Source organism: Taurulus bubalis (assembly GCF_910589615.1).
Source record: "Taurulus bubalis genome assembly, chromosome: 14".
Lineage (NCBI taxonomy): Eukaryota > Metazoa > Chordata > Actinopteri > Perciformes > Cottidae > Taurulus > Taurulus bubalis.
The window spans coordinates 16,285,958-16,390,442 of record NC_136602.1 but is presented as its reverse complement, the minus strand read 5'-3'; the positions used below and the strand labels follow the sequence as shown (position 1 = coordinate 16,390,442).

Genomic DNA, 104,485 nt, shown 5'->3' with positions numbered 1-104,485 from the left:
GCTTTGCTTAAATGAGAAGAAAGCACTCTAATTTTAATCAAAAGATATCTCTGAATGAAATTCGATTTTGCAAGTTGCATGACACTGGGAATTATATCAAGCTCTTCTCCAGCTTTGAGATAGTCTTCAGTCAGGGTTTTTAGTTCATCCTGGTATCCTGTCAACTGTTTTGATTTGTAAGCACTTCTACAATTCAAGCTGGTTAGCCTTGCTGCCTCTTGGATTCGAAGCGAGCTCTCTGACAGCGCTGATAGCTGTTTCTGAGGGCTCAGCTGGTTCATTGCAGTGGATGTTCCCAAAATCTTATCAAGAGAATTCAACAACACCTGAATCGACAGGCCCCAGAGGATACAGAGTCCCTCTAGTTGATCTAGCTTTCTGTCCAATGAGGTGGAAAACTCTATTAGATACTTTGTGTTGTTCTGGGCTTTGTTCAGCTTGTTGTGTAAAGCGCTGAACGTTTCTTGACCGTCGCTTTGCGAGGTTAAATCCGACGATGTCAAGAGCTGCACTACTTCAGCACATAAAGTCATCACTTCATTTAGATGCTGCGAAACAGTGGATGCCGTTGTGGGCAGATTCCCTTGGAGCTCAGTGTAAACGGCATTATACCAGGTTCCAGCTACTGGCAGCAAAACCTTTCGGGTGTTGGTGATTAGGTCAGAAAACTGTGTGCTGTGTTTGAAGACGCCCCCCGTGCTCATCGCTGAGCTCATCGCCGTTTCCTGAGCCGTCTGGACGAGCAGCGGAGTCAGTGACACCAGCTCTGCTCGAAAACCTTCCAACGTCTGACAATCAACCGCATCAACAATGGCCAAGGCTTCCTTTGCAGCTTGAGCGTAACAGTTTGACAGCTCAAAAACACCAGTGCAGGCCCGGTTGAGAGCTGTCACATCTTTCATTTTGGTCACGGTCACAACTTTGTACAAGAGGGGTAAAAGGTCGAATTCAAGAGGTTTGTGGATCAGTTTGGGCTCAACGGAGACAGCTGCAGTCTGTAAATCATCAAAGTCAAATTTACAAGCCAGTTCTGCTTCTATGCTTTCCTCGTGTGAGTGTTCCTCCTCATGTTCGGTTTGGTAATCCCTCTCCATAACCTCTAAAACAGGACAGCCTCTTATCACATGATCCAGGTTCAGGTCACCGGTGTCTTTGACTGGCACACATGGCCGTGAGATTTCCGGCTGACGTGCTTCTTCTCGCAGCGGGCTCAGGAGATGGGGATGCTGTTGGCCGTCTAGTCCTCTTCTGAGCACTTTAAAATGCTGAATAGCCATGGAGACGTTATCTGAAAAAGTAGAATATACCTCCACATTTAGACTGGAACCTAAAAGCATGTCTCTGACTGACTCACTCACTTTGGTCCGAGATGACTGGACCTGTTTCAGCAGGACCAGCAGACCATTCCTGTGGATGGGGTCATCACTTCGGTCCAAGTGCCTCCTCACAGAGTGAGCCACCAGCTTCATGTGACAAATAAGGTTTGCAGCATGTTCATTGAACAGTTTAAAGCTTTGCTCTCTGTATGCTGAGTCACACCCATGCTGATCATTGACCAACTCATCAATAGCGATACTGGTGAACTCCCTCACATCCATTACATCACTGAGAGCATCCTGAAGCTGACTAGTCTCCTCCTCCCATTTTTCACACGCCTCATGAATCTTTTGAACAGTTTGCATTGAATTATCTGCCAGCTCCAGGGACAGAGGTGCGAGCCAAGCTCTGAGTCTTGTGAGGCACACTCGCGAGTTCTCCATGCTCTCCAAACTCTTTGCATCAACAGCAACAGCTGAGAGGAAATTTGCCACTTTGATTATTCTATCAGTGGAAGATATGAAATCCTCCACTTGTGGCTGAATAAAGGACAGCTCCATCTCTGTAGAAGAACGTGCAACCAGAGTCTGCCTCGTCACACTTAAAAGTTCCTCAACTGTTGACGATGCTGTAAGAAATGTGTCCAAGACTTGATAAAGAACCGCAGTCGTCAAATCTTTGTCAAGCATTTGTATTTGCTGCACCAACAAAGTGCAGATGCTCTCAAGGCTCTGCTCCGAATAATCCTCTGTTGACATTAAAATCCTCTTTATGTCCGACCAGAACTGCAGGATGTGACGACAATGACCCACCACTCTTTGTTGAAACTCTCTACGAGAAGAGTTTGCCACAACCATACAGTGAAACACGAGATCTCTCACCACACTGTCAAAGCCACTGCCTCGGATTGAGGAGGAACTAGTGAGCAGCTGCAACAGACTGTTCCTCCTCCCCGTGTAATACCCACAAGGACCCAGTGATCCACTGTGGCATTCGCTTTTCAGAGTTATAATAATGTCCCCGACTGTGCTGTGCACCTTGTCCAGAATGTACCTCTTGGCCTGCTGAGCCTGCTCGCTAGTCGGGTGTTTGATGGTCGTGCACATGGCCGTGTGCAGCATGGAGATGCACCTTGTCAGGGTGTCCAAGGAATCAAAAAGCTGTTTTGTTTGTCTGGGGTCCTTTAAGGCGTTTGCTCTCTCAACCGTCAGATTGTTGAGGAAAAGCAAAGCCTCAGAAAACACCTGGAAAGTTCGGAGGAGAGACTTGATGTCTGAGGCGGAGCCGAGCTCAGAGAGAGACTCCAAAACTCGATCAGCAGCAGCTATCACTCTCCTGACAATCGCATCGTCATGCACTAACAGAACCTAAGAGGAAAGACAGATAAGGGGACTTGTTACTGCTTTGCCTTTTTAGCATGTCCACCATTATCATGGTGAACATGTAAGCAGGCTGACATTACAGCCTCACCTGTTCATACTTCACACATTTTGACTGTATTTCCATGAGCATAATATTAATATAATGTCAGGCAATAATGTCACTGATCAAATGTATTGACGGATGTAAAACTTAGAAATTACATGAAACACTGATCTATTGTTCTTCATAGTTTTGCAAAGGTACTGAAGTGACTTGCATTGCAGTATGGGTGCATAATATCATGAAAAAGTATAATTTGGGGCTAAGACAGAAGTCCCAGACTATTTTGCAATCTTCCTAAACCTTGAACATTGATGGGAAACAAATCTTGCCTGTGACGGTTACGGCTATTGTTTGCAGAAAATGTTGAAATTTAAGGCCCAGAATCCTGAATGAAAAGCTGGGATATTTCAGGTGTAACATTTGAAAGAGTCGGTGGTTTGGCCTCTTGTTGCGTTTAGTAGTGTTCCCATTTAAGCTGCAGATGCAGCTTTGGAAGATGAATCAATTGGAACCTTTCTTTGCATTCAATCAGCCAGTGTCCGCAGCTATTCTTCCCTCCCTATGTCTGTTCTTTTTTTTTTTCATGTGTTTATTTAGTAACATACATACAGACATATTTTAAACCAGAAGCAGAAAAGTCATACTTTACTTTGGCTACTCCCAGGAAGACGTTTTGTGTCGCAGTGATGAGTTCCTCTCTGTGCTCAGTCAAACCCGGCTGGATGCTGAGCTTCTGCGCTGCCAGCAGCACATGCTGTCCAGACACGGTGACCGAGTCCAACAGGGACGACATCTCCATGTGCAAAACCTCATCCTCTGTGTCACTTATTTGCCTGGAAGCAAAGAGCCTAGTGTTAATCTGATAACACATAACACCCATCAGTCTCTTCTTTACCTCAGGAAACTCCACGGCGTACACACCTGGAGGCCACTGCTGCCATGTTCCCAGTAGCGTTGGCCACAGCCTGAGCTGCTCCCTCCAGCTGACTTAACTGCTCCGGCTCCTCTGCACTGTCACAGAGCAGCACCAAGTGGCACAAATGACTTGCGATTGGGGCGACCACCTGCTCCACCACTGCGGTCCTGATCAACCCGTGATCAAATGAAGACGACATGGTTCTCCAAGTCAAAAGAAAGTGAGGTGTGTTCACCGTGGTCGCTGAATTAATTATTCATGTGCTCCACAGAGGAGCTTGTGCTTGGTATCAGTGTTTCATAGCAACTGGGTTCACCTCACCAAACACACACATACTGCAACCACTTCTTTGCTGTCACCTGACCGGCTTGAGTGTGTAACTGCCTTTCTTTCTTGACACATTGTTGTGAATGCAAATGTGCAGTGGCACTGCTCCCAAACACAGATTGTAATATGCTGCAACTGAATATTATTTTCACTATCAATTATCTATTACAATGTGGTATTTATTTATTGATTGATTACTCATTTAGTCGAGTGGATTTAGCAAAAGTGGGACAAGCTGTGTCTTGCTTTACCATTAAAGATTCTTTATTATCAACAACACTGGACACTGAAGAGCTCCGTCTACCAACGTCCGTCGGTCAAAAGTGAATTTCCGTTATTTGTTCTGTCATAGTCTGTCGATTTTATACTGCTTACACAAAAATAAAATATTGGTGCACTTAATGCGGAACCAGTGCATAAGCGCACGTTCCGCACTTTAAACCTGAGATCAAAGCATAGAACCCTGAGTTCAGAGCAGAGAACGCTGAGATCAGAGCATAGCGCCAATGAAACAGTTTTGCTGGAAGACCCATCCGCGGGTTCCCGGTCAGCTACAAGTGCTACTGAGCAAAAGAGTTGTGTTTATAATAAGATGAGGGCGATGTGTTGCCGTTGATCCACAGTCGTAGTGTATGTGAGTATAAACACATCCAACATGCTGACGCACATTGGACAATACAGGATTTTCCAAGATGCCATCTTAAAGTCATTTTAAAGTGCAAATTGTATCCAGACAAAACTAATTGACAATTACTTTACACTCATTTAACACTAAAATGCAGCAAATCCTCATATCGTTGAATGTGGAACTATTTTTGCTTGATAATTTACAAATGAATATAAAACAATTGACACTGAATCATTTTCTGTTGATCAGCTAATCGTTTGAGCTCTGGAATATATTGTCCATAAGGACTGGAAATTAGACCCACATAATTAAAATGCTTTTTTTGCACAAAGAAACTTGATGTTTAATCAAATATAAAAACAGTTTAAAGATTTTTCAAATTGTTTTGGAATATGTAGTTCATATAGTATAGTTGTTGTGTGTACATGTATAGCAAAGCCGCCAGCAGAGAGCACTACACACCTTCAAGAAAGAAGTGAACTAACCAACAACCACACTGGACAAAAACAGGATTCAGAGCCATGAAATTTCACTCAAAATGATTTTTCAACAGATAAATATACAGCTCCAACATGACTTTAAACATCAAACATACACACTACATCACACTATAATGAAAATGATATTCAGTGACAGTAGTATACTCAGAACAAAAACCCAGAATAACGGTGTGATTGACGATGTCAACAAATATCACAGTTCAAATTTATCAAAAAATTGTCAAGTGTCGGTTTCTCTGCATACAGGTATAGCATCGGTTTAACAAAATCAGAGGGAGGACGTGAATGTGTACAGTATATGATGTCATGCCAGTGGAATTATATGTCAAAAAACACCCTATCGGATCAATACAAGGTTCATACAGCACAAATCAGAAAGCCAAGCAATCATAGTGAGTCATAAAGTGTTTTAGCACTGAAGTGTGAAACATATCAAAACATAGTTTTTGTTCTTTGGCTTTGCACATTTGAATCAGACTCCGGACTATTGCGAAATATCTGTTTTGATACAATGAATAATAATTCTATTCCTAATTCTGCAAAACTGACATCCAAACAAACATATTTTTTGGTGCATGATTTACTTTTTCCTTCATGTGAATTTGCGATAAAGCTCTACAAATGTATAACATAGTCAATATTTGTATTTCTTTCGGGAACTTTAATATAAAATGTAATTCACTGTGTCCTGTAAACTGTCATTCACAATCAAACCCAGCATTTAAAAGACTCTTGGGAAAATGTGGGGTAAAATTTGAGTACTGAGAAGCTGTGAACTTTAATGGTGGCAGATTTTTGGGGAGCTGACATTCCTTCATGTTGACTTAAAATGAGCCTTTCCCATGAGCCCCAAAGAGCTCGTTTATGTGAAGTGATTGAGTGTACCACATTCCCACCTATTTTTAGGGCATTACTCATGCCATGGGCCTCTGTAAATGACTGAAGGTGGACTCCCATCGCAGACTTTCATCTGGCCGTGGAGAGTAATGTATCTCGTATTTCACACTAAAACCCAATGCCTAATAACATAACAGGACAATTAAATATGGTCTGCTTAAGAGATGTCTGGAAAGGTTTTGGAAATATATGAATCACATCATACAATATTTCAGTCTTCACTTGAACCTGGAAACCTTTGGGGGTCCATCTAAAAAGTCTGCTGCATACCTGAGCGACAGACTCTTCAGATAATTCCCTCTACTCCTGCACATTGCACTTTCAAAGCATTTGTTCATTCAAATTTAAAATAGACAAAATCACTTTGTTGCATGCACTTTTATCACCTACAAACAACTGTTTAAAAGCCAGACCATAAACAATGGAATGCTTATGAAAAGTCTCAACGCTCAAAATGTGAATGTATAATTCATCCGCTTCAGGCAATAAAGGAGACACGGTAAATAAAGTGTTAATAGAGACCTCTACTGTGCGGTTGATCACCACATCCTGAGCTTGATCGTAATGACCCCAGAGAACGCTTTTATTGGGTTTTACAAACCCGGACAACACTAGCGGATGACATGAGGACCCAGCGTTTTAATTGTTCTGTGTGTGGGTCTGAAACATTGAATTAGCTCCGGCTTATTATCTGTGGGAGGGAGCGGGAGTCAGATGTGTAACCCAGATATTCACAAGGCGGAAATAGAACAGAAAAGATACAATCTTTCACTCCCAGGAAGAACTGAAAATACAAACGACTCCAATCATATACTATACAGGACATATCTTTGGCATAAAAAGTAAAGCTATGGAGCCAAGGCATTCATTCTTATCAAACATCAGTGCTTTTAGGAAAACATACTGGAGATACAGTATGTTTATAATGGCCGTCAAAACCCCATCTCTTCTTCAAGCCCAGTTTTATACAATATGGCTTAACGTGTATGTATAAAAATAAATTTGCTATGTAACACAGCCCTGAGGGTTTTATTGTCCACCAGTATTCATGCTGACGCCACATCCCCGTAAGGATGTGGGTCTCCATCAACAGCTCCGCTCTTGCTGGCTGGGAGTTACCTCCTTTGAGATTGGCTGAATTCCACAGTAAGTGTCCTCTGGCAAGCCACACTGTCACTTCAGAAGCCTGTTTCCTGGACCACCACCCACAAAAAAAATATTAAGGCTCCAAAAAATATGGAGAATATTCTTCTCTTCCACATATGGAAGACTGAAGGGCCTGGTGCCACCGGGGCGGCTGGGCTGCGAGACCACGTGCTATTGGATCGTTCTCGACCCAATCCCTAATCTCATTGGCTCCTGTGGGACCCCCACTACAAGTCAGTGGTTCTTTTCCATCCAGTCCCAGCTTTCATCACTGTCCTTCCTGTTCTTTTCAGCCTCAATGATCTCTCTGTAGCGCCGACGGAAGAATCCCATCTGTCAAAGAATGAGAGGAACAAAAATAGTGTTTAGTAAGGTGCTCATGTTGTCAGATCCTGTAGAACTAGAACACCTTTGAGTTCAGCACAAATCACATATACTTCTATCACTGCTGACCAATCCTAACTTTTTTAATCTTCGTCTTAATTTTTCATACATTTTAAAATGGAGAATTCTATTGTGTTGCAATTCTCTGGGAAGTGGTTATATTTTTGGACACATTAATTGAACAAGAAAGATGAGTATGTGTAATGCACACTGATTTTTGTATGCTAGTGCAGTCGATAGAACCAGAGCTAGGCCAACTTGTTGGTGCATTCAGGGTTCTACCACACACTTATGAGATTCAGCTGCAGAACAGCAACATCTCTGATGCAACAAATAATAATAATTGTTATCATTGTTACTCAGCAGCTGACTCTCAGGAGTTTCACTGAACGCATCCCTAATGCAAGAGTATATTTAAAAAGAGTATCTTCTTTAAGCTGCATTATTATAATAATAACATAAGGTTTTAGATATTATTATTATTTAATTCAAATTGAGTTTGTCATGATGGATTATAATATGCCTTAGAGCTAGTTAGGAAGATGAGATTTATCCTGCAGTGAAACAAATGGAGAACAATGGATATTTGGGGTATAGGAAATCAATTTAAAACATCATTGGTATGCTTTGAAAAATTGCTGTCACATTTTGAAGTTAAGAGGCTAAACCACACAAAACCACAGGCATGGATAGAAGCAAATCTAACCTTTTCCCTGTAGAGATATGTTGTTTCTTTAGAAAAGTAATATTGTATTACAATGTACAGTTTACTGGCAAGTATAATGTAAAAGAGATATGAGAGGGTGGAGAGAGCAGTAGATTCTTAGTGTGTAGCTAAACACTGGGATGATGCCTCTCTCACTACGACTCCATTCATTTATCTGTGTTTCACTACTGAAGTTTATTGATACAAACCTGTATTCTCCTCAGGAATTTCCTGAAAGGAGCAATACAGGACGTGTGCTACTCTTGTAAGCAGGGTTTATTTTGGCAAGGTCCGAAGACCTGGGGATCATGGGGGGACCAACATTCCAAGGTTTCGTTGTGGTATTCCCGCCGGAAAATGAAGCAGCGAAAAAGAAAAGAAGTTTTGTGCTAACAGGGCCTCTGGACATCAGTGTAATTGCCATTTCCCTTTTAGACTCTTCTTTCATCTGAGTGGTATGGTGTGAATTATTGTCCAGTCGGATTTGCCCTTTTCATGGATGTTAAAGCCCAAAGCAAGCTCCACCCCCACCTCTTCCCGCCAGCTGTCTCTGTACAACTGGATCCTGTCGGACGCTTACACACAACGCCTCAGGACAACTATCCCTTATTTACTTCAAATATTGCTCGAGGAACAAGCAGTTTTGTGAAGAGTCCCAGTCTGATTTTATGTGTTTACCTTCCAGAGTAGCACAGCTAACAGCAGAAAGATGAGGATTCCCACCAGCAGACTGATGGCAATGATCCAGCCGACTACGTAACCCTTTGGCTCCTGACTGTGGAGAGCCTCGAACACCAGCTGAAACACAACACAGTCAGTGAGTGAGTCACACTCAAATACAACACACACACACACACACACACACACGCACACACGGAGGGACTCACAAGAGTAATCATTAAGTCATGTGCTGCCAATGATGCAATGCAGTGCAACAATAACAACCAGGACACATCTTATTTCAGTCGCTTTAGCCGTGAAACTCGAGTTGAAGAGGCGCTGCATGTAGTGAGTATATTTTACATAGTCCACATTGAATCAATCAGTTCAGCAGGAAAGAAACACAAAAACAGTCAAAGACAATGTAGATTCAGAATCAGTGTTTACTGGAAACTATCATGTTTCAAGCAGCATCCACTGACACACATATTCATTTATGTTATTGAATTCTAACGGAAGTGCACCTCCAGCCTGCGTTTCGAGCACACCGGGACAGGACAAGGTGGTTACAATGACCTTTGCCTTACTTGCAACAAACTGCCAAGCAAAATATGCAAAACGTATTTTTCATCCACTTAGGAAGTGATTGTTTTTAGCCACGCTGGCAGCAAGGCTCTATGGATCGCAAAGTCAGGCCGGCGGTCGCTCCACCACTTTGGTCCAGACTGAACTATTTAAACAACAATAGAATGGATTGTCATTAATTTTATTTACAGGCATTCATGGTCTCCAGAGGATGAATCCTACATACTTTGGTGATCCCCTGACTTTTCCTCTAGGTCTAAATAGATGACTTTGCTCAGTACTTTGATTATGACAAAAACCTGTAACACTACCATTCCTATCAGTCTCAGCTCTGCTGTGTGTTTACTGCTACTGAGCTAGGTAGTGTTACCATGCTTACTTACAGATGATACACATGGTAAAACAAATGATAACCACTAAACATACGCATGCTATCATTGTTCCATCACTGTTTCCTAATACACTGCTCTGTGTGTGCAATCCCAACACATAGTCATTGTGTTAGGTCAGTGCTATCCAAAATAATATTTCATCCACCCCCTTTTTTCAATTCGGAGCATCACGCCTTTAAACGGTTCTGAGAGAAATCTTGGGAGGTTTGGCAACAAAAATACCCTGGTTCCACAATAAATAAGAGCTATTTAGGCTGTTTCCCATGACACGAATGAACACTGACCTGCTGTATAATCGGTCACTGACAGCAAACTCAGTTCACTTCTTAACCGAATGCATACTGTAACGCTTAACTAAAAGAAGTATCCACTGACAAAAACACAATCATTTCAAATAATTTTCATTTCATTAGCCTTTACATTACACTAAAAGAACCATGTTTTACTTTGTACTTTGAAAAGTTGATTTGAATTTATTCAATACTTCAACACAATTACATGGATCGCTTGAACTAATTTGGTTTAACTTTGCATTACTCTGTACCAGAGCTAAGCCTTCTTTTATGTCTCCATTCAGGACTTAAATGGAACATATCACATTCTCTGGGATCATACAATAGATAGTTAATTGACTAATGGTCTCAAACAAAGGCAGACAATGTGTAATCTCCCAAATGTCAGATAATCTTGCCTAATTTGAGACTGCAAACAATGCTGGGGCAATTTAGAAAAATGAGGAATTCACCGCGACAGTAACAGTGCTGTATAATGCTTTGAACCTAAATGTGGCATGAGACGCCAACTGTGAGCCAAGACAAAACCAAGCGGACAAGTGGAGGTGAATCTCTGTTGAATAGTTTCTCACATTAACACCTCCCACGGACTCCGAGCTCAGGAATCTAACCGTTGCGATGCATGCCGAGGCGCTTGTGCGTACAGAACAGATGAAAGCTCTGCTGGTCGTTGCCCTCTGACTTTCCCAGTTTAACTTGTGCAATCGGATAATTCTAAGAATGTCTCATTGAATGGGAAGTTTATTCAACTGCAATGCTAAGTTTGTAACTTGCCTACTCACAAAAGAATCCTATAGATTTATGTCTGTTTGTTTACATGTCAAGGGAGATTAAAACAGTCGGCTTGCTGTGAGCGATACTACCAGGGACCACAAATCATACTTTCCTGTGTGTACTCTAGCCTGCAGGGATCCAAAGGGAAAAGGAAACTGTGTTTACTAAAACCTAGAAGGGGGGGTGTAACAGTCGTTGGAATGAGCTCACTCAATAAGTGCTGAAAGAGCAGCATGGTATGGACATATTCATAGCAGGTCTAGATTTCTCGAGCACGTCTGAAGTTCAGGGTCAGCAGGCTGCAGCTCCGGTCAGCCACCTAATCACTTGAGAGATCCCACTGCGAGCACGCTGGGTGCTCAATATAATCATCACTTGTGATCTGGTCGGCCATTCAATCACTCAGCAAACAACAGTGGGGGGAGGGTCTTTGTCCTTGAGAACAGCTGAGGGCCCCCAAAAAAGCTGTAGCAGTGCCACCATAGAGTTTACCCACAGTCCCCAGCTGTTCTCTGGACTCACACCAGCGGCTCAAGGATTGTCTAACCGGAGCACAATGGACTGTGCACTGAAAGATACAAATATATATGCTTATTATTGATATATTTCTGCTAGCACAGCCATGTAGTGAGTACCCTGTCCTTCAACCAGAATGCCTGGATCAGTGCCTAAAATCTGCCCTGCCACAGTCCCTTTGAGCAAAACACAGCAGCATCACCCGCTGCAAATGTTTTGTTGTGCAATTAAGCGTGTGATTCGTGGCATCTGAAGGAACGTTAGCTAGCTAACAGTGGCAACACACGCTTGTCTACCTGATGATGTTCTGGTGTTTGGTGTGGTGATATTGTATATGTAAATTTAGCGAAGCCATTTGGCAGTACATCCGTGGCACACTAGATGGCACTCTGCTGCCCACCACTGGGCCCCGGCTGGGAAATAGCTGCTGTAGGGTGTGGAGATAATTCTGTGGGTTTGTCATTCTAAGCAACTAATTTCACATAGTCATCCGACCAATTGTTAATATAAAAATATTGATTTTCCCGCTTTAAGTAGTTTGTAAACACTTCTGGTACCAGAAGCTGCTCGATATCGCTTAATTATGATGTTGAACATAGTTATTTCATGTGCCATGATTTACCTTTTTTGCATTCAGTCAAATTCGGCTGAAATATTACAATGAATGTAGGTAGAGGGTGAATTCACTGTTAATAAGGTACTCACAGAAATGTCCTCTGGCAGGCCATTTGGCACCTCCACTGCTCTGTCATTTACTTGCACGCTGCCTCTGGTCACAAACTGGATCACAGAGGAACTATCCTGTGGGTTGAGAGAGGGAGGGTTACTGCTACTCTTGGAATCACAGCAACCGGCAACTAAATTGAACAAGCTAAATCCACGTTTCTTACCCTCTTGAGGATTTCAGTGTTGACTAGAAGCTTGATATCTATGCTCAGAGCTTCTTCTTTTAATTGTGGGCCCAGACTGCAGGAGATGGTCATACAAGCTCTTCCAGGCCGGTCACAGTCCTTTTTGAAAAAGACAGAGAAGAAGAAACAGGAGAGGGAGAGAGAAGAATGTATGATGAACAGATGTTGCACTGATTAAAAACTAAACAAAAACAGGAACCCTCACAGAGGGCGACTCTCAAGCATGCCTCCTGCGATGTCAAAGTGCAATGTGTGGGGGCTGCATACTTACTAGGACTTTGCGTCCGGATTTGGTGAAGAAGGCAAAGATGGAGTGGAAGATGCTCTCTCTGTCCTGGGGGACGGTGCACGGTGTCGGGTTCCTGTGAGGGGTGCAGTTTCCTCGACCCTCAGCGACCTGGAAGAGGACAGTGAGAGAGTTGTGAAGAGTTGAGTTAACATGGGACATTGATGGTCATTGTTGAGAAGGAAAGCAGGAGTTTTTCATGTTAATGTTGCAATGATTTATGGTTTGAAAGCAAAAATGTACACAAAAGCACTTCAGTCACCTAAACTGGCCCAATCCCACTATTGTTATGGGTCTCCAGGGCTAACAGGAAGTTCTCCCCAAAAAGAAGCTGCAACCCCTCCCAGCCAGATTTCCCATATGGAGTGATTTAGAGGTGTCTGGTTCTCTGCCCAGCCCCCGGGGAACAATTCCCCTTTCCCCTCTCCTCAGGCCGACCTGAAGCTCTGGAGGTGAAAATCTCCTCTGGCCTTCCTCATTGTCCGCTCTGTTGCCACTCAGCATGTCTGAGCTTTTATTGCGGAGCTTTCTCATGTCCTGTCTTTCTGCTGCTGGTGTGAAGATTCATAGGCTGCGCTAACTTTAACACTCACGAGAACAGAACATTCACATTAAATCATGACGATTGAGGGATTTTGTACAGAAAAACTAGTACATACGGAGCAACAGTCAGGGACTTGTATATCATGTTTGAATAAATGGAGGTCTGTATAAAATGTAAGAATATCTGGCTATGAAAAATAAGTGTGCAACTGTCTGATGTGCCACAGGCTAGACTCAGTGTTAACGGTGTTAATTATGTGTATTTCCAGGCTTGGGATGGTACTGGGCAGTAGCCAGCTACGCAGGTGTCCCATTCCCATTTCGTGCAAGCTGTCTGATCCCCTGAAAGTGATTCCAGATGGGCTCAAGGAGGGTGGGATACAGTGAACCCCGTCTGCCCATTCACAGTATATACAATTATCAGCTTGAGCTCCCCCATGATCTACCTATATGAAAGGAGCAATACAAGGGTTAAGAAAACATTTTAACCCAGTGGGAGTATTGTGTTTCTTTATCTAAATGCAAAATGTTGTGAAACTAAATGGTTGGCTGGCTTCAGTAGCAACGTCAACACTTTTGCTTAGCTTTTCACTGACCCAGTGGTGCCTCACACCAAGTAAATTGGCCATGCCATGACAAAAAGCCCACCGGTTCAGCAGCTTTATATCCATAAAAGTGTCTTTTGAGGTGGATGCAGGCAGCTGTGCCATGAGAAGCTTAGGCATGTGCAGGATAAATGAGCTAACAATATGGCTGTCTGCATGTGAATAAACTAATAAATAATGATTTGGTCTAGATAAATAATGGAGATAGACTTCTGCTGGCATCCACCTGCGTTTCAATGATGTGGAACATGTCGGCTCCGCTGCCTGCCAACCGGTTGGGTATCCTGATGTCCACAGTGGAGCCAGGCAACCTGCTGGGCCCCTTGTTTATAGCCTGGAACCACATCACACGGAGACGGGGAAAGATGGAGATGAAGGGAAAGAAAATTGAATATATAGCGAAGCATGTACAAATACTGAAAATCATACATGGTCTCTGCTAGCAGTACCTGGAAAGTGAGATTAAGAGGCTGAAAGTTACACTCCATGTCTTCCAACTGGATGAAGCGAGAGGCATCGATGTAGTTTCCGTACACAAAGGAGCTCGGTGTCACCACACTGCAGACAAGAGACAGTGTTCAGCAGAGAGAGATTGAAAGATGACGCATTCACGTCAACTATTTATTAAAATGCCAACAGAAATAACCTTAAAAATAGCCTAATTAACATCTCTGGCTTCGGTCATGCTATTAGCTGGATAGCAGAGTTTTCTTTAAGTCAGGAGTCAAGCACACACAGCAGCTTTATCAGATGTCAGACCTCTGCAGGATTTGGGCTGTTTTATATCTCTTTCAATTCTCTGTGGAGCAGAGCTATGATAAAGCCTTCAGAGATAAGGCTTTCAAGTTGACATGCTCCATACTGACAAAAACACTCCCTCTCCTCCCATCAGCCAACAGAAGGGAAACCAGTTCAAGCTGGTTTCAGCTTTACGTTTGTATAACTACACTGTTATGGTTTGTCTTGTACTCACCCAGTAATAGTCGTGTCGGTCTCATGAACCAGAGGGATGGACAGATCCAAACTGTTGTCAGAGAGGTTGTGCTCAGGATTGGCGCTGCAGCAAACAGGGAACAATGAAGTTATTCAGTCATTTTGTAAATCAATTAATTTACGGTAGACGCCTACAAAAACTGAATTTGCTCTACGGGCATAAAGTTGTGCACATTTAAGGGGATACATTTGCATAATATAGAATTCACAGACAACCAAAGAAACTATTGTTAAATTGTAAAATGTGAGACTCTCAAGATTTACCTTTTTGCTTGAACTAAGAACTGCAATGTGTCATTTTCCCCAGAGAGCTGACTCGTGTCAAAAATCACTGCAAAATGATACTGGGGAGAAAAAGACAGAAAAATAATAAACTTGGGATTCTGCAACCAATGCAATTCTGACATGTGCAATTAGTTCTCTCTTGGCTTGAGCTACCTTCGTCTGCGCTCTCATGAAGGGAAATCCCACGCTGCATTTGAGGAAGTCCAAATCCACAAATCCACAGGAAATACCCTTCTCTTCCTGCAAAAAGAAAGATAGACAGAGAGTGAGAGGAGGCGATAGAGACAGACAGACTGGAGACAGACTGGGTGATACTCACAGTGATGCAAGACACAAAGAGGAAAATGAAGTAGACAGGACGCAGCCTGTGATAGTGAGGCTCCGTTTTGATAACTTACCGAGCAAAAAGCCTCAGCAAAGGCTTTGGGTGGTAAAATAAATGCAAAAATCATAGATAACGTAATTGACTACATATGCATGGCAAAAAGCAACAGCATAACCTCTACCGCAGCTTTAAAAACACACATGGACAGACACACACACGCTCACCTGCCAACATATACAGCAATATCATAGCTTATTGTTAGCAATAGACTCCAATATGTAAAATAATAGGTATTCATTTTTTATTGAAGTTCTGAATTAGGTTAAATGAAGAATGTACAAAGCAGTGATGGCACACACACATCTGAGCGGGTGGGTAATTGGACAACCTCCAGACTGCGTGTTTGGAAGCTTGTCTAAACAATATGGAGCTTCACCGGCTGCGCTATGTAAACACTCGGGCCTTGACCCTACGAGGAGTAAGAATTCTTTTAGCGAGAGTTCACTAAGAGGCTGTCGGCTGAGCTTGTGCGCTGAAAAGAGGGTCGAAATTATTCATGACTAAGTTGAACGAGTGCTCCTGGAACATTGAGCAGGGGGGCTTTAGGTAAGTCATACAAAATGTCTGCATGCATCGGGTGCTGTCCAGTTTGGGCTTGTGTTTATAACATGTTTCCAAAAGTGATAAAGAAAAGAGGTGGGAAGGTTGTCTCTGCGGACATATTTAAAAGGTAGACATCCATCCACAGCATCACCCACACCGCCATGCCCCTTATTCAGCAAATTCCCAGTGTAAATCCAGGGTGTGGCTGTTCCCTCCATCTTCATTAAGTCATCTTAAATAAGCAGCGCAGCCCTTTGCATGGAGACCATAGTAAGGGAGGTAGGGACCCCAGCACAACTGGCAATGATGGAATTTCCTCTATTTCCTGGATTCCTGTATTCTTTTATGCTGCTGTGCAAACACTGCCTGTCCCATGGGGCTGGGCAGGATTGGGGAAGTCAGTCTGTTTACCCATCATCCACCTGGCAGCTCTTGAGAGCGAACAGAGCACTCGGACATATGGCCTGTTGTGCCTCCACGGGGAGAAAAGTGACAAAGTCTGCTTGTTTAGCACTTCTTCACTTTCTTTCGCTTGTCTTTCTCTGTCGGGAACAAATACACGCTGGGATTCTCACAAATGGCAGGCCCACTAAATATCACCGGGTTTGTTTACCCTGCTTTAGTGTCGGCTGAAGGCTCTGCTGGAGTAGTACATCAGTGTCTATGACAATACACAGAAGGCCCATTTTCTGCATGTCTCTTTATGTCGCCATCTACTTCGGTATTTAGACATTTGGCTCTACTTTGGTCTACCTGTTCCAAGTCAGTGTCATTGACTGCTTCACACTTTCCACATAGGTATGAAGATTAAGATCTATCTTTGGCTTACACAGTGTGCAAAGCTGCGCTTCTCAGACAAGAAATTCAGTGATTCACATATTCGTAGGTTCGAAGGACCACTGACAATTCACAACTGCATACATTTCCCAACATCTGTTCCAACTATTAAATAACCAGATATACGTGGTGAAAGAAGTATTCTGATGCCAAACCATCATAATAATGCATTACTAGTAAAAGTCCTGCATTCAAAACTTCATTAATTAACAAAAGTACTAGCAGCAAAACGTACTTAAAAGTATATAAAGTAAAAGTACTCATTCTGCAGAATGGCCCCTTTCAGAGTGGTGTATATGTACACCGTTTATAAAATATGTAATTTTGCATACATTAGTTATATTGGTACATCGTGAATATAATTATTGGACAAGCACCCTTAAATATTATGGTGTTGATTTCAAATGTCACCCTGCCTTACTACCTAAAACCTTGTGTGTAAAGTCCTAATCTGCAAAGTAACACATAACTATGGCTTTCAGGTCGATGAAGTGGAGCAAAAGGTACAATATTGACCTCTGAAATGGAGTGGAGTAGGAGTATAAACCACTGGCACAAAACATCTGCCAAAAAAAAAGAGCTAGAAATAAAAAAGAAAAAAAGAAAGAAGAAAAAACAGAAGCCGGTGTCGGTCCCACGGGAGTGAAGGCAGTGCTCCTGAAACCAATTCACCTCCACAGCTTTCTGACAGCTTGTGTTGCAAGAACAACAGACAGATAACACACCCCACTCTCAAATATGAGGGGGGAACGCAAGTTCACGCTTCGCTCATTGGAGGAAATGCCTCAGGGGAGGATTGGAAGCTGACCTTAACTTTGCAAAAAGAGGTCACATCCTCACCACGGACTTCACCAGCAGTAATTAGAAATGTCTCAAAGAGCATACAGCAGTAAATCTGCTCGGTGGCCTTCTTGTCATCTCCGCATACTGTTCACTTCCTGCTCCCTTTGTGCAGTGGCCCACCCTGACTTATCAGGTTCCTGAGCAAAATGAGCCTCTGTGGCTGCCGGTAACCTGATACTTAATTAGTTCATTAGATTAGCTATGAAACTCAAACTGTTTTTCTAATATTTGCCTGCAGCATGTATTCCATTTAAATTCAATTTCAGCTTTGTTGGGTTTTTTTAAATCATGTCACGGGTTATGCGCTTTAAAGAGATGATCTTATCCATCACAGGGGTGCAAGACCCAGCTGGAGGATAAACACAACGTCTATTATGAGGGCAAAAGCCTTCATGAAAGGTGTTGTCCCCTCTCACATCTGCTGAGCTCGTGTCAGAGCGCTCTGACTGACGTGGCGTGAGCGGACCCGCTGGCCTCTTTGCAACAAGTGAGCAAACAGACGTGAGCAGAGGTGGCCGCTGTGAAACCCATCCACATACAGCTCAGCATGGTCTCCAGGAAAATCTCTCAGGTTTAATGTGGGATGGCAGTGGGAAGATATTTCTTTTCCAGAGACAGAATGCTGGAATTGTTTTCTGCTGGAGGTTTGAGGAGCAGACCCATGAAGGTCAGTCACAATCCTCACTTTACATACCTGCATTAAATATGGCCCCTTTTCTTTTTTAACACGAGTGGGAATATGAGGCATGTGTGTTCTGGTTTGTTCTCATGCACACAGCTCATATGTTGTTGTCATGGTGTGTCCGCCTTGAATGAGTCAGAGAAGCGTGTGACAGGTCGGCCAGAGGAGCGGTGAGACGGGACAGCTGCTGCCGGGGCTCTCCTGCTCTTCATCCTGTCTTTTTGTATGCTTCACTGTTTAGACTGCGCTCCTGACATTAAATCAGGAGTCTATTTTTTTTCGACAGTCTATTTAGATCTTTGGGAAAATGTACATCTCAGTGCAAGGCTGATGATATTCAGCTGATTTGGATGTTATAAGATGGGGCTGTCGGCCCACTTGATCTTTTCAGCCAAACAACCAAATACATTTCAGAAACAAACATGTGCACTCCAGGAAATAAACAGCCAACACTTCAAGAGCAACGAGAGTAACAGACCTTCTGCCAGAAGTTGATGTAGAAAACCTCTCTGGAGAAGTTGAAGTAGATGTTGGTGTCGTAGGCGTCGTCCCCGGCGTTAGAGATGGTCAGGTTCATAGAGACATTCTTCACTCCTCCGAGGGCCAAATGGGGTTTGCTATGCAACCTGATGGGAACATAAAATAAACAATGCATGTCAGAGAATAAATACGCTTCTTATGACAACTGTGGGATGTCACAGGAGGAGCAGTAAACAAAGATGTACATGCACATCAAATCTAAGTTTCTTTTATTTTGAAATCTTTGCTTTAAAAGTTAACAAAGACTGGCCTTACAGTTCTTGTTTTTCGGTTAAAATAAATCAACATGTAAAAAATGGCTACTGCTTAAAATGACACATGCATGCTGTCACTAAATGTACAAAGAGCAAAAGATACACAATAAAAAGAAAGGGAACTCCCTAAGTATGGAAAAACATGTGGATATCCTCCAAGCATGCGTCATGGTTCCACTCCCACACCCACATGGCCTATGACGTCAGGTAATCTAAACTGTAGAGGAAGTCAATGTTTTTTTACCCAGAGAGCAACAGTTTCCCGTGAAGCCTCAGGTCTGCAGCACAGTCGTCTGAAAGGCAGTTCTTCTCAAACCAAGTCTAAAGAGGAAACAGTAAAGTACACAGTTCATATGACATCCTGCACAAAACACACCAACTGCACATTCAAACTAGGGGGCAGTATTGTGTTGTTGATGAAGCTTTTTAGTAGATTTCTTTTATCTGGGAAGGCCAACATCTTCAGTCTTTCTAGTCTCTCTTTGGATCAGTCAGAGGCTGGGCTTCGGTTTAGGGCTAAATCATGAAAGGGAACTTAAGTCAAGCGGTAAAGTTCGATGAAACGTTGATGAGCTTCAGATAAATGGGATCTGTGGGTGCTGAAAGACGCAAATCCCTCCGTTTTTCAAGAAGTGCAGACAGTTGGGAAACACATGTGGGGCAGGTTAGAGGTGGTTGCAAAGAAAATAAATTAATCTATCTTTTTGGGCTCCACTCAAGAAAAGCTAACACAGACAATAATGAGCTGGTAACCCACACGAAATCATTATAACCTCAATTTGAGCTATTTCCTTAATTTCTTCTGCGGTCCAAGAGAAGACACACATTTGTTCTTTATAATCAATTGAAGAGATGAACTAGAATCTGAATTAGTTGAAAATAACTGCTATGTTAGAGTAATCCACCCTGTATCCTCCTCGGCTGCAGCACAACTGAACCAGAGCATTACTATTTCAAAGAGGATGCGGTTTCTGAACAATTTATACAAACTGAACTTAAAAGAGGTTTAAATGAAACAGCATACATTCTCTGTGTTTTCTTGCTCAGAAAAATGAATTGTGTTTTCTTCATTGATAACAACTTTATCATCCATTGTATATCAAAGTACAACAAGGAAAATAAATGTCCAATGTGTAAATTCTGAATGATCACTCTCCTCCACACCACCATATTAAGATATTTTTCTCTGGTAGTTTACTTTCACCACAGAAAATCAGACATTTGAAGCCTTTGGTACCTTAACATAAGATAATTCCTACTTACACATATTTAAACAATATTGATCCCAAACACAATATCATTTCATCTCTAAGCTCTACCTCGTTCCTCGCTGCGATCTTGTTTCCTTTCATCCATCGCAGCACAGGAGTGAGCGCGGGCAGATCTCGCTCCTGGTGTCCCGACAGCACGTGCTTCCCGAGGCTGTAACCCACCTCGAACGTGATGGCTGTGAACACGTCCTTCACATCTTTCTGCAGGGAGCACAAACAACAAGTCTATTGTAAAAAAAAAAAATCTGTCCCACTATAGACACAAAACTATTGAAACTAATTTGAAACCTCAAAGAAATAAGTGTCATGCGCCAGCCTGGGTGATTATGGCAATTTAACATCTTTCTCCAATTGACAGTGATTACACTGCAGATTATCAGAAGATCATACAGTCTTGATGGGATGTTATCGCTGTAATCACTGTTCAAAAGATCCACAAGCTTGAGCGCAGATGTAATTATACTGATAACTACAAAATTATCTGAATTGGTTTAAATGGACGAGTGAAACACTCTGATTAATTACTATTTCTTTATTGTCATTAAGCTGAAAGTAATAGAAGCAGGACCACCACTAGGTTTTCAGCAAAGGAAACACTTGGGTAATTTTTTTAACCTGCTGGAACTGCCTCTGAGAGCTATCTCTGCGTTTATGGCGGCTCAATCTGAGACCACAAATGAAGTGTTTGATTTGGCATCCGGTTTGGAAACAATACGGACGGAATGAAAACAGAGCTAAATGTGCTCAAATCCCCATATCTTCATTAGATGACAGTGGTGAAAGACGCACATGGGGCACATGGGAAAAGCAGATCTCTTCTGTCTATTACAGTTAATCTCTCTGAGGGTGGCTTGGTGGGATCTGGCTTTAGTCTTAGTGTCTAAACGCTGCAGCAGAAACACACACAAACAAGCTCCATGCAACCTGTACGCCTGTGTCCAAACGATGTCCACCAGCATGGAGCCAAACCCACAACGCAAACACAAAGGGCTTCCCTGTGTCTTCCGGTGGTCACTTGGGCCACTCGTTCATTTGCACTTTCTCTCTTTCTGTCCATTATCGCAGCATTTTCCAACGGGCACCCACCCATCCTCTTTCCTCATTCAGGCACTGAGCCAGTCTGGGCCTTAAACACATCACCAGCTAAGAGCACACCCAACTCATCAGCAGTGAGAGAGTTAGTGCAGGAAAGAGATGTTAGTGCAGGACATGAATAGACATTTGGGAAATGGTGTTATACACAGATAAAGACATGGACCAAAAACATAATCTGTTTGTAGTGATATTCTGTTGTTATTTGATTGGCTCTAATGACAATGTATGTTATCATTTCTTTATTTAGCAATTAATCATTTAATTTATTAAAAAACTCCTCAACTTGCTTGTTTGTTCGACCAATAGCCCAAAACCCAAAGATATTCAATTCACCTTAACACAAGACTAAGACAAATAGCATATAGAATATGTTTGTCAATCAACCAATTCAATAATCCACTAACTGCTTTAGCTTTAATGAAAATGAGAACATTAGTTGGCCAGTATTGGTCAATAGTGAGGCTGAGTACCGCTGATGCAAGAGGTTGACCTCACATCCTTCACTGGACTGCAGCTTATGCCTCATTAGACTTATAGAGACCGTGTTGTTCTAGTAGTATGTCGGCTCAGCTGGGCAGTAACATGACACAATTGTGTAGTCGGTGCAGGAATACTTTGCGAGGCACCAGTGAAGCCCTCGGCCTCAATAGCCATTAAAGCCGAATGCTTGAAATGGCCCCTGTCCGCTGGCCTCTGAGTGAACTGACCCCCTGAGACTTGACTGCCACAACCTCCCACCGCTTATCTCATGTTTTAAGAAAGCCACAGAAGAACTGGGGGACACAGTGACCTGCAATGTGGTGTTTTTGAACAATCTCCTATTTAAAGAGTGTCTTTGATGCAAGTAAATAGGCATAATCTTTTCATTAAACTGGTGTGCTGTGGAGGATCGTCTGGTCTTTTTTTTAAACAGAGCATCTATTATTGTGCACATACAGGATCACTTTCTTCTTGCAACACCGCTAACTGACTGAAGGGCTCTCAAGACTCACAACAAGCTTACATTAGACGTGCCGGAGGCCGTTCGGTAACACCAGGTAGGTCTCAGCTTATAGTATCCCTTCATCAATGCTGCCAATTGCCCAACCCATGTCCACACCCCAGGCCCAGTCACCTACCCACTCCTGATCCTGCCTTTAAATCCTGTATTTATGGAACAGAGGAGTTCCTGAGCTCCAGCTGAGAAAGACACAGGCTAGTGTTAACTGCCTGCTATAACTTTATGGAAAGAAACGCAACAACTGGTCCTTACATGCTGGTGAAGCTCGTGACGGGTTATTCTCTTCTCAAAGGCTTCCAGTGTGTTAATCCTCATGTAAATATAGAGGCAGCAGGGTGGGTCCCTGATCAGATGGAGCCCAAGACCCTTACAATGAATGTGGACATATGAAACTACACATTTAATATCAGTTTCTGCATGTTTTAAAGCAATAGTATATGGTATTTGAATGAAGAAATAAAACATTCGTCCTCAGAGAAAGGAAATAAAATCCACTTATTTATAGTGGATGTATATTGTATGTTTGATTTTCCGCAGGATCAATACATTATTTCTGATTCGGACCTCATGAACAATAACAAAACATCCATGCAATTGATTTGTATACAGTCAGGGATTTTGCTGTATCAGCCTCACTCGGTCTTGTATGACCAGTAGTTTATAGTGGCTAAAGTTAGCTAAAGTTAGTGAATACGTTAGCTAACTTTAAACATTACTAAGTCTGTTTGCCAGCGTTATGACTCTTTTTTTACTTGTGCTCGTTTACACTATGTTTTGGTATTAAACTGACGCACATGTTAAAGGTTTCATCACCACAAAACAGTGATCAAAACAAGACATAAAGACACCATAATGTAGACATGCTTATGGTTTCCTACTTTGGGTTTCATTACAGTTACTCTTTGTCGGTTTTTACTGTTGACGTCTTTAAAGCAACTGAATTCAAAACATCTGCGAAAAATGGTAACAAGCGTGAATGACACGCGTTGGAGGTTGTTGTAAGTCGCCTTAGAAAAACAACTGCTTCCACGGTGACTGTAAAGTACTCGTTTAGTCTGATTGTCAGGTAGTTTTATTCTGAAGAAAAATGACGCCCGTATTTCTGTTTGTTTTGATACTGGAGGTTTCAAATATTAAAAATAGTGTCTTTAAACACGATGAAGGATTTTTTTGTTTTTACAGTGTCCTTTGAGTCGGAAATACTGCCAATAAAAAAAAGGTACATTTCCATCATGGCCACTTAAAAATAGTCTGAACCCTCTCATCATCCCATGGACAGAATCTCTTATTAATGCTTCCAGTCATACTGCAGAGATGCCAACAAACTCAGCAGGAAGCAACTGTTTTCCAGCAGTTCACACCACATTTTGGAAACTTCAAATTCTCAACTATAGGACCAAAAAAAACTGCATGTTACAGCAGTTGCAATCTTTTATGACACACTTGATACAAAGTCTTCCTCCCTGTATGCGTTTTTATATTAATTCACAGGATGGAGGACAGCTTGACAGTATGTATATTTTGAAGGAAAACAACTGGGATTCAAACCTTCACGGACAACATCCCTCTCTGTGGAACAAGGTCTCTCGCCAATATACTATCTCGGTGTTTATGTTCACACTCAGGACCCATTTATTTGGTACCGCGCAGCATGACTCCCACCATACCATCCATTCTTTCCCCTTCATGTCCCTCTCTGCTGCCTGTTTAACCCTTTACAACACATTCCAGGCTGTATGAATTAATCTGACTTAATTGAACATAAAGATGTCACCCTGAACACTGGTTAAGGTGTGATCCAGCTATACTCTAGTGTTGCAAGCTCTGACATCTCACATGCTAATCTGATCAACTAGATGGCAACGCACCAAGCTGCCCCTGCATGCTCACAGAGCAGCTCCGCCATGGAGGGATGACGTCAGGCTGCAAAAGGCTCTGATCTTCAGTTTAAATGCTGCATGCTTGGCTGAAACGCTCAAGAGTGCCTCTCTCAGCGCAAACCACTGCCTCAAAAGCGTATAGCTTAGGCCCGGTCGTGGGAAGTCTTTATTAACTTGTGAGTGAAACACGCACACAGCACTCCTTTTTAGGACAATGGATGTTTGGATGATTTGCAGGTTGAGGCCATTTCATTTAAGGGGCGGAACGCCAGGGAATCTTGGTTTAAATGGAAAAAAGCTTTTTAGTTAAGTGATGAATGGATTCAGTCTGTCAAAGGTTGGGGTTATGTGTGTCCTGAGACACACGGGGACAACTTGAAATTGAAAGTATTTACAGTGATGTCTGCAGCATATGGCGGACATGCACTTAGGCAGCTTATCTCAGCTTGCCCTTGAAAAAAGTGGAGAAGTGAGACAATTGCTGAAATTTTTAGTGTGTTATCTCTCTGCCAGATTGCCTACAGGTCAAACTACAGCAGCTGCTCAGCTCAGAATAGGTTAGCAGATGTTGAGAAGCCGAGAATGACAAACTGCGTAGGAGTAGGAAGGAGTGTCGTTCAGTTTGTTTTAGTTAAACCATTTTAGAGGGTATGAACAGCTTCATTCTGTATGAGGAAAAAGATCCTCGTGCTCCTAAATGTTTCTGGTAACGTGGCTAATGACAGAAAGATCAGAGCGTGTGCCTGCTTTGACATCATAACTTCTTAAAAATACACAACTGCAATCTCTATTCATAAACCAGAACATATTCCACATCTGTTCATAAATCCCATGACTCCTACTCATATTCAACAAAATGATTTGGATCTTGATTGATCTGCTATGAACTTCACTCATATCACAACAACCGTTCGTATACATGCTGATAAAATCCCCAAAGCTCCTCAGACGTGATATTTGTTTTTCCAAAGATTTGAATAACTTCGTTCAAGGATGTTGTCAAGGACTTCTCAGTGAGAATGAGTGCAGCTGCCTCTAAACCTGGTGATTTATTTTGACTGTTATGCTCTTTATGTGCTTTTCCTGTTGTTGTTTTCTTTAAGTGTGTCTCGATTGTTCAGTTCCTGCGCCCACCACCGTGCCCTCATGGCCTTGACATTTCAAATGATGTGTTTGTCTGCCTCTTGTCATTTTTGTGGTTATTTCTTTGTCAATTTACATGCATTTTTTCAGTTTTTGGTCTTATTTTAGTATTATGTGCTTTCTTTTGGATATTTTGGGTGCAGCGGAAGTAGCTGTAAACCCAAAACTGACACATTATCACCTAGTAAAGGTTATATTGTATTAGCAAATAATTGCCTATTTACACATTAGGCATACATTAACATTAATGTGGAGTGGTGTTTCTGGCCATCTGGTGAATGTAAATCCACTATTAACTCTCATAAGCTCTATTTTTGTCTCTGGAGAGAAATATGTGGCTGCTTACCTGCTAAATGCTCCGGTCTGCTGTTTGGTGATGGGCATCTGGCAGACAGTCAGTTTATCAGCGTTTTCACTGAAAACAGCTGCCTACTGCTGCTGCTGAAAACGACACTGATGTGACCAGTGAGAGTGAACCAAAACATTAAAGTTGTGGGTTGTAAACATTTAGCAAACAGCATTTAAAAAGCAACATTATCATGTAGCCCGTTTCTGAGGAATGTTAGCTCCAATATTCACACTCTTCTAACTCTGTTTTGGGTTTCTACCGACGCATGAGGGAACTGCGTGGCTCTTTAGCTGCTAAATGCTCAATTTTCTTCACCAGCTCGTCTCAAACTGTGTCCGTCTGTCGTTTGGTGCAGAGCAGGTAGCGCACAGTGGTATATCAGGGCTTTTTAGCTGAACTGCTTTGATCCTTTTTTAATAAAACAATACCGTGCGTTGTTCAGCAAGATGTCTTATCTGAGACAATAACATGAATCAGTCAAGCTAACCAGGTTCTGAATTAGCCGTGTGCTGGAGGAAAGTTACAAGTCAACAAAATATGCACTTGGGTTTGAATACCTTCAGCCTGTCCAAAACCAAATTATTCTGAGTAATCTGAAAAGGCCAGACTACCAGTCATACCAATTGCATGCAGTATGCCTTTGAAAACTGTTCCCATTCAACATGAGCCATGTTTACTCCAACCACTGGAAAATAATTCATCCTGTCAGATGCTAGCAGTAGGCAGTGCTTCTCAGTAGTAATCAAACTCTGCAGGTTGTGCATCAAAACAGACTTTTCCCAGAAAACTGATTGACAAGCTTTACAAAAGAGAGACTGACAGTGTTCAGAGTTCATCACACATCGTGTCCAGTACAAACACAAATATGTTTTACTGCTACTCCAGGGATAATGTTGCGTATTAAGCTAACCCCTTCTGACTGATATCATTGGTCACTATGGCCCACGGAGATAGAAACAAATCCATATCCTTTACTTTCACCACCCAAAAACGTTACAGGGGAAAAGGAAATAACTGGTCAACTGTAAATTTTCAAAAACAGATCACTGAATCTGGAGTACATTTTTGGGCTGCTCTTTTAGCAAAAACATAAATCAGCCAAATACTAATCTTCAGTAAGAAGACTGAGTGCTGCATGATACAGAGGTGTGTAATGTCTCCCATGAGCAAACACGTATTTCCCCCTGGCTTAAAACAGAGGAGCCCCATCACTTAACTGACAGGAAACATACACCATCTGTACTGTCATGCATGAGGCTGCATCGCCACTAAACACCAATAAATACCATGTTGCTCTTAACGCAGCATGCAAGCAAGAACGTCCATTTGCAAAAGTACACACAACAGTACTCTCCAAAATCCTTGTGTCACACAAAAGCTGTTCCCATGAAACACACAAACAAAAACATGAAGCTCTTTGCTTCATACTTTCAGTAAAATGGCTCACCGCAAAAAAGATCCCAAGGGTGCAGTTAAGGAGATATACATCTCTTACACCTTGGAGAATCCAAGAGTATTGAATTTATTGCTTTTTAAAACAACGTTCACGTAAACACAAATTACAGGAAACTTTTATGGGCTTGCATGCATCATGAAGAAGGCATTCAACAGTTGACCCTTGGACAGTTAAAACCACAGCTGGGATTTATAAAGGAGGAGAGAAAGGTGCCTCACATCCTCGTTGGAAATTGGCAGATGGAAGAGGTTTATAGCTCAAACAAACCAAATTCATCAGCGTGTTATTTTTTTTTATCACATTCCATCAACAACAACTTGATTTAACACCAATGCTAACTATAGCTGAATTTGTTTCATATCTGGATATGAGCCAGCCACCTATAAACACACAGATGTGTTCCCTCATAGAACAGTTGCTCCTCACTCAACTCCCACATTGTGCTGCTCTCAACACATTATTTGTTTCTGTGCTATTTTCAGTGTCTTACTACGTCTCATTTGAGAGCATTGTGAGGCCTTTCACTCTTGAAATGACCCCGAAGCCGAGCTCTGGAAGTCCAGCAGCAACAGGGGCAGAACTGATTGGAAATTAGTCAAACAGGTTCTGCATTATAACCTCTTCATTCCCCAAATTCTCGACCCGTCATGTCTAGCTACCTTTAACCCCTCGCTGATCTCTATTGTAACCTGACTGACGGGCTTGGAGTCACCACAGGGACAAATGCACGGCTCTTCTAAGAAGCAAAACAAACTTAGTGCTGAGGGGAACGGAGAAGAATCCAGATGAGATCCTTTTAAGGAAGCAGATTTGGGTCTTGAGATCTGGGCATCAAATAGAAACAATGTGGCGTTAGTCACCACTTAAGTTGGTATTATGTTTTAGGCAATTATAGGAATAATACTTATACTATTAAGAAGAATAAAAAAAAAAGATGAATAAGAAGGAGAAGAAGAAGAAGAAGAAGAAGAAGAAGAAGAAGAAGAAGAAGAAGAAGAAGAAGAAGAAGAAGAAGAAGAAGAAGAAGAAGAAGAAGACTAATGCTTCAACTGAGATAATAGCTGTGTCCAAATCACTTCCATCTTCACATACATTTAATCGCACAGGGCAAATAAAATGCTCCAGCTAGCAAGTAAGGAGTGTGTTATTGGATTGTAATCATCTAACTAAAAGCACAAGAGTTTCTGAAATGTTATTGCTGTTTAGAAACAACAACAAGCATCTGAAGACTTCCTCTCTTTGAGAGATTAACTCCCCTCAACTTCCTGATCAACGTTATCTGTGCATAAACAGGAAGTTCGTTATCGGCACTCTGATACAATTAATTGGAGAAGAACATTTTTCCAAAAGAACATTTTCGATTTTTGCCTCATGTCATGACAGTTTAAACAATGCAGCACCGTAATTGCCTGCGTTTACGGAAAATTGCTTTTCAACCCGCTAATAGATGAGATACCAGCAAGGAGGAGCATCTCAAAATGTGCCGTTTTTAAAATGGAGTACAAAAGGTTTGTGTGTCCGTTTCATCCTGGAGATAGAGGAGGTCTCCAGATGCTTCCTGCAGCCAATTGCGTCACTGTGCACAAAATCTGGGTCACTTTTACTTCACTGTTATGGTTGGAGACATTGTTTTCAGACAAAGCCCTGATAAAACTGCAGCGTGGTGACACTAATTTGTCGACTCCACCTGAGGAAGGCAGGTTACAGTTTCCCCTGGACATAAACAATGAACTTGTGTTATGTATTTGTTCCGCTTCCTTTGTGGCAGATCTTGTCTGTTTACACAGGAAGCAGAATTGTATTTGGAATATATCAGGAATATACACTAATATTAACAAATGGGTCAAGTAGTGGGAAATGATAACGGGCTCGCCGCCGGGGCTGCTAAGGAAGCGCTGTGACGATGCCAAGTGATGAAGTAATCAGGGCCTGTCGTCCAATCCTGGTGGTGAAGCACAGGCCCCATCACACTTATCACGTTTTGACCCAACACGCACCCGCTGAGCACCCGCTCGCACATACATGTTCCTCTGCAGCGGAAGTGGGAACCACAGCACGAGAAAGTCTTTCATTGTGGTCGGACATGGCCACCCATTACGCTGTTGTGCGGTAGCCTCGGGTGGCAGTGCCGCGGCCAAAAGGCTGCGGAAACATTTTACCCAGCATGCTTAGCTGCCAAGAGCGACAAATCATAAAATCTGCCCAACCTTTAGTCAGTCTTCATATGAGTAACACCGATATATTAACTATGAGCATGTCTAATGAGCAGCCATAGCAAAACTAAATACCTCACTTACATCTCTAATGCACATGAATGAGAGGAACTTGTTCAATTTGACTTGTTTTACTGGAGCAAAAGCCTGTTGGCTGTGCACTCCCAAAACAAGCCTGGAGAAGAACTGTTTAATGTTCACTCTGACACGACCATGTAGGGAAATCCTGACCAAAATATTACCCTGAACTAAAATGAACCTGGATAGCTCTTATTTAGTATCCAGTACAAAGTATTAACACTAATACTTGCAGACAAAGCATTCAGCTCAACCTATTCATATGACAGTGCCTGTGTCATTTTCCACTCGATTTATTATCGCAGTGCACTGCTCGTATATTTCACCCTTTTTCTTTTTCACTATCGTCTTTATAAATAGACTTGCTGCCATGTGTAATAGAAGACAGCTGGATATGATTACCGTCCTGCTATATACTTTCATTGTATCAGCTCTCTTGGCCAGAGGTAAATGAAACCGGGGGAACGGCATCAAGGGAATTCCACGTTTCTGTTGAACTGTAAAGAGGCAAACAAAGCAGGCAGTGTGGCAGCGGCTCCGCTCTGGGTTTCCACGTGCCAGACGGTGTTTAGGGACTTTGTCTTACTGGAGATTCTTTAGGATGCAGCGACAGGAACTCCTGCTTTGCGTTACTCTCCAGGGTGTCCTGTTTGTCTATGCAGAGCAGACTTAGGTCAAATAGTAAGCGTAAATTCTTTTTCATATTTGCTTTGACGTCTTTGGAGGGAACGGATTAGTGGATTTCACTGCATAATGTCGTTCAAATACTGTCAGGAAAGTGGCCAATCACAGAAAAGTGTAGTAAACTGTCCGTCAGTTACTTTTGTGGAACAAAAATTCAAGTCTTGAAAACGACACTTCCTGTCCAGCACTATATCCAAGAATGTAAAGAAACTAGAAACTTCACTTACATATTATATTGTCACTTAAATATTATATTGTCACTATTTTTTTTTCTTCATATTTCTCCAAAAGTCGACATGTTTAAATCTCTTTTTTTGACAGACCAACAGTAATTTTTGGCATTTTCATTTAAAAAACTACTTGATCCAAATTGTTGCAGATTAACCACATCAATAAATTGATAAATTCTTTTAGTTTAACTATTTTAACTTTATCGTTTGCTAGAGCCGAATTTCCCAAGTCAGTCATTTGTGGATACAGGCCGCTTGTTATAGTGTATTACTACATACAAGTAGAGCTAACAATGCATAACAGAATACAGATCAGAACACAATCATTGACATATTATTTAGCTTGTAAAGCTGCAGTGTATGTTTGTTGTCATCTTGGCTTTGTTTTCTAACAAACGATGGATCTGTCCATCAAATGTAACCAAATGAGAGATGAATGAGGTGCTGCATGATGCTAACAAGCAGACACACAGGCAGGTTAAAACATCATCCTTTCAATTGCATTTGCAAAGGTAAGAATTTTGACAAGCTGGCTCATTCTGTAACTTCATAGACCATCATCCATCAGCTCATCTACCCAGGCTGATAATCTCCTGCATTGTATGGTTCAAATCCAACATGTATCTTGTTTTTCCATTCAGTCATAAGAGACTTGTGAGGGCCTCAGTGCATTGAGCTTTGACAGATAAATGTTCATCCTGCAGTTGCCCCACTGACAGCAGCAGCCAACAGAATAAAGTTTGGTGGTCCTTTAAATACTCCGGTGGTGCCGAGCAAATGTAATGGGGAAATGAGATATACGGCACATGCTTGGTGGGATGTAGGCCAGAGGAAAGAGGAGGGGAAAGTGAGCAGGATACTTTACAAGCTAAATTAAACAGACAACTGTTACAGGCTGGGCTTTAAATGCCTTTTTTAGCTCCTCCTTGGAGACTGCGATGCTTCCACAGAGCTACACAACACCATTCATGACCACAAATGGAAGCGGCTCTTGGCATGATTTCAAGGCTCACGTGCGCTGCGCTGTGATGGACTGCTGGACTTAAAACATGTGCATGACGATAGGTAAAGTGCCAAAGACGTAAACGTGCCGCGAGATGTATATATCGCAGGACATCTAACAAAGAAACAGTTAGATGAATTTGAAGACAAGCAATAAACCAAAGCCAAGTGAGCAATAACAGCCAGCCTCCAACCAAATAGTACTTGACACGATGAATACTGAATGCTTTATAGTTCATCATAAGACGTATGTTGACATTGCGTCCGTAGCATTTTAAATCAGAAGACAATGATGTCCTTCAGCCAACATATACATAGATAAACAAAGTATAAAACATGATCTGAATTATTTTGTTTGTTTTGTCCAGCCATGGTTCTATGGATGGCTATATATATATATATATATATATATATATATATATATATATATATATATATATATATATATATATATATTTATTTATATATTTTAACACATTTTGGATGACATTTATGGTTCCCAGATGATGTATCCTAATTCGTTTTTGGGGTTCAGAGGAAAACGTCTGCAACTATTGGATGCACTGCCATGATATATGGAGTCGCAATTCATGTCTCCATCAGGATGAGTAGAACCGACTTTGGTGATCCTTTAACCTTTTAATAGTTTAGTTTATGACAAAATACCTGAACAAAACTAATGTCACTCCCATTTGCCTCAGCTGTACGTTGTGTTTAGTGCGAGGCTATAGACTCTGAAGAGTAAAATGTCTTCCCTGGTGACTCTTTAAGTTGTGACTCTTTAAGGTGCCACTACTATATAGAGTGCTCCATTTCATACCCAACCTACATAAGATTATTAGTACACAGTAATGTATGTCATTATATGCATATAAAAAAATATATGAAAAGGCAAAAACAAGTTATCGGTTTTAAATTTATATTTGAACTGCTCCAATTTTCTGTCATTTAATTACTGAGGGCTCAAGTGAAGCTATTTCATCGACTTAAGACACTACTATACTCCAGAAGGGAAACATGCCAACTGTTCAAAATTACTAAATGCAGAACATTAAACTGATGAATTCCCGCTTAAAGTCGAAGGCTCTCTTGTTAAAATCATTCATCATTCATCAGTCATCACTGCGAGGAACTGTTTTTCCCTCCTCAATGTGAGGTACAAGTGAAGGAAAAGCCTGCATGGAGTTTATTTAGCTAAAAATAATCAAACAAAGACCATCTGGAGGGCTGGTATGCTGTGATGCCAATGAAAACATGTTCAAAATGATCAACTACAAAAAAAATTGCGTAATTTTAGGAGGAATTACTCTTGAAAAAAAAAGAGTTAAGAGACTGAATTATTAACTTCTGTACTCTGTGCTCTCTGAACAACTCTAACTATGCCCTTGTGTCCTCAACACGGCATGAAAGAACGAGTGGTTGGTCAAGAGTTTGTACTTTATTTCACATGGTGAAAATTGAGCGTGTCTGTTTCAGTCCTGATGCCGCATCAGAACAAATCCTTTAACAGTTCATTATAAATGTCAGCTGTTACCTGAGGTCCATTTAAAGTGTTGATATAACGCATAAAGTCAACAAATGGGGTCTACAGGTAGTGAGCGTATTTACAAATGCGAGAGTGGCTCAGAATAGCTCATGGCCCGCTTCCACCAGCCCTCATGCATCGGGGCTTGAGCAACCGGCTCTGACGTGAGGGTTTTCCATCAGCAGCGCCAGCATGCAGCTCCTGTTGACTCAACAGCAGCCCAGCACCCTGCTGTGTTTTAGCTGAGGAAAGGGTGGGACGGGGGTGCATGATCCCTCCCACCCAACCCTTGAGGATGTAGTCGAGCAACCAGCTGGTTGCCATTAGCATACCTCTTCTGGGGAATGGGAGGACTGGCTCATGTGCACAGACACATGAGGAAGATAAATGATGCGATTGGGCAAGCAGACTTTACTCATCTAAGAGCGGAGCCAGATCATCTCTGATTATGGTGATTCTTTAGCTCTTCTCTGCAGTAAAAACACATACTTTATCAAGATGAGGACTCATGGCAGACCGTTATCTTGCAAGGTCGCAATTGTTGCCCCTTTTCATACATATCTAAGGGTTTTCAGCCTGTAAACAGTTTGGCGAAGTGATAATTTGAGCGCCACGCCTTTACCGTCCTGTGTGGCTTTTCAGCTGATGGTAACTCTAGGAATCTCACCTCTTCTTTTAGCTGCTGAGCAGGTGGAGTTTGTGGCCACAAAACTAGAAAAAATGACAATCCACACAGCTAGAGCAGCAACCATGCTGCACTTCACACCTCAGTCAAGCCAATCCAAATACTGCTACAGACGAAAGGTGTAATGTTATATGTGTCATCTGGAAACTGAAATATGTGTTAAAGGAATAGTTAGACAATTCTTATATCCTTTAATAAACTGGAGCCAAGAGATAGTAAATTTAGCTTCGCATAAACGCTGGGTAAAAAAAAACAATCCCACTATCAGCACCTTTAAAGGCCACTCATAAACATATTATATATTTGAATAAGCTGGAGCCAAGAGATAGTAAACCTAGCTAAGCATAGACGCTGGAAACAATGGGAACAACTAGCCCGGATATGAATGAAGGTAAAAAAATAATAATCCTACTATCAGCACCTTTAAAGGATACTCATATTATATCTTGTTTGCTTCAATCGTACAACAATCGAAATGTAAAAGTTAAATACTGAAGCAACTGTGTCTATAAAAATTACTATACTTTTGACAACACCAAAGTGTTATTTCATCCCGCAACATTAGGACCTATAGCTGCAAAGTACCGTTCGCCCCTCATGTAATATCTGGCCTGGTAGATGGCACTTAAAGTATGTCTATCTCACAGCCAGAGAGATGCTAAAGATATGTGGCAGCTACGAGCTTCGACTGAGTGATAATTTACTCGGCCACCCACACACCCAAAGAAGTGTTGAAATGTCCGATTTACTTGGGGAAGCAACACCCTACTTACCCTACTCTTAATGCTCTGTGTGTTGAAACTTAGATGGAGAGAAGTGAAAATGAAAGTTGAAACGTTAGATTATTCTATCCGGTGTTCACCGAAGAGCCTAAACAAACACGTGGCAGACGTCACTGAATGAACCGTGATAACTGTGATGTGCATGTTGGGATGAATAATGTGAGTGTATTGCTGCATCTGCTCTGTGTGATTGACTCTCATTACAGTCTGAAGGAAGAGAGGCAGGCGTGGTAATGACAGCCCCCCTCAGTCGGCAGCTCAGCCTCCCACGGTGAAAGCGCTCGGGGAGCACTGTTAAGAATGCCAGGGAAATGTACAGGCCTGAAGTGGGCCTCTGCATTAGAGGAGGGGAAACATGGATGGTGCCCTCAGGACGAGGACCCTCTCTGAGGCTACGCGGGTAAATCCCAGAGGAACACAATACAGGGACTATGTGATGACAAAGGAGACTTTGTTTCCTGTTTCTGTCAGTTTTGAGCAGCATGGTTTCCCGAACCGTTAAGAGCCTGCCTGTTACCTTTAACCTAACCCAGCAGGGTGACACAAAGAGCTTGCCAGACGATGCCTGCTGATCCGCAGCCGCTGATCTTACACCACGACGAGATAATGTGATGGACCTTACAGAATCTTGACTTCTTAATTCCCCTCTTGTTTGGATCTGTCTAAACACTTTAACTGGAAACATGCATACGTTAATGCTCTGACCAAAAGCCACAAAACCAGATAAGAAAGAAAAACACACCACATAAGCAAATATCTCATAACACACATCAACATTGCAGGGTGAGCGTGCCCAAGGTTATGTGAAAGCAGTGGAGAGTTCAGCTGAGGACATGAGCCGCACATGGACAACCCAACACAAACACAGCCAGCGCTAAGACCCGACAATCCAACCGTACCTTAACGTAGGCAGTGTAGCGCTGGCACTCCTCCCTGTTGATGTCCAGGCTGATCTGCTGGCTTATCTGGCTGATCTGAGAACCGCTTTGAGTGAAGTAGACCCGGGAAGGCTGGCTCTTCTGTCGCTTATCCACATCAGCTGTCAAGTTATACAGCAACTCTGCAAAGAGATGGCAGCACTGTGACACACAACATCAACTGACAGCAAAAGATGAGTTTGAGAAACTTCAAGTATGCAGGGTTTGGTTTTCTGCTAATTGCCATCAAAACATGGAAGGGTTGGGGGGGGAATGACCACTTATTGCCTTAACAGAAAGAAGATGGGAACATGTTTGACATTTCTCAGTCAAATCATCTGATATTACTTTAAGTTAACAAGAACCCTTCGTGCCATGGTGTGCAATGAAAACAGAGCTAATTTTAGTAGATTTGCCTCAAGGTTTAAAAACTGAATGAAAAGCAATGGTTGGACCAATGAAGAATTTCAATTTCATCTTGAGACTAGACAGCAAAGACATTAACCAATGTATTCATGTTAGCTAAAACTGTATTTATACATTAAAAACAGATAGCAAATATTAGCAACCAAAACAGGTTATTTTCCCGGCTGGTGGGGCAGAACCAGCATTACTGTGAAAGAAAATATTCAATACCAACATTCCTGCTGGTTCCAGCCCTTGTCTTAGTGACATTGAGACACACAACAACACGTTTTTGAATTGAGTAATATTAACCCTGATGCAAACATTTCCGAGAAGACCATATTTGGGCCTCTGGTCATTTAAAATTCCGTTCCTCTGAATGAATCAGCCTCAGTCTGGAGTAAGTGCTTTAAGAGGGTGTCACTCTGGTAAAACAGTGAGAAGGGTGGCCAATACACCCTCGTCTACCGTTTCCTCCATCCAACAGAGGAAAGCCATGAGCTCACTCCAGAGGAGGCAAAGGAAGGTTTCATTAAGGGAGTCACCAAACACATCGTGCTACACTTTCCATGGCGTTTGCCAGACGGCTGAACAGAGAGGCCTTATTGCTGCGAGCCAGGACGCAGTTATTATTTAACGACAGGGCTCCTGCTCCCCTGGGGGTTTGTGAATGACCACACCCAAACACTGGAACAGGGCTGCACCTCAGCACTCGACCGGCACCGCACCCAAGAGCCCGTTAGCAAAGGATGATGGGTAAAGCATGGGTCAAACTGACAGGCCAAAGGCCAACCACACCGACTGTCTCCAAGCATGGGGAGAATTACTCAGCATGATCATGTTTACACATTTTCCCAATTTAAATGACCACAATAAGTTCAAGGAGTATGAATTTATTTTCCTCACAACACTAAAATAATACTCTATATGATCAACACTAGTGAGTGACACATGACTACTGATATTTACAGCTTTTGAGATTCATTTTCAAAATGAACTAATAAGAAAATGTTCAAATATATTGAACTATTCTTTTAAGCTACAAAAACTAAACTATGATCCAAGTATTCGGAATTCTGCAACTCTGTGGTACTCTGTTTTTCTAGCTATTATCTACTTAGCTTACTATTTAGCTTACTATTCGGTAATGTAGAAATATGTTTTCGTTCCAGCAGGTAGTTCAGTGTCCCTTTGAGTGTGAACTGACAACTTTTTTGAGGTTTCTCTTGTCAGGATTGGTCCTCACCTATCTGTCCTGGCAGCTGTCTTCCCCTGAAGCGCATGCAGACGGTTACGTTGAAGCAGTTCAGGTTCTGGTGGCCCTCGTGGCACTGCGGCACAGAGATGTTGATGGAGACGGGCAGGAAGATGGAGATATCCACCGTGATGACAGGCCGAGTTCTACAACCACATGGACAGACGCAAGAACACAGTGTGGGAAATGCTGGACATTAAGACCACTCAGAAGTAGAAAGAAATAGATCCGGTTACTTACCTCAGCAGGACCACACTATCCGACATGAAAGCTCCAATAGTGACATCTGCAACACAAACATAAACATGGTTGATTTGGAAAGCCATAAAGAGGATATAATGATGTTAATGCAACATCTGCTGACTTGTCACACCTGCAAATCCCAAACAATGCACAGAGGTCTTTAACTGTCATGCTGGCTAAGTCTGAATGTCAGCGGTGGAACGCAGTAAACAAGATGCCTCTATCATGAGTCTGTGCACTGCTTTGCATAATCAGCATGAACATCAAAAACCAGGGGGAAAAAAATAAATATTTCATCATGTCATCCTTTCCTACTTGATGTTTTCATCTTCCTGATGTGGTTAAGCCTTTTTCTATTCTTACCTGCGTATCCATTGCCATCCATGTCCACATTGCCGGAGATTGACTGGCCAAACATCTGCAGACCAGGGTTTACACTGTGCCCAGACAGTTTCTGTAACAGATGATACCAGCTTTCAAGTCATGTGTTACATGTGAGCCAACATTTTTGCTGTGTTTTTTCAGCTGATTGCCAGACTGCAACTAGTCCTGTTTACACAAGTTTTTGCAAACAAGATACATTGTGTCAATTAGTGAGCTCTGGAGATGCTGTCAGGTGGATGGATTTAGCTTTGGCCAGAAGCTAGCTGTATCCCTCAGGCTTTATGCTAAGCTAAGCAAGTCACCTCCAGGTTCTCGCTCCATACTTCTAAACATCTCAGTGGTGATGATGTGGCGGCTAAGCAGGTGATTTTTAAAATTGAAATACTTTGTAGTCACTAATAAAAAAAGGAGCCCATGAAGAGAGGCCTGCTTCTCATTCAGAGCTACGTGGGGTTTCCCGAGGCAACATCACCACCTGCGACTTTACCACACATCAGCTATTTTGACAGCTCGAAAAATGAATCCTTTGCTTAGTTCTATAAAAAAAAAAATCGTTGTGCGACACTAGGAGGAGTTCTTACCATCGAGTATTTGCTGATGATTCCTTTGGCGTCCCCATGGTAGATATAAACGGCTCCTCCATAGTCATCCTCTTTTGGGGCTCCTATGGCTACATCTTGAGAAACAAATAGAGGACAAAAGTGTTTCTGTGAAAATAAATGAATGAGCATGTATATGACTGTGTGTGTTTGTGAGCTTCATTAACCCTGGGAAACAAGCTGTTCCAGTAAGATTCTTAATAGACAATTATGTGTTGTTAGTGGCCATAAAGACTTATGTGACCTCTGAGAGAGTGGAAACAAGCCTATAAAGTGCTGGCAAGAGCACTGAAACAATGTCTCCTTATCCCATTTGCACAGAAACTCCATATATAAACTTTATTTGTATAAACCAAAACACCTCCAGGCCATATGCACCATACCAAAGCATGAAATGCTAAATGAATGGCACTCACACAAAGATTAACTCATTATGTTAGAGATAGAATTACATTTAAGTGTTTTTTCATATTTTTTGGTATATTCTGATTTCTACAGGAGTTCTTTCAAATTAAATAGTAGCAGTTTGGTTGTAAATAATAGATTGTCAGTCGGTGAGCAAGTCTGGTTCTTTCGTCACTCCAACACCGAAGAGTTACAGGATGAGTTATGCTTCCCAGCTGCCATCTTTCTCTACACACACAAATACACACTTTGTGCCAGGCTGCAAGCCTCGAGGCGTATCTTGCACGGAGATGAATCCAAGCAGCAGCTCCGGCCTCGAGTGTGAGATGACCGCCAAGTCGAGCCCTCAAAGCCAAGCCAATGCGAGTGCCAGGAAAACAGACAGTGTAAATGTATGTCTGTGTTTGGATAATTTGGTTTGCATCTGGATGACATACGATGCACACAAGGGTGAAAGAGGGCTATATTTTCTAAAGAGCCCCCTCACCGCAGGGTAATGAAAACAAAATGTCTGTGAAAATGACGGGTTTTGTTGCACCTCCTGAGACTTTCAAACAGCCAACGATTGCTTGTGAGCTGATGTGGGGAACATTAACTGTGTGACTTCATTACTTACTAGATGACAGAGGAAATAGTTTTCTTTCATGACTAAAGCAAAATGTCACACAAATAGCAATGAATGCATTTGAAAAGTGTGTGCCATTGCGTGGATTTTAGATCATTGACCTTGTGGACCATAACAAGACCCCCACCTGGGTTCTGACCGCTCACCAGTGGCTCCAGCGTTGCTAATGGTTTACATGCCCAGAGATAGTTAAATGTTACAGGACAATACCAGGCATTTTGAATTTCAAGAGACCTCCTTTTTGGTGCATTTAAGGACTCTCTGGCATCTGAGACACAAGAGGAAATTAATAAAATCTTTGTTTTGCTTTGCGTTGCAGAAGCTGAGTCATAAGAATCATTTTGAAAAGACTATTCTCTTAATGTATCAGAGGACACAAAAAACAATTGCACTTCAACAATAACAATATAACAAATGGATATTGTGTCAAGAAGGTTTAACTGTAAGTTGCTGAAAGTTTCACATCATAGTAAACTAAACTAAAACAGTGGCTGCCATTAAAATTAAGAAATTGTGGCATAGTTGTAAAAATGGTCAAGACTGCTGTACAACACGAGTGATTTATGTTTAATGGACAAAAACATGTTCAACATCCAGAATCATGTTGGTGGTTCCCAACCTTTTTTGGCTTGTGACCCCTTAACGGATACTAGTGCCTAATTGTGACCTCTTGTCAGAGGCTTCAGATGCCTTTCAGTTAAACTTCTCAGGTTGTGTTATTGAATTACTACTTACAGCTCAGAGGTAAAAATAGCAAGTAAGTGGACACTAGTTTATAAAAACATCTTTATGAATTCCTGCATGCCGTTTCTAAATGTTACTACTACTAAGTTATTACTGTACTGACCTTGATATCCATCATCATCTATGTCTCCAATTGCGGAAATGCATTCTCCAAAGTGTGCATTGAACGCATTGTCACCACTCAAAACACCTTCTTCCTCCATCACTCCCTGAAAACAGAAGCAGGCAAGATAACGATTTATATGGTGAGCTGGCAGAAGAAAAAAGAAAAGTCCTTCAGTCTACTGCTGCAGTGAAATTACTAGAGCTCTCCAATAAAATTATTTGGCCACGACTGCAGTTAGTTGGCTTTTATCCCAAACAATTTAACAACCAAACATTCAACTTCCTCTCAATAACTCATGAATACAAAATGTACAAACAGAAGTTCTTGTCTTGGTCGGTTAAAATTATTTCACAGCCGAGTCCCCACAATGCTGCACAGTTTTTTCTAATTTCATGATAACAAACATGGTCAGGAAGAAACCAAACATGAGCAAATCTAAAAATGTACACCACAGACAATAACACCAGGATAGAAATATCAGAGAGAGCGGACACACCGGAGTAAAATAAATCATCGAGTTACGGTCTCATGTTCCTACTGAACCCCGGATCCCACTCACATTGCCCTTGCTGAGGTACACAGACACCTGGCCCTCATCCCGGAGCTGGCTGTGCATGGGTGCCCCCACCAGCAGGTCCGACAAGCCATCCTGGTTCAGATCAACTGCACACAATGAGGAGCCAAAGTAAGAGCCCATCTGGAACCAAGCCGAGCCACAGAGCAATGGGTCAGATCACAGACATTTCTTCTTCAGTTCATACTATTGACATACGATTCACGCTCTGACTGGATTCACCTCCCCTTTCATATCTTTATTACGTCTTAAAGCCATCCGACTTCTTTTTATTTACTCTGAATGGAAGGCATTAGCTACCTCCTTGGCTTTGCTTTCTGGCAAGCGTGTTCCTTCTTTAAATCGCTGTTGCTGTCTAAACACTTCAGGCAGACATAAACAGTCTGCAACAAAGCAATCAGAGTAGCTGGTTGCAAAGCATCACGAGAATCAAAACGATTCCTGAGGCAGAGTACGTTGAATCAAAATATGGTTGAATGGTAAAACAATAGCCTCAATGCATTAAATGTAATTTAATGATTAAAAACAGGGCTGCCAGAGACAACTGGAAGAATACCACATCTGAGCTCATACCATTCTCCCCGAGGCTTGAAAGCTCTTCACCAAAGACACACCGTCAATTTTGAAAATGTAAACCTGTGCAGGAGAAAGGCAAATTAGTGTAGCAAGCAACACAAGATGACTTCAATTCAACAGCTGGAAATGAGACAGAAGAAGAAGAAGTCCCTACTTTTCCACTGCCGCTGTGCTGAGGCGCCCCTGCAGCGATGTCTATTACATTAGGAGAGGAGAAGTGTCCAGCAGTCACAGCATAGCCTGGAAACAATCCTCAGTTACAGCACATGTTTACTTATATTTTGAACTTTCAACACAATCATCCTCATTAACAACTTCTTACCAAGGTAGCTGTATCTGTGAGAGTCAACGTCTTCTTTGTTCGGGCTGTAGAAAGAGTCAGAAGTCATGTTGTACACCTTGATCGTCCCCGTCCAGTAGTATGACCCCGGAGCTCCCATCACCACCAGCTCCTGGAAATGAAAATCACATTCATTCGTTCACATGACGGGATTTACCCTTGTATGCACATCTATTGCCTGCTGAAGAAAAAAGGAGGAAGTGCTGCTGGGTGAACGTCTGGTTAACCAGTGGCCACAGACTGGTTTGTGTTATCTGCTCTCAACCACACAACCAGATGCATGCCAGCTGAAAGGGCCTCCTTTGATGTGATGAGGAATTCAGAGTCCAGGCAAAATTGACAGCTGTAAAATGAGTTGTTCACAGGTTTTTTGTTGTGACGCTCCACAGATAATAAAGGGTCCAGAGCACGGCAATTAAGACTCTGGCTCTGTTTCAGCTGCCCTAAAAGTGTGTAGCCATTGCTCACGGAGTCCTGATGTCCAAACCTGACAGTGTGTCGTCCATCTCAGAGGATGTGTGTAGTCGCCAAACTTAACGACATGGTAAGGACCTCACTCAGCGGTTAATATCTCCTGTGCTGTGCTCTCAAACATCTGGGCACCACGGTTCAGACAAGGATAAGGTTAACAGTTGGAAGTCTTTTCTTTAAATTCCTGACATTCTCTAAAGTTGGGTTTTTCAAATGCTTTAACAGATCAACACTGACGTCCTCAGTCTGTGAACAAAGTGGGTTTGCTGATCTTTATTTTTGTTTTTTAAACAATAGCTTCTTCTTTTAGGTCACAAGGTTTCACTCCAGTGTTATTTAAAGCTTTCACATGATGCTGACTAAATAAAAGGTAATACGCACACACAAATATTAAAAAAATTAAAATAAGACTTTGCTTATAAGCTCTTCACCTGCACAGCACTTTCAAGCTTATATATTGTGGTTTTTTTTATCTGGGTTTACTCAAGAATTAAACAAATTCCTAAAACATGATGTCATACACTGCTTTAAATGTTCATAACAGCCGTGAACAACATTTTCAAAGGCTCTTGAAACACACAAGTCAAAGAAAAAATGTTCAGGCAGATCATGTGAAATGATCCCATTTCAGTATCCGTGACAGGAAAACCATTTTGGTCTATTAAATGTCAGAAAATAGCAAACACTGTTTCACACAGCTCAAGGGCGCGTGTTCAAATGTCTTGTTTTTTCAGTCCAAAATCCTGAAGATATTCAGTTTGCAATGATATATATATATATATATATATATATATATATATATATATATATATATATATATATATATATATACATCGAGAAAGGCAGCAAGTCCTCACATTAACAAACCACAGAATGTTTGATCAAGTCTCAACGATTAATAAATGTTTCAAACAATCATTTTCTGTTGACTGGCTGATTGAAAAGTTGTTTGCGGCTCTGGCAGAGTTGCTTGAGATGTGCACCGATCTAACTAGAAAGCTGAAACAATGTTACTTAGCAAAGGTAAAAAGAAAAATGACATAACATTCTGATTTCTCACCAAGAAGAATGGTTTCACCCTGAGGGCACAGCTGTGCTTCGAAGACACATTTTTAAGTCCCTTACGGTCCACTGTACTTAACTGTATGTGCCAAATTGAGCGTTACTGTAATTCGAGACTTGAAAGGGTCCTTTGCAGAACATGCAGCTCACAGACAACATCAGGAAATACTTATACTGCTAGCGCAGAGAAAACAAAAGTGTCTAAACTGGTCAAATTATAATTACAATGTATTCCTCATTTGCAAATGTTTTTCTGTCAATATTTAATTTTGCTCAAATGCATTTACATGTTAAATATATTTGTCCTTTGTCTCACCACTTCTGCTCACTGCAGCAGCTTCAGCTTTCCAGACGGCTTGCAGATAAAAAGGCATTTTGTAAGATAACAAAATGTATTGTTCAACCCAGGACAATGTCACATGTTGATACAAAACTCTCATGCATCTGTGCAATTGAGTAAAGGAAACTTATTATTTTCTTAAATCTTTTATCTTGTGGAACCACACCAGGTCATGAGGTTGCTGTATCTTCCTATGGAAACATAAGCTAAGAGTTATCAGCAGAGTACCGGCTGCTTTGATACAAATACTCATTTATATCTGACTGAATAATTTTCCACATCATTTGACATCTAAAACAACTTCCCTCTTAGTCATCTATATAATTCATCTGCTAACCATCTACTAGAGGGTCAAAGTTAACGAAGCGTGATAAAAAATAATCCTTAGAAATTTGTGGGAATGTTAACGGAAATCCTACAATTAAGTGAGAAAATGAGAGACAGTGTAAGAGAAATAATAGTTTCTATCAGCACGTAATATTAAAATGCAATCGTTATTGCATTTGAAGCCGTGCTCAGTTTACCAAACAGTGAACTGACTGATGAAGTGCCATGATTGCGCAGATGGCAGAGTTCAGAAGACCACCGGCGACGAACAGAAAGAGAGTATTACATCGATGAAGAAGATGAAGAAGAACCGTTACTGACCTCCGTAAAAACTCCCGCTATCCCGGCTTGGCACGAGCCGTGCTCTTCCCCATACTTCTGCTTATAGTCTGTAAGAAAAAACAAACCACAAATTATTTCACTGTGTGCTTGAGCCAGCATTTACTGGAGTTTTCCCTGCATTCCATATGGAGCTAGTCAAAGTCCCAGTCCTATCCGCGAGGAGTCTGGGGCCAGAACACAGACTGGGAGAAGGGGTGCAACAAGAAGACGGGGGACACACCGCTCTCGGGTTACAAAAATATTGAGCTTGGATCTGTGCAAAATGCACTATCAATACGGCCCCATGCACAGGGTGCCTGCTTCTCCACTACTGACGGCAACGAGAGACACAGAAGGAAGTGAAATCCTGACCCGAGAGCACCATTAAGGTGTAAAACAGGCTTTGATAAATAGCTGTGAGTCACATTTTAAAACATATGAAGAAAACATTTGCATGAGTCAGCTTATACAGTACTTTAATTTTTAAATGGAACTTGATTTTTAGTGTAGTAGACGGTGCGTGAAGAAAATAACCTGTGGCACAAATGGAGTGGATTTATTACAGTCATAACAAAATGTGATTTCTCTATCTTGCAATTAAATCTTTCCTTAAAAGCACCTGGTTTCTAGGAAAGCCTAAATATGTGCTCCGTTGGCTTAGTTACACCTTTCAGAAAATGTTTTTCTTTTGCAAAAAGGTGCTCAGGGAATAGAAACTCTCCATCTCCACCGGCAAATGCTCATATATTCGGATTTGTTAAGCCCTCAATAGTAGAAGCTGGCTCTTGCCAAAGTACTCGTGTTGGACGGAGGAAGACGGATCACACTTCAAGGCTCTGCTGCTACTAGACGTCCCGGCCAGAACACCAATCAGAGGTCAGAGGCAGATGGTGCTGATGTGCTGGCTACAGAGATCACATGCTCATAAATTGTAACCACAGAAATGGATAAACAGACCAATTTATTCATTTTTTTGTTATCCAGGTTTTTTTTAATCTATGTGAGACAGAAGATGACACTTTAAATGTCCACACTGAGCCCATAACCTTCCATCTGCTTAATTTCAAGGAATTATGAGGCAAAGGAAGGTTGTGAGCCACTGGACTAAGCCTACATCCAGGAGCGCATTTGATTCTTTCCTGTCTGTGTCTGCCTAATGTGAGAGGCAGATATGGGTTCAAATGTGCGCCTGCACTGTACCTTCATAACAAGGGATGAGCGGCTTCGTCCTGCCCTGGAGAGTGGGAGGAATGATGGAGCAGTATCCATGTGGAAGGATATGCTCTGTGTCGTAGTAGACGTTTTTCCAGCGGTGAGCACAGGCCTGAGAGAGAGAGAGAGAGAGAGAGAGAGAGCAAACTCAGACACATGTTCATGCCGTAAACACAAACACTTTCAGACTTCGACCACTGTGATTATTGAAAGCCCGTCCTCGCTGGGCCGGAGTCAGTGTGTCTCTGCGGCTGTCAAATGATCGTCAATAAGAGGGGGCAGTAAAGCCCATCCACTGACCGTAACGTCTGTGGTGGGACTCTCTCATCTGCAGCGTGAGAGTTTCCTCAGCATCATTTCACATGCAGCAAGGAAATCTTCGACTCAACATTTGTCTTTTAAAAGTTTTAATTTCAAAAAGAACTCCTCCGGGCCTTAACGGGGAGCCGGAGAAGCCAAAAGTTCAGACATCGGATCAAAAGACATAGAACAAACTCCCACTTTATTATGCTGTTGCTGAATCACAGGGGTTTCATTTCTACGACTGACAGTGAGTAATTCTCAAAACAATATTTTGACGCCGTGTTTTTCAAAATAAAACATTCCACAGATCGATAAGCAAACAGAATAATATAGACTCAATTTCAAACTCTGGCACAAATCAGGCCACATGAACGTGTAAATGTGGTAATAATTTAGTATCCTGGGGGGATGGCGGTGGAGCTCCTGTGGCTCTGGGGACAGATCTGGACGCCTCTGTGCAGACAAAGTTCACTTCATTTCCCCTCGCGGTGTTTAACCCCCCAACTGCCCCTCGCACACGCACACGCACACGCACACGCACAGCCAATCTAAATGACTACAAGAGCTGGGCAGATTGTGTGCGCACGGTGCTGCGTTGAGAAACACTTGTGTTTCAAAGGACGGCGGCTTGGATAACAGTAGTAGCAATACCAGCATGAGTAAAACATATTTTACAAATTAAAATAACAAAAAAGATAAATCAGCTGATATAAACACAGCAAAAAGGAGCTCTTGCAGCAACTGTTATGTTGAAGGAGCGAAGAAGGCTTTCATGGTTGAAGTCTGTGCTGTTGTCATGGTCTTGTTCAGTCGAAGGGCTCGCTGGTCACAAACAAGGCCTTCACTGAAAGCACAGATGAAATCACCACTGTACACATCTGCCAAGCAGCCATTTCCCTCCTGTTGCACAGAAACCTGAGTCCATTCAGATGAGATTTTTTTCAAAGCAACACAGCAACACGTGGCAGAAAGTCACCACCTTTCTTTTATCATATTCCCGTCTGGCCGGCCAAAGAGTGTGCAGCTACACGCATCTTATTATTCTATGCTCGAGTTCCAACGCCTGACAAGTCCAAGAACTCTTCAAGTTGTGGGTCATGGTTCAAAAATCATGCCAATACATTCTACTGAGGTATAAAAGAAAATGGACCAAACACAAACATATTGAAAGTAATAAGAGGTTTAAAAGGCCAAACAGTTATCTGGACGTCTGTATGGGGAGGAATTATCGTGATTTGTTTGGCTCCTATAGGCGGAGGACAATCAACGACAGGTATTCAAACACACACCTGTCTTGAGTGTTCCAAGAGCTGACGGCCCACCAGTCGCATTCAAACCGACCAGGAAGGCCGCTGGTTCCCTCGCTACGCAGCGCAGGGCACTGGGGGAGAGCGTTTAATGAAAGGCCGCCCTTGGACGGGACCACCGCAGAGAGCTGAAGCCTAAACAAACTCTGCCAGCTGCCCTATGATCTCTGTGCAAATACCCAGCCAAGCACCCCTGGGATTAGCACCACTAGTTAGTCTTCTGGTTTCTCTAAATCCCTCTCTACATCTTCATAAACAACATTCCACTTTTGACAAACCCGGTTCCACTGACTCTTCCAGCTCCTAACACGAGGTAGATGTTTCACAGTATTATGTAACCACTCAGCACTTTCCAAATCTGTCTGACTTCAGCTGTTGCTCCAGCTTTGAATATTGCAAAGGAAATCTAAGTTCATTTTTTTGACTTATGCAAGTCAAAGCTCGTGAGTGTGTAACACAGAATGGAAGGAACGGCCCTTTTATTTAAGGAGGGTTGTAATGTCGAGACCAGCTGTGGTTCAACAGCGTGGTTTACGGTAAGACATTATAGGGGCAATGATGTCGGTCTAATATGCTCTGTTTTTACGAGTGTACATGGTTCGCATTATACAATTTGGCGTTGCGTCCCTGAACTCACCAAAATGTTGCCGTTGGCTTTGTCTTGGCGGGCCAGGCTGACCCCCATCCACTCATCGTCCCGGTCCCCCTGGCACGTCTTCCCACACGACTCTCTCGGCTTGTTTCCTGAAAGACAATGAGAGCAGTTTGAGTCATCAGGACGGAGGATGTCTTCAAAGAGACATTTGCAGCTCTTTGAGTTCTGTTTCAGTCTTCATATCTGCTTCATGTGTGTGGGATGTTGACTCAGTGTAAGTCAAATTTACTCAAAGAAAAAAATTGATTATGATATTTAGTCGAGCCCAAAGACACTGGATTTTTCTTAGGTTGATATCAATATTGATATTTGACACACAGTATAAACACATATTTTTGAATAATAGGATCCCTTTAGGGTTGCATGAATTATTTGGTTAATAAGATGAAAATGCTCATCACAATTTATTCAAGGCTGAGGAAATCATGACATTTCAAAAGTGCGCTTATAAATAAATAAAAAACAATAACTGACTATAAGGTGCATACTGCTTTGTACTAATATTTACATGAATGTGCATAGTTAGAAGAACAAAATAAAGTAATTCCCACTTCTAAATTCCAGGGCCAACATTTTAACAGTCCAACTTGATCTTAAATAATAGATTACTATTTCCCTTCCTCAAGTGTATTCTCCTTCTTCCAGCAGACAACGGATTCAGCACAATGGCATGTAGCTGTGTAGCATGTAGTGTGTCAGTGTGTGTTCCCAGAGGCCTGCCATGTGCTGCGATAATGTAGTTTTTTTTTTGGTGACACACTGACTGAGCACAGAGTTAATATTAAAGCTACGCCTGCACACCGGCTTTCTTGACCACAAGAACAGAGCCGTGGCTGAGGGGGGGTGGGGGGGAGCTGCACTTTTTGGCTCACATGCTTGGAAAATATTAGCAGAAGCATAAATCATATTGATCAAAAATATTTATAGACCTATGCACACAGGACCCTCTTGTCTTTTGGATGTCTCCATAAAGCAAGTTCAGAACTAAAAGAACAAATGTGGCACTGTTAAGAGTATAAGGCTGCATTATTCTGATAAAACAAAACAGATGCGTGGGGGAGTTCAAGCAAAGGGAGGAAAAAGCTGCAGGAAAGCTCAACTTGCGTGTGGACTGAACTACCAAGTGAACTTTTTCATCGTTTGAGGGTTCATGAGTTGCCCTGAGGCTGCAGTAGAGTAGTGTGTTGTTTGTCAATGCTCTCATATGTATGCTGCAGGCAGCGGGGACTGACCTCTTCCCAGATCCATCTCTGTGCAGCGGCGGTCTGGGTTGCTGTGAACTCGACACTTATATACAGCTCCAGGAGAGTGCACAGAGCTACTGTAGGTAGAGTTTGCCTTTGGAGCCCCTACTATTACCCTGCAGAAATGAGGAGAGGATAGAGGAAAGACAAACATCTTGCAGTGTCTTTAACATGTATCACTAAAACCTGGAAATAAAAGAACAAATATTCTGCAAGCACAAAAAGTTACAGTAACATAAATGGCGTTTCATTAAGAATATTAGGCATTATTGTTTTGTATGCATTGCATGTGGATGCAGCCTGAGCTCTGGAGACCCTCAGACATTTGTTTCAAAAGTACAAATTCCTTGCATCATTGACAGAAAATTACAGCATTTCCAGTAAAACATGGGACTCACCAGCGAGTGTTGTCATGATAATGCTCCAGCACAGAGTAGCCAAAAAAACTAGAATTTGGTCCGCGAAACACCAAAGGATGTTCTAAGTCTATATTGTAAGAATAGACTACTGAAATAGAGAGATAAGCATAAAAAACATGTCGTACTCCTGTTTTGTGTCTCCAAAGAGTAGCCATCTCTTTGCGCATCATGCGTAATAACGCGGTTAAAGCGTCCAAAAAGAAGAAGGGGAAAAAAAACAATTAGGAGAAATTGTCAGCTCTTCAGTGCTCAAACTGTTACAAAACTATTTTTCACTTGTATTTTCCTGGTCTAAAGAGCGCGAAAGCTGTGCTGGCATGAGGAAAGCTTGGGCAGGAAAGTTAACGGTCCGGTAAATGACGGTGCGTCAGCTTCTCTCCATTCTGTGTCAATCTGAGAAAGTTGTTGCTCGCAGGCTCCCTGTCGTGGAGATAAATGCGGTCACTTGTGTCAAGTTAACGAGGGGTAGCCGGGACGCGACCGGATGTACGAAGTTTTAGTCAAAATAAAAGCATCGCTGCCGGTCGAACCGCTCATACGAGACTTGGAAGACAGCGAGAGTTTTAATGTGACGGGTTGAAACCGGAACGCGGGTTTTCACTCCGGTTTTCACGCGGTCACGGAGAGGCGCGGATGGTTTTGATGCGCAAAGCATCACATTTCAGCCCGTGGGCTTCGAGGCTCCACTCAGCTAAACGGAGCGATGAGGGCGCACTGCTGCCATCTAACGTTTTCCAGTCACAATGAACAGTGAAACTCCCTCATTAGTATATATTTTTTAAAGCTTTCATTAACTGAGAAGTTTATTGATTGTATTGATTGGCACAAAAAGCCCCACGGACATTGCAATTCCTTTAAAAGTCAGCATAATTATAAAAATATATGAGTAAACGGTGTTGATATAAGGAATTCAATAAGAGCTTTTGTTGCAACATTTTACAAAATAAAACCCCACTGAATAAAACCCCCACAGACAAATCAGTATTGTAGATATTACTGTTTTCTACCGTTAGTTATTTATATTACTTGTTTGGATGTCTCTTGTGTGCACTTCACACTGTTTGGTGCTGTAATCCTGAAATTGCCCCACTGCGGGACTAATAAATAAATATCTAATCTAATCTAATCATTTACTATATGACCAGTTGTGACCAGTCAAACAAATACTGATTCAATTTGAATACCTTTTACAGACCTCACGAAATAAACTATCAAGATTTACAATAAAAATATTAAATGTGTCTGATTATTGTGTAGCGGAAATCTTTATTTTCTACTCGTCTTATTTCTTTATCTTCTGGCAAGCCCCTCAATTTATCGTTGCAGTCTTGTGGAGGTCCCGAGCCCTAAAGAACCACATTTACAGTGTAATATATACATTGTGCAATAACGTGGATTTATCATTTCATTGTCACATATATGGCTAGTAAGCACACTATATATAATCTGGCAAATATTCCAATAGAAGTAGATACTGACAATCTGACCTGTACTTAACAGGCTAGCTACTGTATATATTCAAAGTTTCAAGTCAACTTCCTTATATTTGTCTATTTACGTGACCAATCAAGTTTACTCTGATTCCCATTAAATTAGGGTTTCCGTGGTTTAACACTTGTGTGTCCTTCATATGAAAATGTGCATCAAACAAAGGTTACCGTTGCTGAAGTATGTGACCCACAACCAATCTTTAAAACCCAGATGTGTTGCGATGCGTCTATTACTACAGGATGTTATCATACTTTATCCTCTGTTCGACAGACTAACAATTAAAACCAGTAATGAGATAAGCTATTTGACTTAACACATACTTTAAGATACTGAATGGCAATAAGGATACAGGAGTGACAAAAGGTTTTTTGTAAATAGGATTTATTTTTGTTAGTCTGAAAATGTAGTCATATAGTACCCTGTAGTACAGTCTTAATTATCATAGTACAATTTACAGTTTTTGTGTTTTTGTGTCTCTATGTCAGTGTAGTGCCAAAATATCAAGCATAGAAAAGCCGTGTTAAACAAACAAGGTCCACAGGCCGGTGAATCTTAACGTGGTGCGGGTGCACAGTTAAAGGTCCTTTAACCAAGGAAGTGATTCAGACAACAGCACAACACAGGAAACCTAGAAATCAACTGACCTTTCAGCATTAATACGTGATAATTATATAATTTATTGCACAAGCCAATCTGTATAAAGACATTCTAAAACAAAAAGAAGACAATGTCACTTCATCTAAAACGTATAAATTAACAAACTTAATTTGAGAGTAAAACTCGATTTATGGAAGATTTGTGTTTCTGGCATATTCTCTAATTCCCTCATACCATTAGATTATACTCAAGCATACCTCACCACACGCACACGCACACGCACACACACACACATAAAATAAAAAAAAATGCACAGAGAAGGTCTTGATCAAATCCATGACAGTCTTCCTCTTCAGCAGCAGCAGATTCTCATCCATAAATACCTGAATCATTCAGACGCTCATCTTAACCAAGGCTGTGGAGGGACAGATAAGAATTAAATTAATCAGGCTACAAATAAGTGTAAGTCATATGTTTTTTTTACGTGCAAGAGGACTGAGGTGACTTTAGTGAATGGAAGTATTCTCATAATATAAACAGATGCTTACAATTGCTTTTGAATCTTCTTTGTCCAAAACCGTTTGTGCTTGGTCTGGAGAAAACTTCAGCATGGAAGTAATCACTTTGGCCATCGTCTGGAAGTGAGAAGCAAGCAAGCAAACAAAAAAACTAAAAATAAGTTGGACAAAAATATATTTAAACACTACCTACATGTGACACCACGATTGTAACAAATAAATATGTTGAAGCCCGCCCCCCAAAAAAAGAAATCAACTCCAGGCCCATCTACCAGGGTGCATGCTAACCCCATAAACACAAGGGATAATCAGAAACAGGGCTGCTGTGTCGGAAAGCTAACCGCTCAACTAACACTAAACAAGGCCAGCATGTCTTTAAATGCGTCATGCAAGATGTATACATGCAAGCAGGCCGCCTGAGGTACAACGTCCACGCTGGGGTGGTCTGCATGCTGCCATAAAGACTAACTGTTTGCTGAGGAGCTGGGACTGTCCCGCTGACTTTAGGACTGGGTCAAGCACTGTTAATTATAGGGATCACTGTTCATTTTACCAAAGAAGACATGACTTTCATAGGAAGTCCTAAATGCTAACCATGGGAAAAACACAATGTAAATGTAAAAAGCCCTGAACACATTGTCTTGCTGGGCACCATCCAGACACAAATATGATTTCCTGAAGAAGCACCTCTTCATACTGTATGTTGAGCTGTTGTCGTGATGCGTCCCTGTGATTGGCCCAGCTGTTTCAGAGCTATGAACCCATCGATGTGATTGAATGAGAGTGAATTTATTAATTGGAGAAGCATACGCCGTCTACCGATTAAAATAGGGCCCATTGACTTACTGCTAATTTTGTTCCTGCTGTCAACCAACCATTAATCAAGCTGGAGAAAGATATTCCATATCTGACATTCAGTAATATTAGAAAATTTGAACTAAAAAACATAAATTGTAAGCATATAAAACAATCACGTTTCTCAAGTATCATACTGCAAGAAAAGAATAGGCATACTTTCGTTTCCCGTCCCATCATGTATTCAAACAGAACCTTCCTCAGATACTCCATCTCAGTGGGTTCGCTGCTGTATGCAGGGTCTGTGAAAACGAGCAAAAACAGCCATTTATTCATCGGAGACCTTTTGAGCCACACAATAATGCATACTTCAGTGTAATAAACTACCGGCACTATGTAATATTTCATAAAGAATATAACAGTTTGAGATAGTTTACGTACTCTATGCTACTATTTTGGCCAGGTCTCTCTGATAAAACTCATGTGACTTACTATCTAAAAACAGTAAAAGAAAAACAAAAAATAAAATGTTATGAAGAAAACCTGCTAAAAGATGTAAATCATGATACATTTGAAAAAAAACATAAAGTAAACAAATTCTACTCTAGTTTTAAAGTAAGACTAGCATACAACAATGCCTGTCACTGTCAAACACTCCAGCTGACTTCTGACACTTAATAAAAGAACGACAACAACCCAGAGCATCATGTTTGTGTTAGCAACCATATACAGAGCCACTTTTTGCACAGGTATGAGTTCAAATTAGGCAGCAACTATAAGCATGGGAAAGAATGGCAACGCTCAGCATGATCACACCAATACCACAAGAGTCAAAGAATGAACGTTTTACTTCCACGCCCAAAGCTATAACGCCATTATGCCTCGAAAAAAACTATGAATGGGAAACTGTGTTAAAAGGGCTGGTAACACTTAGACGACTGCTTCTACCACTCTAATACCCCCACCAGGTCTTTAACAAGGAACAACAACCACTTGGTCTTTGCATATCTGGGATTATCGTTCAGACGAAGCTGAATGTCGCTGCAAACGCCAGGAGAGACCGTGCGATTAGAGGAGAGGACATGGTGATAGAGTGCAAACAAGTCTTTGATCTCTTGTGTGAAGTAATGGGTCACCAATAAATCCCGTAGCCTTTGTCCTCCTGACCCCATGTTGCTCCAAAGCTGACCACCCCACCCCACATGAAACCATCTACACAGCCCTCTGGAAGGCCCTTCGACCTGAAACCAAAGCTCTGTTCTTTCAGAAGGTTCATAAAGAGTGAAAGACGCCTTCACTAATAAGTACTGTAATCCAAAGTAACACAGGACAGAGTAGGTACCGTATGTGTATTGTCAGTAAAGGATTTGAGAAGTAAAAGTGTGTGTGGGAAACGTCAGGACCAAAATCTGCAAAACCCATTAAATCCAGCGATGGGGTGCCCGCCCCCTTTCTGACAGCAGATTCTCTTTATTACACCAGCAGGGAAGCTCAAGGAGGAGGGTCGAGTTCCCTCAATTTCCCCCAGCTCTCTCTCTCTCACTCACCATGTTGGGTTTATGATATACTTGGGGATATTGCGTTGACTAGTCAGCACCCAGAGGCCTACCTTAACCACAATGGATATTTATCTCACCCGAACCCTTACTAGATGCAGACCGCCTCTCTTTTAAACTAACCTTAACCAAACCCTAATTCTAACCACAGCTCTCATCTTATTCAGTGAGCCTTTTACCAGGCTAAGTTTGTTTAAATATGCTCTGAGGACATTTAAGCCAGACCACACACACACACCCACACACTTCTCAGGATCTGCATCTCTTGTCCCATCTCTGGTCCATGAAGCGCTGAGGGGGCAGACTACTGGAAGTGAGATAAAACACAGATTCTACGGTCCTCCAGAGCGAGCTACTCTACTGGGATAATTAACTATAACATTAATATGTCAACACAATATGTAATCCTATGTTGTGTGTTCAAAAATCTCATTACAATAACACAATATTTTCCATGGTATTGCGCTGCATTTTGCATGGCATCTCTGTCGTGCTAAGCTAAAAAAGAAATTGGCTGAAGAAGCAGAACTAAGCGATTCATGGTGTCAACGTTACCTTTGTATGTGCTCCCGAGATGAGTTACAACAGTGGCCCGGTGGAAACATTTAATCTTGTCCTCAAGCGAGTGAATCTACAGTGGAGGAACACACGCGCATGCACAGATTAATCATTTACAAAAGCTATTTGACCCCAGTGGGTTCATCCAATGCATTAGCCTAATTGTTGCCCAGCATTTTGTTAGCATCCTCAGGGGGAGTATTTGAGAATGACGATGTGTGTGTGAGAAAAACTGTGGGAGGCGTTGCTGTGATTGTTTATAGGGTTAAACCAAATGTAAACAGATGTGCTTTGTAATTAAGTTGATGCAGCAGCAGAGCAGTAGGTCCTCTTGCTGGAGGCCACCGAATCCTGGGAATACATTTCATGGGATTTGCTGTTCACTTGTCCCCGCGAAGAGCCCACCCGGGGCCCGAACACTCACTCTCTCAATGAAGCTCTGCTCCTTCAGACGAGCCTCGCTCAGCAAAGTATTCTTCTGGGCGAGTTGAGCCTGACGGGGAGAAGGACGAAACAAAACATTACCGTCAGCGACAACCGGACGGTTTATGGGTGGAACAAGTGATGCAAAGCACAAACGCATGTGCCTGTCAATGATACATGTTTTATGAATCAAACAATTGTTTTTTTCAGTGGTAATGGACTGGAATAATATGAATCCTAGAGAGTGTAAAACCAGGGATACGGGAGCCAGCTGACATACCTGGAGTTCTTCTGTGCTCATCTGTGCCCAAATAAAGAAGAAAGAAATGTAAGTTACTTTATGTTACAAAAGAATAAACAAATACATGTGTAGTGACAGTAAACAAGATTAATATATAATAATAATAATAATAATAATAATAATAATAATAATAATAATAATAATAATAATTAGGGCTGCAACAACGAATTGATAAAATCGATTATCAAAAGTGTTGGCAACGGATTTCATTATCGATTCTTTGTGTCACGCGATTATTACGACATTCAATAAGTCGCGGAGAAGAAAAAAAAAAGAGCAGAGGAACTGGCCTGCCAGCGTCTCTGAGATTGGAGTGAGACGAGGAGAAAAGTTGAGGTTGTGATCTTCACAAAAGTAAAACATCTTGGAAGTGACCCAAACACGTTAGCTAACGTGTTTGGGTCACTTCCTTTATGTTCCGTTACAGTTCAGTCTTGCTGATGAAACATGCCGTAACCCTGGTTCAGTTCACGCTGTCACTCGTTAACGTTAAACCGGCAGATCTGGCTGCAGGTTGTTTTTTTTTACTCAAAGTAGAATTAATCAAATCACGTAGTTGGGCTTAGCCAACAACGTGATGTCGTGGTCATAAGAGACCCAGAATGCGCTACATATAGAGGACTCTCTATATGTAGCGCAGCTTGATGCTGAGATGAAGTGGAGCTGAAGATGAAGGTCAAAACAGACATGAGAGGAGCAGAACAGCTTCCCCTTGTCTATTTCATACATATTGATAAAGCAGGGCATGCTAAATGCAGCCTCTGCTCCAAGGAGATCAATTACAGTAAAAAGGGCTCACATTTGGCAGATGTAAAGCATACATGTGTATGTTTTTAGTGTTAGTCCATTTTTATTTTATTTTTTTAATAAACAGCTCAGGGATGTTCAAAGAGCAACCTGTTTGTGCTCAACCGATTAATCGATTATTAAAATCATCGTTAGTTGCAGCCCAAACAATAATCAAAAGAAGGGTAGATCATGTATTTTTTTGAAAAGAGTATGTATATACTTGTTGAAATGACCTATACATCCCAACAGCAATCAATAAATAAAATGCTCTGACAAAAAAAAGCATCGGTGGTTGTCGCAGGACTGTGATACGCCTCTACCTACCAACCTGTTTGTCACGAGTCTTCTCCAAGCTGCTAGCTTAACAGTGTGAGTAGTAGGTACTAACTATTAGCCTCACACGCTGGTTACGTTCATAATGCTCACTACTTTCACTGGAAAAGAAGAGTCGTCAACACTAAAATGGGTTTTTCGTTTGGATCGTCTTCATAATCTGGTGTACTCTTGCTGGTTTCTGTAATTTTACAAGCTTTTAGGACATTATTTTGCTTTTATTTAAAAACATAATAATTAAACCATATATTTATGTAATGCATCTTTGGAGCAGAATACCGATGTAAGAAGTCACAAAGAGCTGAGAGATGGACAAACACGCTGTTAGTTTTGGTCTTTGAAATGTTAATGAACAGGTAGAACAACACCTGTCTTACTTTTAATTGCACAGTAAAATCAAAAGGACTGTTCATGCCCAGTTGTTTCTGCACAGACAGTCTAGACTGGACTTGTTCGTGGTCTGATGTCTCTTTGGAGAGACCCACTGTCTGAATGAATAATGGTTTGTGAGGCCTTTAGTAAGGAAAGGCCTCCCTGAGCATGAACCCATACAATCCACCTAGAAAGTTATGACCTCACCAGGGGAAAATGCAACGGAGAGAGCAGCGTAATTCTTTGTGTGCATCTGGACTCGGTGTAAAAGGTAGACGGACCTGTGCAGGGGTCTCACGGCACCTCAACACCTGGATAAACCGTCTCTGGGGAGTATATTTGTCCTGTCTGGCCTTTTTTCCCAGTGTGCACATCATGGCTGCGAGTATTGCTGTAGTATAAATCTAAAGCCTAGAATCACCTCGTATGATGATAATTGAGAACAGGGATCGAGGCTGGCTGCTGCCTCACAATCTCGGTTTTCCGAGGGGAACATTCCTGAGTGATTCAAACAAGCTCCTCGGCATCCGGCGCGATTTGGAGAGCAGCCACACACGACTGGAGCGAGAGACTGATCAGAGCGAAGCATGTGAGCAAATTCTCCCTGAGCTTTGAGGCGGAATCCTTCAATTACAACGCAAGACAAAGGAAAAGATAACCATAACTGCCAAGTCTGTTAACCTGGATGTGAACTTTCAAATAATAAAAGGTATCGGTAACGATCTCGTGGTCCGGACACAAAAATACGTCCGGACCAGGCCGTCATTGAAAACTAGTAATTATTCCATCAGACAGCCTCTCTCTCCAGAGGGATTTTATACAGACATTGTTACTTCATTCAGCCACTGCAAAGTGACTTCACAATGACTGATGATTTCAACAGAATCGCTGTATGAATTTAATCTAAACCTCCAGCCTCGTGTATAATGGACTTTAATGGCGGCAGGTATGATTGTCTACATCTGTGTAAACGCAAAAATGATCCCCCATACATCCACCAGTTGTGACACCAATCACAAATGTTTGACCTGGTTTATACTACGTACAGTGGGTCAGACATGTTTGTACCTCAGGAGTGTCTTGGCCCCTCACTTGCAACTCCTCCAGTTCTTTCTGAACCTGCCAGACTCTGTTTCCCATCTCCTCCTCTCGACTCTGAAAAATAAAGAACGGCTGAGTCATTTCCTACGTTTCATCTCAGCATCACAGCTCAAGTATGTCGGTCTAATCACCCACTGCCATACTGCAGACCTCCCACCCTTAATTATATTCAGAGACAGTAAGGGAGACACTTTTATACCAGACGATGACTGTAACTAGGAATAATTTGACCAGTTTTCAAATTATAAAATTATTCAGCGGGCGTCCATTGATGATTGAGTCAAGTTTGTTTTAGACCAAGGAGGTCGCTGACATAAGATGTGTAGACAGATTGCAAAGTAGTAGAATTTATGACCTAATTTCTAATCTAATAACCATATATTAAATCATCTCAAACAAACAAAGTGAGTAAGAATCTAAACTAGTTAGCACGTGAGAAGAGGAGTTTAACAGTTAAAAAAAATGTATAGATGAAGAAAAAATACTCATAACACAACAATTAAGTAATTAACAAATAAAAAGAGCTGAAAGAAATGTAAAACTAGAAACACTATATATAGTATATGGTATACAATGAATCATTTGGAGCATGATGGTCTGTGTCAGTGAAGGGGTATTTGAGTTGTCTGACAAAGAGCTGCTGGGAACCTCTGCTTCAGACTGCAGGGAGGCAGCTGCCAACTCGAGCAGTGATAGCTTCCAAATGGTGGGTGGGGTTCTTCAGGGTAAAGCTACTGTATGAACTGGGGTCTTGATGGAGAAAACATGTTTTTTTTCCTGGTACCTGTAAAACCTCTTCATATTTCTGAACAGTTCTGTGCAAATCGTCGTCCTTCTCGCCAATCACTTTCCTCAGCTGACAGGCTTCTTCACGGTGGCTCGTCATGAGCTCCTCCTCGACGGTCTGGGCCTTCGCTGTGTCGAGGAAAAGGGGGAAACGCACTTAAAGAATAACCAAAATTATATTTCAAACCGCTCAGTCACACGTTTGGAATGGAACATGATTTAAACCATTAAGAAAGAAGGAACCGCGGCAATTCAGACGCACTGCTGCCAAACGCAACGATCCCTTCATTTTGTTCCGCCCAGTGGTGGCGATTAAAAATGCATCATGTTTCCATGCAGTTATTCCCCCCTGCTGTTACACATGAAAAGTCAATCACATTTTGTTATTTGGTTGCCTAAAACAGAAGGAGACCGTTGATTACTGACACGAAAGACAGTGTTCTCAAGCACTCTTTTCCCAGCTGTAAATCTGGTCGGTTTCATTTCATTGATGCAGAATAATTGTTCTCCCGCCTCACCGATGGTCTCCTTCACAGCTGTATCAAGCTCCCGCTCTCTCAAAGCCATCTGTGTGTTGAACTCCCTCATTAACTGCTTGATGGCAGAATTGTGCTTCATCTCCACATCTTCCAACTCCAGCCTGTTAGAACAGCAAACAAAATAGTAATAGGATGATTAGGATTATTATTTAGAAATTAGGAATTCATTTGCAACCTCGTGTCTGCAAATGGGTTATTTTCATTTTCATTGTAAATCATCGTAAAAATAATGTGACATCGTGGACTTACTTGAGATTTTTCTCATTCTCCTCTAGCAACTCTTTCTTCACGTAGTCGAGGTCCTGTTCATGCTCCCTCCTCAGAGCTCGAATGTCTTTCTGCAGCCGGACGAAGTCCTTGTGGATTTTCTCTTTCTCGTTCTTCAGTTGACTCATATTGCTCTTGAGAGACTCCACAGAATCCCCGTCCACTTCCTGCATTGTTGAGTGGTTTCCCATCTCGGTTTGCTGCATGCTGCTGCGTTCCACCATCATCTCAGCATCGGGTCCTGATGGATTTTGGACCTGCTGAATAGTTGCCCGCTGTTCTCCAAGCTGGCCATCCTTCTCACATATTTCTTCTTTCAGGGCATTTATTTCTGCGAGAAGGTTTCCATTCCGCTCTTCTACTTCTTTCAAATTTGCCACAATTGCACTTAGCGCCGATTCAGTTTCTTTGAGCTCCCGTTCTTGCGATGCATCTCTCTGAAGTGATGATAACTTCTCTTCATACGAGTTCTTCAATTCCTCTAAAGACTTTTCTTTCTCGAGCCTCTCATCACTCAGAGTCCGTTCCAGTTGTTGCTCCTGCTCTTCCTTAAGCCTGACGATCTCTTCCTCGAGTGCTTTTGTTTTCTCCTCCAACGTCTCTGTGTGTTGTTGGCCGGACGCTACATCGCTCTTGGTTTCCTCCAGGCGAGTCTGAAGAGCCTTGAGAGCCTGCTCTTTCTCCTCGAGCTGCGAGGTTAGCTGTTTTTTAATCTGACTGATTTTCTGCTCGGCTTTCTTCTTCAGCTCCGATACTTTCCGAGCGCTCTCGGCCGAAAGCTTCTCTTCAGCTGCCTTCAGACTCTCCTCTTTGCTTTTGATGATCTCGTCTCTCATCCTTTCAAATTCCCCCCTTTGACTTTCAAGCTGGTGTTTACACTTTTGGTTGTCTTCCTCGAGGGAGCGGAGTTTGTCGACCAGCTCCTGCTCCACATTACCGTTCTGTGTGCACTGCGTCTGGGTCTGCTGCAGCTGCTCCACCAACTCTCTCTTCTCGTTCTCCCTGATGCCGTGTTGCTGTTTGAGGTCAGCTGTGAGTTGTTCACACTCCTTCGTCTTTAAGGCCAGCTGCTCCTGAAGCTCACCGAGTCCACGGACGCTGCTCTCCAGCTCCGTGGTGAGGCCGCTGACCTTCTGCTCCTTCTCGCTCAGCGCCTGGTCCATCTCAGACTTGCTGATGGACTGATTGTCGATACTTGCCGTCAGCACCTTCAGGGTTTCATTCTTTTCAGAGATTTCTCGCTCTAGCTCATCGAGCCTGGTCTGCAGAGATGTAATAGTGTTGTCATTCTGGGTGAACTTCTTCTCGTACTCAGAAAGGCTGTTCCTGAGTGCGTCTGCCTCCTCTGAAGCAGACTTTCTCTCTTGCTCCAACCTCTCAATGGTCGCCTCCATTTGAGCAGCAGCCTGTTGTCTCTCCTCTTTATTCTGGAGATTCAGCTGATGTATGGCTTCCACCTTCTCTTTTATGCTACTTACGAGCTGAGTTTTCAAGTCACTGCTGATGCTTTCCAAGTTGCTGATATGCAACTCGGTTGTTTTCATACTTTCCGACATGAGTCGGTTTGCTTCAGTCAGCTCCTCAATTTTCTGAGCTTTCTCATGGACAGACTGAGAATGACTATCTTTGTCATGGGTTAAGGCTTTGACATGCTCCGTATGGGCATTTACCTGAGCAGACATCTGTTCCAATGAAGTGCATAGATTCTTATTCTCCTCCGTCTGCTGGCGGAGACTCTCCTCTAAGTTGCTAATTCTATCTACTTTAGCGAGGATGACGTTTTTGAGATTCACAACCTTTTTCTGACTACCGAGCAGTCCGTCTTTCAGCTCTTTTAACCGACATTCAACTCTTTGACACAGTTCATTCGACCCACACTCCACTCTGGACTGAACCTCCTTACAGTAATACTCCATTTGCTTTCTGATCGTAATTAATTGCTGCTGGAACTCTGCTTCCTTGGCCTGTAGCTGAATTGCAGTTTCCTCAATTTTTTTCTGCAAGTCCTTGCCTTCCTTAGATTTGGAGCCTTTCAGTGCTTTACACTGCTTCTCGGTTTCCTTCAACTTTGTCGACAAGGTCTTTAACTTCTCTCTGTTTTCTTCCTTTGTCGTGTTGAGCTCGTCTTGGAGGGAGTTCCTCTCGTGCAGAGCTAGGTTCAGGTTCCTCTCCACTGACTCCGTTTGCTCTTTGAGCAACGCCTCACTTTGAGACAAACCTTCCAGCTTCACCGCTGCTTCGTTAAGCTCTTCTTGCAGCTTCTGCACAGTGGTTTCTCGAATTGCCAGATCCTCCTTAAAATCCTTTATTTCACACAACACTTTCTCGTTCTCCTCTTTTCCTCTGCTGAGTTGCTGAGAAACTTCCTCCAGCTCCTGAGCCTTCTCCTGTATGATGTGCGAGTATTTCTCCATCAATTCTTCTTCCTGCTGTGCTAACTTCTCCTGCCAACGATGCTCCAGCCCCTCAATGTCATGCTTGTGTGTGTCGTGCAGCTTCTCCACTTCTTCCTTATGGTTGACCTGCAGCTCTGACATCGCACTGCTGAGGCCTTGGGAACTTTTTTGGGCCATCTCTACGATTTTCTCTCGTACTTGTTGCTCGGTCTGCTGCAGCTCTCTGTCCTTCTTTGCAAGTTCCGTCTTCATGTTTTCTTCATTCTGCTGCAGCTTTTTCTTAAAACTCTCGTGCATTTCTTTGGCCTTGTTTTTAATCTTTTCCGTTTTTGCTTCCTGTGTTTTCAGCTTATCTGCCAACTCAGTCGTTGTGTTTTTCAACTTCTTCTCGAGGGCAGCTTTTTCATTATCCAGCTGTTTCTTGAGGCGAGCCACTTCTTCCTGCTTAGTGTTCAGTTCTGCAGTAAATGACTTATTCTGCTCCGAGAGCTCCTTTTTGGTCTGTTGTAGTTGGGCCACTAGTTCTTGAAGCGCCTTCTCTTTTTGTTGACGATCAGTCTTTGTTACTTCTAACTGACGCTCCATATCTGTCAAATCTTTCTTACACTGATCAAGATCCTCGGACATCTTACTTAACTGTCCATTAGATTCCTTTAGGCTTCCACTTTCCAGCTGGGATTGTGACAAACATTGCTGCAGCTCCTCCAGCTCCTTGACTTTGACATTTAATTCTTGTACAGTGGCATTCAACTCCTCTTGTAGTGTCTTTTCTTTCAGCATGTGTTCTTTAACTTCTTTTTCCTTTTCTTTCAGAACAATCCTCAAAGCGTTAAGTTCTTCCTTCAGAGGTTTCTCTACACCGCCAAGTGACTGCTCGTGCTCCCGTTTGATATTTGCAAGCTCTGCTTTGTGCTTTTCCATGTGATCTTGAAACCTCTTCTCATGCTCCTGCAGGGCTGAACTATCAGCATCTTCAGCCGCCACCAACTTCCCCTCCAGGAGCTGTTTATTTTTCAAAGCCTCAAAAAGTTCAGCGGATACGGCCTCTAGCTCTGCCTGCTTTGCATCCAGTTTCTCCAATGTTTTCTGGTTCATGTCTTCAACATGTGCTTGGAGCTGCAGGTCTTTATCTTTCAGAAGGGTCTCCACTTCAACCGTGTGTTTTTCCTTGAGCTCCTCAAGAGCAGCGTTATTCTGCTGGGTTAGGGTGCCCTTGTGCTTCTCCAGCTGCTCTTGGTGCTTTTTCTTTAATGCCGAGATTTGCTCTTTGTGTTTAACCTTCAGCTTGTCCAACTGAGTGGAAAGTTCTTGAGATAGACTGGATCCATCTTGTGAGATCTTCTCCAGAGTGCTCTCCAGCTCCAATACTCTCTGCAATCACAAACACAGAGTTAGATTATTCTATAACGTCACTGCAGTTAATCATGTCACAGGATTCTGAGACAACTATACAAACAAATGCTCAATAACTAATATATTTAACAGTATTTAATAACAGTACAATGGTCAAAGTTGAAAACACTTTCAGGGCTCTCAAGTTTTTAAGACAGGTAAGAGTGACATATTATCATCATCCTCCCCTCCCTCCCCCTCCATCCCCCTGTGTGTGTGTGTGTGTGTGTGTGTGTGTGTGTGTGTGTGTATTGTTCTGTGCTTGTGTGGGAATACATCCCTATTGTGCCTACAGCTTACCAAATGACTAAATACATAAATCAGATAATATAAACACTATTTTTGCCCAACAATTAACATGGAAATGCACAAAGATTTGAGCGTCAACAGAATAGTCAAAAGAGAACAACTCACAGTTTTTGCAGCTTCCAGCTCCAACTGTATCTCTTTCACCTTGTTATCACCTTCAGTCCTCAGAGCGGTCTTCTGCAACTCTACATCCTCCAGAGCCAGAGAGGACTGCTGCTCCCGCTCGTTTCCTAACTGGGCAAACTCCTCTTTGCATTGCTCCTAAAAGCACAAGCAGCACAAACAGATCACATACAAACATTAAAAAGATATAGTTTTTCATCTGATTTACTTGTATATGTTGTGAAATTAAACGAATGAAAACTTTTGGCACGTACCACAGCTTTGTTGATTCTGACACTCATCTCTTCTTCTTTCGCAGCCAAAGCTTCACTGTGGAGTTTTTCCATATTGGCAACCGTTTCCTCCGATGATTTCTAATAAAGTTAATAAAAGAAAATCTGATTATATGTGATATACTGTGTTATCAAACACACTTTACAGCATAACATACATCAAAAATAAATAAATAAAATCAATCAAAATCAATTTGCCTTGCAGTTTCCTTCATGTCAGTTAGTGGAATAGTTTGAAGAGGAAATGTTTTTGATAAGAGTTTTCGGTTTCCTATAATTTTTTTCTCATGTAAACACTTCAGTTGGTGAGTCAACGTTTCTAAATAGCTTCTATTAAGTGACTATGACATGAAACACAACCAAAATAGACAACTCATAGGGTAATGGCCTTCACTCTCTGACCTTCATGATGGTGACGACCTCCTGTTTGACTCGTGTGAGTTCCTGCTGCAGGCTCTTCCTCTCTTCCTCACCGGCCCTTTCAACCTCTTTCACTTGCTCCTCCAGCTGAACCTGCAGCTGTTTTCGGGCCTCGTCCGCCCTCTGAGCGCCACCCAGCGCTCGTTCAAGCTCTTCAAATGCTTTGAGGGAGAGAAAAATAAATAAATAAATATATATATATAATATTAGCATATCCACCCAAGATATTTCAATGTTCAAACACAGAAGTGGATTCCACTCACCTGATTTCTCAGCCTTTTCTTTCTGGTCCTGTAACTCGTCTTTCTGGGTAGTAGCCTGCTGTAGCCTGGAGCGAAGCTGTGCAACCTCCTCTTCTTTCATTTCCATTGTCTCGTGCATCTGGCGCTTTGTCTCAGCAATCACCATTCCCTGCAAGCCAGAGAGCCATCAAACATTATCAATCTTTAACTGTCCAGTCTGAGGCAAATCATGAATCAAAATCATCTGACACACTGATATTGATGTTGATTTGATGAATACTATTTCGGTATTTTACAAACGAGCGCTAGCTCAAGTGTCTGTAATAGCTTTTGATTTTAAGTGCTTTCAGCATTCCTCACACAGATCTCATGAGATGCTGTCCATCCTGCAGAGCTGGGGTCAAAGTTTAAGAGAAACATTATTGGACGCCAAGGTGTCCGACTTCTTCACTTCGTGGCGGAGTCAAAAAATAAATAAAACCATGTCATGTCTGAACCGGCAGACCTTCAATCACGATGTGCTTCAAGCTTGAACGACCCCTCACCCACCTTGTCCTGCTCGAGCTGTTCAATGAGGTTCTTGGCATCACGCAGCTGAGTGATCAACTTGGTCTTTTCTGCGGTGTGCAGTTCCTATAAACACATAACATTTGACAAAAATTACAAATGAGAATGTCACGTACTTCGCGCAGAGTCATTTCAGATTTTTGGACTTGGATCCTGCATTGGCTTTTGGTCAGATAACTTCCAAATGAGATGTTTTCTGCACCACCCAGGATGCCTCACCCACAAGCCAAATAACCAGAGAGCGCATGCGAGCCCAGCTAAACCAACAAGTTGACCCAAATTACAGCCCAGTTTAGCAGCAGCGGCATGTTGTAGCTGTGTCTCTGTGGCACCGCTGTGTAACCAATGGTTACAGAACAGGAAATGCTGCACTGTCTATGTTTCTCCGTTGTTTGATCCAACAAGGCATTAGTGTCTATGCAGACAAAGTGTAAAAATGAATAGTTTTACTGTAAATATACAAACAAAATACAAAACAATACCAGACTGTGTATTATACATTTAAGAATCCCTGAGCTGAAGGTCTGGAATCTTAGTCAGATGGTCTGTTTTATGGGATATTTGTCTGAGGAAGGAGATGCGCACAGCACAACCCAGCAGTTCCTGGATGCCTTCATGCTGCTTAAGAGGGCTAAACGCCTGTTAACCTCTGCTTTTCCTGACACAGGAAAGGCACTGTTCCCAAAACACACAGCAAATTCAACACAACAGTCATGGCAAAACAAATTGAGACAAGTCAATCATCATGCAAACGGGCAAGCTGCCCATTATTATCACAGAGTCTTTGTGACAACAAACATTTCCTATCGGATGCTGCCAAACGTCAGACAAGCTAAATAAGCCGATCGTACCACTGAAGCAAAATGTTTTGAAATAAATGAAAACAACGATTCAGTCACGCTGACATGACATGAACCGTCGCCCTGGAGTTTCGCCAGAGAATTTGGATGATCGGACTCTGAGAGCCACAGCAGTCCTCTGTGTCACTGAGATAAATGACTCGCGTTATCAGTGGACCGCTAAGACTCCGTCAGAGATTTTGTAGCACAACAATAAATCACCCTAAACAGCAAAGACAGTGTTCAGTCATTTGCAGCATTTCAGCCCAGCCTCATTTTGATCAAACCTGTCTTAAAGAAATTGCCTTGAAATTGCTAACATTATACCAAGAACCTTGGGGAAATTTTTCTCTGCATTTAACTCATCCTTAGTTATTAAAGACGTGCAAACTTTGGGGCGACCAGGGATCAAACCGGGAACCTTGCGGTCACAGGACGACCACGCTACCCATGAGCCACAGCCGCCCCCTACTGATAATGAGTACGAGCACATTGATGAACTTGACCGCAAAAAATCGTAATATTAAAGCATGATTATGGTCAACACTCCGGTATCATTGCTGTTGAACGCAGAATAAGCACCTTCATCTTTTCCAGCTCCTGCAGTCTCTCCTGCAGCTGCATCTGCAGGGTTTCATTCTCGCTGCCCAGGTGGGCGCTCCGCTCCTTGTGTGTTCGCATCACTTCTTTGCACTTCTGCAGCAGGTTTTCCTGCCTCTTCACTCTCTTCTGCAAGGCCTCCATAAGTTTGGTTGGATCACTGTCGCCCTCTCCTGTCCAGAAAATAGAATGCACTCGATAAAAAATATATTCCACATAGAAATAATTCTCACATAATTCTCATCCAGAGTCATTTTTACTTTTGATTCTAACAAAGAAAGAATGTGCTTGCCCTCAGTGACTTCAGGCTCGACTCCTTGCCCCTTCATAGGACTTTGTGTGGAGGAGGTTGAGTCTGAATCTTCAGATTGAGGGACGTCGCCCTCAGGTGCCACAGTGAACCCCTTGGATCGTTTCTTCAACAGAGCAACCTGTTAGAAAGAGCGAAAACCAGTTAGTGAAAGAAACTTCTGTCTGAGTTCTTTGGTTAAAGACCCAAATCCAGTATTATTACATGCCTTCATTTTGTAAATGTAACTTTTAATATACATAATACCACTTATTTTTTCTTTGTGTTTTTATTAATACTGCTTTGCAAATATTGTAAGTGCACAAAAGGTGGTCGACACAATGTATTTTAACAAAGAATAATGTTAAGAACAATTGTGTCTCAGATTTAATGTAAAATGTTGCCACATATATTAGTTGATCACTGCAGTAGAATTATTAGATGGAATTCCTTCAAAACAATTGACTTCTTTGGTTTCTTTAAAACGTCTATCTCTTTGTTAATCATCCATGTTCCAACACTCACCTGTGTTTGGAGCACAGAGATCATCTGGTCTTTCTCCTCCAGCGTGGCGTCAAACTCGTCTTGCAGGTGTTTCTTGGCCTGCTGGTCCATTTGTAGCTCCTAGAGGTTATTCAATATGCTCACTAACATGTCAATTATTCATCAAAAAAAGAAAGACAGATACTGACATAGAGAGAGGACAACATTATAGCATAGAGACATACCTCCCGCAGCTCCCCTATCCTGCGGAGAGCTTTATCTTGACTCTGACTGAGGATGACCTGAGGGGAGGAAACAGAACTCTGATCAGTTCAGGATGCCACAGATCTTCAATGTCTGATGAGAAACCCCCTGAACATTATATCAAAAATAAAATACGTTAGTTACTGTTGAAGACATTACCTGCGTTTTTTCTTTATCTCGTTGGACCGTTCGGTACGCAGTAACCAGCTGTACGGTTGAGAAGAGAAGGTTAGTAGAAGTAGAAGTGGAAAGAAGAGAAAGAAAGGGAAAATCATGAATGAGGACACATCAAAGTAACTGTAGTTATACACTTCTGGGGCTACATAGTAAACAGGTTGACGACTTCAAATGGGAATCTTCTGGGAGCCGCTCACCTCCGAGTACTTCCCTCTGTACTTCCCCAGGCTGCTCTCCACTCTCAGCAGGCGGTGCATCAACTGCTCTTTGGAAAGGGACTCTGCACTTCCTGGTGGCTCCTCAGCCTCGCTCTCAATATCCGAGGGGGGATCATACGAGGGGGCGCCCGGGGGCTCGTTTTCTCCCACAGGTGTCAGGGATTCACGCGATGAGCTTCGGACCAGGTTTTCTTTCGAGGGAGAGCGGAACAGGTTTTCTGCCCGAGTAGCACCCACGCGAATCAACGACTCCATTGAGGGAACTCTCAACTGCAGTTTCTGGGCAAATGACTGAGTCTCCTCTCTCTGTTGGGAGGACCAAGACAACACATACGAAGATAACTTCAAACAAAGAAAGAGCAAGAGCCTTAGAACATTAAGGGAGATCGGGTAGGTGACATACGTACACGAGGAGAAGCACTTCCATCCCCATTGATGCTACCTCTGGGAGATCTTGCTGCTCCTTTAGGGGTGCTCTGCAGATTAAATACATCATGAGAGAAAAGGAAAACTGTGCCGGAGGGATTGTCCCGGGCCAGTTAGTCATCCACACCCAGCGTGGCTCTCCCTGATTACTCTGAAGGGAGCAATATTAGTATTGCTGGGAGCAATGCAGGGGCAATGGGTACCCTCATGCAACTTGGAAAAAACAGAGGGGTTAAATACATAAAAGAAGGCATCTCAACAGTACATGAAACAAAAGGGGTTAAAACTAGACTACAGAGCAGCCATTAGGGTCGGAACAAACAGACAGTTAAAAGTCAAGAAGGTCAGCTGGTATTTGAATTAAAGATGCTTGGCAGTGCCGTGTGCAGCTGTAATACAAGAGAATCGTAATTTAAGTGGACATTTAGCGGCTTAGTTGGTTTAGTTGACTTGTTAGAAGCAGGATCAGGAAAAGCAAATGTTCTCCTCCCTTGTCCAGCTCCGAGCTACTCCTTCCTCCGGATTACTGCGCAAACCATTCAACATTTATGTCCTGTTTCTTGTGGGAAGGTTCTTGATGACTTGACTTCCAGGATCTGTTTTAGCTTGCTATGCAGCAATGGTCATTGTAGTATTTATTTTGTCAGGGATTGGTGAGGTTTAAAAGCAAATGCTTAAATGTGTTTTATTTCGGACAGCTTGATTTAATGTGTGTGAATGTGTTTGTCAACGGAGCTAAATTAATACGAAGGAAGCACTCATTTTACTGTCAGTGATATTATCTAGAAAGAGTAAATACTGATGAAGTTTGTCATAACACTTTGTCATTAACTTCTTTAAACAAGCCAATACCTCATTGCTCACTTCATTCTCACAGGTGTATGTGAATGAACAGGAATACATTTAAAAACTCACTCTAAAGCATCCAATTATTTTACTACTTCACCATGAGTAGAATTGAATGGCTCTACTGTCTTTCAGTCTAAGCACACCACTTCCCAATTCTCACAGGCAACTAACGACTGATTAACTTCAAAGCGGTTGTAAACCAAAATCATGGTACTCACAATGGTATTTACGACTACTACAACCTTGATAAAATACCAACGCAAACATAATTCCAAGAGACAGAACGATTCCTTAAATTTAGCTCATCAAATGACAAACATAGCTGTAAAAACATGTTTGTACCTCCAAAATAAAGTGTAAAAAACATGAATGAGATAGTTTGATGGGATTACTGTAATTGGACTGAGCGATGAACAATATGTGAGGACATAATAAGATGTAGATGGAACATGACAAAGACACTGATATATTTAAGATATTTGTGGTTAATTTCAAGAGATGATAATGAGACCGGGGGTCTTTATAGCTGCAACACATTATAATCCTCCAGACTGCAGAGCAATAATCTGGAATCAGTCTGACAAAGTACAACAGAGGAAACACTGCCAGGCTAGAGTTCAAGACTCAAACATTAATGTACCCACTTAAACAGTGAGCTCTTAAAACACTGACCTCATGAAAAGCTGTTCATAGTTTTGTATAATTAATGCAAAAATATCACCGTACAACTATAGAACAGTTTGGGTGAACAAACTGAATCAACATTTTAAATGAGTGTTTTAAAATAGATGTAAATTACAGGAAGAGCAAACAGCTGTCCAGACTCCCGTTACCCAGGTAGTTAATTACGAGCAAAAACACAAATATCAGTTTGACATCAAACAAACACTTGATATTAAACATTACATCAAATATATCTTAGACATGTAAATAGACATACAAAATGTTAGCGAAATGATTTTACTGTATGAATATCAAATTTGATGAATTGTTTCAAATGTTGTTTTCTTCTAGTCTTCTTACTGCCTTCACATACGAACACACATCATCTAGTTTTTGAGCTCCACAAGCAACGCTACAAAAAGGTGTTTATTTGGAAAAGTTACAGACAATTTAGCATCTCAACTGCTTAAATTGTCTGCCCATAGCTTGGAAAGGAAAAAGGCAATTCTCCAAATAAACAGACTTGTGGGGCAAGGGGACAAAGGCCATCGGGCAACATAACAGGGTGTTGGGGGTGTATAAGGCAAGCAACTAAGGATACCTAAAGACAAAGGGGAAATATTTCCTTCTGAGACGGATTATAAGAACTGAAAGGTAGGGCGATAAAACAACATACGGCAGAAAGCACAGAAGCTTCTATCCCAGAATGTAAACCATAACTCCCACCGGATGCAGGGTTAGCCTAGATATGAGATGCCTTCTTGGAAGGAAACAGGAGACAGAGAGCAGGGAACAAGCTGTCCCTACTTGGGCCACAGTCCTCTACCGATCCCCAAAGGCATAGAGACGGGAGGAAGGAACAGGGCAAGAGGAGGAGGAGGAGGATGAGGAGAAAGACGAGGAGGGAGACACAGGAAGTGAGGACAAACTCACCACACTGGCTACCTGGGCCGTTTTGGGTCGTTTTGAATGGTCCAGAGCAAAGATAGTATACTCAGAGAGAAAAGCGGGCTCTGCTATCATCCCGGCCAGCACCTGACCCCCGTCAGTGCAGTAACGGGACGAAAAGTGGGGAAAGGAGAGGAACACAGAGAGCAATGAGAAAAACAACACCATGAGTGTGAAATAGGGAGTTTGTAGCCAGACTGCCCACACGAGGCTGGCCGAGAGAAAGAGTGAGGTGGATGGATGGATGGAGATTGGGGGGGGAGGGAGAGAGAGAGAGAATGAGGGGGGAGAGAGAGAGAGAGAGAGAAAGAGAGCGACTACATGGGATAGGAAGAAAAATAAGAAAAAAGCGGGAAAGTGAAACACTCAATCAACATTAATGTTATGAATAACCGTTTGACATCTCTGCATGTAGTCGTAAGTTATGATGTTGTCAAAAGAAAATAGGCCAAATCTGCCTCCAATAAGCAAATAAACACTTCCAGAGATGTCAAAGTGTTAAAGATTTGTGAGGTGAAAAAATATGCCACGATGATAAGAAGTTGAAGGCACACTATGGGCCTCCAAAGGATGAGGAAGAAAGTAGAGGATAAAAACCTGAGCAAAAGGGCCGCTGTCACTATTCCAGCTCAGAGTCTGGCTGTGTTGAAATGTAAAAAAACTTGTCATGAATGAGTAATTAAGCCCTTTAAAAAAAAAAATCTAAACATCAAACGGGCAGGCACGACTGTAAACATCCATGTCTCAGCTCTAAAATAGATTAACAGTTGTTGCATCATCATTCTTAGAGTCGTAGTCGGTAACTCATTGCCGGTCTACCTCCGCCTAATGAATCAAAGACGTATTGCATAAACTTGCCCATATCCACTGGCGAAAAACATCGCAACAAATCAACAGAGAAAGAAAAACACTGAGACTTGTACATCAATTATTCATACACATGCTGCATTATGGTCTGCGCTCCATCATTAAAAAGTTGTTCCCAATGTATCTAAATAAGAATCTCTTTAGACAGTACAATAATTAAAAAAGACTCAAGTGTCAATAAGCTATATATATATATATATATATATATATATATATATATATATATATATATATATATATGTGTGTGTGTGTGTGTGTGTGTGTGTGTGTGTGTGTTGAACAACAAAATGCCCTGAATTGTATCTAAATTTCAAGGTCATTGTCCCATGTAATGATGATACAGTTAAAAGGAGGGAAAACGTACAGGACCATACCTGTATATGATGAGATTGCAGAGCTGATCACTCTACAACATCCGTTATCACAATGTTATTATGGCTATTATATTCTCATGAAATCATAAGGACCCTGTGTTAACAGATTGTTATTTGTTGCCCAAAGTCATTCGAACAGCTACGATTCAGGAAATACGCTGAGGAAATTAGTGCAGTGACTAATATGCATATTTTATCATATTAACAAATTATGTTCAGGTCTAGGACAGAGAGTTGGGAGTAATTTATTTGAAAGTATATAATTACCGTTAAGAGTGGAATTAAGTAGCCTAAACTCTTTGAAAACTGAAAGTACTTGGTCATTGATTTGCAAAATAGGACTGGTTTGTTATTGAGGGAGCATTCAGCGTCACAAAACACATGACAGGCAGGAATATGACACTGTTGGAAAAATTAGAATATAAGCTGGGGAGAGAACATGACATCTCGAGGGGCTGCAGTTTGAGCTCAAAGATATTAAACATATCCATCAGAAGCTGACCCCATGCTCACCTCTCTGTCACTGCTAGAGGGTGAGCCCTCATACTGAAACGGAGGGGTTTGACTGCTGCGCCGGTCTCCACTGGCCATCTGTTAAAATAAATAAAATAGTATTGGTATTAAAAAAAAAAAAAATAGCATCCCTTTCCCTAAACGATACACTCACAACTGTGTTTTTATCTAACTTCCCTTGTTTCCTTGTCTGATTGTCAATCTTCACCTTTGAACCCAATCTGCTTTCGTTTTTTTTCGGCAAGACAACGAGTGTCATGAATTACAAACACAAACGAGTTGCAAAGTGATGTCCGCACAAGGGCCACGGTGCATAAAGAGAAATCCAAACCAGTAACAGAAGGTTGACAGGGCTTTTTACATCTGACAGGACATAAACACATTTACAATAGATGATACATTGAGCGGCCTTCTACAGCTACAAAAGGATGTTAGACAAACAACACTGACATTTGGATTTTGGAGCAAAATCATACACCATACCTCTAAAAAGAGGTAAAAGAATCGTTGTTTAAAACACAGAGGGACACTCAATAAGTTGGATCATTATATGAAAAACATTGAGAAGCTGCCGTTGCATTTAAGGACAGGTTGAACCTGACCAGCAGGGTTATGATGAACCCACGGTAAGTAATGCTGGAAACCAAAGCCAAAGCAGCGTTGCAGCAGTGTTTCCATGTTATTTACTTTAACGTCTACGTTGAATTCTAGTTGCTCTGGTGTAGGCAGGCGCGTGGCACTGGCTGGATTTGCATACGTCAAATAATGCTGGGAGCAGACACCCACTTTCAGCCAATGCAAGCAACATAAAACAGACACACCCATACTGTCCGCGTCCATTATTTAGTTCATGGTGTTTTGGCTACAACGAAGTTCACGGTTGGCTGCTGTATTTTTTTTTTTCTTCCTGAGATGACGTGAGAAACGAGTTAGTTACGAGTGTTCTTGAACGCACCTTACTAGCAGCAGCTCATGACAGCTAGCTTAGGTTAAGTTGGGCAGCTACATGTCTTAGCATTGTGCAAACAGGCCAGCTGAGAATACAAGTAAAGGTTAAACGATAGCTGACGGCTTATTACAATGTGTAAATGAGATTTGACAAAGAATCAGTCTCGAAGTGTAAACCATAACGTCTGTGAAACGACAGCAGCGCCTGAGCAATGTAAACAGTGGTGAGCTTAGCTGGTTAGCTTCCAGCAGCACAACAACTAACCTGGGCCTGCTGAGGCGACTGCGCATTCCTCTGGGGGGACTGCTCCTCGTTTATCTTCTGTTTGAGTTTTTTAAACATGTCGTCACGCTGATGCAGCTAACAGCTGATGAGCCGATCACTTCTATCCGGCAGAGATGTATTTCGTTAAGTTTAGCCTGACATCAAGTCCTCAGTGCTCCACTTCCTTGTTCGCGTTTGATATCCAGCAGGTGACCAAGCTCTCTGCGCATGTGCGGCCAACGTGGAGGAAAACTGAAACGTCATCATTAAAGGGCCAGTCCGGTATATATTTGCTACAGCGCCATCCGTACTCCTGTGCCTTTCCAGTTAACTGGCTTTCAGGTGTTTCAGGTAATGTTATATCATTTTTTGTCCATTAGTAGTTTGAAGTGGCACTCTATTTACAGAAGGCAAAGCAACTCCTGAAAATGCTTGATGGCATAGGCTGCCATGGCGGTATTGTGTGAGCATGCCTTTATAACATGGTATTTTATTTGGGGAAACCTAGAACATAGTAGACTTTACTGGTAACAGGAGCATTAGTCATAATTTATTTAAAATAAAGTTGTGCTTTTATACATTGAGGCATATTCAATGCAGTGGCTTCAGAAAGATCCTGTTTCGAGAGTTTAGTGGTGCTTAGTTTTAGTCATTCAACATTTTATAGGCTGTGTTTTTTTTAAATAAATTCTATATTACATCCATATATAATGCTACTCATGATACCAGTGAAAATAATCAAATATGGACCTGCAAGTCTTTAAACTTGAAAAACAACCCTGCATGCATCAATAATGAATATAACAGCTAAATAAAAGCTAGGTCCTTGCTTTGACAGAAGAGAGCACTATTTCAATGCGCTTTACTGAGATTTTGCGACAGGCAAGTTCTAAGGACAGCTACCAAGACTCACATAATGTGTCATACTGTGCTATCCAATTTTCATAGTCGGTACTATTTCCCAGCTAAAAGACGATTAATTACTTTCCCTTTATTCTTTGGTGGAGTCATACAGTGTTGCCAATCTAGCAGCTTCTTCTTGTAATTAATGTGTTTGTGCTGCTACACCTGAACCAGTGGCAATAGAAAATATGTTATTGGGTTTATTTTATGCTGTAGAGGCGATGAACAACCCATTATGTGAGGGCCAACACATATCATCTTTGGAGAACATTTGTTTGAGCCCGTACTGAGCCACAGTGAGTATTTACACATAGATTAAACAGATCAGTAGGCTCTTGTTTATTGTTTATGTGATGATCTGTGGTGAAGTCCCTGGACTGTGATGTGTTCTATTCATTTCATATTGATGCAAAACTAAATTAAAAAATCCAAAGTCTGCATGCTTGCTCTTCATCAAGGTTGAATCATAGTATCCTTGGGCATTATAATGACAACTGTAAGAGTCATAAATTGCTAGAAAATATATCTGTGGGTGTAAGTCATGGTTCAAATATGTGGTATTTTACTTCCTTTGTGATCTGGCAGTGTGCAAATATCTGAAATAAACATTTCTGAATCCGTCATTGCTGACTGGTGGAGAACCCATTAAAATAAAGACTACAAGCAAGATGTGATTTGCATTTTTCCACCATTCTGACTGTAATTCTTGCGACTCAGTAGGGTTTTTGATCTATGATGGGTGCCTGGAACACTGAGTGTGAACGACGGGTGGTTAACGGCAGAGTGATGGAGCTCTCCTATACCATGCGGCAGTCACCCTGCGGCAAAAGGCAGAGAGCATATGTAGTCAAAACAGGGGAATCTTCTGTTGTGTGTCTGCTATGGCTGTTTTGTTTTAGACAGCAATTTAAGTTAATTATTTTCTGCAAAGTTGTAGAGACGTTGTTGGGCAGCAAGTTTGAGGGGGACCATCCATCACATTCACTTGGGAGTATGGCTCAACACATACTGGCGAGTAACGTGCACCTCAAATCACTGCTGACCACACAATGAGTCTTCAGAGACCAGATCAATAGAGGGAGAGAGCTACAACTCCCCTGTGAAGTTTATTGCTGCCCAATTAAAAACATAGTGAAGGAGAACCTGAAAACCAAGCAAATGTTATTGAGCTGTTTTTTTCCCAACCAGCGGTCAGTGCTATCAAAAGCTATATGTGCTAAAGTGTAAAGGTGTATGGCCCCAAACTCTGCCTCATGCAGTATCTCTTGGAATTTCAACTTTACACATAATTGTCTCTCTTGGGGAGGCTCCCTCCTGACAGAACGGGCCAAACTGATTAAATATTGATGCACTTCCTGAATTGGCGTTGCTTGTTACGGCTCTTTCTCACCTCCGTCCTCTCCAAAATCCGCTGCACAATGCGGACATGATTCTGGCTGTACCTCTTTTCCCTGCCTAAAGGATGGTCATCTGGGGTAGCCTCTCATTCTCTCTCTCCTCATCATTTCTCCTTCCTTCAAATTGTGAGGTCAAACAGTATAGTAAAGCACTGCCTTCTTATACGAGGGGTCAAGCTGGCAATCAAGGGCTTAATTGTGGGCAAATTCAAACTGCAATTTGAATGACTCCAATTGGTATCCATGCTACCCTTGTTCCAAGTGTCCTTAAAAAAAGTCTCATGTAAGTGACTGACGTGATTTAAGAGCCTTGCCCATGTTCTTTTAAACAGTTTGATGATATCCATGTAGTTTATTCAAGAATATTTTTCCACAGCAAACTAGCTGACTGTCACCCAGACTTGTTAGACAAATAGATTTCCATCCTTCCACATGGCACGGCATTTTATTGAGTTGGGCAATACATTCGCCAAACCACTAACAATCTGCCTCCCGGGCCAGATTTAGCATGCTGTGTGTGTACGCACAAAGTTCAATGCACCAAGAAGTAAATGTTGCAGTTTTTAGTCAAAAATGCTCATGATTTTTGCACTATATGTTTAAAGTCGACCTACCATAATCCCTTTTTTGCCGGTTAAAATTGTGTCAGTCTTGTGCCGAGGTCGATGTAACAACTGTTTTGGACACTGATTGATGATTAAGCGTCTTGCGTTCCGACCATCCTTTGCCCCTTTCCCACCCCCCGTGGTGTTGTCATCTGGTTGTTTTGTGCTGCGCCTCCTGTCACAGAGAGGTATTGCCAGACTGCCTCAGAAGCAGCTCCATGTGCTTTGTCACTGGCACTGGGGAAAGCATTGCACAGCCATCATCTCTCATTCATGTCCTGTCCAAAACAGCAGGACATGAGGATTTGCCAACCTTTTCATGTAGCCTTTTAATGCGCATTAGGTTAGCAGTTAGCTAATTGACTTGATGATTGGTGCGATGATCAAAGTCAGCACACATTTTTTCTTCTAAATGTCATTTGAAGTTGACTGAAAAAAAATACCTTTTTGTCGGAACATGTTGAATATCTGGTAATTCTGTGAAGTCATAATCTCATATGGTATCTTTTGAACGTTGCTGCATATTGATGCTGTGGTTTAATGTAGGGTGGATCCACTAGATGGAGCTACTCCTGCTTTGCAACACACCCACCTTACTCAGCGAAGGATGAGGCATGTGGTCAATTGGCTATCACAGTGAGACAGACTGTACAGATTTCCACATCTGACATTTAGACTCGTCATTGTAGGAATAGCACGGGTGTTACTAGTTTGTCCCGGTAAAATGGTGTGACAGTGAGTCAACATGCTCCATACCAGGGTTTTAAAAAGCCTATACCAAAGTCTTGGAATCTGATCACAGTGGTTAAAACAATCGCAACTGCACTCTTCAGTTTCTTCCCCTTTATATAACCAGCTAAAAGTCTCGATGAGATTAAATGATTTATTTCAACAAAGTCCTAACCTGTTTCACTTGGGATGATTTTAGACTACAAACATGCTGCCGGGTTTCTCCAGATCATGCTGGACTGAGAACAACGGTCGGCTTGTTCACAACCCGTCTAATCTGACAGCTCGTTTCTTGCCCCTGCTGGACTTCTGCGGATGTCATTGTATTCCCAGGTTTTCAGGAAACACTGATGAATACAATATCATGCCTCTTAAATGGAAACAAAGGATAGGTAGGATCCAAGTTATAAACGAGAACCGGCCCTTACTGTAATGGCTCAGTAAAACCAAGCATGAGCAATGCAGTCAGTCGTAACACGCTGTCTTGTCCAAAGGGGCATCAGCAAGAAGTCAGTTTGTGGAGGACTACTGTGGCTAAAGGGCAGGTACGCAGTATACGGCATACTGGGAGGCTAATTAGGTAGTTGGGAGCGGAACACACTAAGGACTAATGCTGGCAACTTTTGAAAGAAGAAATAACACATTCCTCCTTTTATAGGTGACAAGTTAAATTCTTCACCAGTAAAATACATCATTGCTCAATCTAATGCACTTACTTTTAGAATGATCCCGTAATTGTCCCTTTTGACATTGGCCACTGTTCAGAAAATGTCTACCTTTATTAATGATAACAGAGCAAAAAGCTCTTTTTTTTCCAGGCTTGAAGCATCCCATATATGAGGCATTTGCCATATGACTGACTGGGTTGTTAAATTACATTAGGTCAAATAAATGCATGCTTTTAGTGTGATGTGTGCTGACATTATTTTTTGGATATTTTCAGACCACTACTTTGTATTTATTTACCCAGTTCAATTTATATTTTTCATGAAAAGTAACTACACCAACATAAATCAGAATCTAATTTCCTGCTAGCGTAGGTTGCTTATAAATCGTGAACAACAAGATATGTGGGATCTTGGAATAGTGTATTAAACATGCCAACCAAAGACCTTTTGAAAGTCTCACTCTCAAGGTAAGTTATGTGTTTTACCGTCATAACATTCCACAAATGTTTTTCGCCTCATGAGTTATGTCTAAGCTGGGATTCAACATAGAGAACAGGCAGCTGCATAACAAGCCAGAGTCTCTCATGTGGTCACTAGTCCCAAACATCTAATGTTAAGCTGTTAAATTACAGTCTTCCACAGAGACATTTCAAGGGATTTCCCACAGTTGGAAATTCACACAGAACTATACACACTGCACCATCGGGGGAATGGTAGCCTTTTCATCTTCAGTCTATCTTAACTTTCTTTCTAATTGTTTTGGAAAAAAGGCAAAGATGAATATTGCTCTTTGGAGGTGTTGACTTCACAGCTGCAAGTAGTTTTTGCTTCCATACTGCTGACACGAATAAAAAACAAAAAGGGAAATTGAACACCGTCATTTAAAAATGAGGGATGATGAAAGGTGCTCTGGTACATGTTTGGGCTTCTGTGTGACTCCACCTGGGGACTGGTTGGATTTGTGTTTGCCTGATGAGAGAGTCCCCTCTGTTGGGGGGAGTAGGATACACCTGGATGAACATGTTTTATGTAACAAGAATATCTTTCCAGAAGGCAGCACTGGTCCCGGTGTTATTATCTCTCGAGCAGTTGGATTTCCATCAGTCTCTGTGGTTGGAGCCATTGGCATTTCCAGATGGCATGAACACCCTGGTGCATAAAACAGAATATTCATCCTATCGCATCTAAGTTTAGTAGTGCTTACTTCTAGTTACTCGAAAGGGCAGAAATACTGAAAAGTAAATGATGATATTGCATATAATATTTTGTGTTTATACTGTACATTGGGCTGTAGCAAACAGTGAGGAAACTACTGTCCTCATCTACCACTTTGGAGGTGTAAGAAACCCAGCTGGAGTTTGAATTCTACATTCATTATATTTATCTCTGCCAGGAGGTTCATGCCATTAGCTGCATGAGTGAGTAAGTGTGCGCCTATGTATCTGTCCACAGCTAATCTTACATGCTGCTGCAGCAAACGGTTTAATACCTCTCAACTGCTGCTCTGTGGCTCACTTCTATTTTGTTGAATGGTGTTTTCGGTGAATTGCTAACAGAACTACCAAAACATCCATTTATGTACTTCTCCACAACTCCAGCAGAGAGCTTGGGGAGTTTAATTTTTGTTTTTGGCAAGACTGTATGGTGTGTCTTATACGACGACTGTGAGCCGATTGCCTGCATACTTTGGAATTTGTTTTCGGCTTTGAATGAAACGTGTTTTATGACGCCTTACACACATTAACATTAAGACAATACAACAGTGGTCGTTGCAGACACACCTGGCGGAGAGTTAGACTCTACTGAGTGGACCTTTCTAGTTACCAAAGGTTACCAAAAATGCAATATTTTCCCACTAGATATTTAGTTTTGGCAGTGTGTCTTGGAAACATAATTTAGATCTTAAATGTAGAATTCATAACATTTTCATGAAATCAAACACTTTTTTATATTATATTTATGTATATATATATATATGTCATAGATTGTTTGACAGCTTCATTATGCAGACATAATAGGCACCGCTGTGTATGGATATCAGACAGGAGGAAGCAGCGTTGCATGATAACCAGTGAGTTGAAACTCTGTGAATCCCATCAAGTGAGTTCCAATTAGCCTCTATACTGATATGACTATGTGTCTAATTAGATACACTTTTATGTTTTTGGAATACTACAAGGCATCTGGCACCAAAGATAGAGGCTCATCTGTTGCTGACAATGATCAGACAAACATCACTCTGGCCGATTAAAATGTCTCCAGTGTGTCATTACTGTGGCCACCATTGTCACAGTGCAACCGTGAACAGCGTTTGATAAATCCAAGAGAGACAGAGGGGGGGCAGCTGAAGGTCTACTCTCTCAATGCACAGGCAGGGGAAGCTTCTTTTGGGTAATGGCAGGAGGGGTTATCTGTCTGTCCCCTCATCACCGTGCTAGAGGTAATAAAATGCTGCTTTGTGGCAGAGAATAAAAGCAACCCTGCTGATAACTGGGATTCCTCCCCTCCCTCTGAGCCCCTGGAGGTTGGGCTGAAACAGAGAAGCCATTAGAGAAGAAAGAGGCAGTAATCTGATCATTTCGTATAGGCACAGATGCGGCATCAGTCGAACGTACCATTATGTCAACCTTCTGCCTTGGAGCAAACATACATTTCCTGTTCGTTCTGTGTTTACAACAGATGACATCTGTGCATTTCTTGTCGTATTCTGGTGTCTTTATCATTACCATCATCTCTTTACTCACCTGACTGCAGGAAAACGCATGGTTAGGCTCGCTAAGTGAATTACATGCTAGACGAGGGCCAGAAAAAGACGTCACTAATAAACTAAGCTATTAGTCCATCTATGTTCAGCTTATCTAAATTGGTTCCAGTACTGCTCTAAAAATCCATATCTGACAATATCATTTATAGGTTTAGGTTTTGGAACTGCACCACACCTCAACACTTTCTGATACATTTTCCAAGTATTTAAAAAAAACAAGTCAGTGTATTTGACAGAAAATAACAAATACTTAATTTTAAGTGGGGTGACTTTTTGCTCCTTTCTTTTCCTTTGTTTCTTACCATTACTTTCTTCTCCACTTTAATTAAGGCCATAGGTTATATTTTTGTTAAAACAATGTCTGGCTTCATGAATAAGGTTCTAGACAAACAAATGTGAATAAAAGTTTGCGCTTTTGAATCCAGGCTTTAAATAAGAAAATAGTGTAAGGTGCATGTCGCCAAGATAAACATTCCCATACCATAGGGGAAAATGAGAGGAAGCTTTCCTAGTTTACAAATTGTGCTCATGATGATCCCATAACCTCAACTGTTTAATCACATTTCTCCACACTTTGCATATATAATAAAAATGATTCATCTTCTTATACCTTGTAGCATTTTTAATTATTTTTTATTAATGTATTTTTCTATGATATGGGACTACTTAAATACAAATGAATAATACAGAATTCCAGTACTAATGCTACTATATATCACATTACTATTCACCACTATTCGGTATACACAGAGAAGGATGAGGATATAAAAGCAGTCCAGAGGAGCATTAATGTGCTTAACTGTTAATTTCTTATGACCAGTTAAGTATTATTTCAGCAGCATATGAACGTGAACATTATCTCAGCATTGCATGAGAATTTGATCAATATTTTCTGTGTGCTTAGTGACTTGGTTCATGCCATTACATTACTTTATAGCAACATAATGGTGGTGTTTATTTCCTGTCTCACTGTTATAAACTGCAGAGGGAAACATTTATTTTGCTATGCGTGGGCGTGAGATATTCACACATCACTAGGCCATGACCTATAGGAGGCTGGATCCATAACATCAACACACGGTGTAATAAAAGCATCCCACTGTCTGAAAGAGAGGCTTCCAAACCTTTTCTATAAACAGCCATGTGGGCCTGCACAAGCTTTCACAATCTGCTGACTAAGATGCTTGCTATGAACGCCGCACACCTTATCTAATCATTTTAATACTCTGCGACAACACTTTTCCTCCTCTTAGTCTCTTTCCACAACAATTCAACATGCTGTATAACTCCCCCAACGCCTCCAGACACCTGCTCAACATCTAGTATGGGAAGTTTCTGAGCTGCTGGGGTCACTATGAGTCATTTTGTGAAATGCCAAAATATTCATACAAAACTAAGTTAAAATGTACAAGCTGCTTTTATTTGGTGTGTAAGCGTAGTTTAGGCATTATTTGTGAACATTTGTGAACATTTCCTTCAGGGATTAAGACAGCTTTAAGCGTCTGTATTATCCATTCGGTTTTTCACTCTTGACGACCAAAATGTCTCCAGGGAAATATAAACAAGTCGCAGAGTGTGTTTTCATACATAGGCATGTGACACGATAGCATTGCAGCATGATACACATGAGATACATCAGCTCATGTGTATCATGCTGCAATGCTATCATCTACATCTAAATTAAAGAGTTGGAGGAAATTGGTCAAACAGTGAGATAGAGTCTGTAGAGAGAGAGAGAGAGAGAGGAGGAACCTCTAGGCAACTGCCACCATGATGAATGAATCACAGAGAGTCAGATTTCCTTCACTGTGCAGTTTAAAATCTCAATGGGCCAAAAGTGATTCAGGTTTGAAGAAGCTCTAAGAGGAACAGTAATCTATAGTATCTTGGGATCAATTGATGAGTCTCTTTGTCTTCTGTTGTCGGTGGGCATCGTCATCTTGTAAAAAACAGGGAGTAGTATTGGCTGTTATTGCTGTTTCCATAACTCTTATCTTTTAGATGGGTTTCGAGAACTGACATTGGTGGGTAAATAAACATGCATTAAAGATGCGGTGTGGGACTCTTCTGAAGTACTGGATTTATCCCAGAGCTCTGGGTTTACTTGAAGAAAACCACTAGATCGTGACATTTGCTGCTTCAAGGGATCCGCAGCATCCACGGATGCAGCCTGTTGGGATGTGAAGCGGTCCAATCAGCACGCAGTAATTAACAGATACTTGCTACAGAATATAGATAAAGAATAATAATAATAATAATAATAAAGAATAAAGACAATCGTAAAAAAAACTACGCAGATGTCTCGAGGTACTTGCTGCCATTCACTTGTTATAGTTAGTTTTACTTAAGTCATAAACACACAAGGCAAACACAACGATTCATGTGTTGAATGGTAAAATTTGAGAGCATTGCAGCATACACTGCAGCTGACATGAGCATGTTTCCGTGAGATAAACATCCAAAGCAGGCTTACTGTCAGGCCCTCTGCACTGCATATTAGCTTTCCACTCTGAAGTGGTGTTTGATAAAAAGAGCATGACAACATAAGAACTGGCAATGTGTTGGCTGAAATATCCCTGGGACACCTAAAAGTCTGCTTACCTCCTCCTTGTACCATTTGGCTTGTCGGAGAGTTATGATATTGTAGTTTTTTAGTCCACTCCTCCGGCTGCCCTTGAGAGCTGGAAGCTGTTGAAAATGTGTTTGGCTTTGAAAGGTATAATAAGTGCAGCAAACTACAACTACCTAAAACTCTTACCGTGGGCCTCCTCCAGGTTCTGTCAGGACCGTTCTCACCAAGACAAATACACTCTACACAAGAGGATCCTCTTAAAAGGCTGCAATTTAGAGGACATGCCGAAGGTTTGTCTCAAATCGATGTGTTGCATGAAGGTATTAAGTAGGTTGAAGAATAACATTATTATCGATAAAAGGTACCTACCACAGGAAAAATAGGTACAAATAGAGCACAAGGTTTTTTTATTGTGATGTAATTCATCTTAAGATGGCAACACTTGGATGAGTCACAACCAAAACCGACATTTTCAGAAATAAGTGTGGGCAGGAAGAAACCTGTATTTTGGAGAATCACATATTGTTGGACAAGGTTAACCTCATCACTCACTCAGGTGGATCTATGTCTTTGGCAAAATGAAAAGAAAGATTCCACAACTGAGCGAACCGCCTTAGACCTGCTTCCCTCCAAATAATGTACCTTCCAGGATTTTTTAGGACTATTGTTATTGGACTGCAAATCTAATTGGATTCTTGATGGCAAATCCTCCTCAGCTGTAAGAGTGAGGAAATGTTTTTCATTTAAAGCAAATGCACGCAGAAACCAAATCACACGAGCGCAAGCAAGTGGATTAAACTTGCGGGACAGACGTAGAGATCGACGTGCACTTTCATCAGAACTCGTGTCAGACATTGCAACAGGAGTTTATTTCAAAAGAAAACCTCTGATTCATGATAGGAGAGTAAAGCTACATGTAGCTTAGATTTTTGCACGTAGCTTTGACTTATACACATTATATTTTGTTATAAAGATAAATTCAAACTTATAATTAACAGAGAAAGTTTTCATTTTTAAGCTGCAGAAGAGATGCTGGAGGAACACTGTATTTCAGCATATAGTCAGAGCAACACTTTTAACAAAACTAGTGGGATAAAATGGGATTTCTACCTTGTTTTATGCCTTTGAAACAAACTTAATATTGGAACAAATCTAACTGTACTGACCTTTGACACAGTGTTGTGATTTAGTCAATGGCTCGAGACTCTTTAACAACAAATAAGGTTTCTGAAGGGATCCTCTGAAATCTCAGAGGACTGTTTTGTCTTAATTGGCCTTGTCAAGCCTGATCTAAATCGATACACCCTCACTCCTTGCAACGCTGCCGTGTCTGCTTTTTCACCTCTCACGTAGGCACAAGAACTTGTGGGATGCTTCAAGTCACATTTACCCGTTAGAATGCTGTGTGCAGAGTGTTTTTTTAAATGACAAAAGGATTGATTTCTCCATGTGTTCTCAATCATTGGGATCAGCCCTTGCTCAGCAGGGTGAGAGGAAATCCCTCATTCGCTTCCCTTGCCGTTTCATTTCTCACCGTAAGCGGATGTGTGTCCTCCCTTATGTCCTCATCTTTATTCCCTGCAGGAGGCCTCGTTGCTGCACTCAGAAGGATTGTCTCCCCTCCATCATGCCCACACCTCCTCTGTTTCTATTGTAATAGGCCCGTTAGGGTGTGTGCCGAGCTGTGGCTGGAGTGCTTTCTCCATTTAACATGTAGTGCAACATGACCGCTGCACTGGAGCTTAAAGGGGAATATGGCATGTATGTTTTTTATTTTAATGTTCAAATTGCTTTAAAGCTAAACTATTTAACTTTGTAGGAATGTTACAAAGAACAAGGTTGATCCATGAGCAATACAAATACACTTGGTATGGTATGACACTTACCAGGAGCTTATGATGGCTAATGATAGCACCTTATAGGATTTTATTATGCCAGTACAAACTTTTTGACTTCTCTCTACTTGTGCTACTGCTGCACCACACACAAACCATCATCCAGTAATTGTCACGTTTGGCCATAGTGGCTGTTGTATTGGAAAAGTAAAATGTTCATATTTACTTTGGCATCAAAAACCTCATATTGCAAGAGAGAATACTTCTCAGCAGTTTTGGGCTATTTGCTATTTATCTCAATCTATATATCTCCTCCACCATAGACAGATGTAAACAGTTGATAAATGTTTGATGACATGATATAACATGTAATTTTGTCTGCATTATATATGAATACAGCTGGTTTATAGTTTGCTGTCAATCATGGTTAAATCCTTTATATTGCTCATCTTGAATTAGTATTAGTAACAGTATGAATTGGTTATGGATGATACAAGGATTTAAAATACTGCAAAATACATTGAAAAATGTCTTTACATTTCCTTACAACTACATTATTATTTCTTGTAATGTAATTATATTAAGTGCATTGAGTGTGCGGAAATGCCACGTAGGGGAGTTTAATATAAAGTCACCAAATTAATCCAATTGTGATATATGGTGTTCAGAAATGCTCAATGTAGTGTCTTAATGGTTAATATCGTTGTTGCCTGAAAACAAATGGACGCAGGATTAGTTTTTGCTTCAGCTGTGCTGGTTTCCTCCCACTGCCAGGTGGACTGGAGACTCTATCACCTCGAGGTATGAATGTGTCTGAGTTGTTTGTCTGAAGCCTGCGCTGTCTTCCCTGCCCTCCCCCCAGTGCAGGCTGAGATAGTCTTCCCCTATGACCCTGAGATGAGTGGGTGGAGAATATAAATGACTGAGAACTGGAACATATATTTCATTACATTTCCACTGATCCGTATTTCCATCATGTTGCTGCTCATCGCCTTTACTGATGTGCTGTTTCTAATATATTGAATTCTGCTAATGTATTTCTGTATGTTTTGGGCATTCAGGCTTGGTGCATGCACATATTTTCAACCACAAAAAGAACAAGCTGCAGGTCAGTAAATGGTTAGGCCGCCTGCCAATGCCTCAGGCACAACTTCTCATTGATGTCTTCCTTTATTATATTACCGTTCTTACATTCTGAGCTAATTATTAGACCTGACAAGGACAGACTGTGTGTAGCTGAGCATGCCCTTGTATACATTCTGACTTGATATGTGGAAGCCAATCAGCCTGATTAGAAAGAATAATCAATACAGCCACTTGTGCAGCTCTGCTGCTGCCTCCTCATTAGAAAAACTATATCTACTACCAGTCCCAACAATGTGGATTCAATCCACTCTTATAGGATATCTTCTCTTCTTAATTAAAGCCCACTATTTATTTATGCATTTGTACTGTTTAAAGTGCAATTATGTCAACTAAGCATTCTGAGCTACAGTCAGTTGATTGAATCCCTGGTTCCTCATCAGTTGGATAACGTTTCTTTTTAAAGCACCAGTAAATGTTTAAAATATATTTTCATGGATCAGCAGCTCCAGATCTTTGATTTAGTTGGAATCTCCACTGCTGTTTTTTTCTTCTAAATGGTAATTAAGCCTTATGTGCCTTGTAAATATTACTCAACCATGTCCTCATAGTTCGGAGAACTGCCAGTAGGAAGTCTTAACCTGCTGACATGCAGCAGAAATTAGATTAATCTCTATTGTGTGTGTTCTGGCAGTCAGTCAGTACATTGCTTTTCTCCATCTTACCAGTAAGGCCTCGATTGGGTCTTAAAAGCATGAGTGGGTCGTTATTCGTTTAAATCAAGCGATGACAACAAAGTGAGAGCATGTCTGTGTCCAACTGTTTCATGTATGCATCTTGAGTATCACGTGAGCAACAGACAAACACATAAATGATCAGGATTATGTTCTGGTACATGTATATATTATTGTACATTAAGGCATTTTACTAGTGCAATTTTGAGGCATTTTGCATTCTATTTTCTTCACTTTTTTTTAAAGATAGACAGGACAAGGGGAGAGAAATGCAGTAAAAGGATTGAGATGTGATCACTGTACAATACAATTGGAGAAACATAGATTAGTTGATTTATCGTAGACGATTAAATGAAAATGAAATAGCAACTATTTTGAATATCTGTAAATCAAAAAATGTTCAGCTCAACATGATCTTGCAGCTTTTTAATTGTGAGGATTCGCTCCTTTCCCTAGTTTTATATCAATGTAAACTGTATATATTTTGTCTTTTTAATTGCAGGTCATCAACTCTATTTCCTGACATTTAATAGGTAATTGATTTTTCATATACAATGGAAATAATCTCAGTCCAAAACTTGATGCATTGGTATTAAATTGCCTACCAATAGATGCAATGCATAACATTAACTCCAGCTGCCAGCCAAAACAATATTTATTTCAAGTATGCATCTGCATTCATAATTTATAATCAATTGAAAATATAATTCCAGCAGGAGACATTCTGCTGCATAAGGAGGACTTTCAATTTTAATATTTTAAACTATAATTTCCTAATTGTGAATGTGGAATTGTTTCTTTTAATGAAGCATTTTTCAAACTGTCCTCGGCTCGGTGTTGAAGCTTTTATGAACTTTTTAAGCAGCTTAGTTAAGGAGTGTCCCTTTGTTCCTACATCCGTTCCCACGTTGCAGAAAGTGAGTAACAATCTTTTAGTGAGTCGAGTATCCTCAGTGCGCATGGCACGAGGCAACACAGCTGCACTCAAGTGAACGTGTACATCCTGTTACATGAGGACTCATTAAGGGCGCACAGGGACACTCGTGTACCTCAGCCAACTGAACAACCTAAAAGTCTAATTTGATCTGCAGTCCTTCTTCAACTGTGGCGGGATGCTGTAGTCTCGAGATTTGTAGCGAAGAGTGATCTCACATCTCACCATATGCATATGCATATATACTCTCGGCAATGTGCCACTACAGCGTCCACGTGAAAGCGGATGCAGCTCCGCAGACCATCCCAAGCAAGCCTGGCGATAGATGACTTTATCTAAGAGAGAAGGCTTTCCTGCGGAACGTGAATCAGATGTAACTTGCAGAATTTATCGCGTCATTTGTGGTCTTTCTTACGCGGAGGAACATTTTGGTGCAGGGGACCCAGAGGAGACTACTACTGCTGCTTGCGCTTGCACAAAACGAGCGTTCAGCGCGTCCGATTGGATTCAAGCTGCAGTCCACTTCACGCCAACTGCATTGCTGTGAGAGAGAATGTGTCCATCATGACACAATGCGCCGGCAGCTTTTCTCATGAACTCTTTCGCGGTTCTACAGACTTCCATCCACAAGTGGAGCGTTTTTCTGCCTTCCAGCCACAGATCAAATCACTTCACAACTACAATGGGACAACGTGACTGGCTGAGTAGACGAGATGTTGAAGGTGGAAGTGCAGGGAGAGTGCAAGGCAGCGACTTCCAGAGGACACCTGCAGACGAGTGAATGCCGTCTCCGATGTGGAGCTTTTCGCTGTCCGACGCGCGCGTGGTGCTGAAATTTGGATGATGCCTGGCCAGCGACTGCAAGGCTGCCGCTCCCTGCACCTCAACGAGGACAACGGCCGCTTCGTGCTGCTCGCCGTCCTCATCATACTGTACCTGCTGTGCGGCGCTGCGGTCTTCTCGGCCATAGAGCGGCCGTCGGAGGTGCGGGCTCACGGCCTCTGGCACGGGACGCTCCTCAACTTCAGTGAGACCTTCAACATCAGCCTGCAGGACCTCAACTCCTTCCTGCGGGAGTACGAGGCCGCCATCGCCGCCGGGATCCGGGCTGATGCTCTGAGACCACGATGGGATTTTACAGGGGCTTTTTATTTTGTTGGAACTGTGGTGTCGACTATAGGTGGGTGATCTATGCAGCATTCACTGACCTTTGCGTCCATTTGGTTGCAGCCATGCTGTCCTCTACCTGTTGAAAAACATACATTATTCCACGTAAAACCATGTGTAGCCAAGCACCACATGGTGCCTTACAAATAGCACATGAATCAGCTCGCACTATTAAGTGAGTAATTATTGGATCTATTTAGGAGGTATGGAGGTTAAATACTGAACACATTTGGGACCTACTGCTCCGATAAAGCTACATCAAGACAAATAAGTTGGAGAATGTTTAATGTTAATATGGCCTCTGCTTGTTAAATAATCATATCATTACTGATAGTCTGGACATAAAAAGGAGCTGCTGTCTCTGCAGGCTGCTATCTTTCCACTGGCTTACTTACAGAATAACAGATTACCATTTCTGTTTTTTTTCCAGTCATGTGTTACATTTTGGCTGAGAGGGACTTTGGCAACGGGGCGGCATCTGACTCGCCTGCCAGGAATGGCACACTCATCCCTGGCTATAGGACAGCACCCATGGGTGCAGTCTTTCTTTTTTTGTTGCCACATTTCCATTCAAACCAAAAGGAATGTCAATGAGAAGCCCCGTCTGCTCCCCCTCATTTAACATTTACTCGTGCGATAGGTCAGAAAAGAGCAAGTGTCCCTCGTAGGGCACCCCGAGGGCCGACGGTGTGGTGCACTGCATGCCTTATGGCTCCAACGCCTCGGCCCCTTCCTCACTGGAGGCTAGAGAGGAGCCACAGCATACAGTGAGTGGGTGAGGGAGTGAGTGTGAACGGGTGAACAAGCAAACAGAGACACGCCAGGTAGTCATTTGAGCTGACAGCTGCTGTCTATCCCTGACCTTGCCCTCAACACACACAAACACACACACATATGTACACTGTGATACCTCCGGCGCCTCCTACTAATTGAAAACTGTAGTGAGGAGAGCGATAAGGAAAACTGATGGCTGTACATGGGTTCACAGGGAGAATTGGATCCATACGAGCAGGAAACCTGTCAGGAGTTTATTAACTGTAGACCTGTCATGAGAGCTTTACTGGCTTCTCCACCTCCTGCTCTCAGATACAGAAATGCAGAGCTCTCCGGCAGCCCACTCACTCAGCTCACCCAGTCTCAGGAGGGAACCACAGCAGCTGTGTTTGTGTACTGTGGCATGTTGAAATCCTCTTGTGCTCCAGTTGTCATGTCGAGCAAGATCACAGAAACTGACTCAGCTCGTCGGGTGGAAAATGGAGAAAAGGGTGATGTCGTTCTACAGTAGTTGCTGTTTGCATATGCTTGCATGGATTTCTGTCTTGATTTCCATCTTGCTTTGATCTCCCCCCACCCCTCCCGGGCTCGTGTGCTACTTTTTCTTCATGCTTGTGAGCCGGTGATATAAAAGGGATTTGGGGGCCTCCCCACACAATTCAGAGTGGCATCCCCCTGTGCAATCCAGACACTCCTCCCAAACACGTCCAACCTCAGTGCTGTGGCAGAGGCTTCAAATCAGCAGTAACTCTCCCCTTGAAGCGCCTCCACAATATCACTTTGAAGAATGAAAGTAAAGCCGTGGTCACTTGAGGTGCTTGTTTACACAAAGTTTTGGCAAGATTCACCAGCCATTAGTCCCACACCTTGTGTGCTGTATCCCAATTTCAGGCAACGTTGCAAGAAAACAAAATGTATTGCAGCGTTTTCTAAAGTATAGCGTAAACAACTGCAACAACATCATGCGCACGCTTTCTGATGTTTTTCTTCTTTACATCCTGAGACAGGTTCATTTGTACGTGGTTAACATTTGAAATGTTGCAAAAACAATTGGATGGATAGCCATGAAATTTGGTACAAAACGTTAATTGTTCAACACTGATGTATGACCAAATACCTGCAAAACCAATGACAATCCCATCAGTCTAAGCTGTACTTTGTGTTTAATTCAAATTAGCAACGGTAAGGTGGACAATTGAACACAAACTGCAAACGAGGTCTATTACTACTTGTATACTTTTGTAAAATATCCCAGAGCCGAGAGAAGCTATTTTTATTTGTATGACGTCCTTCCAATGTAAAGTCAATCGGTAACTTTTTGGGTATAGTTGCACTTGCCAATCAATTTTCAAATGGGTGAGAGAATGGGTACCATCATTGAGTCCAGTATCCAGTACATCCATCGATATACATCAACAGTCTTTGTGACCATGTCCGCATACGTGAGTGTCGAGCTCAAAACACCGCTGTGTCTGAACACAGTCTCACAGAATCCGCTAGCGTGGCTGTGGACTCTCCTCTTGTTAAAGCTTTGAAGAGTTTGTATTTGTCTACATCCTACTCTTGGTGTTGTTGTCTTGTCCTACATTTTCAGATGCAGCTTTACTGTTTGCATGCTCCATGAAGAGGGCACAAGAGTCTGCTCTGTAAACAGAATTGCTATTAATAGGAAAGCTATTTCTAACCCCCATGGCTGATTGATAACTGCCAACTGCCAATTAGGACAGCTCTCTGTCGCTGTGTGTGAGTCTGCAGGTCTCACTGTAAGTTGCTACAATTACATTTTTGAGAAATACTTTGTCAGCTTTGAAGTGCTCACAGCGGTAATACTTGTCTGTGGATCAAGTGTACTTAGTGATGGCTCTCTGATGTAAGACTTTAACTTGTTGAGATTGAGTGGGATGGGCCAGTTAGAGCAGTTAGTTGTTCTGTATAATATTCAGGGCTATTTATTCCTGGGGATGGACTCTGTTCTGCCTCTCTTTGCCTCTGGCTGCCACCGTGGCTTCCAGCTCCATCACACTCATAACCACCCACTCAGAGAAGTCACAAAGACAGATAAGGCAAATAGGACAGTTGAACAGACAGTACAATACTGACCCTCATGGAGTTTGCCCTTTAAATGAGGCCTGATTTAACCTTCATGCAGTCCACAACTTGAGGGTACATGTCAGTGGAGTGGAGAGAAGATAAAAATTCTGCTCAACCTGTACAGAGCTGTGCTGCAGCAAGATGACACTTCAACCTCTGATTCTAGGTCAATATTTTCATCAAATTTGCCTCATTAAGCTAATGGCTTTAACTTGTACTGTAATGTGCAGTTTATATTGACGCTAAGAGAGGTGTTAAAGCAACCTTATAATATTTTCTAGGTTGCGGTTCTCGGCATCACATCAGATTGCATTGGAAAATCTCTTAAAGAATTTGCTTAAAGCTGCACCTATCAATATTTATATATTAACAATAGATCAATTGACTATGTGTAGTGTGAAAGGAGTCACTCAAAGTGACACACTTGAAGGGATAAAGAAGTATCACCTAAATCTGCTTTTTTGCTCAGCTCCACAGCACGTTATAGCATTTTTCCGCTCATTGTTCTGGTTTTACAGCCCACAGCTTTACTTTGGTTCAGATATAAAAGCACCAGTATTAAAATGAGACTGTTTCATAACCAGTTGCATAATATTATACAGTATGAACATTATTAACATAATAAACCTATAGCTTTTATGGCAGGTGTTGTTGTGTACACTTCAATGCAGGGGGTTGCTGTAGCTCTTGGGGAGAGTGGTCGTCCTGAAACCACAACGTAGCCGGTTCGATTCCTGATCTCCCCATAGTTGGCATGTTGAAGTGTCCTTGAGCAAGACACTGAACCCCCAGTTGCTCCCCGGACGCCTCACGGCAGCACACTGCTTCGTAATTACCAAGGATGGGTGAAATGCAGAGACCAATTTCCCCAAGGGGATTAATAAAGGATACTTTCTTTCTTTCCTGTGACTGGATTTGTCCTTTTAGTTCTGGATTAAATGGACCGAGTTGGAGGAGGGAGTCCGTCAAGCGGTAGCCTAGTTTGACCTTTGACTATAGCAACGTCATCAGGCTGATACATGTACCGGTTATAACCTCAGATCACAGTGCAAGAGGGGGACTTCCCTTCAAATTGAGCCAAATCTGGGCTGCTAGTGTCAGAGAGAGCACTTTGGAAATGTAAATATAATAGACAGTTAACACTTTACTGTTAAAGCCAAGACACAGTGCCAACATGCATAACTTTGCAGACTTTTTCCAGTTATATGAAGAATCACAAGTTTATGTGCAAAATTTGATTTAATTTTAAAGCTCCCACATCAGGAAAATCTGTGTTACCCCACAGTGAAGATACACCATCTGCTGAATTTGGTGAACCTTGATACCATGTGTCTCACTACAGATGTCACATGTTCAACTGAGGGACTATAGAGTCCTTTTAATGAACAACAAATCAGACCGCAGAAGGCCAGAGAGGACACGCACGTAATTGTTTGTCAGGTTTTGTATTCTCGTTTTTTAATTTTGTAGAGTTAGCATCGATTTGCTGTCATCAAAAAGTAATTATTAATACATTCTAACATTATTTTAAGTTCCTAAAGTGAGTATGTTGTGAGAAAGAAATCATATTTATTGGTAACTGAAGAAAACTGCAAGCTTGTTATGCCACGATCACGAGAAATGATTTGGAAAAATTATAATTGCCCACGTCCTCTCCGTCATTGTGATAGTAAACCATCATAACTGATGGTTTAGTTTAGCGTAATCTTCCTCGTATTCTTGTGCCAATTTAAAAAGTGCTGATTTTGCAGCAGAGTCTCACTGAGGAACACTTGTGAGGCCTATTACACGCTTGTATGACCAGGGCCCATGTATCTGGATGAAACTGCAAATCAAATCTGTTCTCTGTACTTTCCTGCACCTCGTATTTCTCGAGTCTCCGAGGTTCCAAGACAATATCACCTCAGGATGGCAGACCATGCATTTGGCATTTAACCAGTTTGAAATGTCACATGATGGATTCCATGGATTCCTGAAAGGCTGGCTGTGTTTTTGCTTTGATGTCATGCTCGTATTTAGATGAAGCGCTCGGTGCTGCCTCGCTGGGGAAACAAAAAAAAAGCCAACATCTGTGTTGTTGTTGCTGTTGGTGTATGTTATGGGTCTGCTTACAGGAGGTGGGTGGGAAAGGTTTAAAATATGTGTAATCGGATTCGTCGATGTTTGTTGTTTGAACATGTTTGTTCTTGCTGTTTGTCTCTCACTTCAGCACTTTTCAAGCCATATTGCTTCTGTCTAACATCCATCTCTGATAGAAAAATGTACTCGACACCTTGAGGTAAAATCATTAATCAGGACAGTTGTTCTTCAAAGAAGGAACAGTCAGAATCACAACATGATATGTCAATTGCGTATACTGGACTGCTCAATGAATGAGCAGAGAGTTACCTCTTAAATACAGTTAATGATACAATCACAGAAGCTCTCATGACGTCTTCAGATTCGCTTGCATCGGCATGGTCATATGATAACAAGGAACACCACGTTCTTCAAACAGAGACATGTAGGCATCCACAGTCTCAAGAAAGTCACTGTTAAAGCAAATGAATGTTTTAACAGGAGAGTAGGTCAAATGAGAAGCCACAAGCGTTTACACAGTATATGATTAATAATATAACTGTGAAACAGTACTTGTTTAAGAGTAAATAAGTTTTTCTTCTAACTCTCAAATCTAAATAATTCTAATGCACTCAATTATTTGGATCCTTTCATTCAATCATTCACTCATTACGCAGTGTGTTACTGCGGGACAACATTGCAATTATGTTACAAAATAGTCTGGTCATATCACACAAGCAGTACATTACATAATGAGGAGAAGATCACTATAGTTTATTTTACAGAACCATTTGAAGCTGGTCAGTATGACTCTCTCTTCCTTACCCCCTCTCTTCTCTTTAGATCTCCAGGCTGCTCTGTGAAATCATAGACTCAGAGGAAATGTCACTGTTAAAAAAGGAAAACGGAGGACCTTCAGTCACATGAAAGGCACTGGAGGTCTCTTTGGACTGTGTGCAGTCTGGATGCTCAGCACAAAAACTGTGTCCCCAATGAGGAAGTGGAGCCAAACTGCACCACTGCTGCATAGATGTTCCTGAAGACTGTGTCTAAATGAATTGCGTTGCTGTGCAATATAGAAAAAGAATTGTTTGAGATTAACATTGTAGAAAAGGACTATTTGTAAGGCGAAAAGTGATAAACCCACACAGATTCTGCATTTCTGCGTCCTTGAATCATTGTTTAAGTTTACAGCTCACAACCATAGCATGTCTTTAATAAGTGGACATAGTCACCGTAACATTTCTTATTGCTTTGGGGACTGAGTTCGGTATAAGTGACACAAAAGCGGGGAGTATAGCATAACAGAACACTGGAAAATACATTTTTAGAAACCTTTCATGAAATTAAACCACGCTATGAAAGAGTTGTAAGACAAAAAAACGGACAGACCAGACAACGCCTTGGCAGCAACGGGTCAATCCCAAAGTAGCCACGCCCTAAACTAAAGCATACCTTGTGTAATATTGTACTCTAAATGGGACCATCATTTACTAAATGAACAGCATGCTATAAATACAGCATGATTCAGCAGAAGACTTGAAAAATAATTAAGACCATAATTCGTGTTTACAAAAAAAATCTTAATAATTGACAATCACTCACTCTAATTGCCTGACTTCAAAGACGGGAAAATAAAAATATTATTCTCCAGATATCACACAGCTGCTTGAAATACATTTCATTCCATCATTTTCACCCCTCTCCGAGTTTCTCGCCTCACTGGGTGCTTACTGATGTGTATTGTGTATTGTGTAGTGTGTGTGTGTGTGTGTGTGTGTGTGTGTGTGTGTGTGTGTGTGTGTGTGTGCGCGTGCGCGTGTGCGCAGGACAAGCCTGCTGTGAGGGACTGGCTTCAATAAATCCCCATCTTACTTAACTGCGGCTGTACAGGATGGCTGTACACACCTCTGCACTCTGTCACAGCGGGTCATAAATCTGCCCTGACTTGCTAAGGCGCGCATTCGGCTCCGTACAGTAACTCACAGACTTAAACCATCATGGCGAAGTGATACTGAGATCAATTTAGAGGACGCAGCAGAATTGCTGGGCTTCCTCTTCCACACTGATTAGCATTTCACTGATTCTGCTCTTTGCACTGGCCGAGGCGCAGAGACAATAAACTCTGTGTGCTCTTTGCACCCTGCAATCCTCTGCCCTTCATCCTATCAGGGCTAATTTCAACAGACATTTTAAATCATATTCTGGTGTTAATATTTTGACTATCATCAGTTTCTCTGACGAACAAATTTGCACTGGTGCTGACGTCAATGCTGACTCACAGCTATGAGAGTTTTAACTTCCCCCATAAGCAGAAAAGTCCCTCTCTGGGAACTTTTGTATTGGTTGGCAACCTTTGACGCAGTGAAACCCCAGTAAAAAGTGTCGCCATATTTGCAGACAGCCTGCAGAGCCGATTCCACTTCTGCACTAGCAGAACATTTATCTGCATCTTGGGGTCATGTATATAAATAGTTTTCAATGTTAATAAGCTAACAGCAAGTTGTCGAACAGCGTGATTTGGCAGCCGTCCATCTGTCTCATTGTGAGAAGGAGGGGTTCCTTGAGAGCAGAGAGACACAGGAGGACATGCTGCACTATTGTATCTTTAACTGCTTACTTGCGAGCAGCATGCTGAAATAGTAGTAATCACAAAAGATTTGAGATGAATCAACATCCTTTCCCGCCTGCTGATAAAATAACCTTCCTTTCGGTCAAAACAGAGCAAACACAACAGTGTAACAGAGTGACTTATGAGCATGACCTTGAATCTTTAAGATGGTTGGTCATTATGATTGGATTACAAGATGACATCATCCGTGGAGCCTGAGATCAAGGGCTGCATACTAGTGGGAGCCATGGCCATTGCGTAGAACACATCTGCCTTTGAGAGAAATGACAATTCAACACTAGAGCTCGTCTAAAATTGGACTCCATGCAGTTCCAGTCATGTTGGATTTCTCACACAATCTGTTTGGATTAGAGGAAACAGCACTCTTGATCCCTTCCTTTATTTCAGCAAAACCGTGTGAAATTCTCAGTGAACACACACACACACACACACACACACACACACACACACACACACACACACACACACACACACACACACACACACACACACACACACAGGCCACTGTAAAGATCAGCTGCCAGCACAAGAACAGACATACTTCACTAACACTCTTGGACACATTCATTTGGCACACATTTAAATTATTAAATAATGGTTATCCCTAGAAAACTCCACGGAGCTGAAAGCGCCAAAATGTATATATTTTGTCGTCATGCCAGCATCCTCAAACAATTCAGCTACCTCCAGGCTGTTCGCCTCTGGCAGAGTCAGGCTCCTAGTAGGCACATTCAGTTAATTTCTCTGAGGCTATTGCTGTGATTTTGTCTATGTGCTAAGCAAAATCAGGTTTTTGCTTAGCCTTAAATTTCAGGGACTTGTTCTTTCACATTATCAATAAGGAAAAAACATTAAATTAAGTATCGGCCGAGCCTCGAGCATTCATTTCCTGCTGGCATCTGATTTGACTGTTTTCATGTGATGAAACACATGATCTGAAGACGTACAGTACATGTAGTGTGGCTTTACCGTGATACTTACTGTATGAGCACCAAATCTGTATGATCTAATATGGTGAACATGGCTTATCACACTGATCTGAGAGTGATAGTGTTTCAAAGGCTCCACCTGGACAGGTGTGTTGACTTTGTGGAAAAATACAAGAGGGCTTTATGTAGCTAAGCTTTACTCAAATATTGACTCTGCATACAGAGCAAGATACTAGAAAACACAAGGACATTCAGCCTTTCGATCATTCATGGAGCAGCTATTAATCTGATGAGAGAATGACTCCTCTATCGCATGAAAGGACAAAATCTGTGTTACCATTTGACGATGGACAACGAAACCGCATGAATCTTTTCATTTTCATTTTGCTTATTGAAGCCCTGGCTCTTATAAACTGCACAATAGTGGACGCTGTGCATGTCTTTCCAGTTCTTTTTAAACCCTGCAAAGATGAAAAACAGATTGAAAAATGAGGAGAAAAATAATAAATGTTTGGCGCAGATCCAAAGACAATGCAGCATATTCTTTTGACAATAAATCAATGCACATGGCAGAGCCATCAATCCTCTGGGCTCTCTTTGTCAGTGAATTAAGCACTGAGATACAATTTAAAACACTAGACTCAATTCAGTTACGGAGGAGCCAAACGTATCACAAAATCGGAAAAAGAAGGTATTCTTTGTTGTGTGTTACTGCACACATTTGTGTTGCTCTGTAGATGTTGCCCTGTCACTTCTAATGGTGCGCGCCTGAGCTCTCTCGCAATGTATATCTGTTCCGACTTTGCTTTACCAACTTTTACATTTCACCTCAGTCCATTATTTTGAATCGTTGCACAACAAAACACTCATTATCAATGCTTTGACATGCAGAACAGATAAAACATTACCATACCGCCGATGCTGCGTGTGGCTGAGCTGGGTGTGAAGTTCAAAGCCATGTTGTTTTGCTTCTGGGCCAAATAGATATTGTGTGCAGGCTTTAGGTGTTTTATGAATATTACTTTGGCCTTTGTTTACATTGTGCATGCAGTGCACAGACACAACAATATAGCTGCATATCAATGATGAATGTGACCTATTCTATCATCATAGTGTGAGTGTTCCTATTGTTATCCAGTCTGCCAGTAATCCTGGCAGCAACTCAGCAAATGTTGTTGTGATGATGTCTCAGGGCTGGCCATGTTGCTGCTTCCTCAGACCTCCGTCCTCTCCGCAGACCCCCGCCATGCCACTGCATGACAAATTATTTCCTGCTCGTCACAGAAACTCAGTCATCAGAGGGACGTGGCGTTTTCTGCTGCCGCTCCTATCAGGCCAATTTAACTGTATTCCCACTAGTGGGATGCAGCTATTTGACTTGGAGCTTGCGTTTTAAGCTTATTAATTGGGGACATGGGGAGGCCAGAAGAGGCAGAGATTTGAGTTTTGGTTTGCAAAAACAGTCACTTAATGAATCATTGGGTCCATTTCCAGGCCCTCTGGGAGTTGTGTGGGGGATGTTGTTGTCCTCGATGACACACGGGGACCTTCAGCTGTAATACGGCTCAGAGAGACAGGTGAACGTACAGCCTGTCCTTCATTCAGAAACGGGAACAAGTGCTTTTAGTTACCCTTTATTCTCATGTGGGTATCCATTAAGTGCTTTGGCCCTCCTATATATTTCTCTTGTATTGTGCTCTTTTATATTTGTTCTGACTGTCCTTATTTTCCTTAAGCTGAACTCACTCACATTAAGCCGAGTCCTCCAACATGACGGAAATGTGCTCTGCGTCATGATAGTTGGCCTTGTGGGGCCATTTTCCAGAAAAGTGAATCAATGTCTACTTTGTTTTGTGTAATATACTGAAAGTTGTAGATCTTAAACAGGTGTCCTTCGCTCAGAGCGGCTCTTTGGTGTAAAATCAGATGATTGATTACTGTTTAGAGGTGAGTGGTCTACTCAGTGTAGCAAATCAAATGCAGAGACCATCAATACTTCTAATAGCGACACTCTCAGTAATGGGTGCTCTTTGTTTATTTCCCGACATTACTGCACATTAATGGGCCATAGTAATTTGCCTTTGGACTGTAATGGGAGCTGCTTACTTAATTGTGTCAACTCTGCTGAGCACATGGGATTTAAACTTGACCGCTGGAGATAAAAGCTCACCTTAAGCTTCAAATCACTGCAGGTTAGAAAAAATCTGTATTCATCTCCCCCACATTTCATCTTCCCACAGTCTGAACCATTAGAACATTGTTGTCTTCTTCTTCTTCTTCTCTTAAAACTGTCAGGTGGTAATTAATGGATACTAATGGCACTGTTTCCTTCTGGTTGGAGCTCTCGTGTGTGATTATGTGTGCTAGCATCATTAGCCATTAGAGCATAACATCATTGTCGAGTTGAGCATACTGTATTTAATGTTAATGATTAAATATTCTCACTTGGGCTCTGATTTAATTGGATTATCACACATACGATTTCCTGCATTATGAAGTTCTGCTGAATTAAATGACTCATCTTGGCTCGGATGCAATGGAACGATTAAACTAAGGTCAGCAGCAGGATCATTGGTCTGGAACGGAGATTGTGTAACAATTAGGAGTTTTAAATTCTCAAGTCTTTGTGTGAGTAAAGTCACACAGTGTTTGTCTTGAGCTTGCCCTTTGCTTTCTATTATTGTTCTGTTTTCCCTAATGCATCTTGACACAGTAGTCTGGAGTAATGGCTCTGAAATTCTACACCAAATCAATTCCTGGTGCGCTTTTCCTCTCTTAGGTAATTTACTTGGTAATGAGAGAGGGTGCGGAAGACTGTCTCTGTGCGTAATGTAATCTGTTTTCCCTATCATTCAGTTGGGTGAAAAGACTTGGTCTGCTAATTAATTATCCATGAAACACTGAACTAGGATTTCACATCACATCAGACCTTCACCATCACCTTCCTGTCACCCAACTGTCCCTCAATGACTGTGTCTTGAACTTTGTCACTCTCTTTGACAAAACCAGATAATTCCGCATCTGGTGTACCGTATAAGCCAACACACGTGTATCTCTGTGTCTGTAAGTCCATAAGTGTGTGTACATGTGTGGATATGTGGGGGTGATATTCCCACTTGTCTCTATAAAACAATCTGTATCTATCAGTGTTGATCTAAATGACCTGGCGTGTCAACAGCAAAGCCACAGGAGAGTGGTTTTCAGGGCGAGAGATAAGGTCAAAAAAGCCATTTTGGGTATCATAAAGGAAGTATTGTCTAGATATTGATGTCATTTATTATCTCACATAGATGGTTACCGACGGGTTGCTGGAAAAGGGGGGAAAAGCGCTGCCCTAATGCTCTGAGAAGACTGAAATGGAGGATAGCCATGATGGAACAATCAATTAACCTTGGCCTGGAAGTGAACTGTTTGATATTTCAGCACGATTTGATTTGTTGACAAATATGCCATCTGCTATTCTGTGGATAAAGGGAATGGAACTGTGTGTGTGTGTGTGTGTGTGTGTGTGTGTGTGTGTGTGTGTGTGTGTGTGTGTGTGTGTGTGTGTGTGTGTGCGTGTGTGCGTGCGTGCCTGTGTGTGTGTTTAAAGGGTGTGTGCTTGCATTGGCCCTGGGATAAAAGTATGAGTGCTGTGTGTGTTTGTGTTTTACCAGTCTTGTGGGGACATAAATCTAACGTAAATCATTACATTTTAGGATGAAGACTTGGGTTTAGGTCAAGTTATGGTTAAGGTTAAGGTTAAGGTTAAAATAAAGATTACGGTTAGGGTAAGTGATAGGATTAAACTGGTAGCCGCCATAGTCAATGTAATATCCCCATAAATCATGAAAACACGACTGTGTTATAACCAGATGCGGTGCTGAAAAAATTCATAACACAATTTGATCTTAAAGAGGAAACAATATTGTGCACAAATACCAAGATGCCCTTTAAAATTAAATTGAGAAGTGCTCCTTCAACATGAGTCCTTAAACAGCCTGTCCTCTCGTAACCCCTTCCTCAACTTGAACACTCAGTCTAATTGATTAAGAAATCAGAAGATAGCAGGAAACCAAATCACACAGCAGAGAGAGAAATTTTTTTCAGAAGGCTTACCTAAGCTTTTTCCTGGCATCCTCCTCCCCTCAATGTCCTTGTTATTTTTTAGTTTCCTGAATAAATGATGATAACATTAGACACAATTAAATCTATGCATTCATCAAAAGATGTTTTGTTTGTCTATGTGCACCCAGGTTTCAGAAGCCAACAATACAATTTGCACCCAGGCAGAATAGCCAGAATTGTTTTTATCTTTTTACACCAGGGTGTATATAGCATGTCAGAAACAAGCACCCAGATGTCTGGAGCCAACAATGCTATTTGCACACTAATACTGTATGTGAATACGTAACCTACTGTAGGCTTTGTATATTTTACCTAAACCTATCCATGTAGTTTTTTTGCCTAAACTAAACCAAATTGCAACTGAAAACTGAAAGATCCTAATAATAATTCAAACAAATGAATAATAAGTCAATTAAGTGTGCAAGTAGGCTTTTCACAAGTTTCAAATCTCACTTTCTTGGGTGAAAGTTATCCTCCACGATCTTTTCCCTCAACATACGCTGTCACTCGTTGTACTACTTTATAATATCTCTCTCGCTCTCTCGCTCTCTCTCTTTCCCCTTATTAACTGTCCACTTCACAACATTCAACTTAATTTGCAATGGAAAACATTGTTTTTTGTAATGATCCCATAGTCACTTTTTTATCGTCCTCTCTGTGCATTACAATTACTTAACATAGTCTCATCCTCCAGAGAAAGCTCACAGTCTTGTGTCAGCATCATAACAAATCATGATGCAGTATTTTCTGCACATTACTTTTGCACTCAATCCTCTCTACATTTAAAATTAAGGTTGTTCTGCTTTCAGGCATCGCTCCACTTGTTTCAATATCAAATATTTAACTTATTTCGCGGAATCTGAAGTCGTCCTTGAGGGGAAATGTGGCCTCAGTTCAGGGACTAAGTGTCTGATATCTCTCTTCTGTCTCCGCAGGTTTTGGGATGACAACGCCTGTGACAGTGGCAGGCAAGGTGTTCCTGATCTTTTATGGGCTTCTGGGCTGTGCGGCCACCATCCTCTTCTTTAACCTCTTCCTGGAGCGCATCATCACACTGCTGGCCGTGGTGATGAAGGCTGTGAGGGAGCGGCGAATCAGGAACAGTGGTATACTCCCGCCAGGCATTCGCCATGACTTCTCTGCCTACTCCCTCCCCGGCTGGAAGCCCTCCGTGTACCACGTGATGCTGATTCTCGGACTGTCAGCCATCACCATCTCCTGCTGTGCGTCAGCCATGTACACCCCCGTGGAGGGCTGGGCTTACTTAGACTCACTCTACTTCTGCTTTGTCACCTTCAGCACCATCGGATTTGGGGATTTTGTCAGCAGCCAGGGCGCGGCTTACGAATACCAAAGCCTTTACAGGGTGGCCAACTTCTTCTTCATGCTCATGGGAGTGTGTTGTATCTACTCGCTCTTCAATGTCATCTCTATTGTCATCAAGCAGGTGCTCAACTGGATTCTGGAGAAAATGAGCTGCTTGTTTTGCCAGCGCTGCAATAGGGCCAACGTCCTCCTGGGCAGACGCAATGCCATCCGCCCGGGCACTAAGGGTCGCCAGAGTCGACTTGGCCAGCCACCCAACTCAGATGGACCTTGTGATAGCGATACTGAGGGACGCAGACTATCAGGGGAGATGATCTCTATGAAAGACTTGGCCGCCTCTAACAAGGTGTCGCTGGCCATCATGCAGAAGCAGCTGTCTGAGTCGGCCAACGGGTATCCCAGGACAGTCTGTGGCAGCTCACGCCATAATGGTTTCTCTGGGGGGGTTGGCGCACTCGGTATCTTGAACAACAGGCTGGCAGAGACGAGTAACTCCAGATAGAAGACACGGACAGACAGGAAGTATGGGATCTCTTGATTCTCCTACTGTGAAACAAATGCTGAGGTTTATGCCCATGGAAAAAATACAAGGCTTCTGAGAAGGATTGGCAATGTAACTTATTGTGCATGACACATGATTTTTTGGATACTTTTGGTTGGAATTACAAGACTGTGGAGATAATAAAGGTAATGATGATAATGGTTTCAGTGATTTGATGATGATGATGGCATGAAGAGAGAACGACAAAGTCAACAAAAAAACGTCTGGAAGCTTGGGGACCATCCATCAACCATTACATTAACCTCAAACCCAACCCAGAACAAATCACTGAAATGTCAGTTATTCTGCAGAGGTCCATTATATATGCTCTAAATCAGACTTATACAACTGAAATGTAATGTAAAA

General features: G+C 41.8%; 3 protein-coding genes across 3 annotated transcripts; 1 reads left to right on the top strand and 2 right to left on the bottom strand.

The window, feature by feature from the left end:
• Positions 1 to 7,390: 7,390 nt before the first annotated feature.
• On the bottom strand, positions 7,391 to 49,570 carry itga9 (integrin, alpha 9; the record flags this gene model as incomplete). The annotated part of the gene is made up of 28 exons (XM_079229285.1): positions 7,391 to 7,489; positions 8,925 to 9,044; positions 12,172 to 12,267; positions 12,357 to 12,476; positions 12,649 to 12,774; positions 14,038 to 14,145; positions 14,261 to 14,369; positions 14,785 to 14,868; positions 15,069 to 15,148; positions 15,243 to 15,329; positions 18,858 to 19,005; positions 19,418 to 19,494; positions 20,493 to 20,645; positions 35,466 to 35,626; positions 37,135 to 37,289; positions 37,384 to 37,429; positions 37,750 to 37,840; positions 38,352 to 38,446; positions 40,247 to 40,352; positions 40,809 to 40,946; positions 41,397 to 41,459; positions 41,554 to 41,639; positions 41,722 to 41,851; positions 44,261 to 44,328; positions 45,461 to 45,584; positions 47,720 to 47,826; positions 48,970 to 49,097; positions 49,380 to 49,570. 28 exons carry the CDS (start codon positions 49,568 to 49,570, stop codon positions 7,391 to 7,393), a joined length of 3,096 nt encoding a protein of 1,031 aa, XP_079085411.1.
• Positions 49,571 to 51,268: 1,698 nt separating this feature from the next.
• golga4 (golgin A4) lies at positions 51,269 to 74,389 on the bottom strand. Its single transcript, XM_079230163.1, has 25 exons — positions 74,271 to 74,389; positions 73,058 to 73,135; positions 71,289 to 71,390; positions 68,825 to 68,893; positions 68,397 to 68,723; positions 68,182 to 68,229; positions 68,004 to 68,060; positions 67,801 to 67,899; positions 67,279 to 67,417; positions 66,969 to 67,159; positions 65,530 to 65,613; positions 65,002 to 65,149; positions 64,721 to 64,899; positions 64,301 to 64,399; positions 64,029 to 64,184; positions 59,809 to 63,593; positions 59,539 to 59,660; positions 59,019 to 59,149; positions 58,202 to 58,288; positions 55,619 to 55,639; positions 55,340 to 55,408; positions 54,913 to 54,988; positions 53,021 to 53,103; positions 52,037 to 52,123; positions 51,269 to 51,903 (listed from the first exon to the last, which is right to left on the bottom strand). The coding sequence occupies exons 1-25, from the start codon at positions 74,346 to 74,348 to the stop codon at positions 51,889 to 51,891; spliced, it is 6,330 nt and encodes a 2,109-aa protein (XP_079086289.1). The 5' UTR covers positions 74,349 to 74,389; the 3' UTR covers positions 51,269 to 51,888.
• A 14,945-nt stretch (positions 74,390 to 89,334) lies between these two features.
• kcnk12 (potassium channel, subfamily K, member 12) lies at positions 89,335 to 104,080 on the top strand (the record flags this gene model as incomplete). The annotated part of the gene is made up of 2 exons (XM_079230011.1): positions 89,335 to 89,674; positions 103,188 to 104,080. The coding sequence occupies 2 exons, from the start codon at positions 89,335 to 89,337 to the stop codon at positions 104,078 to 104,080; spliced, it is 1,233 nt and encodes a 410-aa protein (XP_079086137.1).
• Between the last annotated feature and the right edge of the window lie 405 nt (positions 104,081 to 104,485).

Bases quoted from the DNA above. Each gene is read 5' to 3' on its own strand.
- golga4 (XM_079230163.1), bottom strand. From the start codon at position 74,348: ATGTTTAAAAAACTCAAACAGAAGATAAACGAGGAGCAGTCCCCCCAG. The intron at 73,136-74,270 runs GTTAGTTGTTGT...TTATTTTAACAG, and splicing joins AGTCGCCTCAGCAGGCCCAG to ATGGCCAGTGGAGACCGGCG. The intron at 59,150-59,538 runs GTGAGGCGGGAG...TCCTCGACACAG, and splicing joins AGCTGTGAAGGAGACCATCG to CGAAGGCCCAGACCGTCGAG.